The sequence below is a fragment of the Glandiceps talaboti genome, chromosome 10 (genome assembly GCF_964340395.1).
Source record: "Glandiceps talaboti chromosome 10, keGlaTala1.1, whole genome shotgun sequence".
Lineage (NCBI taxonomy): Eukaryota > Metazoa > Hemichordata > Enteropneusta > Spengelidae > Glandiceps > Glandiceps talaboti.
The window spans coordinates 7,317,116-7,435,000 of record NC_135558.1 but is presented as its reverse complement, the minus strand read 5'-3'; the positions used below and the strand labels follow the sequence as shown (position 1 = coordinate 7,435,000).

General features: G+C 36.0%; 10 protein-coding genes across 12 annotated transcripts in view; 6 read left to right on the top strand and 4 right to left on the bottom strand.

Moving 5' to 3' along the window:
* Positions 1-840, top strand: part of LOC144441160 (uncharacterized) — a 16,439-nt gene extending 15,599 nt beyond the window's left edge. For all 3 annotated transcript variants that reach the window (XM_078130701.1, XM_078130700.1, XM_078130698.1), the window contains exon 5: positions 492-840. In XM_078130701.1, the coding sequence (XP_077986827.1) occupies positions 492-787 (296 nt within the window). In that variant the 3' untranslated portion in view covers positions 788-840. The remainder of the gene's footprint in view (positions 1-491) is intronic.
* Positions 841-3,213: 2,373 nt separating this feature from the next.
* LOC144440970 (uncharacterized) lies at positions 3,214-9,290 on the bottom strand. The gene is made up of 4 exons (XM_078130447.1): positions 9,287-9,290; positions 6,887-6,912; positions 5,567-5,751; positions 3,214-4,591 (listed from the first exon to the last, which is right to left on the bottom strand). Exons 3-4 carry the CDS (start codon positions 5,726-5,728, stop codon positions 4,160-4,162), a joined length of 594 nt encoding a protein of 197 aa, XP_077986573.1. The 5' UTR covers positions 5,729-5,751; positions 6,887-6,912; positions 9,287-9,290; the 3' UTR covers positions 3,214-4,159.
* A 2,746-nt stretch (positions 9,291-12,036) lies between these two features.
* LOC144441159 (uncharacterized) lies at positions 12,037-18,922 on the top strand. The gene is made up of 6 exons (XM_078130697.1): positions 12,037-12,615; positions 14,338-14,467; positions 15,129-15,224; positions 16,789-16,953; positions 17,812-17,921; positions 18,816-18,922. The coding sequence occupies exons 1-6, from the start codon at positions 12,089-12,091 to the stop codon at positions 18,910-18,912; spliced, it is 1,125 nt and encodes a 374-aa protein (XP_077986823.1). The 5' UTR covers positions 12,037-12,088; the 3' UTR covers positions 18,913-18,922.
* A 1,419-nt stretch (positions 18,923-20,341) lies between these two features.
* On the top strand, positions 20,342-25,479 carry LOC144440941 (ubiquitin-like protein 5). The gene is made up of 4 exons (XM_078130413.1): positions 20,342-20,465; positions 21,137-21,232; positions 22,142-22,263; positions 24,796-25,479. Exons 2-4 carry the CDS (start codon positions 21,177-21,179, stop codon positions 24,837-24,839), a joined length of 222 nt encoding a protein of 73 aa, XP_077986539.1. The 5' UTR covers positions 20,342-20,465; positions 21,137-21,176; the 3' UTR covers positions 24,840-25,479.
* Positions 25,480-27,635: 2,156 nt separating this feature from the next.
* LOC144441487 (uncharacterized) lies at positions 27,636-43,878 on the top strand. Its single transcript, XM_078131069.1, has 4 exons — positions 27,636-27,771; positions 37,088-37,209; positions 37,853-37,958; positions 43,433-43,878. The coding sequence occupies exons 1-4, from the start codon at positions 27,741-27,743 to the stop codon at positions 43,555-43,557; spliced, it is 384 nt and encodes a 127-aa protein (XP_077987195.1). The 5' UTR covers positions 27,636-27,740; the 3' UTR covers positions 43,558-43,878.
* A 7,333-nt stretch (positions 43,879-51,211) lies between these two features.
* Positions 51,212-81,928, bottom strand: LOC144440835 (centrosome-associated protein 350-like). Its single transcript, XM_078130252.1, has 41 exons — positions 81,811-81,928; positions 79,291-79,385; positions 78,830-78,873; positions 78,223-78,387; positions 77,833-77,908; positions 76,873-77,376; positions 76,495-76,560; positions 75,938-76,204; positions 75,344-75,487; positions 74,668-74,784; positions 73,973-74,167; positions 73,489-73,593; positions 72,851-73,152; positions 72,286-72,389; positions 71,257-71,537; positions 70,761-70,916; positions 70,126-70,257; positions 69,499-69,683; positions 69,020-69,112; positions 68,365-68,575; positions 67,620-67,774; positions 67,011-67,201; positions 66,154-66,526; positions 65,430-65,630; positions 64,838-65,089; positions 64,441-64,604; positions 63,864-64,001; positions 63,083-63,438; positions 62,379-62,527; positions 62,031-62,063; positions 61,084-61,277; positions 60,536-60,623; positions 59,982-60,161; positions 59,558-59,654; positions 58,923-59,016; positions 58,352-58,542; positions 57,930-58,056; positions 57,248-57,495; positions 56,640-56,800; positions 56,044-56,356; positions 51,212-55,585 (listed from the first exon to the last, which is right to left on the bottom strand). The coding sequence occupies exons 2-41, from the start codon at positions 79,373-79,375 to the stop codon at positions 52,482-52,484; spliced, it is 10,041 nt and encodes a 3,346-aa protein (XP_077986378.1). The 5' UTR covers positions 79,376-79,385; positions 81,811-81,928; the 3' UTR covers positions 51,212-52,481.
* Positions 81,929-82,208: 280 nt separating this feature from the next.
* On the top strand, positions 82,209-87,046 carry LOC144441137 (torsin-1A-like). The gene is made up of 5 exons (XM_078130669.1): positions 82,209-82,573; positions 83,728-83,993; positions 84,418-84,593; positions 85,491-85,615; positions 86,074-87,046. Exons 1-5 carry the CDS (start codon positions 82,354-82,356, stop codon positions 86,358-86,360), a joined length of 1,074 nt encoding a protein of 357 aa, XP_077986795.1. The 5' UTR covers positions 82,209-82,353; the 3' UTR covers positions 86,361-87,046.
* Positions 87,047-89,335: 2,289 nt separating this feature from the next.
* LOC144440969 (inosine triphosphate pyrophosphatase-like) lies at positions 89,336-95,291 on the bottom strand. Its single transcript, XM_078130446.1, has 8 exons — positions 95,188-95,291; positions 94,080-94,131; positions 93,096-93,160; positions 92,526-92,599; positions 91,719-91,750; positions 90,732-90,847; positions 89,989-90,065; positions 89,336-89,500 (listed from the first exon to the last, which is right to left on the bottom strand). The coding sequence occupies exons 1-8, from the start codon at positions 95,248-95,250 to the stop codon at positions 89,404-89,406; spliced, it is 576 nt and encodes a 191-aa protein (XP_077986572.1). The 5' UTR covers positions 95,251-95,291; the 3' UTR covers positions 89,336-89,403.
* A 1,558-nt stretch (positions 95,292-96,849) lies between these two features.
* LOC144441146 (lysosomal alpha-glucosidase-like) lies at positions 96,850-111,661 on the bottom strand. Its single transcript, XM_078130684.1, has 17 exons — positions 111,230-111,661; positions 109,880-110,025; positions 108,267-108,432; positions 107,905-108,001; positions 107,232-107,470; positions 106,627-106,758; positions 105,463-105,573; positions 104,722-104,835; positions 104,025-104,112; positions 103,636-103,753; positions 102,844-102,977; positions 102,306-102,457; positions 100,608-100,756; positions 100,118-100,263; positions 99,581-99,808; positions 98,993-99,192; positions 96,850-98,039 (listed from the first exon to the last, which is right to left on the bottom strand). The coding sequence occupies exons 1-17, from the start codon at positions 111,614-111,616 to the stop codon at positions 97,977-97,979; spliced, it is 2,670 nt and encodes an 889-aa protein (XP_077986810.1). The 5' UTR covers positions 111,617-111,661; the 3' UTR covers positions 96,850-97,976.
* A 2,819-nt stretch (positions 111,662-114,480) lies between these two features.
* On the top strand, positions 114,481-117,367 carry LOC144441484 (tubulin beta chain). Its single transcript, XM_078131066.1, has 4 exons — positions 114,481-114,620; positions 115,359-115,467; positions 115,804-115,914; positions 116,176-117,367. The coding sequence occupies exons 1-4, from the start codon at positions 114,564-114,566 to the stop codon at positions 117,237-117,239; spliced, it is 1,341 nt and encodes a 446-aa protein (XP_077987192.1). The 5' UTR covers positions 114,481-114,563; the 3' UTR covers positions 117,240-117,367.
* Positions 117,368-117,885: the final 518 nt, after the last annotated feature.

Genomic DNA, 117,885 nt, shown 5'->3' with positions numbered 1-117,885 from the left:
TTTTATTTGCACAGTGATATGTTCTGTATTTATTGTCAAGTACACATGTAAACAAATCAACAATGCCCTAACCTGCTGTATGACACTATACCCTACCATTTCCTACCACACATAGCATAGAATAGCATACCATATACGTATACACTCGGACCACTTTTAGTGGCCTAAGGTATAACATACCCTACCCTACCCTATGTACCACATGATACCACCATATAGAATAGCATAGCATAGCATAGCATAGCAATGTCATACCACACCACTCCAAGCCACGCCACGCCACTCCAGTTGTAAATACTAGTAAATGAATAAACTTGTGTCTCAGGCCGAGTATACACGACTACATAGTACAACCACACAACCCGATTACATGTAATCTTCTAAATACGTACAATATACAATATACAATATACAATATACCATAGACCTTGCAGGGTCGATGAATCTACTAGTACTAAACGTATTTGTAATTGTTCCTTTAAATTTTCCAGACGAATCAGGACCTTGCCATTTAACATCTATACGAAGACAGTGTCTTGAGAAAGCTTCATTATATATCAAATCTCCTGGTGCTGTTGCCTGTCAGGGCGTTTTAAAAGTGTTATACTGCATCGAACATTCACAACAGCAGTGCGGTGTTGAAAACCCACCGTCACCCACGAACACTAACATCCATCGAATGTACGACGAGGGACATTGTCAATTCATACCATTCCGTCAATTCGAATATGTTGCTGATGAATGGCGAAGGAAAAACCCATATGGATTTTGCAGCAACTGTATTTAGATATATTTCAACCCGGGTGATTACAACAACGTCACACTGTTATTAGCGGGAAAAGTGTTGTGATTTCTAAAACAAATATACAAGAGATTGTATTGGTCGTAGGAATATGCGTTTTGGAAATATAATTTGTTTCGTCTGACTCACTAGCTTGTGTGTGTGTGTATCATTTATCATGTGTTTGTCACTTGTCATTCATTACATTGGTATGTATGTTTGTTACACTATGCTTCAGAACTGGATAAAAAATGCACACGTCTAGCTGCTAAACGCTCGGGCTAAAACCCCCCTCCCCTTATTTGAGTATACGTATATGTGCCGCCCTTTGGGGTGCGTCGTCTGTTTGGTTTGGTCTGGCTCTGGGTCTGCTTTTTTCGAGCTTAAGAGTCTAAAACGGGGTCCACTTTGTGCACTATTTTTTTTTATTTTGCTTGGTCTTTAAGTATGGTCAATTGTCCTTTACCCAAATCATAACTGCCATTACATTTGTAATTGCTCCAACATGTTTTCTCCTAAGGAAAATGTGTATTTAGGTCTAAACTTTCATCTTTTAAAAACCTGTCATGGTCTAAAATGGGATATTGATTTTTGGTCTCATTTGGTCTAAAATGGGGCCTGGGGTTTCCACTGGCCACACAACCCTACCAGAGCTGACCACTGGTACCCCCCCGGGGGTGGGGAGCTAACCTAGAGACAGTGAAGCTTGAAGGTCGTCTCTTATCACTGAGGGCGCTAGCCTGACAGAGGTATTCATCACCTTTCAGCTACAAGACTTATAATTAACATGAACAATCCAAAAATTATTTTAGCTTTCAATATCCCAGATTGAAAGTCTAGTCTCGGCGTAATCACTTGTTTAATGAAAAAAATTTATTTAATATTTGGAAACTACTTTGAAGTCATCTAAACTCTGATAAAGTCATACAGTGAGCAATTTAGACTGTCGATAGTTGCTCGCGCCTTTTTTTCCTACGTCTTATCTAAACTCCGATCCGGCGCAACACTACTATAATCGCATACTGATATCGAGGGCCGAAGGCCCGAGCCTTCGGCCCTCGATATCAGTATGCGATTATAGTCGTATTGCGCCGGATCGGAGCGCGGCAACGACTTAAGTTTAGATAAAACGTAGGGGAAAAAAGGCGCAAGCGACTGTCGACAGTCTATGAGCAATTGTATGGTTTGATTATTACATCTACTATATCGCAGTGGGGCTTTTTTTACATCACAGAGAATTTGTGTTGAAATGTTGAGAATTTATTACAATTTAGCCAGAAAGTTGTCAAATCGATGGGCTGGGAGGGTGGGTAACGTCATCTGCAACATATTTCTTACAACTTATTGAGTATAGGTGTATGTTATGAAAAGAAAATTATCCGGGATCAAAATGGATATTGGAGTTAGTATATAATTTTTTTTAAAGTAGCAGCCTAAGAGGTTGGAGGACTTTTATTAGAGTCTAAATTTAAAATTTGACAGTAAGGATTGACAAGGAATTAATGTTAACTTCCCTGAGAATACAAATGACCTGTACAAACTTATCATATATAGAAATGGAAACTCTAATTTAAATGTAGATCAACGTGGACATTTAGTACAGTTCCACACACCCTACATGTTAAGTTACAGGATATCTGCAAAGGACCTGTTACAGACATGTCCTGAAATCTGAATGTGGATTTCTACCTGTGTATACCATAAAGTTATTGATAAAACATATAAATACTAAACACAGAAATTGGTGAAATAATATATCAATGTATTTTAATGTAAAAAAAACCCCACATACAATAATAATATGTACGTCATGGTGTTAGACTATTTCATTATTGTGGTCCAAGGGGTTAAAATATATCCTGGTATCATGCGATCGCACGATTTTGGGGTCGTACGCGATTTAGGACAAGAAGTGTATTTCCAAATACATGTACTTAGAATAAACATGTTTGGTAAACGAAGTCGTTGATGGCACTGGTGTTGTGTAATGTAATGTAATGTAATATTTAATCGTAGGTGGCGCTGTTGAATACTCCGCACCCCCCCCCCCCCACACACACACACACACACTACCACCACCAACTACGATTATGTTTAGGTGAGTTACTTTGGTTCGGTTGAGTGTTCAGAAAATGCTGGCAGACATAAATCCTGTGAGATTCGATGAATGAGGGTAAGAAGAAATGTACTAGTATCTACCGAGTTCGAAATTTCATAAGTTTGTTTATGCAGTGTGTACTGTACGAATGAATGTATGTTTGTCGGCAAAATACATCGCACCATACACACACACACACTGCACAGCACAGTACACACTTATTACAATAATGTGGACCACAAACCATTTAGATCAGGTGTACAATAAAACAAGTATACAAATACAAACACGCAACCACCGTTTCAGAGAAATCGCGAAAATGATATCCACAAAATATTTGTATAAAAAGGTTTTTATTTTCATAGCGTATAGTAAACACATTTTTGGAAACTCCCAAAACATCTAGACTAATCGTCGTTGATGGCGCTCCTTTTAACAATAAACCACTGAGTGTACACAACAACGACCTTTCAGTCGATGTTGTGTGAAATGCGTCGCAGGGCAGGGGCGGGCGTCCCTATCGGACGCGAGAGCGCCAACAACGGCTGATCTGCCAGTCTAAGTAAAACATCGAGCAAAGCAATTTTTAACATACAGTAACAAATTTACAATTCAAAACTCAATCACTACTAGTACCACATAGTTCACTGTCCACCTATCAATCTCCATCTTTTAATGTTTAATCGAATAAATATGCATTGACATTATTTTCGCATCTGTAACTCTTAATACATATTTACAGTTCTTCACAGCACAGTAACTTTTGCGAAATGAATGCCCAATGAAATCCATCGATACTGAATTAAGACGCAACATTAAAACAAGACGATCGTCCTGATTGGAGGCGGAACACGTTGAAGTTTATGACCTTCATTATGTGGTGTCCATGTCACGTGAACAACCGAATCACGGCATGCAACGTCACTTGCAGGTGAAGGTCTTTACCACAGACGTGTACACGTACATACTCTTATCCAAACACAAGAAATAATTTCCTTTCAAGTTCAGGGTCTTTTAAATTTGTTTGTGTCGCTTTACAAGGTCGGCTTTTTGCTTGCGGTTTTGAAAAATAACTCTCAAAAGCAAATACTTCATGGTATTATGAAAATGATTAAATATAAGCATTTTTATATGAAATATATCGAGTTCTCACAAATTTTAACAATTTGTATAAATACAGTCATATAAAACCCCATGTTAGCAACACAAGGACTAAAGTCTGTGTACATTCATATATTTTTTTTTGTAAATGAAGGCAGCTTATGTTCTAGCTACGGGTTTCAACAGGAGGGGCTAATACCAAATTTACTTCTGACTACCCCGTTACAGCACATACTAAACCGGGCGTCGTAACCAGTATTTCCGCAGCATGCCGGAGAAATTTTCCCGCCTTTACTGACAACATTACTGCCACAACACATGCTAAAATTGCTATCGTAAATTCGAGAACCACAGCAACCTGGTGAAATGTTCCCGCCTTTACTGAGAATAGTAGTGCCGCAACACATGCTAAAATTGCTATCGTAACCTCGAGAACCGCAGCATCCTGGTGAAATCTTCCCGCCTTTGCTCTGAACACTACCAGCACAACACATGCTGAAGTGAGCGTCGTACCCACTGGATCCACAGCAACCTGGTGAGATTTTCCCGCCTTTACTGACCACATTATTACCACAACACATAGAGAAGTGAGCGTCGTATGCACCGCATCCCTGTTGAATAAAACATTTGAAGAATATTAGTAACTTTTCAAAAACTCAACATCTTTTTCTTTTGGTGTCAGTCTGTATTTGTTATGTGCTATTCCTAAATGTTGTGTGTTGTTCCCGTTATCATTGAGATATACTTTCATGTAAGAATATACATTCTTGACTGTATACATGGCAAATATGTAGAACTTATTATATTATTATTAATTTTCACCTATTTCTAACGATTACAAAAAGACGGATGTGTACTCTTTGAGAATTGGATGATAACAGCTAAAGATGAGCATTGGGAACAAATTGCCGGAAACACATACAAGGAAAAGACTAATCCCTCCTCAGCATGGTAACGAAATTTTAACATATATGAGGTCATCGGTTATCATCGGCGACCTCTACCTATTTTGAGAAAAATACAAAAAGTCTGCCACCGGCAGGTGTGACACTTATCAATGGAAAGTAAAGTCAATACGTGTACGCTGCCATACAGTTTTGTTTTTAGTAAACGTAAAGGCCGTTTGTCTTTATCAATCACCCCACCTGGACATTGAAGGTTGAGGTCTTTCACGCCAAATTCAGATTAAGAATTAAAATCTAGGTGTTATTCGCGTAAAGCTGGTTTAGATGAAAATAATCATCAATGGTTCTATACGTATGCCTCCACTCATAGGATAATAATAATGCGAGGACCCGGGATTGAATATCTGGCCTTTAAAGGCTTTTGTAATATTTTCATTCTATAGTCATCGGTTGTTGCACAGACAAGTAAGAACTTGTCTGTGGTTGTTGAAATAAAAAGGACGTTATTTTCAAATAATCACCAGTGTTTCCTGAAAGTATAACCATGCTAGTCCGTGAGTCAGAGCCTTTTCCTCTCAGCTGCCAATGAGTGGATGTGTGAACTATATCTAGTTTTTGACCATTACTAAGTAATGCTTACTTTACGTACTATCCATAGCTAGATCATCAAACTGTACTTACCGCCGTCGGAGGGTTGCCCCCTGATGGTGGTGAGCCGCCGCCAGTGGGTGGTGACGACCCGCCGCGACGACGACGTCGTCTTCTCCGTCTCCATGCATCTGTATCCATGAAACTGTCTACGACGATAAACAAAAGTAACAGCGCCACCAGTTTCTTATTCATCTTGGTTGTCACGTGATACAGATCTGAAAGATGGAAATGATTGAATATAGTTGATATGATGTTTGTGACTCGAATGGACACAGATAAACAACACATACAGTGGTACGTACACATACAAACAAATGGGAGGTGGGGTATTTTATCAAACACTATTGAATTGATGCTGCCATGGTTGAGAAAGAGTTGAACCTTTAAATATCCAAGACTATGGCTACATGATAAATGCCGAACTTGGACTTTAAACTGTCTGGAACAATTCAAAAGGAGTATTGTAAATAAATCAAAACCAAACTAAGTGAAATGCGTGGCTTTTCCTTTAGCTGCAAATGTATCTGTTTGACGCATTTTTTAAATTGAGAGAGATAAGCCGTTGTGAATTACATGCAAATTTCCCTTTCCCCAGGAAAGGTATAGGCTGATACCTGACCGGTGACGTCATTACATTCTACGCATTTTGATGATGCTATGTAACATGTACCTTAGGGCTTTCAAAATAAGAAACGAAGAAAACGAAGTTTTGAAAGCAAAGAAGCTTTCAAAAGCTTGCCACATACAGACGTCGTGTTTTCATATGAGTTTCGTACAAGTGTTTAGTCATGCTTGCAGACGGTGCACGCGTTCCGGGACGACTTACACCCGGGGAGCTACTCCCCTTATTTGAGTATAGTACGTAGATGTGTCGCCCTTTGGGGTGCGTTTTCTCAGTAGCCCTTTGATCTAAAATGGGAACTGTTTTTTTTTCGATCTGAAGAGTCAAAAACGGGTCCACTTCGCATTATTTTCGATTTTCGTTGGTCTAAAATGTGGTCCATTGTCCTTTACCAAATCATAACTGGTATTAATTGCCCCGAATGTTGCCTCCTATTCTAAGGAAAAATGCATTTTGTTCAAACTTTAAGCTTTTAAAAACCTGTAATGGTCTAAAATGGGGTATTGATTTTTGGTCAAGGTGTGGGTCTAAAATGGGGCCTGTGGTGTCCAGCACTGGCTACACACCCCTACCAGTGCTAGCCATCGGTACTGCCCCCGGGACTTACACCCCGGGCTTACTTACATCGGCTGCAAGCAGGACTAGTACAAGTGTAAGGGGTCATAAAATCGGCCAAAACACATGTAATTGTGTTACCTTGTGACGATATATGGTAGGCATGTACTCACCGACAAGACTGGTAGAAGATGCTGTTAGCCTGACTCGTCACAGAGCTGTTTAGTGAGACTGACAGACATTGGGGTTTAAATAGTCGTAATACATCCTGTGTTGTTACCATCCTTGAACGTTGTTGACAACGAATTCTACGAAACAAGCTACAGTAATCTCCACATCCAAAACACCATTGACACTGTCAAATTGTTTGCATTTCATGTCGTGAATCACGGTTCCGGGAATACCATTGTCATAAAACCTTTACTTGACTGCCGGGACATACGTGTACACCAATCATGAAGCACGATCCGGGTTACACGGGGGGCAGTGTTTGTATTAAATTTCGTCGTGTTGGTTGGTTGGTTGGTTGGTTGACCTTGGAGTAATTATACTGACAAAGTGGAGTGGTTAGGTTGTCGGTGGCCGAGCGGTCAGCTCGAACGCCTCTTACCTCTGCACCCGCCAGTCACTGAGCTGGGTTTGATTAAATTTACCACGCTGTAAGTATGAGTTTGACTCAGTTCAGTGTGACTACTCCGGTTTCCTCCTGCATAAACACTGAACTTTCCTCCTGTTATTGGGCAATGCCTGTTGGATGGTTAATAAATAAGTAAATAAAAAATAAATAAATAAAAATAAATAGTGTATAAATAATTAACCTGGGTGTATGCCAACTTTAGTAAAGAGTTCTTTTATTTTCTGAATGAAGACAAAATGATTTTAAAAAAAAAAAACATTTCGGCAAAGATCGATGTTTTACGTCCGGTAACACTTTGGAACATATGACAAAGTGATTGTATCAAAACTGTAGCCTATAAGTCAGATTATACTAATCTCCGACTCATCCCCATTGCTTCAACTGTGCTCCCAATTTCATTTAACGGACACTTTTTACTCCAAGAAGATTTTTGTCAAACCAGACGATAATATTTAGCAACTAAGCTATATGTCATGCCAGCCTGCAGGCAACACAATAACATATAGCAATGTTAAATGATTTTTGTCCACCTAGATTTGTTTTTTGTTTCTGCTCTACTGGACTGGCTTCCATTTTAATAATGAATACTGATATTAACGATGGCGATATGATCAGACAGACACCACTAGCTTGTAGTTTATAGCCTCGGAGAGTACGTACATCGACAATACTGTGTAAAAATGTGTATGCTAATACTGTTATCATGGCTCGCGCTCGAAATGTTCTATGACTATGTCCCAACTTTTGTCAGTATTGACCGCGGTGGTCAAGGTCAATACACCGGCCTTGTAACTTTCCAAATTCAAACAACGAATTAAATATACATACTCACATACTCACACACACACACACACACACACACACACACACACACACACACACACACACAGACACACACACACACACACAGACACACATACATACATACATACATACATACATACATACATACATACATACATACATACATACATACATACATACATACGGAGAAACAAACACGCACGTGCGTTCAATTTTTTTTAATGCGGAAAAATGATCATTTTAAAATATAAGTGTCACCTAATTTAAAAACCGTGTTAAGACAGTAACTTTCAGAACTTTGTCCAATCGTTCTGGACGAAGAAAATATTGGATAATATTCTTGTATCCGTGCACACCTTCAATTTGATTCTCTGCTAGAGAGATCTTGAGATTTGATGAAGGATAGCACTACTACTAGTACTAGCTAGACTACGTTAAATCAGACATCAACAGCGCGACGTGTACTCTTAAACTGTAGTAAACCATTTCCCATCAAAATTAGTATTTGTAAAAGCCGGAAACCAAATTGGGTGTAGAGTGGTATTATTATCCTAACGGGGGGGGGGGGGGGGGTCACAAGTTGGTGATGAAATAGTAGACCCCACTCTGTTTAGTCTGCATTGTGCTTGAATCGTAACATAGGTTCATCAACACGTGGTCCTATATCAAATTTAAAACAAAAACACAAAAACTAAATGGTTTCCGAAAGGGTGTGCTATAAGTGGGTGACCCCTGGGTTTGTCCCACGGCTGAGAGTGTTTTCCCTTTTAATAACAACGACCAGTTTCCACGTATTCCGGAAGGCCATTAGTTCCCGTTGTTCGGACTTACATGTAATACATACCTCTTATTCTTTCGGTGAGTGCTGTTCTGAATATTTATAAAGTCGTGCTTACAACAATAGACTATACGTAAAGTAGAGTGTGGTAAAAACAATATGTGAAGTTGGAGATACATGGTATTATCTAACTCGCATTATTCTTTTTCGCTATATTTTCTGTGACTCAAAAAACCAAGCAATACGGTACCTCGCCATGCATGATTGTTAAAACGGTAACATTTACTGCTACGTTACATGGGAAAGTTCATACTGAGAGACTTGATATAGTCTCAGACCACCATAGAAAATAGTGGTCTGACTATCGTCGTAAACCACAGCCTCTTTTACGGCACCGTCCAAGACGCACCATCATGAGGTATATTTCGATATTTCATGATATTTCGAAGTGTCGCGGAAGAAATATCAGCTGTGCGCGAGAATGCGGTCCGCGATACAGTGCTTCTGTAATAGATCCGACAGGCTGTATACAGTATAGCCAAATCACACACACACACACACACGCGCGCGCACACACACACACACACACACACACACACACACACACACACACACAATTGTACACCTTTTTTCTGTTTGTGCATGTAGGGTTCGATTTATGTGTGAGAGGCTGTTAAAAAGTGTTTTACTGGATAATTGTGGCCAGTTATTGACTTCCTACAAAACTAGACCGAGAATCCACACTTGATCGTAAATGTGTATAAATTATTCTGTTCGGACGACGTGGCGTTCATCGTGACTGTACTTGTGAACGAAGAGTATACGTAATTAGTCAGTGCCACCACTCCTTTTGATGTGGGCCCGGAAGAGAATGCATATCGAAGCCCGGCCTTTGCGGTCCGGTCGGAAGAAGTGTGGCGTTTATACCCGGGGCGTCGCCAGCTTTATACTTTACGTAATACCGTTCTTCAAAATTCTGAGAAAAGTATTTTGTCGAGTTCAAAGGAAAACTAGTCATGTGAAACACACATTATGCACAAACCATTCTTGTACGTTTTAAGACCATTTATTTTCCTTCGCGGTACTGAGCTGACTTTGTTTGCCCCATCTAGTTGTTGGTATGTCCACAGGCACTTGTTTCCAGAGATACGTATCAGAATGTTTCTATCAGAATAAATAAAATTTTGATAATATCGATAATATTGTCGCGTTTAGCCAATTGTATATGATAGGGGTAAAATAACACTTGTTTCTGTGATCGTGCAAGTCCACTCACCGCGAGATATAGACGTAGCACAGTCGCTTGTAAACTGTTATTCCTTTCCTAAATGGTTTTATTCTTGTCTATGACGTCGACGGTCCTAATACAGAACAATGACGTTATTATAGGGATTTGCGATATTCTTATAAAATCGGTAGCGATTGTCATACCCCCCTACGTGTTGTATGTAGGAGGGTATGACATCGCTACCGATTTACCGTCATAGACAAGAATAAAACCATTTAGGAAAGGAATAACAGTTTACAAGCGACTGTCTTGGGGTCACAAATTTCAATGTAGTTCTTATCACGATATTATTCCGTAAAAAGGAAACTTTTAAAAATAGCCTCCATCCTCAAATAGAACGCTATGAGTTCAGAATGACTATACAAAGACACGTACGTGGGAGCTTTAGACTGTCTGGACTCGGGACTGCAAACGGCCGGACAGTCTTACTCACTCTATTTGCTTGATGGCGCTGTTTATTTCGATCATCGTCATGAACACCCTTGTTGACAATCTTTACGAGATGGCACTGTTTATTCCGATCACGCATTTCTTATCTCGTCAAGATGGTACTTTCAGAGTCAATCGTGAACATCATTGCATACATTTTAAATGACATACATCTAGATGTAACTGGTCTGTCAGATTCAATTAAAAAAAATAACTTTCTTACTTTATGTCTCACGACAAACATATTAATAATTCCGGGTCTAACTTTAACATCCACTTCACTGCTTTATCCGGAATCACACTGTAGCTATAGCTTCCTGAGCTAATTTTAGGCTGGAATTCATGGGCTGATCGTGCAATCGATATTTTGAATTATCACACGAGTTCTGTACCTCCTCCGACTTTTCCATACTCTCGAATTGAGACTCATAATTCAATGCCAGATTCTCACATTACTGCTTTCTTTATACCAATAGAGCCTTTACACAGCAGATGTTTTTGTTCCAGGCCAACTGTGCTGTAGATCTGCCAGACAAATGTTTCACTTATGTATAACTTCAAAAATGATCATATTCGCCACTGGTGCTTCTAACGTATATTTTTGTCCTTGACGACCCCTATAAATAAACAACAATACCCACATGGTTAAGTTTTCAGATCAGGCCTTCACATTTCTTTCCATGTGATTCCATTGTTCTATTAGTCTAAGACTATGTTTTTCTCTGAAGTCACCATTCTGACTATTTGATCATGGTTCCATACGTATTTAATAGGGATATTCAAATTCAGTTCCTTTCTTCAACATCTTTGACAGAGTCCACTGCTTGGTGATAGCTTTGTGGATCAGTGTCTCTGGTTGTCAAGTGTTTGAAGGAGATGTCTATTCTCACAAGTGACTCCAAATTCACAATCTATAGATTTCTCTCTTAGCCTAGTCGTATATACTATTATGTAGTTCCCCCTCCATTGGTTCCATCTTAAAAGAAATATGTGCCTAGCTTGGTAGTATTTTTCGTCGTTTTGAAATATTCTTTCAGCTTGGCCTTCAACCTGTCATTGTTTACCTAGTTCCTCATTATTAGGGTCTGGTAGGCTGTCTTGTAGTTTGGCAATTTCTGTACCTCCATATTTCAGCAGAACTTCTTTCTTTTCAGTTTGTTGGGTTTTTCTGAAGTATCCGACTTCTCTTTCGATGCCCTCCAAGCAGCCTTCATAGCCCATTGTCAGCTCATCGTGAATGGCTCTCTGAGATGTATAGTGTTTGGAACAGTTTCCACAATAATTGTCGAGCCAACGGCCATTTTAGTCACTATATTTTGTGGCTGGTGAAACGGTATTGTATTTCACCATAACCACTTTCGTTCCCCCAAAAACAGACACACTGGCTTGCAAGCTAGCTGGGCATTGGCGTTTGACCGATGGTTTGACCTGACCACAGGATGAATGAACACGAACATGCGCCCCCAACGATACATTTTAGAGAAAACAATATGGCTGCGCTCAGGAGAAGTCGTGGTCTCAGCGTGGATTCCAGAAAATCATCAGATTCTGAGCAATTTCCAGGAGAAAACGAAATATTATTTAATTTATCAGATACAGATAATGAGTCTGAGAGCGATGACACTAGTAGCTTGTGTGAAAGTGACTCTGATTTGGACGACATAGTGGAAACTGCAGCGAACCATATCCTTGGAAATCATACAACGGATACCCAATCACACACAAGATCTAGCAGTAGTACAAATGTTGTTGAAACCGAGAAATCTAATGATGTTGACGAAGAAGGGTCTGGAGATGAAGACGATATCGTGTGTCTTCCTTTTGTAATTGACAGTAAACCATCAGGAGGTAAAGATGACAAAGAAGATGGAGATAACTCTGGAAATGATGGCGATGATACGAGTGATGATGTTTCAGAAGCGATAATAAATATGACTGGTCAAGTGATGACTTCAAGACACGACACGTAAGTAAAGTGAAATCAGAGTTAACATTAGTGTAAGACTGTCATAAGCCAATGTTATATTAGATGTCTGTTGTACACATGGTATTGATTCATCTCGTGGCAAGATAAACTATAACTTGAGGATTGCTGTCCAACTGTCACCATAGCATCGGGTTAACTCTGTTTAGTTTCCAATTACTTACAAATAACGTTTTTAGCACAACTGAACTTGTTCAGTAGTGCTATAGGGATCGCCCGGCGTCTGTCTGTCTGTGTGTGTGTGTGTGTGTGTGTGTGTGTGTGGATGTGTGTGTGTGTGTGTAAACAACTTAAAGTCAAAAACCGCTGAACCGATTGCCACGATATTTGGTGGGTCCATTACTTTGGGTGTCTAGTTGGGAAATTGTTCAAATCAAAATGATCGCATCACAGGTGTGTGATTTGGGTCAAAAAATGTGATTTTTGGTCAAAAAACTTAAACTCAGAAACTACTGGGCAGATTGGTGCGAAATTTGGTGGGAACATTCTTAAGGTGGTGTAAAGTAAGATTTGTTCATGACGGGATGATTCCATCAGTGATATGCAAATTAGGGCTAAATGTGTCTTTTTGGTTAAAAATCTATAATTCTAAAACTACTGAGCAGATTGGGCTGAAATTTAATGGGAATGTATCTAGGGATGTATGGACGAAGAAATATTAAGCTTACCATGATTCCATGAGTGATATGCAAATTAGGTGTAAAAATGTTCATTTTTGGTCAAAAACTTATATCTCAAAAAGTACTTGGTCAATTAGTCTGAAACTTGGCGAGATGTTTCTGAAACTGTTATTCTGCAGATTTTCTTAAAAACATTTTGACAAAATTGGCCCTAGCGACCATGACCACGCCCTTAGCAACAACCAAATGGCAGTATATTTTGGTCAAATAACAACATCATCTGGTAAGCAAGTGAGTAAACATTCAAAAAATGTATGCAAATACCCTAGCAACCATGACCACGCCCATAGCAACAGCTAAACGGTGGTGTATTTCACAAAGATAACAACAGGGTTTAATAGATAATTGAATAAACATCCAAAAAATGTATGTAAATTTGCATAGCAACAAGACCACGCCCATAACAACAGCCAAATAATCACGTATATTGCAAAGATAACAACAGGAATAGAAAGACAGATGAATTAACATTTAAAAAATGTATGCAAATACCCTAGTAACCATGACCACGCCCATAGCAACAGCCAAACGGTGGTGTATTTCACAAAGATAACAACAGGGTTTAATAGACAATTGAATAAACATTCAAAAAATGTATGTAAATTTTCCTAGCAACAAGACCACGCCCATAGCAACAGCCAAATGATCACGTATATTGCAAAGACAATATCAGGAATTCATACACAAGTGAACAAAAACATACACAAATGTATGCAAATATATCTAACAACATGACCACGCCCATAGCAACAGCCAAATGATAGCATTTATCGTAAAGATAGCATCATGGTTGGATAGGCAACTGGATAGTTATTCAGCAAATAAACACCTATTGTTAGCATAGACTAGCATATGGATAAATATTTTTAAAAACTACAGTTGTGCTACAACGCCATTGGCGGTATTTTTTCTGTTCAGGTTGACAGGCTTTCTCACATTGTCCGTTTCCTGGTATTCATGACTCCTAAGAGCCTATTACATTCAGTCAACCAATCTCTTGTTTTCTGTTTTCTTTGTATTTCAGTGTAGATTTATCATCATCCATAGATCCAGGCATGGATGTGGGTGATATTTACATCAACCTAGATGACAGTAAACCTGAGAATAGCAAACAAGCAGTCCAAAACATCTTACTGCGTAGTAAGCATGATGAGGTAGGTCTGATCAGATAGCATTTGGTCGATCTCTAAAAAATTAAGCAGGGCTAAAATTTAGTCATTATTCTAGTCATAATGAAGTTCCAACCATTTTGATTTGCAGGTACCATTGTAAGAGGGCACTCCAGATTAAATAAAGCGAGGGCTAAAATTTTTGACTTGGCCACTGATTGTATGGCTATGCACAAAGCAGTCAATAAATTTGTGTCAAAGAACTCTGACTGTTAGGCATGTTTTGATTTACTGACAGTTGCTAATATAAGGAGTACAATGACAACAAGGAAATAAGTGTTAACTTTGTATCTGCTGTCTTTATGCTACAATACTCAGCTATTCTGGCCCTCACTTCTGGCTCCAAAAACACTCCACAAACAGTGCTCCTAGTGGGCAAACATGAAATCTTTTATCTTTCTGATAAACATACCAGAGTTGTTTTATAAATTGAAAGTCTACTATGTATTGTTAACAACCAAAAATGAACACTTAGTAATTAGGCAAATTTTTTTGTTTTTGTATTCCAGAACAGGGCTTCATTTACTGTAAGTTAAAAATGATGGCAACCATTATTTTGAATTTCTTGTATGTAAAGGCCAGTGGTCTGTTATAATACATACAGAGTATATATATTATCATTCATTCATTTATATTAATGTTACAGCTCTTAAAGAAAAGTGTCGTCACAGCTGGTTTTGAGAAAAAAGATAGTGTTCCACCATACAAGGAGTCGCAACATCAACTCAGGCACCAAAGAAAGGTAAGAAACTTAGAATAACAAACAATAATCTCTAAGTCAATCAATAAATATTGTTTTCTAGAGTTCAGTTTCTACTAGATTAATTAATTTGTTGTTTTAAAGAAAAGTGTTGAACCTGTGCAGCTTCTGTAGACCATAGGTAAACTCGCCTAGGTTGGGTTTGCATAAGAATGCTTCTTTCAAATTTTTTGCCATCGTAACATTTATGTAGTATCTTTTTTTTTCAAAGGAATGGGTCTAATTATTTCAAATGTAATGCAGAATTTCATAAAGTGATTGTTTCTGTGTCATGGACCAGAAAGTCCATACCACACTTACATACAAACAGGATGTACATCCAGGATACTTTAAATCGGTGACTACCACCTAGTTGGTGACTACCACCTGGTCTGTTATTACCACCTAGTTGGTGACTACCACCTGGTCTGTTATTACCACCTAGTTGGTGACTACCACCTGGTCTGTTATTACCACCTGGTTGGTGACTACCACCTGGTCTGTTATTACCACCTAGTTGGTGACTACCACCTGGTCTGTTATTACCACCTGGTTGGTGACTACCACCTGGTCTGTTATTACCACCTAGTTGGTGACTACCACCTGGTCTGTTATTACCACCTAGTTAGTGACTACCACCTGGTCAGTTATTACCACCTGGTTGGTGACTACCACCTGGTCAGTTATTACCACCTAGTTAGTGACTACCACCCAGTCAGTTATTACCACCTAGTTAGTGACTACCACCTGGTCAGTTATTACCACCTGGTTGGTGACTACCACCCAGTCAGTTATTACCACCTGGTTGGTGACTACCACCTGGTCAGTTATTACCACCTGGTTAGTGACTACCACCTGGTCAGTTATTACCACCTGGTTGGTGACTACCACCCAGTCAGTTATTACCACCTGGTTAGTGACTACCACCTGGTCAGTTATTACCACCTGGTTGGTGACTACCACCTGGTCAGTTATTACCACCTGGTTGGTGACTACCACCCAGTCAGTTATTACCACCTAGTTAGTGACTACCACCTGGTCAGTTATTACCACCTGGTTGGTGACTACCACCCAGTCAGTTATTACCACCTGGTTGGTGACTACCACCTGGTCAGTTATTACCACCTGGTTGGTGACTACCACCAGGTACTACCTGGTTGGTGACTACCACCTGGTCAGTTATTACCACCTGGTTGGTGACTACCACCAGGTACTACCTGGTTGGTGACTACCACCTGGTCAGTTATTACCACCTGGTTGGTGACTACCACCAGGTACTACCTGGTTGGTGACTACCACCTGGTCAGTTATTACCACCTGGTTGGTGACTACCACCTAGTCAGTATGTACAATGGACGAATTATGTAGACTGCGCAGAATATAAATTACTTAGTATGCCACAAACTACTTCATAAATTCTTAGCATTTTTTTTGTTATTCATATTTAAATGATAATGACTTTTCCAAACCAGATATGTCAGAATTTGGATGACAAATAAATGAACAGCTACTTGAAATTATAGAACTGTTTTTTATTTCATGTATTGTTTTTATGATTTTTTTTCAGAGAGAAAGAGAGTCACACACTGGAAAGAATTGGTACAATATGAAGGCTGCAGAAATGACAGATGAATTGAAAAATGATCTCAAAGTCATGCAGATGAGGGGTACTCTAGACCCTAAAAGGTTTTATAAAAAGAATGATGTTGTGGGACTACCTAAGTTTGTGCAGGTGAACTATTTTTTTCTTTATTGAAAATAGTGTATCACCATAAGATATTCTGCTACAGATATCACTACTACCAAGTTTACGCAATGTGGAAAGTGGAGACCCTCAAGCCATGCAAATCTTTTTACTGCCAAATACTCTTATTAATTTTATGAAAAACATTGTCTTTGATCAACTGGTATGCCAGATACAATCAAATCAGAAAGACTACAGAGTTTCAATTAGGCAACATGGTGTTTTTTTTACATCTCTGAGATTGTTTTTTGTTATAGATTATACAAACAAAATACAGGCACTGATAGCATGCACACACATGAAATGTTACATTTCATCTCACTGTGAACACAAATAAACAGTTTTGTGTTGGAATCTTCTTGTTTCATCCGACAGTGATGTTGATTTGTGTTCACTGTGAGATGAAATGTATCATTGTATATGCCTGTGTGTTATCAATGTCTGTATTTTCTTTATGTCATTTGTAAAAGCAAACGTTGTGTGAGATGTAAAAAACAGCGTGCTGCCTTATTGAAACTTTATAGTCTCTCTGGTTTGGTAGTAATTACCCTTTCTGTGATCAGAGTTTAATCAGATTTATGTGTGTTCTGACTTCAGACTTCAGTTTTTAATCATATGCAAAATGTCTTGTATATAAATGTCTCTAATTAAGCTATAAATCACTACACACACCAAAAAGTATACATTTTCTGAAAGCTCTAGACATGTTCTTTGTAGCAGTGTGAATAATTAATAGGTATCAACTAGCAGGTGAACATTTTACCTTACAGCCAAAGCTTATAATCAAATAATACAAATACATGTTGCTTATGCATTTTGCTATTTTTTCTTATATTTTTCCACTAGGTTGGAAGGGTGATTGAGCATGCTGCAGATTTCTACCATTCTAGGATACCAAAGAAAGAACGCAAGAAGACAATTGTAGATGAACTATTGGCAGATGCAGAATTCAGGAGGTGAGTACCATTGTGAATGGGATTACAGTCACGAACATGTTTTCCAACAAACTAATATTACTATTCTTATTATCCAATTCACAAAGTAAGACTCATTATTATTCATTTATGCTAATGATACATGACATACTCTGATATTCAAAATTTATGCTAATGAACATGATATACTCTGATATTCAAATTTTATGCTAATGAACATGATATATTCTGATATTCAGATTATATACTATTATATGTGGTTCTGTTACCATGACCGACCCAAAACCCAGAGCGAGTGTTCTACAGACTTGATGGGTAGGCTGTATCACTCAGTCGTGTCTCACTAACAAAACAAGTGCGAATTGGGGACTCCTGTAGTAATGACTCGAAAAGTCGGGGACGATTACTCATACGGAGCCCACAGGTGCTATGTTTGCTGGGCCTGGGTAACTCCGGGATAGCCTGCAGACTAACTGGGAAAGCCTTGACAGTTCCACAGCAATGTGATATTATATAGAGCGTGCAACATAGCCCTGTCACGTAGTCTCAAACCTGAATGGAACTCTGTAGCATTATGTGTGATTGTGTGTATATGTCTGCATATTACAGAAAATCACTGGGAGCAATTCCCAGCACAAAAAAATAAAAAATAAAAAAATTAATTAAAAATACAGATTGAAATCATGATTGCACTGGGGTGCCGCTGATTATAGGGTGTGTACCCAAAAAGCATTGGATTATTGCACCATACTATGTGTGTACAGCTACACAAATATGTTTACCTACACAGGTGATTCAATACTGTGCAGTGTTGCAATATTACGAATAAGTTATTGTGTCTAACAAAAAAGTTTCATAAAACATTCCAGTAGCTGGTAGAGCAGCTTTAAAAAAAATGTTTTTCAATACTTGCAGATACAACAAGAGGAAATATGCTGAAGTTCAAGAAGCAACGAAGCAACGTTCTGGATCTAGAAGACACATGAAAAGAATGAAGAAAAAAAACAGATGATGATTGATGATCTAGTATTTATATATTAATAAAATTGTCAGAAATATAATCATTGTTCGGTGTTTTTTCCGTTTTTAGCATTTTCAATAATGATCTTGTACTAGCCACAGAACAAGCAACTTTTGTCAGAGTTTAGCAAATGTGCCTTGTCCAATTGTGCTATTGACAGTTAAATCTCTGCCTGTGTATCTGTGTGTGTGTATCTGTGTGTGTGTGTGTGTACGTACGTATGTATGTGTGTGTGTGTACATGTGTGTGTCTGTGTTTGTGTATATGTGTGTGTGTGAATATGTGTATGTCTGTGTTTGTCAGTGTGTACATGTGTGTGTGTACATGTGTGTGAATTTGTAAACAAGCAACTTTTGTAAACAATGCACGTAACCAAATATTGGGCTGATTATTATATTATAATATGATTGTGGTAGAGATGTTTCTTTTAGTGTCTAGCTGGAAGATTCTTCAAGAAAAAATTATTTGATCAGTTGTATGCAAATTTAGTCAGAAAATTAGAAAACGGAATCAGGAATCAGGATGAGGCTTGACTTCCCCCAGCCCTCTACTGTAATCACTGCTGGTTCCCTAAGGTATGCCATGTGTTGATCGATGCATCAGGGTGCTTCAGACATGCCGTAATTTGCAGACTACAGGAGCACCATGACAGATAGGAAAATCTGTGACAGAAAATCCATTGATGACAATGGTTTTTATTTTGGAATTTGGATTAGGGCACCTCCAGTAATTACAAAAAAATCAGTCAATGTCTGTTGAATGTAATGTGACAAAAATGGACGTTTCCTTTCTCTAAAACATGGCCCTTCCCCTGTTCAAATATTTATTATTAAATACAATGGGTCAAAGTAAGATGTGACCCCCCCCCCCCCATTCCATTTTCTAAAATATGGTCCTACCCTGGAACCGGTTTGCAAAAAGTGACCCTACCCCTTGTAATTACTGAATGTTCCTTTAAATCAACTTTACTATGTTTTTTCAAGTGGGATAAACCCCAATGTGATACAGCATAACGTTCATATTTGTAACTCTATAATTGCCAAACACTTAAAATATGTTGTCTTTAAATAGAAAAAACACAGTACGTTGTTTCCTTAATTAAAAACCACAATAATTTCCTATTTCTCATCCGTATGGCCACTTTATAAGCTAGATATGTGGATGTATTTACATGATGATATTAGCCATTTATCTGCACATTCGTCATCGATCACAAAAATTCCAAAATGAAGACGAAGTTCCTTCTTTACTGATATTTTTTGAAATGGTATCTAAAATTTCTAGATCCTCCCTCCATTTACTTTATGTGGTACTGGTTTGTACAATATAAGTGGACTTCAATGAGAACGTACGTTAGACGATCGGTCTTTGATCATTGAGCTAAGCATCAGTTAGGGCGCCACCAACGATGACACTCATGTACGCCATATTGTAAATTGTGTTGAGAACAGGCCGGGCCAGAAGAAGCATAACCTACGATTAAGTCACGATTATACGGCGTTCTGTCGTTCTTTTGTAGACCAGGTACACCCAAAGGTTTATAGGTAAGTACTGAATATCACGGACCACAATATAACTCGGTCAAGTACGTCTCTATCGCAGATGGCCCACGCTCCTTTGATTGTGTTGTCCGATTTGGCAGGAGTACGTTGAGTCTACGATTCATAACAAAACAATACACATGCAGGTTCTAGAATATCCGTCAAACATGCACTGATGTAGATCCGCAAACCAATGATAACCATTTCCAAGGTATTCATATTCGCAATATTGTGTCTGCCATCAAAAAATGACATTCAAAGATAGACTATGTTGACATTTCCTGTCGACAACTGTCAATTTGATACTGATGAACACAGCTGCAGACCATGTGCAGACCTAGTAGAATCTATTACATTTCGGAAGGACCCCCTCTTACAATCTTACATACATGTAAATAAAAATCATAACTCTTATTCAAGTGTACATGCTAAAGATGGGGCCATAAAGATGCCCCCCCCCCCCCAGCACACAAGGAAACAGATATTTTCCTCTGCCTATATCACCTAAAATGAATGTGAGTGGAAACATGATTGCAGAGAGCTGATCTCCTAAGACTATAATTACGTAAACCAATGCCCATTCAAAAGCTGATCACTGTTGTATCACATGTTGTGACAGTAGTTTTAGTTTGTGTTTAAACTCAAGCCTTATAATATGTATGTTCTTTTCACAGTGATTACTCTACTCTACATAGACAACACTCCACTGCCAAAATGATAGAGGTAACCTGTAATGATCGTCTTGGGAAGAAAGTCCGTGTCAAGTGCAAGTATCCTTTCAAATCTTCAAATAAATCACAAGAATGAATACATGTATATGTTTATGGTGACAATGAGTTCATAGCTACTAATGAGAATTTCTACTCACTGTCAAATTTTTCTTTATTTCAGTGAATCTTTTAATGTTTGCTAACATCTTGTGGTTAGTTAGTCTAGTTCCTGGTGACCGTGTTCTGTTTTTACACTACGTTATTGTCACACATTATGTCCAGGGGTGAACAAATCCACTGGTTCTGGGTCCAGGACTAGCATTTTTTGGGCGGACCACACAAATTTTACCTTGTCTGGTTTGTCAGACCAGTACCTTACTGTTGATAACTATGTTAAAAAGTCGTATGAATAAACAGATTCATTGGTAAGATTTAATGTTTCACATCAGTAGGACCTGGGACCACTAATTCTTTCAGCAGGACCACTGGATTTTTTAAGGCACTGGTCTTGGGACCACCAGTTCACAAAATGATTTGTTCACCCCTACATCAATGTCGTTACTCTAGGCATTAAATGTGGTTAAACCCCATGCTGGGCGAAGTGCAAACGGCAACAAACAAACTGTTATGGACTCCTGTCTTTGTTATCATGGATGGGAGTCAGGAACATGCATAATGTCTAATAAATGAATAATGATGACTCCTAAGTGCTTATTACTTCCCAATACATTCTTGACTGAACACAATGAATCAGGAACCGAGTTTCAACTTTGTGTGTCTCAGCAGTAGCACATAGTATAAGTGCTGTGACATGATTAAATTACTGTGGTGAACCCAAAGTTTTACATGTTTATGAGAATGCCTTTATTCCCAGCAGTGGTGTTCTGCTTTATGGACTTTTGGATGGCAAGGTGAGCTGTGTGGTTTTAGAAATTTCTGTGTTAATCATTACCTTAACTAAACATTCAGTGAGGATGATACCATTGGTGATTTGAAGAAACTTGTTGCAGCTCAAACTGGTACAAGATTTGAAAAAATTGTCATCAAGAAATGGTACACAATATACAAAGACCACATCACGTTGGGTGATTGTATCCTTTTTTCATGAAGTCTGCCCTCTAGAGATCATCTATAAAAATAAGGGTTCTTTTGTTTTTATTCTTCATTACTCAAATGAATTTCGGCCATGTGGATGAGAATTGGGTATTCATTTCAGAGTTTTTAATTTAAAAAATATATAAAAATTCAGTTACAGTTAACTTTAGGAATGCAAGGGGACGAGGCGATTACTTCATTTTCACACGTAACCAAATTTCGAAAACTTTCACTCCTTCAATGATAACAGGTTCTGTATTTACTACTGAAAGATTTGTAAGTTTATTAAAATTTACTGCTAATATGATATACAGTGCTTGATTTCTGGTTAGAATTTTAATGTGTTTACCATGTTTTTGTATCAATTGTAGTGGTGTGACCGCTACAAGTTTCACCACAGTTTACATTTACATATATATAAAAATGTACCGATGTCACACTTGTGAATATTTGCTTAGGGGAGGAGGTTTGGCCTAAACAAACGAAGTTCGCTTATTGAGCTTGTGTGACAGACAGTGCGACCATTCTTTAATAAGAATTACATAGGATAATTCATTTGTTCCAGTCCAACTTTTTTCTGTAACTCTGCCAAACAAACAGTTTTCACACAGATTTTAATCGTAATGTGAAGTGGGCCTTTTGGCAATACTAGAGTCATATGTCCTCAGTGTAACCAGTTCTAGTAGGCAGCCAACTTTCCTCTCTTTAACAATGCTAGACTACTGTGTTCCCAGTGTCACCTATTTGTAAGCTTAAGTGGTCCTATTAACCACTTGCGTTGACAGATCATGTTACTTTTAGTTCTACTTAGTTTCTATGGTAACAGTTCAACAAACAAGTGTTGTGACATTCAATCAGCAGCAGTGTCATATCAGAATCAGAAACACTGTCAACCATGATACTTTCCTACCGGATAATCCTAGGGATCTTTGATCTAAAAGAAGTTCCTGAAGATTAGGTTTTGTGGATGAATAAGTCTTGTGTACTGACTGAATACACAAGAGACCTGTAATGGGGGGGGGGGGGGGGGGGGGGGTCTTTACTACATCAAGTTATTTGAACTAATAGTTTGTGTATGTGATATTAAGACCATGTGACAAGTCACTGGGCTTTACATTGTAATGTAGTTACCAAGTTACCAATAAGTTAAGCAGAGTTTTTGTCAAGGCTGGGGAAACCCAGTAACTTAAAGGGAGTAAAGAGGTAACAGAGGCCTACTTTCCCATACAATCTATGGTGATTTTGTTTGGGTACCCCAGTAAAATGATACAGGAACCCCTGCAGATTTTGACATGACAAGAATTGATAGTGTGTTGAAGTGTGAGTCCCACTATATGATTTTTTGACATAAGATAATAAACATAAAAAATTACTTTTTGTTATGCAAATTTACACAAGGGGAGAGGGGGTGGCACTGTCTTCTTCAATTTACAGTTGTCTGTAACACAGGCTGTCATGACAAAGAAAGGATATGACAAACATAAGGTGACTTGGGTTTTGATTTTAGTAGAAAAAAGAGGTTTACAAAGAAAGTACAAATAGGTTTCATGACTGAATTGTTTGCTGACATGATAATGCTCTGTAAATTTGTAGAAATCTATAGAGTTGTGTTTATTGACACCATCCTGTTCTCATTCTGTTTATTGTAAAATAGTATGAAATGGAACAAAATAAAATAATAAACAAACAAAAATAAACATATATTACTGGGTATGAGGTTCAAAAGTTGATGATATAAATTTACGATGTTTTGATTTCTCAAAATGATTACTAGTAGTTTCAGTGTTGATTGAAAAGACATCCTTGGGGGTAATAATTAGACTTTTAATGAATAGAAGAACCTTGAGACATGTACAATTTGCTGTGTTGCATCTTAAAGGATGTCCAGTGGGAAATGATCTGATGTGTATTTGTCTTGCAGTGATTCTGTTGAACAAAATTATTGACTAGAGTTCTTGCAGTGAATCTGTTGAACAAAACCATCTTGCAGTGATTCTGTTGAACAAAACTATTGACCAGTTCTTGCAGTGATTCTGTTGAACAAAACCATTGACTGGAGTTCTTGCAGTGATTCTGTTGAACAAAACCATTGACTTGAGTTCTTGCAGTGATTCTGTTGAACAAAACCATTGACTGAAGTTCTTGCAGTGATTCTGTTGAACAAAACCATTGACTTGAGTTCTTACAGTGATTCTGTTGAACAAAACTATTGACCAGTTCTTGCAGTGATTCTGTTGAACAAAACCATTGACTTGAGTTCTTGCAGTGATTCTGTTGAACAAAAGTGTTGACTTGGGTTCTTGCAGTGATTCTGTTGAACAAAACCATTGACTTGAGTTCTTGCAGTGATTCTGTTGAACAAAACCATTGACTTGAGTTCTTACAGTGATTCTGTTGAACAAAAGTGTTGACTTGGGTTCTTTGATAATCTCTTTAGATCTATTGATGTGTACAGATATATTCAGTACTATGTCACACCCATACTCAAACCAGCCATGTGGTTAAAGCCTTAACTCTTCCATTCACAGATGAAATCAAGGACGGAATGAATTTGGAGCTGTACTATCAATAAAAAAGAAAAAGATTTCTATCCCTACACAGACTTTATTTTCAAATCTGATTTCTTTTGACATGTTTTTTGTTGTAATCTGTGATTTTTAATGTGGTCAAATGATTTAAGGTGACTTTTGTCCGTAAGGACTATAGAAGTCCATTTGTTGTTGACTACATCAAAACAAAGTACTCAGAGGTCATTGATCTTTTGTATATCACAAAGTTAAACTTAATACACGGATTTTACAAACCAAAAGTTATAATACTCAAAAAGGAAATGATAAAAACAGAAAATGTGTATTACTTTGGTGATGGTACACTTTCTTTAGAGATTTAGTGTAAAGTCATACCTTTGCAGGAAATTAAAACGAGGATAATTCATTAAGTTTAGTGAAGTGTGTTATTCTCCAGTACATTCTGGTCATTTTTCCTTTTCTTTGTTATTTATAAGAGAACTAAGTTGCTCATCAGACGGCAGTGGAGTCAAAGTGAAAATTAAAAGATAAAGAATATGAAAAATCCAAAATGGGGGTGGGGGGGGTGTAGGGTTGTAGTATTTAGGGTAGTTTAAAACCTGTCAAAACTGCTATGTAAGAGGAGTCAGTAAACTTAAGAATTTCAAGAACTGTTATGTAGACAAGAGACTATTATGAAATAAAGAAGACAATTTTGTCAAATATGTTTTATATTTGCTATCATTCATTCATTTTGCAATCTGCTGTAATGGGTTGGGATGTTTATTTAAATCATCAATGGACCAGTTGGTGGTTCCAGACTGCATTACATTCTGTTGACTGTCATTCATCCCCATTCAGTGTCATATATTTTGTACAAGCAGGTGTTTTAATTCTTAATAATAATAATAGCACCTATAAAATGAATAAAAATGCATATAATAGCCAACTGAAAAAGGAATCTCCCCCCCCCCCCCAAAAAAAAAAAAAAAGAAAAGAAAAAAAGATGCAACTTCGGTTATATTCAGTGAAAGATTGTATGTCAAAATATTAACCCTTTCATTCCTAGAGACGACATTGGAATAAATAGAAACTTGATTGTAAGAACATTTTCTAAAATTTAAGAATATTTCTTCATTGGGAAGTAATATTTCTTGAATTCTGATCTAAAATAAGTTGATCTTTTTCCAAAAATTACAGAGAAACAAGAATTTTTGTTCAAAAATTTTGGCGGGAAAGTTTCTAGCCCTGAAAGGGTTAAGTCTTTACCAGACAACAGTTGTGAATGGAGTAGACTATTGTAATACTACGTGTCTACCTAGCCAAATAGAAGATTTATGACTATGAAAAGTTATTAATTAGTGAGAGATCTTTGTTAAAATTGAAAGTTACTCTAGGGACTCATTATTTTATGGACATAGAAAGCAAATCATCTTGTAATAATTAATATTCAATTCATTATTTATGGTGATTGTTTTCCACTAATTTGTGGTTTGGCTAATAATGACGTACATAATTAAGTTTTGCATCCTTGAACTATCGGAGACAGTACATGTAATGTCATGAATACTAGATTACTTCAATTTTGGACATTTGACCTTTGACATGGCTAGCTGTCATTTTCGTAATCCTCTTTCTATGGGGTGGGGGTGGGGGTACTTTTATGCACTCAAAAAAATACAAGTTGAGAAAACAGGATTAAATTTGTATATTGACAAAAACCCTGCAAATTCTTCAAGGCCAGGGTTTCACTCTCAAGTTCTTGCATTAGTGGGTTATCTTACATAACCCACTAAATGCAATAACTCCACCAATATCTGTATATTGGTGGAGTTGGAGTTTGCTCTGGACAAACTTTTTTGATAGCTCTGTCAGACAACTGTTTCTCACACCAAAATCTCAATCATAGCCCAAATGTCTTCATTTGTTTTTTTTTTCATGAACGCAGGATTTTAGATGACAGCGGGAAATCGTGGGGGAAAAAGTTGGTTTCTGAAGCCTTCATTACAATGTCCTGCTCATTTTAAACCTATTCATGCTAGAGCGTTGACCATTTTCTGTAAGATTTTGCTTGTTATTGTGAGGTGGGAGTGTTGGGTAAAACTATTGTTTTCACCCTTTCTTGAATGAGGATCCTGGGTGTGGTTATCGGGTTATTGTTTTCTAGTCACGACATCGTTTTTAGTTTCATTTCTGGTTTTCACTGAACAGGGTGCACATTTTGTATTTTAATAGCTTGGAGACTGGAGTGAACACTTTTTGTACTGAAAAAGATGGTTCACCTCGGGGAAAAAATAAAGTCTATCTCGAGGTGAAAATTTAAAACAAACACACCTCCAAAAATGTACTTCACCGATTTTCTTCAAAATATTATTTATATGTTACTCCGGTCATATTACTTAGTTTTGTTCAAGACGCGTCGGGTAACGAGTTAATTTTTTTAAAGAATATTTGTGCTACTCTACTGAGTGGAACCAATATTATGTTTGTTTGCACAGGAGGCACGTTGTACATACATATACCCAACATATTAGTATTTTTGTTTACTCTTTATTTGCGTTTTTTTCGGGATGGCAAAAACAACTATCGACGATGGGTGTGTTTTTTTATTCAATACCCGCAGCCACCACATACAGAACAAAGTTGTTTACTTGGACCACATTTTTGTCTTTCTTTGTACAAATATACATACTGTACATATCACATATCGTAATGATAATTAATTGCTGTGCCGGGGTATTAATGAGTGACGTAATTGATAAGAAAATGACGAAACAGTGAGTAACCAAGGCCAAGTTAGCTAGGGAGTACATGACGTCATAAACGTTAGGAACTCGGTTGTCACAGACGCTTGGCCGACATAACCCCATTTCTTTACAAATGTGTGTCCGGAAGACAACGCTACAACGGGATCCTGAGAGAAAGTTGTGGTTTCGCGTTTTGGATTCCTAACGTGGTTACGGAGCATGGGTAGTGCATGCTCCAGGTGCGGTGGAGGTAAGCTGTGATTTAATATAATTTATAATAGCGGGAACTTTTCCCTCGCAACGTATCACATGTGAATGCCCTGGAGTAAGATGGCAACGATCGCTATGTCGTATTCCTTAGTTCATACAGCGCGGAGCTAGCGTTATGTGTGAACCCGAGATTCAGTCGGTAAATATACCGTTCAGTTCGTGGACCCATGGTGGACCCCACGGACAGAATAAGCTAGCACGTACACTCATTCACAAGTATGAAATTATTTACGTGAAGATACCGTTTAAAATAAAATCAGCGGGGAGTGTGTGGACGTACCCACGGCGCGGTCGACAGCAGTCTAACATATATGTACTTGACTGATTCATAGACCTTCCACTGATTTGACAAAAGTGTGAATCGTGTGTAGTTTTTATTCATAGACCCTATGGTTTAATACAACTTATACAAACGTATGAACTTGATAATGACCAAGGACACGTCGGCACGTTACAACTTACATGTAATCAGTGGGCATATGTATGATTCTAATCTGAGTTCTTATGTAGTAATGTAAGTGTATAGCCCTGTGAAAAAAGATGACGAGGAAAAAAATGTTCCCATCTGTTTCACCACAGGGCTTCCATTACATGTAAAACTCGAGACTTTTATTTATTCAAGAGTATACAATGATTTACATGAATGATTATAGCAAGTAACACATGGTCTATTGTAAAAGAATTAATTTTAATATTATATGGGAAATCGTGAATTTCAATGAAAAAATTGAAAAGAAAAAATTCTCGACCAGTTTAAAATTTGATCAAACGCACTGACGCAAACTTCCGAATGAGCGTATTACCGTTGCTTGAGACACACGACGGAAATACGTGCTTCAATGTATACAGACATGTATTGTTTTGCCGACATGCCGTCATACCACAAATCGATCTATTTATAGTGTAAGATTCTAAAACAATAGAATGACGTCTTTGTCTAATATATTCCGCTATGTCCGGGTTCTCAACAATACCACGTTCATCACCAATTTTGCGTCAGCATTTGTTTGTCACACCGAAAAAAGAAAGCCGTCAGCTAAACTATTACAACTGTAAAACTCGTTACTTGTAATATGTACATTAATCGATACATTTGTACGACCTTTAGCTATCCTGATTAATTTCGACACCACGGGCTCCTTTACGGATATCCGGGTTTCTACTAAACTTGCCCGAGGCACACAAATTCTTGGTAATTGTGTGAAGGACACATCAATGTGTTGTTGATAAACTTGAAATGTATGCTGATGTTCATGTCTATACCATTCTTCTTCCCATTGTTACATTGTATGTTTTTTGACATGTAGAAAAGTTGTGATTGAAATGTAATTCACAACTTACCAAATGTTGAAAGTCTGCTTTACAAGGATGACAACAAGGTGTAAAAACTCAAACATGTAAAAAGTTGCACGATAAGGCCAGACTATTATTTTACCATTGTCAGATAATATTAGATTTATGTTGGTACATTTGACATATCTATTCTTTGGTAATGATGATATAGTTGCTAAGAATTTAGGGGTGTGTTTATTTGCCAGTGTATACTAAAGTGTAGTGTTGTTATGAACAGTTAATAATTAATATTGACTAGCTTTTAAGTAGTTTTGACCTAATAATCACGCACTTAACTGTGGGATAATAAATGTTCATTTTGAATCACAGACATCAAACCAGTGAACCATTGATAAATAGTAGTAATTCTGCTATTACAATGTAAAGGGGAAAGAGTAAACTTTTTCTAGTAGATGCTCAATTTATTTATTTTATCAGATAACAAAGTAAACATGGGCTTAAATTTACGCTAGCTGTAACCAGAATATTATTTTTTTTTTCGATCTGGCAACCATTGAAAATTCTTTCAATACCAATAATTAGACACTGTAAATGTTAATTAGAGGTGATCTCGGTGGTGGTGGTGGTGGGGCACTGATTTTAGGGTGCAGACCAAAAAATCAATTTGACTGGCTTTATACTGCTATATTATGTGTACTGCTACAAAAACATGTTAACTCACTGGTAATTCAATACTGTTTAGGATGTTACAATATTACAACTAAGTCTTAGTCAATATTACAAAATAGATTTAATAAATGTTCCAGTTACAGCCAGTGCAGCTTTAAAACCACTCTGTGTGATGATTTAATCAATCTATTTTGACAATTTTAAAAATCTTAGTTCCTGGTTCATGTTATAAATAAAACTTGAAATCAGGGCAAAGTATGCATTCTTAATTTACATCTTTCACCTGCAGTAGCCTGATAAATAATAAATTACTGAAAATAGCACTTCTCGTCTCAAGGACGTTTTTTCTCCCCCAATCAAAACCTTTTAATAAGTTTAAAACGATATGTAATGTTTTCAATATCGTATTTATATTCTTCTGGTCCATGTAATAATGATTTTTTATGACATGTCATCTATCCTATTATTAAATTTAAAATCACTTGTCCTATAGAAATACAGTTATGTATTATAAACAAATGTAGAAAAAGTATGTAAAATGCACCAGAGTTTACATACACTGTAGAAGATACAAGAAACCTGAAGTGTCTCCTGTGATTTTTATTCAACATATAAAATTGTGTCACCCTACCCACACTAACAGGTTTATAAACCCTACATGAAATATAAATCAAGTCTTTAATGACCTTGATATACTTACATGTAAATTAATACACCAATATATAAGTACAATGATTGCTAGGGTCAGGTACATGGCCATTAGTTATATTGTGTGAATTATATTTACTTTCAGTGATATGGAAGTGGGGTGGGGCAAATAGTGAATACCAACCTTTTATGTGACATATATACACACATTCTCATATCTACAGAATGTATACATTTGTACAGAGCTAGAGCCAGCCCTAGAGCTTTGGTGAGTCAGCAAAACCCAGTGCATTATAAATGTGTATTTATATTTTGCCAATAGCTGTTTACAGCAATGTTATCCACAAAGACTCAGACTAGCTGCTTTATATTACATTTTTGGAGGCAAATCTTGATTATGACAAATTTCAATAACTAGATATCCCAGTCAAGAATCTACTTAGTAGTAGAGTTGAAACCAGGCATACCATGCAGTAGCTCCCTGCAACCATAGATTAGCTATGCTGGGACTTTATTGAATCACACACTAAATTGGCACCAGACCCTTGGGGGATTTTTTTTGAGTCTCACTTTCTTCAAATGTTTTGAGTGTTTAGTTTTGTAAAAGAAAATGGTTAATGTCCTCAACTTTATTTTTTTTATTATTCCTAGTTACTAGTAGTCTTCAAGTTCAAGGGCTTATTGTTCACTCGACTCCTTCGCTGTCACTCACTCAGGTTATTCATACACAAGTTGTGTTTTTAGACAAAATTATTTAAATTAAATAAAATATGGAAAAAAGCTCGGAAACTAAATTACAACTAGACCACCTAATATCAATCACCCTACTGAATACTAATTACCACTGTCCAAGACTCACTTTATTTAAAGCTAGTGAGATTATTACTGTCAAAACACCACAGTGCAGCAGTGTCAAGTTTGACAACATGCCTGTCTATCACATTTTATACAACAATGCCACTCAGTGCAGTAACCTTTACACTGGCCTAGTCACATACAATACTATGTTTACAAACTGATACAAGGTTGCAGACATTGGCCTTTATCCATTGTCAATTCAAGGAAGAGAATTATTTTAGGAAGGATAAAGATTTTGTCCTAAATTATTGAAGTGCAATTAATTATTATATTGTTATATGTAATTACTTTTCATTGTATTGACTTCAAGTTCAGTGGTTCTGAAAACTGTTTTGAACATTTGAAGATTTGAACATTGGCACACAAAAACTTTCAAATGAGGTAGATCCTCTGTTGTTCATAATATGGTTGAGTTCCTGATGACCGTGTTCTGATTTACACTATGTAATGTGTGAAGATAACGTAGTATAAATAATAATTGGAACATGGTTTCAGGAATTAGACTATTTGATGAGTATAAACTGTGAGGTAAAACAGAAACTTTTAAAGTTATTTAGCAAGATACAATTGTATCTTACTGAGAGTTTAAAAGCTAAAACTAGAAGTTAGAGTACACTAAGTCATAAGTTTAGATAATTTGGTAATATGTAAATGTTAGAAGTAATATGTTGTACAAACAGTCCCTGAAACATAAGTAAAAACAGACATTTTGTGCTACAGCTCATCTTCAATAAGGCTGAAATGACATGCTTCAATGAGAAAAGTATCCATACAGGGATTTGGCAACACATGGTACAAACAGCTCTCGTTACTGCTCTTCACCGAGAGAAAAATCTCCAGTATTGTCATGTCGTTGAACTACTATTGTTCCCCTTGATATCAGTGTTCTTTATAGAATAGTCAAAACTTGAAAAGTGGGGCACTAATCTCATAGAAACCTTTCTGTGTTCTTATTATTGAAAAGAGATTTCTTAACTTCATGGAATTGTTATTTGGTGGGCAGTTTTTTCAGGTGCAAGTCCCTATGGGAGGAGTGGAGAAATGGGTAACTTCTTCCTTTCAACAAATTAAGTAAAGTTAAACACAGTTTTCAGTTGAATGTACCATACATTTGGTAAATGAATAACAAGAGGACAAGCATGTTTCTTGTCATGGTGGTAAAAATGTTCAAAAAAACTTTAAAAACTGAAAGCACATGAGAAAAAAATATGTTTGCTTTGAAGTTTGAGTTGATACTCCACTTCTACCACTAAGGGGCCTTTGTCAGTACGAGTTGCTAGATTCGTAATGACAAAACCCTTAGTTCATGAGTATTTTCCACTGAATTGGAGAATAAAATAATTATACCAGCGCCAGTAATATAAAAGAACATTTTGACTCATATTTCAAACACAGCAGAACCAGTGACGTAGACACGTTGTCGTGACGTAGAATTTTTTTTGTTCAACTTGGCTCGTGCACAGTATAAATTCAAGTTATATGTGCTCAATTGCAATTTAATTCACTGTTATGCTTAAAGTTATAGCATAGACCTCTATGGTTATAGCTATGTATACAGACTTGTAAGTTGTAATTATGTACTATAAGTCTATAGGGCTTGTTTATACTGGTATAAACTCAAAATCATGTTCCTACAAAATGAAATTTATTAAGCAGTGAACAATACATGGGTGGTACTAATAGCTGCAGAGTTTGAATATCACATTGGATATTTACAGTTGTCATGACGAGTACAGTGACATGGAACATCTTCAAGTCCTTGCATTGTCTACTGTTAGTCACAAAGACGAGAACAGATAGTAAACAACGTATGTAACCAAAGAGTTTTCGTGGTGATTCATAATTCACTGACCCAAATCGCACCAAGTTATACGTGTAAGCCAATTCACTGAATAAAGAAGAAAGATTTGTACAGGTTTATACTTTTCTAAAGTGGTTTTATTGGCTAAGATGTGTCTCGGCCCATATTGTGTCATTATTCTTTTACATCATCCCTTTATATCTATCCTCATATTGTATTGAGCTTACATTTATTGGTGGCGTAATGGTTATGTATTAAAACAGGATAGGGTTGGGGTTTTTTCTGGAGACTGTAAAATGCACACCATTGTGATATTTCTATAGGAGTACAACTGTACATTTCTTTTTCTCCAAATTTACTACCGAGAATACTGTATAAAACCTGGAAATTTTCACTGAAGACTTATTTTCGTTATTAATTTTACTAGAAAACAAAAATGCAAAAATAAATAGTGACTAAAATGCCTTCTTGTACATGAAAACAATGTAGTTTGGTTGATTAGTAAAATTTAGTCTTTGAGAACTAGCTAAAAGAGTGAAGACTGAAAAATTGCAAAATTTTCTAGTAGCGAAAATATCTAGGTTTACAGTATTCCTTTACATACAGCTCCACACCTTGTGAGCTTGTTGTTCTACACCTTGTATAGTACATGTCCACAGCCTACAAGTACAATGTATATATTCCGATAATGTGCATGTATGTGTATAGTTTTAAGATTCAAGAAATATGTGGTCAGTTTGGTCATGAGAAACAAAAGAATCCAGTCATGCCTAGTATTTTGCTAGCAGCCATTTATTCAAATCTAAAATTAGATTATGATTTCCTGTAGTGACAATTTAAATATGGTAATTATGTTTACATCATGTAGATAAACCCTCTGAGTTGATTCTAATCATGTGGTGATGCTATTGATAATCATCTCATAGCGGGAACAATTTAAAATCCAAAACAGAAGTAGAAACTGATTTCTGACCAAAGTACCATTTAAATGAATGTTTGCTAGTGAAATGCCAGGCATGGTAGAGAAAAAATGAGACCCAAAACTCCCCACACGACTGGATTTTAGCCTAAAGGTATATCATTTGGTTGGAATGTGGATTTAACTGACCATTGTGATATGTAAGCTCACCTGTCAGCCCTCCCTCACATGTATGGCTGAAACAAGCTTATCCAACTATGAAGATAACAAGCTAATGTTAGATTGTTTACAACAAAGAAACTTATCAAAACCAGTAATCAGGCGGTAAAGGTTGAAAGTACATTTCATAACCGATATGCAGTCTAGGAATCCAGTTGAGTCTTGGTTGTACTATGTGGATCAATGATTTTTATCACCTTTGGATTTTATTGCCTCAGGAAACAATGCATTACTTTTCTATTATTCTATAGTATTACACTGTAACAAAGACAGTTTGATCTTGTTCCTGTAAAGTACTAGTATAGTATTACTTTGGAGTTACCTTAAAGGATATTGAGATATGAGCATCTCAAGTACATAAAGAACCCGTCCCTGAACATTTTTTTTTTTCATGCAAAAAGGTAAAATGATATAACAATTTACTTCTATTTCCGTGTACACCTTTCATACCTTTCCCTCATCTGTGGTCACCTTTAAAAAAAAATGTATTCCAGAGCAAAACAATCTGCATAACTTCTTCACCCACTTACTTTAATATCATTGTCTTCATTTACTTCTTTTACACCTCATCAAAACATATAGAAGTATTGTGACCGATGAGACACATCTTATCTTGGGGTCAAAGTAACTTAAAAAATTTAAAGTAAAATAAAATAAAATATCGACCTCCCTACCCTATTTGCTGAAGTCATGTTATCGGAAAGAAACATTTTTTTTATGTTTTGCTTATAACTTTCACCTCATAGCTATCAGTTTGGAATATTTGTACATACTTAAGGTATAACATAGCTAGCTACACAGGCTGCATTCAAGCATATAGCGAGTAACAGTCAATGCTGGCATTAATCCCGACTCAGCTAGAGGTGCCTCTATTGGAAGGGGAATGTTCGATATAAGACAAGATGGCAACCAAGTAACCAATTGCAATCAGATTGGACTATGTGTTTGTGAAATACACATGCATTTGCCATCAATTGGATTCATCCTTTTTTTTCTTTATTTCGCCATTTCGCTATTTCCATTTCACTGATTATTTCCAAGGGAAGGAAAATGGCAAATTGGCAGTTAGGATAGCTAATATAGTGCAGTAGCATTATAGTCCTTCAAGTCTACAGGTAGGCTAGCCTATCTCTGTATTCATCAAAGATTTTTGACTCCTTAAAATGCTATTGAAAAGCTCCCAGGTAACCAACATTTGTCTATGTTCTTACAAGTAAGTTCAGTAGGTCATTGGGTTGTTAAAAAGCAATATTTGCACACAGGTTGTTGTGACAATATTTATTTACCCAAGATCTTTTTGATAACAGTTTTGAAGGAGCTGCTGAGTAATCCTAAACTCACACTCGAGGTGGTGTACATACATTTCTACATACATTACCAAGTGTTAGACAAAGTTCCATTGTTGGAATAAGGTAGTTTATATTCACTGTTTTTTTTATGGGGAAATCCCATAGCATAGGAACGAAATCTGGTAATGTTTGCAAAGATTTCCATATTTGTGTTGATGATTTGGATGCATGGAGACTACAATGAAATAGTTTGGTTTAGTGTATTGTTAATAAGGGTTACTATCAATTTTAAGTATAGTGGTTGTAGTCGAGTTCCTATACAGTATTGTTACGATTTATACCTTCACTCATATGTGGTTATAACCACAGTAGGCATCCAGGCTAGAAATATTGTAGCATAACATCTAATGACTGACCCACATGTTAATGCGTACAATGATACATTAGTCTGTTTTATGACTTTAAGGGTGCTGCATTGTTACATTTGAAGAGGGTGATGAAAATAGCACATACTTCAAAATCACGGCTGCCCTTCCCTAGGAGATACCACATGAATATTTAAATACTGCAGTAACTTGGCCTTGGGAATTATAAACCTTGAAGTAGCCCAGAGACTTGGCTATCTACTGACTTGACAACAATTTCAAGCCACATAGCCAATTCCCTGATCTATGATGTACATGTATTATCCATTTGAAGACACTATACCCAAATGTATAATATCTTTAGATGTATAGTGTATGTAGTACTCTACAAGTTAAGTACAATCACCAAGAAAAGCAAAACCAACTAATGAGAGAAAATAATGCACTCAAGTTGTTTTTCTCTGTTGTCGTATATAATATTTCATGTTGTTTTCCTTTGTTTATTTCTGTTTATTGATAGTGATGACACGTACCATTTCTTTATGCCAGTGGCTTTGATTTATTGAGCTGTTGTCGCAAACAGCTATATGTTTCAAGAATTTACGCTTAAGTAGTAGCCTTCAGTTAAACGTAATGGCATGTTGCCATTCAGCCTAAGGGTTTGTCTATATATACCCAGACATAGTACAGGGGTATCAATACTTTCTCACATGAGTGGTCTTGTTAACCAATTAAATGCATTCCCAAGATGTAATATTCGTAGGGAGACAACATTATCTTTACAGAAGGAATAAGATTTAATCTGTACTCAGTGGTAAAGTTGCATTAGAGGTTCAAGTCTGGCTATTTATTTGACTATTTAAAAAAAAATTGCAGCCCACACCAAACTTTTGAAAGGAAGGGTAAAAGGAGGAGTAAGATTCCATTCTATACTCAGTTGTAGAGTTGCCATCACTGGTATTGGATGTTAAGCCCGGATATTTATTCAAATGTTTGCACTCCCACCTCCAAACCCCAAACAGTAAAAGGAGGAGGAAGATTTAATTCTGTAATCAGTTGTATAGTTGCTGATTCATGTATTTAAATAGAGGTTAATTTTTAGCTTTTTATTCAATTGTTTACACCCCCACCTCCAAACTGTATGATTGAAGAGGAGGAATATTTCACTCTGTAATTAGGTGTAGAGTTGCTGTATTAAGAGGTTAATTTCTAGCTTTTTATTTGCTTGTTTGCAGCCCCACCAAACCCCAATCAAGACACTACATTGAAGGTTGATGTGAATCAACGTCTTGAAGCAGCTAATAGAAGACGAAAGAGTATGCAGAGAAAACATGAAGAGGCTAGGCATAAAGCAAAGGTAAGAAATATGTAAGAAGTCTATGGTTGACCAGGTTGTGTTCTTGCAAATAATAATTTTTTTAAATATTTCAGATTCGTAAACCACTAACATGAATTTGCATTTTCTATTTTTTTTTACTTCTGGATGTTTTAATGTAGATGCAAAATACCAGTGTTTGATTATTTATATATATTTCCTTCACTTGCATGACATCAAGAGTAGATAGTTAACTGGCTTCTAGCAATCAATCAATCAATCAATCAATCAATCAATCGATCAATTAATTAATAATCAATCAATCAATCAATCAATTCCCCAAAAGGGATCAATCCACACTGAATGTCTGTTTTGAAAATATGCTTCTTCAGTTTTTATTCTAGAAAAAGTTTTCAGATTTGACAATATGTTATAATAATTTATGTTTTGGTCATTTTCTTCATGACCAATTTTACTTTGATCAGCAGGTTTAAATCTATCATGACTTCACACTGATAGTTTGAATTACAGAAATTAATTAATATAAAATCTTGATCTGAAAACTATTACAAAAAAACTGTATTAAGATAAAATGTTCTCAATGACAATTGAAAAAATATAATACCATTATTTTCCATTGCCTATTTTTAAAAATGTCTGTCAATTTATTTATATTTTTTTACAGAAAATTTCTGATACTGCCCTTGAAGAAAAAGAGAGATTATCAATGTCAGTTAGATCATCCAGGCACAAACAAAATGGAATATTTCCTATTAACACGCCAATTACAAGTAAGTACTACAAAACCATATTTTACGCTTGATGTGAATGCTCGAGTGTAGCACATAGAGAAAGTGCTTTACTTCAGTGTTACTAGTTGTAATATGAATGATATAAACGAGTGTGGCACATAGAGAAAGTGCTTTACTACAGTGTTACTCATAATATGAATGCTATAAACGAGTGTAGCACATCTGTAGAGAAAGTGCTTTACTTCAGTGTTACTGTTACTCGCTGTAATATGGATGCTATAAATGAGTGTAGCACATAGAGAAAGTGCTTTACTTCAGTGTTACTCGCTATAATATGGATGGTATAAATGAGTGTAGCACATAGAGAAAGTGCTTTACTTCAGTGTTACTCATTGTATATATCTAAATTGTTGATACAGTCAACCATGTCTGTTGTGTTCTCAAATCCTGGTACCTGTCATAGCACTTTACATCTTACTAGCGGGTCAAAATAGAACATGGGGGTCAACGCATTTTCACACGTGCCCATAGTAACGCATGTTTAGTGCATGGAGCGGAACTTATTGTGTCGACTAAGAAATCAAATGATTGGTATTTTTATGACTTGTCTAAGTGGTAAATTCTATTTTGGGTAAAATATGAATTTAATAACGTGTGGCTAACAGCATGTATTTTATTATGTCTTAAAGCATTTTTTCAACAAACAGAATAGAATTATTCTGTTGTGTATTTTCAAAGTTTTTTCAGTCTTTTGTCATTCAGTTTTATTTTTCAAGCTGCTTGAAAAAATGAAATTGAGATTTTAATAACTGAATCAGATAATAAGAATGTTGTATTTCAGAATTAAACATTTTCCTTTACTTTTGAACGTACAATTTATACTAATCTGTACAGTATTTCTCCTTGTTCATCACCGTAGAACATTACTGCATCCTGCATTTTAGTACTTAAAGTGTTTTCAGCGATTGATTGATAAAGTGATTGATTGATTGATTGATCTGTTTAGAAGGAAAATTTGTATCGCAGGGTGATAATGGGGGATTGTATATCCAAACATTTGATAAACTGTAAAGTAGCCACTCTAAACTCTGACCCAAACCAGAGTTTTGAAATGGTAGGACCTCACCTAAATCTACAGGCTGTGTACATTGTTTGTATATACAAGCACAGCGTATATAAATTTAATGTATTTAGGTCTCCACCATTGATTAAATTGAAATCTCTCTTCACACACTGTTTACATTATACAGTGCATATATCATTATTCCTCCATGTATGTGTATCTTGGGTTTCAATATAGCAGCTGAATAGATCGATCTATATTAGAATACTATTAGCTTTTAAAACACAACATTTCATTTTTCACACTATTAAATCACCTTATATTTATCCAATATTGATTTACTCTTTCATGATACGGTACGATGTGTTACGCATGAGTGTTGGCTGATTATGGCTACCCGACACATCTTTTCTTTTACTGTTATAATGTAAACACTTTTGAATATTGAACTATAGTGAAACCTCCGAACTTTAAGTTCTTGTATTTTATGGTTCATAACCACATATTTACATTTAAGTACATATACTTTAAGAAAGAATGCATGTTTCATTTTCGATACTTGATTGTGAAACAAGAAACAGAAATTTTGCTTTCATGAATTATTATTTAAAAAACCGATTGCTATATCGAATTCCTGCCAACATAGCCAATTGTATATACTAAGTACTACCAACTACATTCAGACAATAGTATATTGTTTTCACTTAACACCTTTGTAGTCTAACCAGGATGAAGGTTTCCAGTGCCAGGATGTTGGGAAACATAAATACCAGTCTTTAAGACTAGTTACACCAGATATAACAATATATATTACCCAGTATTTGATTCATGCTGTCATAATGTAAACACTTGCAGAATATTGAACAATAGGTGAACCTAAATTTGCCCCATGTTTTTGTTCGTGATGAATAGTTCATAGTTTGTGTACCATTGTTGATGACTTTGTGAAACACAGAACTGAAATTTCGCTTTTCATCATTATTGAAACAAAAAACAGTTGTCAGTTATACCACATACATTTGTCCAGTGTTTATTCATTCTGTCATAATATATATACACTTGTAGACAAACAATAGGTGAACCTACGTTCCGTCATGTTTTTGTTAGCGATGAATAGTGCATGGTTACTTTCAGGGAGAATTTGTGTGTATAGTAGTAGTATTTGTGTCAGTTGATGGTCTGTTGAGTATACTGAAAAGAATTATTGTAAAACGTGAACTGATGAATTAAACTGTTTAGATTGGTAGTGATAACACGTCCTTTATTCCCACAGCTGAAGAAAAAGTGACAAAACAGTCAGTTACAGTAGAAAGCGCTAATGTTGTGAAACGGAAGGAGTCAGAGAGGGCTAGTGTAGCAATACAGACTGCAGGAAACGGATCAAGTGTAGGCAGGGAAAAACAAGACACAGGTGTAGGTGAAGATAAGGATGACATTGTACATCAAAGTGCAAACAGTCAGGTGTCAAGTGAAGTTACAGAAAAAGTAGGGATTGAGCAAAAAGTATCAAAAGTTGAGGAGTCTGACATAAAACAAGCACAAGTTAAGGAGTCTAGTGTAGAAAAACAAAAACTTGAGGAGTCTAAAATGGAAGAATTAAAGTCAGAGAAATCTGAAGAAGTTGAAGAAGTTGCCATAACTAGTCTTCCACATAGTCCTTCAGGTACACCTCCAAAGACAAGCTCTATGTTAGATGTGCCTCTTACTGCACCAGCAGACCAAACCACTAGTTCAGAGGATCAATCAATTAATGCCAAACCTGTTGTAAGTTTAACTCTTAGTACTATAGAGGGAGAGGAAGTGGATCTACTCACTTCACCAACTGAATTAAGTTCAAAAGTGTCTGATGCAACAGAACCAACAATTGGACCTGATGAAGGAACCAAACCTCAAGAAGAATCAGAAGTAGTTGAGTTGAGAGATGAGAATGATGGAAGTGAAGAAACGCAAGTCGAGAAAACGATGAGTGAGATGGAGAGAGATCGTCTTGAAGAGGAACGTTTGATTGCTGAGATTCTATCTTCTAAGCCATCCAGTCAAGTCAGTATCAGAAACACAGATTCAAACAGCTCAGCAAAGCAAAATGTTGAAGTTAGTCCGAAGCCATCCATAAAGCTCAATAGCACAGGGACAGCTGAGAAGGAGAAATCACAGTTGTCGTTTTCATCAGCAAAATCAACAGAAAAGTTGGATAAATCATCAACTGTTAGTCCAGGTTCAAAGGCTGACAATGAATTGAAGACAGCGACTTCTAGTGAAGGTAAACAAAGCTCTGCCAAAGCTGCTAGTTACCAATCAGAAACTAGTGAAGTGACAGGAAATACAAACAGTCCATTAGGAGTTCCTTCACAGACAAGTCGACCTGGAAGCCCATACCCATCACAAGGAGCTCTCAAGTCTAAATCAGCATACGGTTCCAAAATTACGACATTAGAATACCATTCAGTAAGTCCTGTACCTGAGTTAGAAACCATGGCAACCTCTCCAAGACCCAACAACTCAGATATCACTAAACCACAAACACCAGGGGATCAGGAGTCCACTGAGCCAGGATATCAGGATGACGAAAGTTATGATAGTATTATCTTACCATCTCCTCCTCTTCAAAGTCCTGTCGAATTCACAGACATGCCCAATGAAAGTGCATTACGGCCTAAAGTTGTTCGCTCTGAGAGAGTCCAAGAGTTGATAGACACAGCTGATCGTCCACCAACACCAACTCCAGACGATGACCTAGCTGCAGAGATGTCAGCCATGACTGAGGCAAGACTCACATTATCTATATTGAGTCACAGCAATTCTCAAGAAGATACTCTTGCTGTTACACCTAAAGGATCTGCTGGGAATTCTTCGACAGTTCTTAATGCCAAGGCATCAGCTGGTTCAAGTGCCTCAGCAAGTCTTCAAGAAAGTGCCAGTCCATTTCCAGCAACCAAAACTCCACATACATCTCCAGCTGTTCCACTTAGTTCTCAAGGTTCAAAGTCAAATGCTGAAGCAGAATCACTCAGCCAGAGAATTTCCAAAAAGTTTGACACAATTAAATCAGATCAGAGTGGAACCAGATCAAAAGACATTTCTACAAGTTCACTGGTTATTTCACCACCGAAAACTAGTTCTATCAGTGTAAAAGGTGGTTCTCCACATAAAAACAACAGCTCATTAAGTGCACGCCAAGGTTCAGGAAACAGTCAAGCTAGTATGAAATCAGCAAAAGGAAGTTCAGCTAATGTGAAGTCCAGCTCAACAAGTGCAAAATCTAATAAATCTAACATCCATAGTAATGGATCAAGTTCTAAACAAAATTCCCAATCAATTCTCAGAAATGGTTCAAAGAGTTCGAAGACGAGCACAAAAATCGAAGCAGGATCCAAAGTCAGTGTCAATACCAAGAAAACGTCATCTAATGTTTCATCCAGCAACAAACCTAAACTTTCACCAAGAGTGTCAGCTATCAAATCAAGATCAAAACCTACAACTCCAAAAAGTTCTGCAATATCAGTCAAATCTAGAAGCAGTCAGAAATCTGTGAAAATTTCCACTTCAAAATCTTCTCCAAAAGCAACACCGATACCATCCCAAACTAGCATTTCTAGTGAAAGGAAGAAATCTGTTGAAGATGTACACTCTGCCTGTGGTGATAAAGAAGAATCTGTTAGTATAACAGAGAAAAACACAGACGATGTGGATGCCAGTGCTAGTGTAGAAATTCTAATCAATTCTTGCAGTGCTAACAAGTTATCAGAATATTCAGTAGATGTGAAATCAGGTATAGTTACTGCATGTTGCTTAGTTAGGAAAAATAGGCATTTATGGATTCATTCATCCATACCACAAATATAGCATTTCCACTGTGTGTCACTTTTATTTATACAGTCCGACGACAGCCAAAGTTTATTGTGAGTCAAAATAACAAAAACTATAACATTTCTTGTTGGTCACCACAATAGTAAAAGATAGAAGAATATCATATTTTGGTGGGTCACTAGAAATTGTATGTCATGTTGGCTTAGAGGGCAGACTTGTTTATAGTTATACTATAGCTTGCGTATCAAAGTGACACACGGACAGTTTCAGTTGCCTTGCATAATTGTAAGCTCATTACTTTGTCTCCCTATTAACAAAATTCAGCATGTATATTGCTGAGGTGCTGCGAGGACTTTGATGAATAAATGTCCAAAAATTCACTGTATATCCATCCTTTTATCAAGAGTCCATCATGCAGTAAATGTCATGGTCATGTTTATTTCAAGTTCAATCTTGTAGTTTGGGTTTGAACTTGCAATGACTTTTAACGACTATTATCAATAACCTTTGCACGTTTATCAGGAAATATGAATTTGATGTATATCCTGTAATACTTGTACATGTACATGATCTTTTTATAAGTTCTGTGATATTGGTTCCTCTATTTCAAGACTCTATTTCCCCAAATTTTGTTTTATTTTAGTTTCTATGGTGGACGCAGCTGAGGAAAAGACAGCATCAAGTGAGGATAAAAGTCGACAGACTGCTTGGGAAGATTCCAATGGAAAAGCTCCCTCTGAACCAGCTGGTACCCAGCAAACATCTTAGCAGTCCATCTTGCATGAAAGCCACCAAGACCACATACTTTAAAAGTCATTTCTGTTGACAACAGAGAAACTTAAGGATATATGTTATGAAATATATAAAAGGGATAATATTATATATTTATATAGATATGGCCAAAGGTGGGAAAGGGTTTTGTTTTTTACTTTTGGGGTGTGTGTGTGTGTGTGTGTGAGTGTGAGAGAGAGAGTGAGTGAGTGTATGTGATCGGATGTATTGATAAATTTGTGCGCTGGGATATGAACAAGGAAATGTGTGTGTGTCAGGTTGTTTGTGCAATAAGGGATGTGTGTGTGTGTGTGTGTGTGTGTGTGTGTGTGTGTGTGTGTGTGTGTGTGTGTGCGTGTGCCTGTGTGTGTGTGTGTGTGTGTGTGTGTGTGTGTGTGTGTGTAACCGCACAAGGGAAAAGGACGGGTAATGAGGCCGGGTAAATAGGGGCAGTTGTTAGAGACTGTAGTGTGTATGTTTTTGAGGTTTGGGGGGAGGGGGGACCCAGGGGGGTGTCTTAGAACAAATAATATAAGAAAAAAAATTAAATTAGATATCAACTGTAATATTGTGAAGTATCACGAACTGGACCCCAATTACTACAAAAACACAAACCTATGGTCTTGGTGGCAGAAATGCAGTGCTTAGAAACAAACAAACAAACAGACTTTGTGATGTTGCCAAAACTCTTCAAAACATTTACGTATCTTGAGAAATGAAATAAAGAACACATTTAAAAGTATACTTTGTACAGAAAGCTGTAAATATATTCAATGTAAATAACATGTTTTTATCCAGTTCATATGTGTACTATCTCAGGGATTAAGAAGTGTCATCTTTTTAGGGATAAAAACTCTTATATGAAAAAGTGTACATGCTGTAAAACTTCTATAACATATAAACCCCAAAACATATTTTTCCGATGTTTCATACTACATAATTATATATTCCATTTCTTTACTTACTTTGTACAGGTGTATAAAAGATTTCTAAATGCTGTCAAATTTTCATTATAGAGAGCTGAAAAGTTGAAACATTTGCAATTTTTTTGGGGTGATATTTTATGCTTACAAACTCCTGTTATTTATCTTTGTGTGATATGTTTGTACATGTATACTATATTAATGTCTAAATGCTGTAAAAAATTGATTTTATTTATACATAGTTGCAACTGTTCGCAAGTTTTTGGTGATGTGATATACATATAAACTCCCCTTGTTCTACTCGTCCACAATTTGTGGCATCAGTGCAGTAAGGTCGTATCTGCTAAAAAACAAACAAACAAACAAAACAAACAATTCAAGATGGCAGTATCAAACTGGGTGGCCTCTACTATCTTGTGTGACATTAATTTCTGTAATTTTGCTTTTCAAATGAGCGAACTGGGGTATTTTTGAAACCAGAAACCTGCAGATACGACCTTACTGCACTGACGCCATGAATTGTACATAGATGTTATTTCATCGTCAGAATAGTAGTAGTAAAAAATGTAGTCTCAGAAAAAATAAATTCTGTTGACAATATATTAGACCCCAGTCACTTCTGTTCTCATCTATCAGCAAAATGAAAGTAATTGTAAAAATTTATAAAAGATTTATTAATATATTTTTGTAATCGCTATGGTTACAGCTTAAAAGAGATTTCCTGAAATGGGAAATTGATTCCTGAAAGTTGTTAATTTAACGATTAATCAGTGAATGTTTTGAAATGTACATTTAAATACTGCTGTAAAGTTGATTTATGAGCTGGGATATACATCAATATTTGCATTCTGTTCATTTCAGGAAATTAATGTGAAATGACAATGTATGTACTTACTGTATAAGCAGACAGCAACTGAGTGTTTCTTGTGGAGAACTGTTAAACCTAGAAATTGCCCAAAAGACAAATTTTCGCTTATTTTGCTCAGATTGACAAACATGAAAATATGTAGTGACTAAAATATCTCCTGTACATTAATACAGAGTACTGTGTGCCAACAATGTAAAAAAAAAAATCTTTGAGAACTAGTTGAACATTGCAAAAAAAATTAGTTCTACCTCAGCATTCCATAGTTACTTTGGAATAAAGTGGGATAGTGCTGATCTACCCACAAGTCAATGTGTTATTGTAACCACAAGTTATTCTAACGTATAATTCTTACAGCTCTGCCAAAACTTGTCATTCATGTGATATTTACACAAAGGTATATATATTGTAGTCTGCTAGTGTACTGTGTACAGAATATAACACCATTTTCAAATTAATTTTGTTGATTTTTCAACCCCTTTAGAATTCAATCAACACTAATTTGCTTTGATAAAAAGTTGATAAAAGTATTATGTACATAATTGTATATTTGCACTTTGACTAACATGACCAAGTAGGCTACTGATACAGACTGTTGAACGTTCATATAATTTCTTCAAATTTCATTTTGTCATAAACTGCTTACGAATTATTATTTCTCTGAACCCAGTCACAACTATTTCATAGAGTTGCTGAAACCCCCCCCCCCCCCCCACAAAACAAAATAAACAAAAAAATTCATCACAAACTTTTGGTGGGAAATTAATTCGAAAGGGTGTAGTTTTTTAGTCTGAATGTTACCTACCATTTTGCTGTCACTTCTCAGCCTGTATGAATTAATTTATTCACATTCACATAGATGTTATTTCATCGTCAGAATAGTAGTAGTAAAAAATGTAGTCTCAGAAAAAATAAATTCTGTTGACAATATATTAGACCCCAGTCACTTCTGTTCTCATCTATCAGCAAAATGAAAGTAATTGTAAAAATTTATAAAAGATTTATTAATATATTTTTGTAATCGCTATGGTTACAGCTTAAAAGAGATTTCCTGAAATGGGAAATTGATTCCTGAAAGTTGTTAATTTAACGATTAATCAGTGAATGTTTTGAAATGTACATTTAAATACTGCTGTAAAGTTGATTTATGAGCTGGGATATACATCAATATTTGCATTCTGTTCATTTCAGGAAATTAATGTGAAATGACAATGTATGTACTTACTGTATAAGCAGACAGCAACTGAGTGTTTCTTGTGGAGAACTGTTAAACCTTCTCAGCCTGTATGAATTAATTTATTCACATTTTTCTATTATTATGCTAATTTCCCTTGTAATGAGCTCAATTTATAGATATTATACACATTTTACAAATTTTATTAGAATTATTTGGCTATTATCTCCCGTACGAAAATTTCAGTAAAGGTTTATGTGAATCTTTTCAAACATTAATAACAGTGAAATCCAAGCATAACAACAAGAAACCCTTCTATATAAAATTGACATTTGAAAAATCAAATATTTTGCGAAGACTACAACTCTTTCCTACAAATTATTTAATCTGAAAATGACTTATTTGAGGAAGGACTGTTAAAGTAAATACAAGAAGGTCAACACAGAAATGAATTTTTAATAGATTTGCGTCACTCAATACCTAAATTGTTAAGTCAATCTGAGAGAATTGCAAACCAAATAAAGGGATATTAAGAATGAATTTAGGACACTCACTTTAATACAATTTATTGATTTTGTGTAATAAAGTGCCTTGTAAACTATTTTTTGAATCAAGCTGGCTGGTCCAGTACATGGTGCTGTTTATATTAAGTGATTTTATATGTGCAATTTTTAGTAGACATAGACTCTTCACTATCACCAACTGCTGGACAGGTTTTCTTACACTTTTTGTACAGGTTTTGTAATGTCAAAATTTTATTGAGAATTTGTGAAAAATTGGGGTTTATATTGAATTTTTTTCCCTAAATGTAATATTCAGGAAATTGTACTATAATGATAATTCAATTTTAGAGATCAATATGTACATATTTGTCATCAAGCTAGGGAGTTACGGCTTGGTTAGATGAAGGTTAGCCATTGGATTAGACCCCCTGACATACTCCTCATTTATATCACTAGCAAAGGTTTGGCCGCTTTTCTAGATATTTTACATTTGGTTCAAAAAAATGTTCTGCATATGTGTAGTAGACCCCCTAACATAGACATGATGACATGATTTGTATCACTGACAACAGGTTAGGCAGTCCACTATTCTGCATATGTGTAATAGACCCCCTAATATAGGCATGATTTGTATCACTGACAACAGGTGGGCCGGCCACTATTCTGAATATTAGCCACTAGTAGACTAGTAGATTTGTATGTTACATTTTATTACTGAATTATTTTGACATATGTACAGTTGATCCCCTATTAAGACAGGTATATCTGACAACAGGTGATACACTATTGTACATATTGCCTGCTGATGTGTGTTTTATTTTGTACACATTTTTGTCTGCAAATGTGTAATAGACCTCCTAACTTAGGCATAATTTGTATCACTGACAACAGGCGACCCACTATTCTGCATACCCCTTGCTGATAGTTGTAAATGGCATTTTACTTGTGAGTAGTGTGGATGGTACAGTATTTCAATGCACCAAAATGGTGTGTTTCTAGCTTCTGAGTACCTTAATTCCGTCCCTTTTTTCTTGTCCATTTTTCTGACATATTTACTTGTAATTTTTTAAAACATCTCTCATTTTTGAGCAGTGGAGTAAATAAGGTAAAAACAGTGGATATAGACATTCAATGGGCAGTTTATAATATTATGCAATTTCATTTTGAAAAGTGAAATTGTTGGTTCAAAATGTGTTTACAATTGATGACGCGATGCCATGTTATGTACAATATTGGTCAATGTTGTTACTGTGTTTGTATATTATCTGTAAATCTAGTTGTTTATACAATATTGAAATAAAAATATTTAATATGAGGTAACCTTGTATGTATGTATGTCTATGTCTGTATGTATGTATGTATGTATGTATGTATGTATGTGTGTGTGTGTGTGTGTGTGTGTGTATGGATGGATGGATGGATGGATGTATGTATGTATGTATATGTATGTATGTGTGTATGTATGTATGTATGTATGTATGTATGTATGTGTGTGTATGTACGTGTCTATGTGTACTGTATATATGTGTGTACTGTATATATGCGTACATACGTACATGTCTCTGTGTATATGTATGTGTGTATGTATGTATGTATGTATGTATGTATGTATGTGTGTGTGTGTGTATGTATGTATGTATGTATGTATGTATGTGTGTGTGTGTATGGATGTATGTGTGTATGTATGTATGTATGTGTGTGTGTGTGTATGGATGTATGTATGTATGTATGTATGTATGTGTGTGTGTATGGATGTATGGATGTATGTATGTATATGTATGTGTGTGTATGTATGTATGTATGTATGTATGTACTAGTATGTATGTATGTGTGTGTATGTACGTGTCTGTATGTGTACTGTATATATGTGTGTACTGTATATATGCGTACATACGTACATGTCTGTGTATATGTATGTGTGTATGTATGTATTTATGTATGTATGTATGTATGTGTGTGTGTATGTATGTATGTATGTATGTATGTATGTATGTATGTATGTATGTATGTATGTGTTTATGTGTTTGACTTCATATTGTTTTGAAAGGATGATGTTAGTAACTGGTCAGTGTTTTCAACAATCTTGGATACAGGAGTAATATTTCTACTCTAACAGAAGGGGAATGGGGTTCTGTGCTGTTGGTGGTAGAGAAACCCAGTGGTTTATTAAGGTTGACCATGACCTTGTAATTAATCACATATTCCCTTTGTAGAATTTTGGTCACTTCCCACCAAATCACAAACCTAACCCTAATCACAAAGTACTAATAAAACTAAATCAGTAAGTTTTGCTCAACCTTTTTTAATCGACCACTTTTATGTGTAGCCTGTTTCATGTAGATTACACTTTATATGTCGCAATATTCAGTCATTTGTGGGCTGACTTGAAAAGAAAATGTATAACTGATTTCATGTGCATAAATTTCACTTGTTTGATGTCAGAAGTATCGAATAGTTATATTTACTGGTGAACCTCAGTTCAGTTGTTATAAAACTGAAATTATCATCGGTATACATGTATGCTCAATGAAGGAAAAACAAGAGCAAATACAATACAGTCATTGGTGGCGCTCCTTATGATCTCCTCTGCATACTCGACTCATTATGCGACACCATCTTAGGGGTAATGCTGTGGCAACAAGTTTTGGATTTAAATTGAGAAAGTACTGCAGGTAGGCAATAAAGTATGGTTTCACACAAGACTGTATAGACATTGCAAGATATCTCTTGTCATGCAATGATTCACTGTGTTCCAAGAAAGCTGGCCACATTTTAGCATACTAGAATCGGCATCACTGAAAACCAGTGACAGCTGCACATTTTTTTTTTTTTTTTACATCAAACCCATAAGTAACACCATACATCACCCATCAAACCCACTTTACCAACAAGAAAGTCACACACTATTTTCTTACCCATCGAAGCCACAAAACATCACACATCTACCCATCCATCCTATTCTGTCCCTGAATATTTCACCGTTCAACCCACACATTTCTGTTCATCCATTGAACCATAATCAAACCCATAAAATAACACAAGAATACCACAATTTGTCTGATCAATTGACAATGCCAATTTATTACCTTTGTACACTAACAAGGAAGCAAGCATAAATCAGCACCAAATTACAGCATAGAAAATTTATTAACTGCAAATGTCGAATAAAAAATTTTGTGCATTTTTTTTATATCTCCAATGTTTTCCTTGTGTTCATTTTACATAAAGAGTTATTGCTGCAAATATACATTTTATACATCATTTGTCAATGTACAATTAATTTAACATGGATTCAAAGCCCAGCCATAAAAATAGTCTTTTTCTTTATTTTGACAGTTAATTTCAATACAATAGTAGTACTTTTATTTTATTTCATCAAAATTGGGGGCAAGAAATAAAAAAACCTGAAAAAATAAGCGCCAGGATTATGATTTGTTGATTACTTTCTAGGATGACTAGTCTACGAGAAAATGTCTGAAAAAGTGAATCAAAAAGTGCAAAATATTGAAATACAGTTATTGTGTGAAATTAATATAGTGTGCACCTCAAATGTATGGATTAAGGGTGTCCTTTGCTCTTTGCACAAGAAAAGCTTATGTCTCTCAAAATCAAGAAAAAAATGTAGAGGTCGGTCGAAACTAACATTTTGGAATGGAGAACAAAATTATCTCTATGTTAGTTACACATCTGATTCAAAATGGCCACCAACAGATTCAAAATGGTTGCCTCATAATTCAAAATGGCTGCCCTGTGATCATAATGGCTGCCAAACTGTCAACTCCATTGGAAATGAGAGATGTTCGTTTTTATCAGATCTTGGCACAAGCTTTCATGTTTAAAAGATTCTGATATTTTGATCTTTTTACTAAAATAAGTCCCTGAGGTGCAGTCGTCTCAAAAATGCAAAACGTGAAATATAAAGTATGTGAGTTAGTTTAATTTGTGGTCAATAATGTGAGTGCTGTGACTCTCTTCATCTTCTTAAATAGCAAAATGACTAATTACTGATTGGCCATGGTGTCAAATCACCTAGACAACCAATATTGGATCACAGTGTTGGCTAATTACACCTGGACTAAGTAAAAACAGTAATATTCTGCAGATTAATGTTGTTGGCTGACCATACCAATAGGGAACTTGCAAACCCGCCATGTTGAAATTAGAATGTTGCACCACGGGAAATGTGATAACTACGAACGATGAATTCATATTTAGCCTGATCACTGTGGGAGGTTTATTTCATCGGTAACTCCAGATAAGATATTACGATAACGACAGATAATCCCATAGTCCTTTGCATCTGAGCATGCTCAGTCTGGATTGCAAGTTCCCTATTGTAAGCTAACTGTTAATTTTCTGACTGATTACACCTGGTCTTTGTTACTAGCTGCTGATTGGTCCAGTAAAATTTGTACAATTATCTGGGATGACCAATCAGAAAGCCCAGTGAATATTTGTCGAGTCGTGACACCTGGATACTAAGAAAGTGTGAATCTGAATTGTGTATTATATCTTTGTACAGCTCACTTGAAGCTTCACCCTTTTTTTGGCAAAAATAATGTGATAGAATAAAACTGAGGTTGCCTATGGTTCTTTTTTGATTTGTATCCATGCTACATAGTGCAGCTGCACACTGCTGTAAAAAAATAATGATATTTATATATTTGTTTTTCCCCACAGACACACACTCACAAAACACGGTGAACGTTTAAAATTGAAGAAACCTGGGAAAATGCCAATCTTTTCCAAATTATACAAAATATGTATCAGAAATGAAATAAATCAGAAATTTTTAAATATACAGAAATGACTCACTTCTCTTGATGTTAATAAATAGATTACAATTAATATATCAGTGTAATGAACTTGAAATCAGCATATCATACAAGTCCGAGCTTCCAATTTTTTTACTTGCCACCTTCTTTTTGATTCGGATAACTATCTCAAAACAAACAAATCAATGTAGCATAATTGAGAGCTCATTTATACAGCATTTGTTTACATGTTTATACCTATACACCTTTTACACTCGCTAACATCACCTGATTTGAGTTTTTTTTTGGTTGTCATTTCCCCAATTCTTTCCTATGAAATTAGGTCAACAAGAGTTGTTTGCTAATAATAGTCAGTGACCACATTGCCGTAGTAAAATAACTACAGTGTGGTAATACAAGATCACCAGCTTAGATGACTTCAAATAGTTGGCTGTCCCACTACCATATAAATTATACTGTGCGAAATCTTTATACATCTCTTTGTACATTTAACGAGATCAAAAGGTTGTGATTGACACACATCTCCATTTTGCCCTCATACTATAGCTCGTGACTGCATCATCGTAGTGGTGACACTAAACTGTGTGACAATGCAAGTTTGCTAGTATGCATGGCTGGCTGTCTCATGACCATATAAATTACACTGAGATTTTTAGAAATCACTTCGCACACGTCACAAGTTCAAATCGTCGTGATTGGCACATCTCCTTCTTGTCGTGCTTTCCGCCTATCATGTACAGTACTGAGCACCATAATAGTGTCTGTGAGTAACGATTCCATGATGGAATCAGCGAGTTGCATTTTGACGGCAAGCTCATCATCATCATAATTAACCCACTCTGGTTCTTCTTCTCGCAGTTCCTCCGTTAATATTTCGTCCACGTGATCTTTCTTCTTCTTGTTGATCCATTTCAGCGAGATCAAATCTGACTGTGGTTTCCTCTGAAGGCCCAGGAGGTAGAGAACATTTTCACGTACAATAGTGTCAAGCTCGGAGTAACTATCTGGTGGCTTAGGTTTATGATAATATTTTCTTATGACTCGTTTTGGTTTCATCCAAGACGGCCTGTTTGTATTGTAGTCCTCACAATAAATGTCTTTGAATACTTCTCCTGTCAGATGAAACACCATGTCTTTGTACGCCTTGCGACTAACACTTTCAATATCTGTTCCTTTTGTATCTGAACCAAGGAAACTTTCAGGCACACTCACTTTGGTCAACGGTTCACCGTTCTCCTGTTTTTCGTAAAATATTTTAAGGGCTTCTGCACACAGTTCTAAGACTTCCTTCTGATTATGTGGCACAGCATAGAATAATTCCTCAGCTAACTTCTGGAGATCAACATGATGGATATCATGTGTTATTTCTCCAGCTGAAACTCTGTCCTGTGAGATGCCTAGATCCTTATCTTGTCTCTGTGGTACTTTCACAATGGAGTTACTTCGTGGCATTGACCCAAAGTCGTCATCAAACCATTCACCTTCATCTCCAAGAACATCAGCAAGATCATCATCAAGCGTCTTCCAAGAAGTGTCTCCAGATTCACCTGGAACAGGAGAACTGGGACGAGCCACAGGTTCTGGGAAAGCTGTATCGTCATTAGCATCTTCAACTTTAACTCTTTCATTAAACATTTCATCACTAAGTGGTTCCTCGTCATCATCCTTTCTTGACATATCAACAGGACTTGGTGTGTATGGAGTTTCAGCTCGTATAGGAGGCAGTGGTGATATCGGTGACGCTTGGTCTCTTTCAGGAGATGGGGTTGAAGAAACCAACGGTGGGGGTTCAATGTCAGTGATAGGGGTGACTCTTCCTTCTTCATCTTCAAAAGACACATTTTGAGAAGCAACTTTTTGATCTTTCTGTCGTCTGATAGCTTGCATTTGTGCTACAGCCTCAGTCAGTAATGTTTTAGTCAGGTTATTAACAACACTGTCACTTGGCTGTGTTTTCCTTTTAGGTGTTGTATCGACTTCTGGCACTGTAGCCTTTTCATCGACTCCTTCCTTGTCTTCGACAAGCATTTCAAGGAGCGGAGTGCGACCTTTCTCTGACTCTGTGAGTGGTGTTTTCTTGTCTGTCAAATTGGTAAGGTGACTTAGAGTATCCTTCACAACAACAGTGGTCAACTGATCTGTTATATTATCAACAATCTCTTCTAAGTTCTGTCTGCCATTCTCTTCCTCTAGAGGCAGGGGCACAGCATCTTCCTGACTATGTTCCCCTTCATCCACAGATGTTTGCGGTGACTTGCTGAATGCCTCCACGGCAGCTGCAGAGTGAGTGATGATCCTTTCCAACTCACTGTCATCCATAGTGGAATCTAAATCTGAGATTTCTTTCTTTCCTTCAGTAGCTGACTTGATAGTTTGTTTTGAGACTGACGACTCGCTTGTCTCATATCGATACATATCCTCCTCTTCAAGAATACCATGCTCTTGAGAAGTCCTTTCAGGACTTCCTTTAATTTCATCCTCAATACTCTCAATTTCTGACTCCGTTTCCTCATACCTATAGTCGTCAGGCATAAGACTGAGTTTATGTGGAGGTGCAAATATACCATACCCTGGTTCACTCTTGAAGTAGACGTGACCATCTAATGATCCATCGTTGGTTCCTTTAGGGGCGTCCAACTCAACTCCACCCCATATACCAGGTGCAAAAGATGTGGTGCCTTTGAATCGCAGGGTTCCTGGTTGTTTGTCTCCAACAAGTACTCGGTCACCAACTCTGAATTCTTCAAGGTCTTCTTGAGGTGTTGGTGAGGCGATTGGTGTTCTATCGTCATCAACAGGTGTGATAGTACCACTTTCTCTGTCCACTTCCTTGTCATCTTGAACAGGTTCCAATACAATATCTTCCCCTTCCTTCTCCTCGGACACTTCTTTTTCTGGTTCGTAGTCTTTTTTACTTAAATCTGCTTGTTTGAGATCAATGATCAACTCAGCTGATTTTTCACTGAAAGACTGCACACTAGATTCACTTAAGTGTTCACTGATTTCATCTTCAGTTTCTGACCTAGGACTGGATGTCTCGGTGAAGTCTTCACTGTAGCTGTATGATTTTGACTGTGACTTTGACCTTGTTGAGGACACTGACCTTTCACTTTCAGACAACTCTGACCTGTCTTGTGACAAAGACGTCTGAAATGATTGTTCTTGTGATTTATCTGGACTAAACGACTTGTCTAAGTCAGTACTTTTTTCTGGACTTGGAGTCTTAACAGATGCAGATGATTTGTCAGGACTTTCTGTAACTGTTGGCTTATTGTCCTCCTTTCTTTGTGTCACAGCTGATTCCTCTGTCCGTTGTTTCAAGGATATCCTTGGAGAAATCTCTGGTTGACTTGACCTTGTGCTGACCCCAGATAAGACATCCTCTGCAATCTCTGAATCTTGTGTCTGGCTTGGCACCTCCTCTGCAATATCTGACTGTGACTGTCCTCTCTGACTGGGATCTGCTGTTTCTGTAGAAATGTCTGATTTTTCTTGAATATCAGGCAATCGTGGAGTCAGGAAGTCAGATATACCTGATTTCACACTCCTTGCAGATGGTAAATCTTCAAGTATTTCTGATGCATCTGTGTAGTCTGAGAGATTTGATCCTGGTCTGGAGTCTGGAGACTGAGATCTTGGTGGTGGAGGTCTTGGTGATATCACTTCTGGGCCTTTAGGTCCTAGGATGATACTGATGCTGTCTGAGAAACTGTCTTCTTTGTAGCTTCTCTCTTTCCTCGGCACGAGTGTCCTTCTCTTCTGACTTGCTTCTGAAGTTTGAATATCTGTAAAACAGAAAGAAATGAATTGTAAAGTATCACTGAAAGTCTTTAGTAGCAACCACATAACTTCTGATATAATTCAAACTAATCCTGCTGTTAATCTGTAACTGTTTAAGTCATAAGTAAATATTGATCAAGAGGTTTGACACTGGACTTGCGAACATAAAGTAGCACTGATTGAACAAATTTGTATTAAACCCAAGTGGCTTCAAAATCTTGTAACTGAAAGTGAACTTAATAATGTCAACATTAAAGGCCTAGTTTGGATAGAATTAAAATTTAGGTGTGAAAAAAATTCTGGCAGAGTTACAGAAAGTTTGCTCCAGAACAAGAGTTATCCTAGATAATCCTTACGACTACATTGATATGATAAAAGTAATGTGAGAACCTGTGATTTAAACATTGCAAAACTTTATCTTCTAAATTCTATTTTCACTATTGAAGCAAACTACGAATCTTACCTTCTGTAGGTACTGGAGTTGCAGCTGGTGTAGTAGCACTGAATGGGGTGTATGAATCAGTGACGTCTTTCACAGACTGATCATCTGTTGCAAACTTATTGCTAGTGTCAATCTCACTTTTCTTCTCTGGACTTGTCTGTATCGGACTATCTGGCTCAGGTTTCTGTTTTTGTTGCCGTGGTGATATCTGTTCTTTGATACGCTTAGATTCAGCAGCCTTGGGTTGTTTGATCTGTGGTTTGACTGTGTTCTTGTCTGGCTCTCGCTCTGTTACCAACTCAGCCTTAGTCTTTTCAATGTATTTCTCATACGTCTGAAATGGACGATGAAAATCAGTTATTCTTGTCTGCATCCATGCATATTGAGGATTGTAAACAGCTGTAAACCTACAAGTACTTGTATTGCCATACAAATTCAGCAGGCATGCACTGAGTGAGAACATCCCTGTTGTGATTACTGGATAAAGATGTTTTGACCAAAAACTATCGATATAGAATGCCAGACTGCATAACGAGGACTGACTGAGTGAAAGCCTGTTCTGAATGTATATTTGTACAGTTTAGTTTTACAGAAATTTAAATGACCAATACACATACCTCTAGCTGTTTTTTCAGGCTAGCTTCTTGTGCTCGCAGTCTTTCTCTGTGTCTTTTCTTTTGTTGTTTGCGAAGTCTCTCAACCTCAATCTTTCTTTTCCTCAATGCATCTTTCAGAGCTGCAATCCTTCCTTCAACATCACTGAGATCTGAGGTTGTCTCTGTAGGATTATGGTAAGATATATCAGAATGACATGCATGGTCTCTGGTACGAAGACAAACTGTGATTTGGGTCTGATGTGGTATAGCAGTTAAGAAGGAAAGCAGTACTAATGGTATTGATTGTAAAAGCCAGTGTCCCTGCTTTGGTGTGGAACTCTAAAATCATTCATATCAACGTTGTGATGTACATCATGTTTTGTTTAAAAATTAGTTTTCACTTGAAGTTAACATTTTTGTATGCTGTTCTACTAACAGAAATGGCAAGATTTGACAATAGAAGGAGTTGGACCAATCAATTTATTTAGAGTTACAATGTTAAAAGTATATTCAATTATTATCACAACCATAAATGGATGTATGTCATGAATGGAACACAGCGTACACACGCACATGGTTTTATAATACAAGGACAAAAAACTGCGACAAAATCAATCCTAGAAACATACCAGATTGTGTCAGTGAAAATGATTCTTCTGATCCACTCTCCTCATCTCTCCTAGTTCTCACTGGTGACAATGGATACCTGATAGACAGACTGCTCAGACTACGTGGTGTCTTGGCACGGGGTGACACTGACAACGTACGATTGGTTGCAGTGACTGACGTGTCAACAGACTCAAACTTCTCATTGGCATAGTCTTCTGTGATAGTGGTATCATCACTTGAGAAACCATTACCTGTCTGTACTGGGAAGCTGTAAAAATGAACGGTGGAATACACTTTTAGGAGCTAAAACTTGCCATTTGCCCATTAAGTACACAATTTTCATTGCTATCTTGAAAAGCAAATCAACATCCCTGTCTGACCTGCATCTTTACACAGATGTAGCTTCTGATTAATACACTTTTTACAGAATGGTTACAATAACAGATATTTGTATAACTGGCATAATCATTGGTAACTTTGGTTTAACATCGTATTACATCACCAACAAGTTACTGCAATAACTCTAATTCTGAATTCTAAAATTTGACTTCTTCCTATCGCATATACTTTTTAAACACACAGCTGCTTTTATGTTTCAAATTTCTTTCATTGATTTGATTGCAAACAGAATTGCTTTGTGCAGAAAAACAAAGGTAAGAGGTAACTCAGGTTATATGTAAACAACATCACAGCAGTTCTTACCTATTTTTATCTGTTGGCGACTCTGACGGAATATCTTCTGGAATACTACTAACTTGACTAATCTCCTCAGTGATGGAACTTTCATCTTTTTCTGATATCTTGCTGTCCTTCCTTGGAGATTTATCATCTGAAGTAAATAACAAATTTTTCTTGTTATTGGTAGAAAGTAAATCGAGCAATGCACTATAATTTCATTGATCTATAATATTAGAAATCTGCAGAACTTAAAAGGGGAAGTTACAAACTTGCCATCTTGTATGATGCATTATGGGAATGTAATATTCTGTTGATAAGCATGGCTCTTGTTGCCATCTTGAATGGTGCATTATGGGAATTATGACATCATTTTATCAACAACATGACTCAGTGACTGCTATAAACAATATTATCATATACATATTACTTGAGGTCACAACACTGACCTTTCTCTTCTGTGTCTTTCTTCTGTTTCCTGTCTGTTGGTTTGCCCTCCTTGGCAGCCTTGGCTTTTTCCTCCAGTAATTTCAAAGCTTCTTTTTCCATGTTTTGTACCCTCATTTCTTCCTCATCTAGCTTCTTTTTGGCCTTGGCCTTGTGCTTTTTCAGCAATTTCTGTTCTCTCCTCGTCAGAAATCTAGTGAAAAAGAAATTTAAAAATAGTAATGATCAGATGATGGTCCAGTACAGTACACCCTAGATGAAGATTGCGAGAATGAAAATTCAAGCCTTGGGGTAATGAGAAAATGAATACAAGTTTTCAAAATCTTTATCTGGTTATAAGTACAGCTTCTACCAGCAGAGTAAACAAATACCATGAAAAAAAATCTGAAATTTCAAATATTTTTAAAAAAAATCTCTCAGGAGACACTACTCTCAGTAGACACTAAATGAACAAAATGTCAATTAATGCTCATTCTCGCAATCTTTATCGCGGATGTACTATACTGGTATCAATTCAAGTCTGATAAAAACCATCAACCGAGGTCCCCCTAGGATCTATCATGTAAGACTTACTTTTCATTAGATTGTGTCTTCATCTTTTTCAACTTCTGCATCACCTTGGCTTGTTTCTCTGAGGCTGACAGTTGTGAGTCATCTAACTTGGAATCTGACAAAAAAAATAGCCAACATGAAACATGAAATGATATCTCCATAGTTACATCAAATCATTTGTCCTATGACTGGGTTATAAGTAGTCAACTTGTCTCCACTAAAAGAGTGCAGTCTCTGTACTGTACATTATGATACAATATGTGTTTATTTGTTTGTCTTTGGGGGTGGGGGTGGGTGTAAATGTTCCGATTTTCCAGCCATACTGCCATAAACATTGACAGCATCGAAATGATATTCATTGCATGATTTTACACTACAAAAACCTAGCCAGTAACTAGGGATATTCAAACAAAACTTTGCTTCTGATCAGAAATTGACATGATTTACGAGAGACATCACAAAGTGAAGTCTGGCATCACGCAAGTAAGTCAAATCCAATGTGATAATTGGAAACTGAGATGGGTAAGAGTTGACATGGCGATTATAACACAAAACATCACATTTGACAACAAACAAAATAGGTTTCATCTTAACATATCTATCGGAACCATCAATTGATCTTGAAATGAAATCAAATAATAAATATGGAAACCTACCTCTCAACCTGAGTAGTTCATCTCTGTCTAGTTTAGTTGGACTTGGTGATGATAAGTCAGATAAACCATCAACTACATCAGAAATGGAATCATCCAGCTATGGAAAGAAACAAGGTCAAATTATCATCAGTACATTATCTATACTAATAGTTGATTCTTGATATATCAGAATTCATGGGGGCCAGGCAAGACACTAAAACTTATCAAGGGTTGACTTTTAGCAAGGGTGTCTAAGTGATATGGTACTGATTTGCATTTCAATAATATACCTATAGAGGGCATGATTTAGTGGAAAGAACCATTCATATGTATTGCATATCAGTGTACTATTTCACCACTAGAGGGCCATATGCTGTCTGGTTTACATGAAAGTTGATCAAGTCCTCACATATTCTTACATACTACCATTTACTCAATTCCTTACCCCTATACTGATGTCATCTTCACTTCTAGCATCATCAGGTACAGTCTTAGATCCCTTAACTCTACCCCAGTAAGCCTGGGCACTCTTTCTAATCCTGGAGATTTCCTGTTGTTGGTATAGTAGCAGTTTCCTCTCCTGACTGGCTGCCTTGTTTGCTGCCTTCAGTCTTTCTATCTCAGCCTGAAATATACAAAAACATCCATATGTTCAACACTCTCGTCTAGATCTCAGCTTGAAATATCTCAGCTTGAAATATACACAGCTCAAGTGTTCAAACTCAATCATGGCCTGAAACTTTTGTAAAAGTTTTGATAAAATATTATCCAAGAAACAACTAAAGATTTGAAATACAACAAAATGCAACAATTACACAACACTGAGTTGAGTTACAGTAACTAACATGATAACTAAGAATTTTCATTTACCATATAATAAACTTGTATGAATGTTGTTTCAACAGTCTGGGGTCTACACAAATTATCGCATGTTATCTATCTTACGATTTTCCAAGTGGTAAAAGTTGTTATTAAGCAGTCATTTGATAAACTAGTTACCTGTTCCTGTTTTAACTTCATCAGAAGTCCTCTTTGTTTTTTACGTAGTGGTGGCATGGCTTCATCTGTACCTTTGTCCTTTAGTCTCCTGAAATATAAACATCACACAATATTTTTTATACAATTCTACAAAATAAACCCTTAAAGTGTAATGTAAGAGAGACTATATAATCAAATCCAATGACACAGACTTTATTGTTCTAAGGTGAAGTATTATTGATGGTGTGCAAGAGACTGTATGTGTGTGCATGAACTTGAGATTTTGTGTTTGACTACATGCATGTGTGCCTGTGTGTGTGTGTGTGTGTGTGTGTGTGTGTGTGTGTGTGTGTGTGTGTGTGTGTGCATGCGTGCGTGTGCATGTTCATATGTGTAAAATTCTTTGAAAGATTTTTCCCCCTTCTTTTATTTTTGAATCAGTCTTTAATATTTATACATACAAAAACTGTCTGCAGTACATGTGCAAAGTACTTTACTTAGTACAATTCCATTTACAAATACAACCTCAGCATTTTACCCAAAATACATAATTACCAAACGTCACTTACTTTTTCTGATGTTCAATCCATGCCATTTCTGCTTTGGTTTTCTCTTTCAATGCTTTTTCTCTAAGTCTCAACAAAGCTGCCTGATGTTGTGCTCTCAGTTCTTCTTCTCTCATGTACTGTTTAACCATCTCAGCAGTAAACTTGTTGAAAGACTCCTCAGCACTGAATGGAGACCTCATGTCATCTACTGGCCACTGTAAAAATACACATATTTTGACACACCATTAGTTAGTATCCGAGACATGATCTACACAAATTCTAACAAGAAATGATTTGCACTGTACAAGCCTATGCAGTTTACATGTAATAGTCTGCAGATGAGCATTCATCAGCCCCAGTTTCCACAAGTACAGTTGACTTTTCCTAGAACATATCTCATTGCATATAATTCCTGATAACATTAGGCAAAAAAATAAAAAAAAAAATAAAAAATAAATTGTTTCCGATAACATGACTTCAGAAAATAGGGTAGGTAGTCAGGATTTTATTTATTTTACACATTTTCTTTTTTTTTAAATTACTTTGACCCATAGAAAAGATAGTTGGTGGTCACAATACTTCCATAACTGTTACAGTTGATGAGGGGTAAAAGAAGTAAATGAAGACAATTAATTATATGCTGTAACTTATAGGCTGAAAAGATATCGTTTCTCTCTGATATGTGATTTTTATTAAAAGTAACTAAAGATACTTTGGCAAGAAAAATAATCTTCAGGGAAATAGAAGTAAATTGTCATCATTTTATCTTTTTGTATATAAAAAATATTTAGGGTCGGCAACATAGGCTGGGTTATCAGAAACATACTGTTTTTTTTTTTTATTTGGCCTTACAGTTCCGGTGTCATCAAAGAAATGGACATCACAGATAAGAAATTAAATGACTTGAATCAAGGATTCATTATACACCAATCCTCAATGCATTCAGTTGAAATAGATTATATACATACCTTTCCTGAATCATTCGTCAATGTCATTTCATCCTGTAATGAAACAAACAACATTATAAATAACATTATCAAGACAAAATTATTTTTTCAAAGGAAGGATTTCAATTATCATTCCTTCAACATATTAAAATTACAAAGTTTTGTACGATATTCAATGGGGAACCTGCCCATCCCTTTTATATAAATGATAGCAATTTTATGCATTTATTTCTCTCAAAGGAATTTGCAATCAATTTTGTGTGAATGAATCAGGTATTTCCATAATAAAGTAATTTTAGATGGAAAATAATGTAATCAATATATTTCTATAAACCCCATAAGAAATATTCCTAAGTGCAGATGACTTACTGATGATGAGGCATGGTCTGATTGACTGCCATGTCTTCCTTTGGAGCTATGACGACGGTGACTCTCTGATGGTAGTAGCATACGGAATGACTTCTCTTCAATGTCATCCTCTGTATGGGAGTCAAACTGCATTGAGTAATCCTCACTCCCTACAGACAAATGATGTCACATTTAGAATATTAATGATTTAGAAAACCACTGCGCACTAGGATGTTGTCATTCGCGTCCAGCTTGTCTATCCAAATGAGTTGACTTTACAGCAACTCTGCTACATTGTGTTTTGAACTTGTATTTTATACTAAATACTAAATATTAGTAAAAAATTAAATTCCATGGAAAGATTGTAAATCATAACAGAGAAAAATCAAAATCTAAGGTTATGAAAATTATTATACAATATGTCTACAACTGAAACGGCATTTAAAAAAAAATAGCCTTTCAAAATCTTGCCAAAACAAGTACACTTACTGAACAATATTGTTTTCTAGTCAAGTTCCACAACATAATTTATCACTGTAAAGGCAAAATCATTTGTCACTGTCTTTTGAAAAAACACACTCAAAATTGGTAAACTCACTGTGTAATACAAATTTTGACAGTTAGTAGTAACTCCTGCGGACTTTCCCAAAGTAAATTTGATGTGGCAAACTGTCATATTTTGATATTAAAGTTTGATACATTTATGGCAAATCCCAGTACCTTACCTTTGCTTATTGAGATATCTTCAGCAATGCTTTCACTCTTAGACGAGTCCTTAGCTATACTAATAGATGGGTCAGTTTGAATAGATAAATCATCATCTTTCTCCGAGTTGTCCCTATCAATAGACAAACCACTGGCTGTCTTGACGGTTGAGTTGCTGTTACTCCTTGCAGTGTCCGCTGCAGTTTGGATGGATGATGCAGTACTGATGTCTCCTCTGTCACGTTGGCGTTCATTTCTAGACATGTCTTCTGCTGTTTTCACAGATTCTGAGATACTCATGTCTTTGTCCTTCCTGTCCTTGTCTTTGGGTGGAGAGCGGTCGGATCGATAACGTTCACTGTAACTTGGTGAAGAACTGGAAGAAATCATGAAGTAAGGACAATGAAAATATTTTAGAATTCAGTCAAGGATAAAAATGAAGTTAGAGGGTTCTATAAAAGTATTACAATCAAGAAATTACAACATTGATTATAAACTTCTGTCTTGCTTTTTTTAAAGAATATACATGTGTACATGGTAGGAGGCAATTGTTTTGTGACCAGTGTTCATTTCTAAGTATTTTACAGCAACAAGATTTGATATGGTCCCAGAGTATTCAGAAACTGTATTGGGTGGGTTTTGTACCATACTAAATCTAGGTTGTACTAGGTTGTACTATGATAGGTATGTGTTATGGTAATGTTTTTGTTACAAACCGTTGGAAAATATTACATAAAACTATGCAACATAGGAAACAACAACAACAACAACAACAACAACAACAACAACAACAACGCTTACCTTAGTGCTTTATCCTTAGATTTACTGGTGGTGTAATCAGTGAAATCAGAGGAGTACTTGGAGGATGTAGGTGTCTGACTATCTGTTCTACTTGTTGTAGCACCACTACTGGTTGAATAATCACTCAATGCTTTGGCTCTGTTATAAAACAAGAACAGAAGATTATTGAGTAAATGCTGAGTCATGGCACAAATCAAAGCTAATATCTAATTGGCCATTACACAGACCTAGAGAAAGCATTGACCAACCAGTGTACTTGTAGTACCATCTCCAGATTTGGGTAATGACATAAATCAAAGCTAATATCTAATTGGTCATTACACAGACCTAGAGAAAGCATTGACCAACCAGTGTACTTGTAGTGACACCTACTTTTTTGGGTCATAATATAAATCTAAGCTAATATCTGATTGGACATAGTACAGACTTTTGAAAATACACTGACCAACCAGGGAACTACTATTACAAAATACCACTGATGCATCTTGGACACTAGTTCTACTTGACACACGAAATGTTTACTTTTTTATTTCCATGAAAATCTGACCTAATATTCTATATATTTGAAAACCCTTACTTTTTAGCTCTTATTTCTTTCCAGCGTTCTAGTTGTTGTTGTCGCTGTTTTTCCAGGGCTGCTGTGACTGCTGCAGCAGCTGCAGCAGAGGCTGTATCTGAAGCCACCTTTGTTGGATCAAACTTCTGCATTGCTGCAACATGCTCTAATGACGCATGTCTTGCCTGTGATGAGAAGAAGAATAACAGTATATTACTCAACCATGGGAATACAGATTGACAAATACATTTGATATTAACCTTCAACAAGGAAAGTTTTTTAAACGACTTTTGTGGAGCAAAGACATACAATATAGCAATTTTCAGAGATTTTAAAACAGGGACAACACAGTGACAACAAGACCCAACTACAATAGTTACATTGCCACTCTCTTAACTACACAGAAATAATTCCTTACCCCAGCTAACTGTTTTGCTGCTTCAGCTGTAACCTTTGCTGCTTCTGCTTGAGACTGCATCAGTTTTTGTGCTGTTTCATTGACGGAATCAGTAGCTTCCTTTTTAACTTGGGCTAAAGTTTTCTCAGCTTGTGCTGCAGCAGCCGCTGCTCTCAGTCTGGCTTCTTCAAGTTGTCTGCTGGCTTCCTCGGCTTCTTGCCTTGCTTTCATCGATAACAACTGCAGTTCTCTTTCATGACTTTGTTGCCTTGCCTGTTTTACAGAGATAGATTGAAAGATTAGATTTGGTCCAACCAAATTCAAACAGTTTTAGGGCCAAGTTTATGTCACATATTACAAATTTGACTATGTTAATTTGCTATCTGTCCAGTTATGCACTGCTCATTCAAAGTTGGGATTAGTTGAATCCAGTTGAAACTGGTTTGCACTGGTTGGATCCAGTTCAGACAAACTTCATCAGAGAAATGTAAATCATCAGAGAAAATTTACTTTTGACACAATTTTTCTGTTGTATGTTTTACAGGTATGCTGTCTTTAAACTTCACTGGCCCATCTCTTCCAAAATGTTCCATTTGACAGAATTATCTCCTACCTTGAGAATTTGAGCAAGAGAAACACTTTCTTGCTGAGCTAGACTGACTGCCCTGGTCCTCTCGACCTCAGTCAGTTGTCTCATTGACTCCTCCATTGACTCTAACAGGTTCAATTCTGCTGCCATCTTCAATTCTAGGGCACTTGGTGCTAACCTAGGGGGTCCATCAGTAACCTGTCTCCCTAAGCCATACGGAACAGGCTGAAAAATGAATTAATGTTTGCAATGATGAAATGGAAAATCTGAGAGGCACCATTATCTTCAGTATATTTGTACAATGTACTTACTGTGTGTGTTGGGAATACTGTACACTGTTTTTGCTTCTTAGGAAGATAACTGCCATTTGATCAGGTACACGATATGCAAATCAAAATTTTCAATTCATGCTCTCTCTATTACCTGACATCTTTATTCTTGTAGCCAGACTCCAAGTCAGTCTATATCATGGTTAGGTTCTAAGTTTGAGGTTTGTGCTACACTATAGTTAGGTGAGCTTTTAATACTACTTTGAAATTTACCTAACTGTGAAAAACTAAAGGACTGGCCTGTTGGAGACCTAAGAATCCAAAGTTTATATGACAGTTCAAACAGTTTGATGAAATGAATTAAAAAACATGCATGTTTGTTTCATTTTGTTGCTGCATCTAAAGAGTTACAGAGTTTGATGAAATGGACTCAAATATATACATGTATGTTTCATGTCATTGACTTATAGATAACATACCCTGTATACTCTTTGTTCCCTTGTATCTCCTCTAGTCCGTCTCCTTGCTGCCTCCATCTCTAGTTCTTCATCCCTTTCATCTACAACATCCTCGACAGGTTGGAACCCATTGCCGTGATCCCTTGATACAGGTGACTTCCTAAGGGAGCCACTAGTTGGTGACTTTCTCTCTGAGACCGGAGACGGTCTGTCAGTCAGTGTGATGGGTGACTGAGTGTCTGAGCGACTAATTGGTGATTTTCTGTCAATGGGAGATCTAGTTCCAGTCACATCTGGTGACTTGGTACGAGCTAATGCAGATTTACCCGAAACTGTTCGTGGACTGGGAGTTCGTGACCTTTTCATTGATGCCTTCAGACCATCTTCTTCAGAACTACAAAGAGATGTATCAATGTTCAAAACATTTTCGAATATAACAAAATCTCGAGACCTTACTCCATGCAAGATTAGACATCACTTTTTAAAATTTTGTTTAGGCAAATAAAAAAAATGGTGTAAACATCATACATTTTTTTCAAATATATCTTTTATCAAGTGTATGCTTCAACAGCAAATAATCTTCATACACTCTTCATAGAAACCTTAGTCTAGACTAACCATACAATACTTTGATTTCATCATGATTCTGGTTGAACACTAAGAAGTCAGACTGTAAACATATGGTCTTGCACACAATACAGGACTAATATCAAGGGTATAACTAATATTGGTAACTATGTCACAAACAATATATTGGTTATATTTCTGCAAAACTAACAAGAAATTTTTCACAATTTTTTTAGTCATAAAAGTTTAGTATTATTTCTACCATGGTTAGAATGCTTTCATGTGTTAACACTACACCAATTCACACATACCTGGAAAAACTCTGTGAATATGAAACTTCTTCTAGTGTGTCTTCTCTGAGGCTTCGAGGGCTTTTCTTTTCAGATGACCTCTTGGTCTGACCTCTGACCTTAGGTGTCTTCTCACTTCCTGACTTCTTAGACTGAGTTGATGCACTACTTGTAAAGTCATCTGAGTATGTCATGGCTTTACTCAAAGATCTCTGTCAATAAAAGAAGTATCACAATGTTTTGGAAAAAGTGATAACACAATCTGCATGTATTGGAAAAGTTACATACAAATGAAACTGAAAAGAAAGAAAAATTTAAAAAATACTCCAAAATCTCTAAGAAATAATTACAACATGAACAAGGTTTATTTATGGGATTTTAAGACAACTGTCTCCATGTCTTGGAAAAGAGGCACTCACAGAATTAAAGGAAAGCCATACTGAAAAAAAAAAGGTTGGCGTCCTTGTGCATATATATTGTGTTTATGAAAATGGGTTTATATTTACTGCTGTGTGTTGTAACAACTGTTACTGTGTTTACCTCTCATTACAATATCATAATCTGCTTGTAATTGTCAATGAAATGCAAATTTGCAAATTCTATCACAAATGAAGATTTATAGTGACAAACCTGTGAGATAGGATATGACTTATCCTTGGGACTACCATGTGTTCCAGGACTAGATTTATGAGATAAACCTTGAGTCTTGGATACACTGGCATCTGTGAAATCATCATCATAGGAGTATGCATGGCTGATGGAAGGCTCTGTAGGCATACCATGGTCTGTAAGTAAAGCATACAACAGTTAGATTAATATTTGCTTGCAATGGTATTTAACAATTTAGTATTGTATAGACAGACAGACAGACAGACAGACAGACAGACAGACAGACAGACATATTCCATACTTGCAATAGTGTCTATATAAAACATCAATGTATTCAACAACTTAGTATAGTACACACACAAACTCACACACACACACACACACACACACACACACACACACACACACACATGCATGCTATATACTACTGGTAACAGCACTGCAGTGCAATACAGAATATCTATATGGCAATTGCTATGTTTTGATTGAACATCCATGCATATTTGTTTAAATGATTTATGTATTGGTAGTGATGGCTTTATGTCATAACATGCTAAAGGCTCTACATAATAACGTGACAGCAGATTGACCCAGAAACTTTGACTAGTTTCTTTGGATGTATACTTACAATACTTTCTGTTGTACTTCACCAGAAAGAACAGCTGCATAATACATCCACAAGTGCTTTTTGCAACAGAACACTGGCATGACCTTTATTGTGATGTCATACTTTTCTCCTTAACAAGACCTTAGCATAACACCTTACCTTTGTACTTCCTAGTTGGATCTCTAACTGCCTCTTCATATCTCCTGGTATAGATATCAATAACACTCAATCCATCAGGTTTAGGTTGACCATATGGTGACCGTAGGAAATCACGTCTATTAGCTGACATGGTTAGTAAATCTCGGTGTAAATCTAAATCTGCTGGTCTTTCCAGTCTTTGATGATCAACACCACCTAGTAGGTCTCGGAACTATAGTAGTGAGAAAATGACAAAAAACAAATTATTATTATCGGTAATAATGTCGGTTTACTACTAACACTAACTTTTTCATGTTGGGTACAGTATGACTTTACTCAACAGTTCTTAAAATAATGTTTCAATTCAATACTTGTCTGCCAACTAATATACTCAAATAACAAATATCACTGTTTCCATCTAACAATCTATATTTAACTTCTCTGGCTTGAAATTAACATGAAATCAAAACCTTTGTTGCAAGGGTGCTGGATGTATTTTTTACACTAAAGTTACTTATGGGTGTAAGAATGAGTGTTTGGTGTAATAAAAATAATATGCTCAGGCAATATCAGTTTTTACCTGCCCTCAAAGAATATCAATATCTTGATAATGTTGATTCATTTTGTGAGGATTGAAACACTGCCAGCTATCTACTAATACAGTCTAATATCTCACCTTAGGTCCTTTGTTGTCTTCTGTTAGTGTGTCTTCACTTATAAACTCATCGTCTGAATTATTTGGTGATTGGTCTAAACCACCAGACAAATACTGTGTAAATAAAATGAATAGAAAATTAAATGCTTGACATGATAATGTAACTTTTTAAACTGTATGTCCAGATTTGAAACAAGTATTTACATGACCACATAACAACTTAATTTGTGGGTTGTCGGTGGACGAGTGGTTAGCTTGTGAGCATCTTACCACTGCAATCTTGGTTAGTACCTGCTAAGCATTGGTTGAGTTTGATTAAAAATTTTCCCAGATCTGTATGTAAGAAGGGTGATGCTCAGTTTGAATCCCCAGGTCCTCCGTTTGAGTGCTGCACAAGTGTTTTTGAATTTCTGAATTTCATTTGCATTACATAAAGTATTAAAATTACTATTCATAACATGAATAGTAAACTCAATACAACACCATATACGATATCTTACCTTGATTGGTAAGTCTTCATCTTTGCCATGTATTGTTTGTCCAAGTGTAAGTCCTGATGGTAGTTTCCACATCAACCCCTGTCTGACGTGATGTCCTCTATATGCTGCCTGGATCTTAGTAGCTGCTTCATTCTCTTTCTCTATCTCACTACTCAGCATAGCATGTGATGACAGACTTCCTACACCTAGGATGACATTATACAAGTTAGGGAGTTTGCGTATGTTGTTATGACATCCCTCTTGCCATCCATTCCTCACAAAATACAATTTGTGTGGTTCAAAATACATGCCTGGTTTACTATGTTGCAATTTTATATTTTCAGTTATCATTGATGTGTCATGGGTCAAGATATTGATAAGATTCTTTTTCTGAATGAAAGGTAGTAAAATTAAAGTCACATGATCTACATGTGACTAAATGCTACTGACAATAATCTACACATAACTTGGGAGATTTTGGTAAAAAAATCTGCATGTTACATAAAACACATTATATAAATGCCTGGAGAGCCAATAAGAAAATGAATATGTGACTTGAAGGTTACTGCCAGGTGATCTACATGTGACTTGGAGGTGAATGTCAGGTGATCTACATGTGACTTGAAATCGACAAGCAGTGACTCCTACCTGGTAAATCACTAGTAAAGACAGCATGGTCAGCAAGTCTGCCAGTGATTCTTTCATAGCGTGGTGGTTTATCTACATCATCAGGTATAGTAACCATTGGACTCCTAGGTGAATACGCCCACCTCTCACCTCCTGAAACTAAAATCACAACAAAGATTGGATTTCTCAAACATGACACTGTTGAATCTACACATTAGAATGGATTTCAGTACTTTCTCTATTTGGTGATCTAACAAAAACAGACAGTTTTGAACTTCTGGTATCAAAATACACAGTAACAGTTTAAATGTCTAATAAGTATAGACCATAAACAAAGTAATGGTACCCATGGTACTAAAGAATTTAACCGAAAATAACTGAGGGGGTCACTTCATTTGAAAGAAATTTTGGAGTTGCTGTCCCAATTTTTTTCAATGTACATTAAATGTAACAATTTTTTTGTGAAGTTACATTCATGGTATTGTACCATTGAAATATAGTCATTATTGTACAAAGTGTAAAATACAGGTGGGGTTAAGTTGCTGGTGGATGGTTTTCATAACCCAGCAATATGGACTAAGGTCTGATAGCACACTTTGATAACCTAATATTTCAAGCAATCAAGGGTCTGATAATTAATGGTTTACTCTACTCACTATCTAAGACTGATTTGTTGGCACTGCTATCTAGACCCCCAGCAAGTCTCCTTGCTTCAGCTTCAATTCTGCCTTGTAAGGCCGATGCCATGTCTTTAATAGCAGCCAAACGTTCAGCTTTGCTTCTTGACCCAGCACTTCGTGAACCACCATATCCTGAAATAAAGATATTTAAATATATAAAGATATAAAAAACAATGACCCTTGAAAACATATGAAAAACATAGTTGCTAATAATCTAAGTTCTCAACTATGAAAGATATAATAAATTATAACAATTTTGAAAAGAGAACACGAAGAAAGATGACTTTATTTTCCATGCAAATGAAGAAATTTGTTGAGTTTGTACAAATCAGACAAAAAAATTCAGTCTCACTTTGGATTTTCCATAAGCATGATTTTCAAATCGGATGAATATTTCTCCACAACCTAAGGGTGCAACTTTTTGGTGAAATCACTGAATTGAAGAATAATGCCTTACCTGAGGAGACAGCACCTTTGAATCGTAGATCAGTCATACTACTAGAGTAGGGTCTTCTGATCAAGTCTTGTCGATCAAATTCTCTCTCTATCCCTAATGTTAAATTGTCTGTACTGGAAGTTCTAGGAGCAGGTCGCGTCTTCATATACAGGTTGTCACGGTGATGTAATGGACTACCAGTTCTAACGATGTCAACAGGAACATCTTTAGTGTCTTGAGAATCACTAGCATTGAGCTGTGGTGATGTCATTCTGTCTGTGAGTTTTTGACCGATGTCAACGCCACCAACCCTAGGACTGTCATGCAGGGAGTTGGGATATAGGAAGAGAGGAGGGAAGACAGGAGGGAAATGAGAAGGAGAAGATATGAATAAACAGCATGCCATGTTTGATATAAAGTGATTTACAAGCTAACACATGCATTATATGTGGGGAACCATAACCCATGCAGAACATGAATGTGGAATTTGCAAATTTATACATTAAAGGGCAGGATTTCAATCCCTGACTCTTACATTAGTGTTATCTTACCAGTGGAGCCACAAGGATTACATAGAATTATTCTTTTATTCTGGGCCAACTTTTTCTATAGCTTTGTCAGACAACTGTTTCTCACACCTAATGTTTACTTTTTTTTTATAGTGGGCCTTTAGGAACTATTGTAGAAGGACAGTACTTTACAGATGTCCATTATATATTTTTGTTGACACATGCAGAATTTAAAGTGTATATCTTAGTATTTCAGCATTACGTAAGTATCAAATACATAACAAATGTATTATGTTAAAGATTTTTCATTGAGGCAAATTTTGAACCAGCAAAGGCCAAACTATGAATGAACATAGGGCATACAACAGAAACTCCTGCTATGTGGTTGATTAGGGGCCCAGTTTTGACTCCATTCGGTCCTGGAAATGATTGGCTGTCAGTTTCTATACGATGGTATATTTACATTTGGTGGATAACTGTCTATGACTGCCATGGAGTACTATGTCTATTAGCAGGCTGTGGCTGAGTTGCCAACAAGCCTGAAATGTTCTCTCACCTTCCTGATCTTGGTGTAGATGGTATCACACTTTCATCACTGTGTGAACTACTAGATGCACTCCATAAACCTTTGTTTTCTTTATCTGATCCACTCAGTTCAACCTACAAATAGACCAAGTAAAGACATCATAATATATGTATATGGTACTGTAACTCAAACCAATGGTGCAGAGATGATAATGATGTATGTTGTGCAGTGGACTAGTGGTTTGGAGATATCATACATTATCAATTAACCTCACTTCCATACCCTATTTGTAACACAGTATTGAGGTCTCTCTTTGTCAAATATTTGTTTGACATATATCATCAATTTTACCATTTCAAAACCCTCTACAACACATGTCAAATTTATGTAATAGTATGTCAAATCTACTCCTTAGATAGTTCACTAGGGTGCCCCACCAGAAATGTGGTACAAGGTAATGAAATCTATGTTATGTTACTTTACCAGCTTTCGCCACTGTGCCACTGTGTCCCTAAACCTTAGACAAAACACTGACCTGGGTACAAACTGGTGATGTCTACTTACAACATATGTTGGATACAAAAGGAACACTTACTCGTTTCCTATCTGTAGGGAATGGATGGTGTTTTGGCAAATCTTCCATGAGATATGGTCCTTTACTGAAGGTTTCATCCATTCTCTTCCGACCATAATTTTTCTTTTTCTCGTTTGTTTTGACGCTCTGTTTTTGTTTTTTGTACAAGTCCTCTAATTGTCTCTTCTGTTTCTCTTCTGCAAGTAGTTGTTGTTTCTTAACTTCCTGTTGTTTCTTTTTACGGTCTGCTTGTTGTTTGACCATGAACTTCCTCACTTCATCGCTATCATAACTCCTAACCTTGTGAGTTGGATACTGTGGCTCTGTAATACAATTCCATTATTTAATTAGATGTAACATGAAAAGTTTGATTATGGTAGACGTTACGACACCCCTTGCCCCATCTCCAACCATAAACATAAGTTATGTAGGAAATACTCCTTTTACAAAACACATCTAAATAGACTAATTGGGATGTTAACATGGTGACACTCACCACAACTGTATACTGCAATTTTCAAGAATGAATGTCCATGGTGTCTGAATTCATAGTTACAAACGAAAATTTCTCATCACAATTTTTTTTCTGAATTGAAATTTTAATGTCGAATTAAATTTGTGAGTTGAAATTTTAATTTTTTTACAACTGAATGGTTTACCTGTAGGTTTTGATGATTTTTTCTTCAATCCACTACCTTGTTTTCTCTTCTCTGGTCTTGCTTTTGTTTGTGCAGCCATTTTCTCATGGTCCGAGTCTTCACTGTCTGTAAATGACAACAACAGTTAAAAGTCATGTCAGTTTGTGGATCAAATATCATGTTCACAAAGATTAAAGGTTGCTTTATTTGAAAATCTGATATTTTTTCAACAGGTTGTTTTTCCATGTTAAATTTCATTTTAAAAAACAAGACACAACAATTATAAAGACAACTCAAAGAAGTGGGGGGAAAATGATATACATGACAGAAAATATTTATTGAGAAGCCAGAGTACACTCATGATAAAATCTCAATGTACTTGAAATTGTGCCCAAGCAAAAGCCCCCCCCCCCCCCCCCCCCCCTCTACATTTTCCACTTTGAAGTTTTGCTGGGATGCCTCAGTACGCTAATATTGCATGTCTTATTATATCTACAAAATTTACCAGATTTATCCAGATGTAAATCATCTAAAACATCCTTAGCTTCTTCAGACAATGCGTGTGTCTTGCCAGGTTTATCTGATTCTATTGTATGTTGTGATATCTCCTCATCTGACTCATCTTTTCTATCTTGTCTCTCGGGTATCTCTTCTATTTTCTTCATCAGTTCAGCGTCATCATCATCATCATCATCACTCACTGAATTGTAGAAAACAAGAAAGTTTGAGTAATTCTGGTGATACCATCCAGAGCTATATACAAGGTACATGTACTCGTAACTACAAATAGCACACACTTCAAAGTCAATGCTATGAATAGCATGAACTAAAATGCTAATTAAAATGTAAAAAAAAGACACAAGTTTAAGAAATTATTGGCTATACCATCCATTGCTATAAAAAAGGGTACTAGTAAAGTTGTAAGAACAAATAGTACACACATTTCAAAGTCACTGCTATAAATCATGTAATCACATCTACTAGGTTTCATATATATAAAGTCACTTCCAGTCGTTTCACGGAGTCGTTGACTCCTTTTCCATGGAATTCTCATATTGACTATGTAAACTCATTGGACCCGGCATCAGAGTCACAATATTTCTGCATCAACATTTGTCGATCTCCAATTATCAATAAATACATGTACAATAGTAAGAGTATATACATAAAGATGATACATGTATATCACAAGCCACTTACTATGTACATGTTCTTCTTTTATTTGCGTCACCTGACTTCTATGCTTCTTAGGTGGTGGACCAAGTACTCTTCTGGTGACCTTTTGACCTTCTCTCCATGACCTTGCTGATATAGTTCCTGTGAAAAAGTATGAATTGTTGTCATTCAATATGTACATATCAATGTAAATTTCTAGCAAATAACATCAAGATTATCTTTATACCTTATCAATATAACATTTGGTTTAATCACTATTATTGTAATTTACAATGAAATTAACCTGGTCAAGCCTACCAAACTTACTCGCATCACAGACCTAAACAAAAAGACCTGATGAACCTTCAAAATTTCATGCGAAGAAATCAATCCTAACCACTAAAGCAAAGCACATAACATCCTCTTTCTAGCAGGAAGGGGGAGGGAGCGGTGATTTGTTTGTACACAAAAAATAACAAGTAGGGAAAAACAGGATTAATTATCTGCCAAATTTTAACATTCATGTCCTACTAAGTTATCATTCTATATAGCCAAGAAAAACAAGGCAGTATGGTGACTCACATTTCATCTATTCAGAAAAGACTGGTGTCAGAAAAAATTTTACATAGCAATACACAGATGAGATAGCTGTTGACTGGCCTGAAATTGTGATTCAACATGTGACATCTTTGACCTGTCAACAAAAATTAATATTACTTGCCTTGTCTATCAGTTCGGTGTGGTTTTTTATCCATAGGTGCAGATATTCTTTGTACTTTCCTTGTCATTTTCTTCTTGTCTTCAATAGCACCAACGGTTGGCTTGGTTATTTTTTGAGTTGTCCTATGCGGCCTCAATGCACTATCTGTAAAATTTCAACACAACAAAAAGATCAGATCAAACAATAGCTACTTTCATTACTTCAATAATATCTGATTTGTAACATCTATTCAAGCCATGCAATACAAAAAAAATTAGGTCATGAATATTAAATATGCTAATTATAATGAATATTCATGAGTATCAATGATGCTCCCCTGCCTAAGCAGAACTCTGGACTATAGTATCAGTCCAGGTACTTATTCATATTTTCAATGGTCTGCATAATTGTTTCTCTAATTTTCTGTTTGTGTAAGTAACGGACACTCACAAAAGAACAAATGACACTAAAACTACGAGCTAAAAACCTAAGTACACTACATCGGATTTTAATCAGATTGCTACATGTATGTGCGTGAGTAATTCTCAGACACCATCTCTCTTTCAGGCATAAATTATTGCAGGGGAGAGGAGCGAACCAACAAGACGGTCTTACCCGCTTTCCTAATTTCTTGTCCTGGAGTTTTTGTCCGTGTCTTTCTCTTCATTTCTCCGTCCCTGTACAGTTTTCCACCTGCTAAAATCTTGGTTTCTACTTGGTTGAATCCTTTGTAAGTTGGAGCTGGCGGTGCCGTTGCTACTTTACGTACTTTAGGCTGTTTACTTGATAACACAGACGTTTCTGGTACATGATAAACATCAACTGATGGTATAAAGTTGACAGGGTCTGTATCACGATGCCGTGGCCTATTTACATAATCATCTATATATAAGAGATAATAAATATATGATATGAATGAATTGATAAACTACACACGATACAGATGTCAGTTAAGCTAGTTTCCCCCGAGTTAAAAGTTCTGATACCAATTACTAATACAATGTATTTCCATTACTAAAATTAGAAATAGTAAAGCACAACATGTTGAGTTCTTCCAAGTACTTTATTCAATAGCCATGTTGTATGGATAATTTATATATACCAGCTTCCTAAAGTATAGCTTCTCTACCATCGTACATTATTTTTGTTTCATTATATAAATTAAGTTTTACCTTTGTTATCACTGGTCTTCAGTTGTCTTTGTCTTTCAATTTGTTCTCTCACTTTACTCAGTCCCTCTGGAAGAACAGAAGAAATGATTTAATATGCAATATTTCCTGCATGTCAGCAGATTTCTCTTCACGTAACTGTAAATTTTCAATGGTGGTTATTCAATTGTCACATATAGTCACAGGTGCATTTTATTTTGTCTAATGGTTCAATTATTTTGTAAACCACAGGAACTGACCAAACATAATTATAATGTACCTCAGTTTTTTGGTAGATCAATTGAATTACATAAGTTTTAGCACACAAGTTAAACTGCTTGCGCATAATACATTTTTAAATTCATAAAAATATAATTTTTATAACATGATCAAGAAACTTACTTGAATCAAATCTTGGCGATGAATTTCTGGATGTTGCGACATTGTTCTGATCACCCGGTTCATGTCCATAAAGTCTGGAGTACGCTGATGTGAAATCTGTCTGAGATGCTGTTTTCCTGGAAAACTCCCCGTTTGAATATTTGTGTGGTATATCATTGAGTACTCTTATCTCTGTGCTGTCATCAATGGCCGACGTGCTACGTTCATGGTAGTTTGGCGACGAGTAGTACTTTGAGTTAAAATCATCGTATGCATCATAGTCACTTATCTTTGCTACAGCTTGCTTATCTTTATCAGAGTCTTTCAATGTAAAGCGCCCTCTATCAGTAACATCGCGTCCAAGATACTTGTCTGAGTTTAACCAATCAGAGTCTCTGTCTAAGTAAGCGTTACCATTCATTTCATGTCTGCCTCTTGTTTCCAGAACACCATAATTTGGCACGGGGCTCCTTGACCTGTATCCACTGGTTAGTCTGCTGTCTTTTGATGTAAAATCTTGAACATCTGGTGTTTCTACAATGGAAATCAACAAATGACATGTTAGTGTTTCATGTATACATAGCATACATTATTATGATTTCAGTAAGATAACATTTTACAAGATAGTCTGAGTCTTGATCACCTACATATCTTGGTTTTACAGGACATTTTTTTCAAAGATGTTTTATTTTCAATGCAATGAGTAACACTGAAGTAAAGCACATTCTCTATGTGCTACACTTGTTTATAGCATTCATATCAAGTGTAAAAGTATACTGTTTCAATTGGTTCATTTACAAGCATAGCATGTGGCTTTTCTAATGTGGTCAATTAGCAAATGAAACAGTATACTTTTACACTTGATATGGATGTCATAAACGATTGGGGTACATACAGAAAATGCTTTACTTTGGTATTATGGGTTGTATTTTATTTAATTTGATGTGAGACACAAAAACAATATGTTCAACTACAACTCACCTTTGATCGTGACCTTTTTAGGAACAGTTGTATCTCTTTCATAATCCCGTGAGTATTTTGACTTGCTGTCTGGTGTCTATAGAAAAGATAACAAACATAAAACTAGTTATAATTCTGATTGCAAAAAACATGCTGAAAATTTCTATGGAAAGACTAAACAATTGAGAGGCAAGACTTGATGTTGCCTTAGCAAGTATGCAATGCAACATATTTGTAATTCTCAATCTTTACTACATTTTTATATGAATTTTAACTTTTCAGCCCTTAAGTCTGTCATATTGTAAGTATAATTTGGGAGTTACTGTTTTCGTACCAAAATTGTGATAATCTACGTCATGAATCTTACTATAGCCTTCATTGTACATGCTTCTATTACATTCATTAATTTACCTTGAATGTTGATTTACCGACTTCATAGGATGGTACACGATCTACTGTCACTATTTTATCTGAGCTGTGGTATTTTTTAGCTTGACTGTATTCCTGACTAAGAGGGGAGAATGGTTCCATTTGACGATTTTCAGCTTCTTCAAGTCTTCTTTCTGCTCTCCTTAACTGTACAGACAAAAACACATGAGTGTTAAAGCTCCCTAGCCTTGTGATAAAAATACAGTATTAAAGCTTCTTACATTTGGGAACATAAATATTGGATAGAGACATGAAACAAACGTTACCTTTGAATGTAACCAATATTATGCTACTTTCTGTCATATACAAAATTACACTGAAAGTGAAACTAAATGTGAATGCTTTTAAATCATTTCTCAACAAAGAGTAATTTAAGAACCACAACGACAAATTATTGTAACAAGTACCAGAATATGATTATAAATGTCTATCGAAGTGAGGAATTTAACATTTTTTTTAAAAATCATTGCTTTCAAATGAATAACAAGGTAAACTACGTTTTGACATTTTAAGGGATTAACATTGATAAATATTCAAAGTTAATCAGCTTACAGACTTATTCCTAAAATTACACAACAAAGTAACTTACCGCTGTTTTGGCTTCTCCCATTTGATCCCATACAGCTGTAAAATCTACAAAAATTAACATAACAATAAATATCAACATGTGTTCATTTCCATCGTCATTAATTCATATCTCTGATACAATACATGTATTTACAAAACAATAAATGTTCTTTTCATTCAAGTATAGATCATGATAAAATATCTGAATATATTTCAATCAAATGATCAAATGTAATGAGTTGCTAACTTTCATGGAACTTTATGCTACTTTGGTTTGAAAAAAATAATGTCAATTTTTACATTTTTTTGTGTAAATTGACACAGTATAATTATAATATTGATATGGAAATAAAAGAAAACACATCCATTGCAAGTGTGTCATAGGTTAATCACTTTTTTGACACCAAAAGTTCAAATCAATCCACATCGAAACGTTCACGTTAGTTCTTGAGACATGAAATAAATGAGCGACCTTTGACCTACCTTCATGCTTGTCAAAAGGAGATGGTCCCCTTTGAATAAGAACAGGTTCGGTGACCCTACGACCTCTGACTATATTTGACATCATAATTCTTTACCTGTAATATCAAAATCGGTGAATTCATTACAATGTCAAAATCATACACACTTGTCAACACCACATGTTAAAACAATGTTTATAACATCACTACAAATCACATGGCAGCACACTGTGGAATGCTGCCTTGCATATTTCAATCTGACAAACTCCAGCTATTTCAAGGTTGTTGATTTCACTCCATTAAAAGTTAAGTTATCAACGTGTCTAATGCCAGCAATACAACAGTACATACTATCACAAATGGAAGGTGTACATTGTTCATTCAGATGACTCATTTATCAGTAAACATTTAAACATTTAACTACTGCTGTTGTTACTGTACATACACAACACATGTTATTTTCTAAATCCCATTTTATCTTACTTTAAAACATTTGAAGCAAATTTAACACAGTAACAGAGTCAACCTTGTTGATGACACAGCTGGTATGATAAATCAAATGACAATCCAATAGCAATAAACGCACATGTAGGAATGTCAATTTCAGTGAAATCAAAACATGACTAATCAGCCAGGCATGTGATTCCTTAACTATGCACCTTTCTTTACAATCCGATGTTCATTTCTATACCCCTCCCTTTCCATTTAAAGTTAATAGTTTATACCATTATTGTTATCATGACATTGTTCACAATAGTAGCATAACATGTCTGTTTCATGTCCAGTAATTTTATCAATAGGTATGCTAGTAATCTCAGTATCTCACTTTTATCATTGTTCAGTTACGATTATTGATTTTAATCCTCTTATACTATCAATTGTTTTGGTCACACTGACATTATTGAGATTATAAAGATTTAAATGTAACTATAATTATGTGTGTGATTGTATGCATTTGTGAGGTTTTCTGAAAAATGGGGAGGGGAAGTGTGAATTTTTTTAAATCTCTTTTCTAAAAATAATTGTTTGATATATAATGGAAGCCAGAGACTATATGGTTCAATGTCACTTTTTCAAGTTTGAAATCAAACTGACAATCAGTCACAAAGGCATTATAGTGATGTGATCAGTTTCAAGAGTTTAAAGTTGAAAGACATGGTGGTTGGTATTGAAAATCAACGGGTTAAGCCAACTTGGATGACTATCTCATAGTAATGACATGAATGAATGAATACAAATCCAGGTACACAGAGGTTGAAATTAAGACAAATATTTGCTGATAATTTATAATAGGTTTACAGATGAACATTTCACTTGTGACTCAAAATTGTTTGCAAGATAAACCTGAAAAAAAAGCTGTGACTTTGCAGCTAAGATTTTGGAATACTGGTAATGGTACAGAGTGGATGGGATGTCATATCAGGTAAAAAATTAGAAATTGAATTCATAATGTTGAACTTGACAGCCTCAATGGTATGTATTGGGGCCCGGGAACTCAGTGGGTTTTTACAATTTTAAAATGTTTCTGCATAACAAAATCTTCCATAGGCCCACGTTGCTACTAGTCTCAAACTTGTTGAACAAATTTCCTCTATACTACATATGTCCCTTTTACTATCTTTATAATGTTGGGGATAAATTCTGATTCTTCACTTTTCATATATTTGTGTGGGGATTCAATTGTACGATGAATTGGACATTATCATCATAGCTTTTACAATTACGGTTTAGTAAATGGCACACTGTGATAAGAGATGGCCATAAAATGTAATGACAATTGTCATTGAATTCAATGAAACCAGGGACATGTTTCGGCATGTAGTCCCGGGGCTCTCAATCATGGCGGTATTCCTTACGTTACAATTTATGACATGCTCTACTGGTTACACGGGACATTTTGACGCTGAAATGATATCGCTTGAAATTTTGAAAGATATTTGAAAGTGAGTTTATAGTATAAAACAAACGTTTGCAGGAATCTGCAGATAAGATGACATTACATTATGTAAACAAACGATGCCGCTGACGTGCTAACGTGTTCGCTTTTGCGCGCCAAGTTTGATGCACATAATTCTTTTTGGCGAATTGATCAGAGGTTTTAAACGAAAAGCGTCGATGTAGTTAGGCAAATGACAGTCACCATTATCATTTTTAGTCATAACATTGCGATGCTGGAAAATATGAGTAATCAGGATTCATGATTTGTTTGGGGGAGACACCGCGTCCACAGCGATACGTTGACCGCTGTTTGAGTCGTCCGCGTTGCAATGTTTATCGACGCCCGATGGCATTTCACTGCTGCTTGCAATATCTTTGCACGACAACATGCGATGGAAGTTCAAAACTGTATACCGAGGATAACTGACGTTCACTGTTCACGCCGTTTACTATGATGCGGAGCGAAAAAATGACAACAACGCAACCGGCATAGGTAGTATATTCATTCTGGGCGGCCATTTTCATAACTGACAACTGTCTATAAAAACGGTACACTGGCGATCGCGAGTGAAATAAGCTTGGAATGGAAAAACTGATAACATACCTTGCCTGAGTAGTATACGAGCATCCAAAGTATATGTAGTACTGGTTTCAAAACTCTTTCAAAGACTGTCAATCTGATTTTTAAATTGGAGAAAAACAACGGTACTCCAAAACATCCGCCATATTGGGGAAATACGTTCACCGAGTGTTAATTCTTTTCTCCAATTAGGACCCGCCTGCTGGCGCTTGCTGCGCGACAATATTAACAAATTTTATAAAAATTGGTTAATAATATGTTTTCCCGATCAGTCATGAATTAATTTCCCTCCTAAACTCGGGATATGGACACACTTTCAATACTAGAAGAGAAAGTGAAGGGAAAGAAATGTACAAGCCTCAAATTGCATTGGAGAAGTGATTTAACCAACAGTTGTAGCTCAAACAACCAGGAAATGTAAATGTAAATGTACTTTTCAATAATCCAATATCGAAACTTCAAATATTCACCGGATGCTCGAAGAGGATTCCAGTTAGCCGTAATTCATAAGGAGGTTGAAATTAGTGTATTATTCCCATAAGTAGGATCACCACTCTGGTTTAAGAAATGGGGCAACAGGGTCAAATAAGAAAACGAGCTTGCTTGATGAAAATCTTGATTTTGTCAGTTATATTTGCTGACAGTGTCACTGCCATGGGATTTGCATTGCCATCTATAGGTGGATTAGGGACAGCAGCTTTAGCTGGCATATATACAGCTGGAAACAGATTCTGGTGTACTTTTAAAGAATGTTGTCCTAAAAACTGGAATGAAGCAAATATAACTGGTAAGTCCATCCGATTGTTATCAACAAACTGAAAGTGAAACTGGTTATTTAATAATGTTTGTTATTGTTTATGTTATTAAATTCATGTTACTTTTGTAATCTGATGGAATAATTATCTGACTACAATATAGGACATGTATGTATGATTATCTTTTGCACTCATTGTACGTCCTGACTGCATCATGTATAAAAATCTTAATGTAGCAGTTTCATCATATATTTGTACCAGCACAGTAGTTTGTGTGCACACATTCTATTCAGAGAGGGTCATAATACAAAATAATGTCACATTATGTATTTACAAATATTCAAAAAAATATTGTCATCGGCATTTGCACCTTACAAACATTTGTATGTTACATATGTCAGAAATGGCTTGTCTTAAACTAGATGAGAGCGAACTTTGAACCTTGACCCTCTATGTACTTAATACATTAATTTGATTTTTAATGCTATATAACTTATAAGTTTCTGCATACACATATGTTGATAATGACCTTTGACAGTGTGGCTTTAATTATCAAGTTCAAATGGTTTACCATACAGGTGGGATCATGTAGACTCTGGCCACTACATTTGTATGTTCCTTCGAAGGAATGTTTTGGCCGGCGTCACAGATCCAGCCAACAGACAGGCTATTGTAAAACAATAGAATGCTTATCAATAATCAAATGTATGGGATTCAAAATAATTGTCCTACAGTACTTGAAGGTTAAAGGTCAGATTTTGATAACAATGAAATTCTCTACTAGTACTAATCATATGCTCATGGCAGTGGTACAAAACAGAACTTGCCAAAAGATATGACCATTTAAAGATTTATGCAAACTAATGCTGTATTGGGTTCAAAGGTGAAAATAGAATTCTGCTGTCAGAAAACTGTATGTGGCTGAATGATACATACTCTTTAATGATTATCTTGTTTGTAAACATGAGAGAGGTATGTCTTGATGAAAATATCTCATCATATATCATTCTATCAGGTCTTTTTGTAAAGCTCTCTAGTCTCAAACCTTTGACCTTGAATCCCCCCCCCCCCATCTACTTGGTCAAATATGAAATAACATGGGTATTTCGTAGCAAGAATTTAAATTCCATATTGTGATACCTATGATTATGAAGTATGACTTTACATTGATTTCTTCCATCAACAGCATTACAGAATACCTTGGCAACCAAACTTCATGGCCAGCATTTGGTAAAAGATGTTGTACTGAATACAATAAAGGGACATATAAGAAACCCCAATCCAGTGAAAGCATTGACTCTGTCATTCCATGGATGGACTGGTGGTGGCAAGAATTATGTCAGTAGATTCATTGCAGAGAGTCTCTTCAAAGAAGGCATGAATAGTAAATATGTACACTTGATTGTAGCAACGTTGCATTTCCCACATAAGAGACATATTGCTACGTATGAGGTAAGATTGACCTCACATCGTACCTTAACATTACCATTTGTTTTTACATTGTATTTGTTGGAAACACTTTTTTATTCAGTTAAGTCAACTTTTCATGACAATTTTGTATGTGAAGATGCAAAGTTCTATCGCTGATAGTGATATCTGCAGTCGCCATGCTTGACCTTATCCGACAAACCCTTGTAGGAAATCCCAAAAATGGCAGAACACATTTGAAGTGAAGTGACATTCTAGTCCAGGGTCACAAAGGTCATGAAAGTCGACAATTGGACTGATTCTGGCCAATAGTGAGGGCAGTACACAAAACATCCAATGTAAATATTGTATTTTCCTTGTATTTTGGGCTCTAATGAACATATTTAGGAAGAGCTGTGAGACTAAATTAACAGACGCTTTCATTTTAAATTACCATCTTATTCAACAGGATGAACTGAGAGATTGGATCAGGTCAAATGTCACTCAGTGTGGTACACAGTTGTTTATATTTGATGAAATGGATAAAATGCCACCTGGGTTAATTGATGCACTTAAACCTTTCTTAGAACATTACACTGAGATTGGTGGGGTGGACTACAGAAAAAATATATTCCTATTTTTAAGGTGAGTTCTAATAAAATTGTATATGTTGATGGGATTCCTCTGAGGCTCATTGTAAATATATCGCTGGTAGGGTTGTTATCATCCCTCCCCATATGACTGTGGATGGTCAATCTACTGTCACTGACTTGTTTCTGAATGGCTAAAGTCCTTGGGCAAGATTTGAGCCATGAATGTGCCTCAGTCAACCCAGCTGTATAATTGGGGACCTGGTAGGATAGAGGTTGCAATGTGAATGCTTTAATCCTATGTGCTTACAGAGTCTGCAATGGATTGTATACTACCCAGGGAGTTGACGTATAAAGGGCCATTGTGGCATTATTGGTCTGTACCAGGGGTAACAATTGGGAATTAAGCACTGTGTAAAAAACTATACATTATTAGTATTATTATGACTGTAGGTACACTTTAGGATAGCTTGGTGGAAATGAAAGCAAAAGAATCCTACCAACTGTTACCAACAGATGTCTGATATAATTCATGTAAATATGTTGCAGATATGTGTTGTATAAATGCCTATTTATAGGGCCAAATATAAATATTCTCACATGTCTGGGAGCTATCTGCTGTCTTATCTGATTTTGGTCATGTACACCACATGCAGTGTTGGCATGAACATACAGGATATAACTGTCAGTGAACTGAAATGGAGTGATATGATTGCAGGCAATAATAATTTGTTTGTTGCACAATAGCAATCACACAGACCCCCCCCCCCCCCCTTCAGTCAATGGTGGAAAGGGATGAGAAGATCGCCCTCAGTGGTTGATCTTGTAGTCTAGTCGACACTAAACTACTTGAAATTATTATATTGCGAGTGTTTTCATGTATTTTTTGTGAAATGGTAACATTTGGATAACTACCGTCAAGAAAATGAATCGTGTTCTGTTCCTGTTTCAGTAACTCTGGTGGTAATGACATCACCACAAAAACATATAACTATTGGAAAGAGGGGAAGAAGAGAGAAGAAATTACTGTTAAGGAAATGGATGAGTTACTTCATGTCAATGCATTTAATGAAGAAGGTAAAATATAATTAGCAACATTGTTATCAGTTTCTTTGAAATGTAGTACTTCTGTGTATAGCAGTTACCAGTTGCACTATCATGAGCTTCTAGAAATTCACACACACAAGAATACCTTCGAATAAGCTCCTAGGTCCCCAAAATTATGCTTGTCATACTTTCAACTCAGTTTATTATGAGAAGATTTCATGGCTTGTTCAGTTGCACACACACACAAACACACACACACACACACACACACACACACACACACACACACACACACACACACACATACACACACACATATACATACACACATACAAACACATACATACATACATACATACATACATACACACTCATACACACACACACACACACACACACACACACACACACACACACTGTACTCATGTGAAGATTACAACAAATTATAAACAAATAATTCTTCCATTTTTCTGTATTTGTTTCAACAGGTGGTTTATGGCACAGTGGTTTGATAGAGAAACACCTGATTGATTTCTTTGTACCATTCCTACCCATGGAGAGGTCACATGTCATGAAGTGTATCGAAGATGACCTCAATGCCAAAGGTCATCCTAAAGACAAGAACATCATCAGACAAGTAGCAGATGAATTACAATATTTCCCACCAGATTCCAAACTTTATTCCAAATCAGGATGCAAGAGAGTCTCACAGAAAGTGGATCTCATTATTGGTGAAAAAATGGGATTTGGTAGTCAATACAACGATGAGTTGTAGAGAGCGTAGTCTGGATGCCAACATGGTCTCTAATGAATCCATGTCTGGTCAAAGTCCCTCAATCAGCATAAAAATTGTTCATTCAATCAGTGAACCCCAACTGTTATAGCGGTGTATAAGTAGCAGCCCGAGCTGACAAATATACCATATTTGGACATTACATAACTCCCCTCAAAAAACTAACTTTATGAGGGGCTTTGTTATTGGTTAGAATTTTGTGATTGCTTAACAAAGACATGATGTTAGTGACTGTGTGGGTGGCTGTGGATGAATTTTAAATTGCACCTCATACATCTTAGGACTTCTAGAGTAATGACTTTGGCAATACTGTGAGTGGAGGTGTAAATCGTAACGATACCATATAGGAACTAGACTAAGAGAACGCTGAATGACAGACTTCTGAGATGCTCGTTCATCAATCATATTGATTTTCATAGTCTGCATATTGCGCTTAAGTACCTGTAACCATAAACAATGGACGCCCCTTCATTGTTTATGCTGTAACTACAAACTTCAAATCCCTTTTTTGAAAAAAAAAATCAGAAATACAAAGTAAAATCAAGGGAAACTGGAATTTTTTTGCTTGTACTTTAGCTACCAATGTCATGCCCATGGTCTCCAACCCTCAAAAGTATGTGTGTCTTTGATCTTCAGACATGACACTATTTTTACATACTGAATGAATTTTTCACCTACAGAACTATGTTACTTGGAGTGCCTTTCAAATGTTACTACAAAGAAACCATAACTGACAGTAGAGAGACTGTAGACACCCTCTGGGTATTCACGTACATAACTATGTATAGCAAGTAGTGTAATGAAATATTATCGAAATCATGAAACAGATAAGTACTGAATGCAAAGCCAAAAAGTTAGAGTTGCAGTTCAGCCTGAACAGATGAAATGTTACAGTACGAATTTACATGATGTTGCAGTGAGAATTGACACTGAGTTACAGCAAGTATTGATACTTGTATAGCAAGAATTGGCGCTAAATTGAGGCAAGAATTGTGACTGTGTTGCAAAAATGTTGTATCATGTTTTAGCATCTTTTTGATGTCAAGAATTTGACAGAGTCCAGAGATATTTGTGTTTTAAAAAAAAGTACATTTTCATGAAATAATTACTGGTGTACTTCAGTGTGCCCTCTAATGATAGCCAAATTTTGTTGTTGTGAGTCAAAATGATAAAAACTGACAATTTTTGTGAGTCACCACATAGTAAGAGATAGGGGAACACCAAATTTTGGTGCTTCACTAGAAATTGTGTGATGTCAGTGGTACATCAGATTGACTTTGAGGGCATACTGGTGTACTCCATACTCCAGGGAGAATCCTTACACACAACACACACACACACACACACACACACACACACACACACACAAAAAAAAAGAAAAAGAAAAAAAAAAGACTAGACTCGCACCCATTTGCTCACTAATAGGTCACTATAGTAGAGTGTCACATTATTCTTGTGCAAATACCCGTAAGCAAAATAACGTATAAATGCAACACTGACATGGTCACAAATATCACTACATTGTATTTTTGACTCGCAACATATCAATTACCAACTCAACACATCTCTCATTTGTCATTTCAGATCAGATAATTAAGTACATTTTAAATGCATACTTGCCACAAATTGGTAGATAAAAGCTTAGAAACATACTAGATTTGTAAACTTTCATTTCTTTTGCTTTAAGTCACTCTGAGTGTACAAATTATTTTGTCAGTACTAATACTGTCCATAAAATTTACATATAATGTATATGCAGAAATTTAAGATTTGGCTTATTGTATTATTTAAAATAAATGAATTAAAAATTTAATTATAAAGAGAAATTTGACTATTGTTTTCAGTCTTGTGCAAGTGGTAATGTGTTGTATACATACATACATTCATGTCCTTGTATTTTGTATGTGTGTGTGTGTACATTTGCTTAGCAATTTTTTTTCTGTAATAGATAGTCAACGAGTTCGGAGGGTTATGTGCCAATAAACGAGGGGGTGTATTAGGGTGTACCCTACCGAACGAGTTGTCTATATATCTTACGTGATTGGCTCAACGGATCTTTTTCAAAATGTTTGTGTAATTTGTTGCATGCACATTGAGTGTTGGAACATAATATAGGTCACACCCCTAAGAAAGAGCGAGTTATGGTTCCATATAACCAACCAAAATCAAGGCCTATGATTGGCCAAGTTGGTCTAGCCGTAGTATGAGTACGTTTGTTACATCGCTAGGCCCTCCTTTATCATTTAGGAATGTAGAAAATTGTAGGGCCTTGGACAAGACTAGTTCTGCTGAAATATTTCCTTGGTCCACATCAGATAACAATTTTGTATTTCATTTCTATACTAAATTTCATTTCTATTCCCTTTCAGGGTTTTGTATATAATATATATTTGTAATGTTTGTATGTTCTTTGTAAGGATCTTGTTGTGTGTTACTAAATTCATTAATTATGCATGTGTATATGTCAGGGCTTGAAATTATCTTTTTTCTTTGGTAGTTCCAGTGGTCTACCAATTTCAGAAATTGGTAGCCCAAGGATAGTGACCAGTAGTCCGATATTCCTGAACTGAAAACAGATTTCTTCTATTGAAAATATGTTATTAAAATACTTTTTATGTCTGTAAATCTTCCATCCTTTAAATCATCACATAATCAGTGGTAGCCTGAGTGGGCTTCATCACATAATCAGTGGTAGCCTGAGTGGGCTATCACCTGCAAATTATGGTAGTTCCATGACAAGAATTGGTAGTCTGTGGACACGAGATTTCTGTTAATTTCGAGCCCAGTATGTGCACAGGTGTGGCAGCTCTACAAAAGTATCAAACTCTTCAAACACTTTTCACATTTATCCCCGTATATATATGTCAAATCATTTGCATTATTCAACTTCAGAATTTCCCATTGTGCTAGATAACCACAGACTATACAACTGTATGTGAATAACGTTTACACGGTTCTTTATTCAGACTTTATTTATACAAATATTTACTTTTAAAAATAAACTAATAACAATACTGCACAGACATCATTGTTGTTGTTTAGCAAAATATTCAGCTACAGCTTGCAGTGCTCTACCACGATGTGAAATGGCATTCTTTTCATCCTTGTTCATCTCTGCATATCTGTGAAATATATAATTCAACAAAAAGAAATGACCTATCATTGACACGTCAAGTGTAACAGGGCTTTTTTACAAGATTTTAAAGTTAAGTAAATTACCAAGGTACTATTTTATCACCAAAAATCATGTGTCAGTTGATAGCAGTACTTATAAATACAAGTGTACTAAAGACAGAAATAAGTCTGACTGGACTTTTCATTTAAGTTGATAGCAATAATCAATACAAGTGTACTTAAGGTAGAAATAAGTCTGACTGGACTTTTCCTTTAAGTTGATAGCAATAATCAATACAAGTGTACTAAAGGTAGAAATAAGCCTGACTGGACTTTTCCTTTAAGTTGATATCAGTAATCAATACAAGTGTCGCCACTTCTTGTGACTTAGCAACGAATAATTCTATAAATTTTATAAATGTTACAAAGTAAAATGTCTAGTTTAGGACTGTCTTCTGAGCTGATATGATGACAATACATCAATTGTCTTACTCACGTCTTATCAAAGCCCTCAGGCTGAAAACATGGATCCCATCCAAAGTCAGGAGGTCCTCTAGGTTCGACTATATGACCCTGCAAGTGTCAATATGTGCAGTGGTTATTGATATACAGGTATTGTTATACATAATGTGATAATTAATATTTTCAGACTACAAATATGAGTTTTCACTCTGAGGCAACATAAGTCATGGTATGGTAAAACTGATAAACTAGATTTTGGGCTCCATTCACATGGTACTTTTTTACTTGACTTATTGTTGACATAAAGTACAGACCAATATCATCCAATATTACCATAGTCTTCATTTGTTTCAATCACTTAGCAGTAACCACACCCTGAACTTTGATCCCCTGAGGCTAAACCCACATCTAGGAAACTCAACACTACTGACTATAATCCAATGGAATTTTGTTTCAACATAAAAGTTTTTGGTCCTAAACTATCTCCTTGCACCTGGTCTATCTTAACTGACCTCAGGGTCAAATTAAAGTGTTCACATTTGTTTGTTATGTCAGGTTAAGATTAGAGTCATCTCAGAGTCAGACACAACTTGCCCAGTGTGAACCCCCTACATGTTTCACATGTGGACATTATGTAAGAATATGTGTTGCATGTATGTTTACATTACGTAAGAACTTGTTGAACGCCTGCATTATGTAACAACATGCCCAATATCTACATCATCAGTTGATTTGATCAATCAAAAGTTATACAGTATTATGTTTGACATTTCATACCGGTGTTTTTCCATGAAATAATTTTATGGGTTCATCTGGGTTTCCTGAGGAATATGCAAATGTACATAATGCATATGCTGATTTATCTTCCCAACCACTCAGTAATTTGTATAAGCCTGTCAAATACAACAATAAAAATTTCCTAAAAATTAATGTGATTTTTTGGTAAGTTAATGAATTACATGTCAACATATCATTTTACACATTAACAGACATGTTTTAATTAAATCACTTGACCTAAGCTTCTTCAGAGTCCACGCTAGACTGACAGCATGGCTCATTCTTTGACATGTTACTGTGATGTTATTGCTATGCCTCAGTAAAACGTTAACGAATGATTAGCCCTCTGTAGTTGATGAGGGCCCACAGTACAAGGATATTTGAGTACAAGTATGCAGTAGATATTGGTACATACAAAACAGCCCTTTTAGCAATGCTCCCAAAGACTGTGCAGAGAATCTAATCTGCTGTAGATGAATTTTATGTACAGGAGATCTGCTCGTCTGTGAGGTACGCTGCAATGGGGCGCCCTCACACATTGGTCAATCCCTCTGCCGGTGAGGGCGGAGCGACACGACATGTCTTACAGTCTATAGATCTACTTGTTTGGTAAGGGATGTTATTTAGTATGAACATGAAATTAGGACAAATGATTTGACTGAAGCATAGATATTAGAGAATGATTGAAGCATGTCAGTTTCTAAATCTAGAAAGCTAGAGAACAGAACTCATACATCATGATTCACAAATTTTCCTGCAATTGTGGATATCATATGGTGTGATGCAGTGATTGTCTTTAACACATCAATATTAACCTTATGTCTTTTAGAGTTGGAGAATTTGATGTTTTGTTTTTCATTTGAAGTGAAACAGTATTCATGCAAAATTCAGTACAGGACCAGAAATGGAATATCGATAAAATTTGTAATCTTTCTTCTAATTTTACAAAATGCTACATAAAGTCTGCCTTGGTGAAATCACACTTACCTGCTGGTCCTAGTTTAGCAAGGAACCATTTCCTATAAATGAAAAAAAAATACATGAGATAAATCCATGTCTGAATATCTGAGAAAGCTAATACATGTACAAATCAATTTACCCAAAAAGGGCTGTCAGTTTTAGCTATAGAAGAAAAGAGTGTTGAGTGATAGTTAGTAGCTGCGAGGTTATACCTGTACAATTCAGGTATACTGACTATTACTGAGTATGTTTATTTTATGAAGTATGGTAATACACTATTGCTGGTGGCTATAGGATAGCCAAATAGTGTGGTCTTAGAGAGCAGTCAAAGAGAGTCTTTTCCTAAGGCGCAATCTTTATGTTTTGCTTTCTTGTAAGGAAACCCTACTACAATCACATTAAGACAGTCCTGCATCCATCCTTCCAGGCAACTCTATTGCTGCCCCATACGGTAGTCCTATATGAAGTCTGTATACCTTGCTTACTGCTCCCAAATAGGGTACTCAATTCAATGAACTATATTTTTCTTGCTTTGTAGAAATCAATATAGAATTTGTTTTTACACAGTTCATTGGATTCATTTGAGCTTTTTGTTCACTTTTTTGTATTTTTACTCCTTACTTCATACTTTTTTGTTTTTTAGCCCTTGAAAAAGACTGTCTGTGCACAGTTGAAACGTCGGAATTCAAATAAAGCAGACATTTTAACCAGACTTGGACTTGTCCTTTTATTCAAACTCAAGAAATCAATGTATTCTAACCTTTTCAACCTGATTTGTAAAATCTTAAATCATTGCTCCATTGACCGAAAATGATCAAATGAAGATATACTTACACATAAGGTCCTGGAAGTCCATCTAAAGCATTGAAACATAAACAAGTATCTTCTGTTAAAACTGGTCCCTCAATCTAAGATAAAGGACAGGAATAAGTCTTAGTGCAAGGTTCATACTGAAAATGTTCATGTCAAATTTACAGTACGATTTTTTGTAGTCTTCAAATCAAAATTCATCTGTGTTGGTAAATCATAGTATCGAATTGAACTTTTGTTCCAAACACAAACTTGAAAAAGCGTGACAAAAAGTCTTGTGGACAAAGACTGAAGTGTGCAGTCACACAGGTACAATTTTTAAGTTTGTGTTTGTGTTTGGAACAAAAGTTCACTTCAATACTATAATATTTAGTTATTACTTAGCTTATTTTTCATCTTTTTATTTATTTTTGGTTGATTACCTTCCTTGCTAAAGTGGCTGATAATGATATACAAATGTTGTGGTTTTTTATTCATAAAACACTATGTATGCCCTTTAGAGACTTGGTTTATGTAACTCTATGTAATTACACCCTAGGGTATAGGGTACAAAATGCTGCAAACACACACATATACTCTGACTCTTAGTCTTACCCTTTTAGCTGCTTCTTCACACTTTGCTATACATATTTCATCAGGTTCACCCTGGTATTCCGGTACTGAACAATTAAAAATTAAGAAGATGATGTCAAAAGATTTAATATCATTGTGTCAATTTCGGAAACATGGTGAGCTAATTGGTATCTAGTGCTGCAGCATGTCCTGTACATCAATACGACAACGACAAATGAATTATAACAGTTTCTATCTAACAACACATCAAAATTTGGTATGTGGTGATTTACAAGAAAATGCAATTTTTTAATTTTTTTTATATAATTTTGGCCCACAATGGCAACTGTAGCTTGTTTGTTTTTTGTACATGTGCAGGCCTAAATCCACATGTTCTCCCATGTTCAATTGTAGTAAAATGTACTGCTAAACCTATACTTTATACTCTAAATTTCATAGTTTCTCTATATTTGAGCAAGACACATTCCAATAACATATTGTTAAATATTGAGATAAGATGTACTGAGATTAAAACTTTCACTCTATAACTTGTAACTATCTCCTCAAGTTCTGACTTTCCTACAAAGTGTGCATTCTCTGTAGTTGGACTGATTGTCATTTATTCAACAAACTGATACTCTACAACTTTGAACTTGGTAATTAGCTATTGACGTTAACAGGTTTTGTGTCACTGACCATTCACTGAACTATGCCTCCACTTTCAACATGTTATTTTGTCTCAATGTACATAAACATAACTGCCTGTATTTTGTCCGTTTAATTTGAATATCGTTTTTGTTTTTGTGCAGTAAAACGTGCATTTGGGGTGGTGGCCATGGAACACAATAAACTAACAAGATAGTGCATGGTTGTCCATTGATACACAATGTCTTGACACTTATTTGACATTTATATAACTGAGAATTTTGTTTTCATTGCTGTACAAACACCATTGGTGAATCGTGGTTTCTTTCAGCGGAGTGAAGACTTAAATCATTATCTAACATATTGGATATGGTTACTTACAATCAATTTTCTTGGACACTACAGATAACTTGTCAGCTAAAATATCTTTCACCTGCAAAACCAATTAAATGTATTATAAGTGAGTAGAAAGATATGAAAAGTTCAAAGCTTGACACTCTTTCATAGTCCTCTGTCTGAGCTTGGTTTTCTCATTTTACCAAATAGGCTTTTTGAAAATAATGCGACTTATGGCAGGATCAGGAAAAAAACACAAATTTATAGATGGTGACACCGAAAGTGTGTATCTTGGCAAAAGAAATTGTCTTTGTGAAATTTGGGACATTTAGAAATCAAATGGTTCATTGTCGTTCTGACACCCTAGCCCACAGGCGCTCGTGAAGTATGAGGTACGGAGTACCATACCTCGCTGTTTGACCTGACTTGTGTAGGCCTCAAAATATATAGCAACTTCACGAGCATGTACCTGTCCCACGCCACCTGTTCAGTCAATATTAAAGAGAGCGAATATTCAGTGGAGGAAAAGACTAGCCAGGTAAAGAAAAAAAACATAACAAAATCTGTGTTATTGAATCACCAAAATCAAATCAAATCAATTCAAATTATCACTAACATTTTCTTTTCGCACTGTGCTCAGATGATAATAACATCACACAAACACTTGATTCAACCTCTGAGATTCAACTTTTGAATCATTCATAATGCTATACAGGGAACCTAGGAACTGTGTTACATACATATAAATAAATAAACAAACAAACAAACCAAATATGCATGGGTATTGGGCAAATGAAATATACATTTAAACTCATGGATAACTATCTATAAATATGTATGTACATGTACATACTAGTATTGTACAGATAATAATAGAAACATGCAGTATATTATTTCAATAGTATACATGCCCGTATATATTTGTAGCTAGTTATTTACGCGTTTAAAATGATATTTCATTTACCCATGCCACATTGTTTGTTTATTTATCTACTTTGTAACACAACAGAGTTCCTGGGCTCCCTATGGTTCTAACTTCTCTGTATCCACGTACCCATACAGGAAAGATTACGCGTCCCTCTGGATTCTGGATCCAGAGATATGACACCACCCACAAGTTTATACTTCTGAAAAATTGGCGATTAGCACCTACCTCTTTCAGTTTGTTAGCGTTACCCGTCACAAATACTAACGCCTTCGTTGCGTTTGCTGTCATGTTGACACTCCTGACTACAAGCAGAACCGTAACGTGTCTGTGTGACCCCTGACCCGAAATTACTAGTAATACACAGGTGTGACGATTGAGGGCGATATACTATATCTGTGACGATTGCCTTCTTCACTGATTTTGTATAAGACCAATTCAATGTTTGTGCACAACCTAATTACTAATATCAACCTACAAATTGTGGTGTGATGGGGTGTGTGAAGAATAAAGAAGTGCATATAATTCTCTTAAATTTCAAGGTCTTAATCAAATCATACATTGGAAACATATAATTTTCTACACTAGGAATTTTTCAAATCCCAAAGTTATAGCTTCTTTTTTTTCATCAGCCAGCCAAATCATACTGTTGCTATACCATGACATTACTTGCATGTCATTTACTAGCCATCTGAAATAACAGTGAAAGAGAAAACGAACAGACAAAGTTCAAAATGGGAGGGAGTGTAGAAATAGAGTTGCAGACAACCAACTCATAGGAAACTTTTTTATTTCAAATTATTGACAAAACTGACTTTTCATAGTTAAACAATCACAAAAATAACTTTTTAATTTAAATATTTATGACTGTTTAAGTCATTATAAATCAGTTTTCATTGCACTTGTATATCTGTATATCTTGTCTTCCACATAATACTCCAGAGTTCATTATCACCACTTGGCTGTGAATAATACTCTAGAATTCATTATCACCACCTGGCTTTTATTAATATTCTCTATGTCTTACTAAACTGGAAGGGTGGTATAGAAGGACTCCTAAGTTTGTGGGGGTTATTGTCAAATTTGAGTGCATACAAGCTGATTTTAGTACAAGCTTTTTACTCAGAGTGAAAATACAATGTAGTACTTGCATAAAACTTCGACTAAACTATTCTAGTATAATGTTAATGCCAGTGCATGCCTTCTAGGACATTACAATTGTCTTCTAGCATCTTTAGAACAATTGATTGCCTAGTAGGGTGTGTGTGTGTGTGTGTGTGCGTGTGTGCGTGCGTGCGTGCGTGCGTGCGTGCGTGCGTGCGTGCGTGTGTGTGTGTGTGTGAGATAATAATTACTCAATATTTTTTTTGTATGTACATACTGAATTCTGTGATTGGATCATTGTAAGTTATATCTTTATACCAGGTTTGAGTTCAACCAGAGACAAGTGATGGTTAATTAGTATGCTTCAGTATTAAGTAGAATACAACATCATTTAATCTACAGCAAGAATTTATCATGTACCTCTAGAATGTATAAACTCAGCTTGTGCCCCTTTAAAGTCATCAATGACTACATACATGATACATGATACCTGTATCGGTATATGCTATAATGTAAAGCAGAGTTCTCACCAACCTTAAAGAAGTGCTGGTCAGTCATGAATATTCAAAAACATTAATATGCATTGATGAGGTTAATTGCAGGTGACAAGGTTACATTTCATGAGTGTTGGTTGGTATCACCCAGTGCTGACCAGAGAGAATTTTGGAAATGTTGATCCTCTTTCAGCTATATATTCGGAAAGTGAAATACATGTAACTGGCTCTGTTCAAATCAAAGAGAGAGATGTGGGTGGAAACAGTTTTTACAAGTGCATATGGAGCCTCCTTTATTTGTAGCAGAAATTCCAATTTCCAAAATTAATTATTACTCTCAAAAATTTACATATAGTGTCCTCATGTGGAAGCTTTCCCTACATTCCAGAGCATATTTTTATTTCTTTGTGATGTTCTCTGCACATGAGTAGCACTTCCAAATATATTCAAAATTCCTGAGTACCTAGTTCTGGGAATATTTGTAAGTTTCAAAATACAAAGCATACGAGATAAGTGGGAAAATAAAAATACTAAGACTTTTTTCCATAAAATCTTGAAATCATAGTTATCCAAAAGTCTGTGTAAAACATTATAAAAAGATTATAAGTTGCTCATTGCATGTATCTAATTTTCACTAACAAAATATAAAGATGAATATCTTCATCTACAACAAATTTGGGAATATTTCACAGACGAAAAGAAAACTGAACTACATAGACATTGCCTTAATACTTTGCTAATGTTGAAAAGTTTAGTTTCAGTGTAGTTGCACACCAAACATCTGCAGAATTTAGAGGCAGAAAAAGAGTTGAAGTTGTAAAGTTTATAAAAAAAATCTTGGACAGAAATTTTTTTGAAATTGTATTACAGAATGGACGAAGACACCAGTAAAAATGGCAAACTAAAAAATATTACAGAAAATCGAGTCTTAAACATTCCTTCCTTGATTTACGTTTACAAGAAGTAGTTGTCCATATATGTGATGGAGGGACCTATGGCCTAAGATTTTATACGACAAAATAACATGGAAGACATATCGAAATAACGATTTTTTTTTATGCCTAGCATGGCTTTTCCGGAATCAAGAGACAAATTACACAGTGTATGAAAGATCAACTGTTATGACAAAATGAACAAGTCAAATTCATTTCATGTCTTTGTATAGTCTTACCAGATACATTTTTCAAGAAATTTCTCTGTTTTAAAAATGTTCCTCTGCCATCAATATATGTTGATTTAGTCAAATTCATACTTTGTATGTTTTACTGCACTTGTAGAAAAATTTTATTTTAGAGTTTCTATGCAGTATAAAGAAACTTTCGATTAAATATTATTTACTCTTGCTAAAACTCTGTGCTACCAATGTTCAAGTCTTCTCTTCCTTCTCACATACAGATATCTATAGCATGTTGTGTCATGCTATGTCCAGGTAATATTGAATTCTGTCTTCATAGGTAGTGACATGCCGGTGATGTTTAAGACCTGTGAAGACACAACGATTAAATATTAAAACACTGCCGTCATAGAAATCAGTTTATATTGTGTCATGTAAAACCTTATCGTCAAAAACCACAGCCTCTTTTATGGCACCATCCTTCATATATCAGTGTCACAGAAGAATTATCAGTTCTGGTTTGCGAAAATGATTAACCCTTAGAAGCTACCTGTATATGACAATGTGACCCCCTAGGCTAACCCTTATAAGCTACCTGTATATGGCAATGTGACCCCCTAGGCTAACCCTTAGAAGCTACCTGTATATGGCAATGTGACACCCTAGGCTAACCCTTAGAAGCTACATGTATATGGCAATGTGACACCCTAGGCTAACCCTTAGAAACTACCTGTATATGGCAATGTGACCCCCTAGGCTAACCCTTAGAAGCTACATTCATTCATTCATTCATTCATTTTACGTATATGATAATGTGGCCCCCTAGGCTAACCCTTAGAAGCTACATGTATATGGCAATGTGACCCCCTAGGCTAACCCTTAGAAGCTACATGTATATGGCAATGTGACCCCTAGGCTAACCCTTAGAAGCTATATGTACGTATATGACAATGTGGCCCCCTAGGCTAACCCTTAGAAGCTACATGTACGTATATGACAATGTGACCCCCTAGGCTAACCCTTAGAAGCTACATGTATATGGCAATGTGACCCCTAGGCTATTGAAATACTGGCCCCTTGACTTCGTGAAAAAAATATCTTTCCACTAAAATATCAGAGCACCAAAATGATTATATTGACTCTGAGCTATTGCTATCAAAATTATAGATTCCCTCATAAAGTTTTTTTTTTCAAAACATAAGGGACATTTGGTATATGAGATGTACCTGGATATCTGTTTATTCTGTATTTTTTAATAGGATATTACTATTCAGTATATTCAACATATGTAATGATTTCGTAAATTGCAACTTGTTCTTACCATATATGAATCATATGTAAACTGTGCAGGTTGTCCGTTAGCTATGACCTGTGTTGGTTTATTTGGTACACCGAATACTCTAACACTACCCAGTACCATACTGTCTGATTCAGGATAACCATCGTGGACAACACTAGATGTAATTGTACTATTCTCTGCTTTAAACTTCATGGCTTCGTGAAGATTTTTCTCATATGTGTCTGGATCAGAAGAAACAAGAAACATGAAAGTTAGAAATGAGTTGAAAGCACTTTGATATACATGAGCAAATACGCAGATTTGTGCAGTTTTGTATCATCATCTCTTAATATGAATTCACAACATTAATAGCGACACTGAAGACAATTTTAAGGCTGTGGCATGTATCAACACAAACATTATACTAGAATGTTATGTATATAGTTTCATGTGAGTAAAAAAACATCACAACTCTACATGTGCTACTTTTAGTCTCCATATTCATTGTAAAGGTGAACCTGAACTTAGTCGAGTACTTCACATTACTGATCAATAGAGGGCACTGTTCACATATCAGTTTCACTGAATTCTAATTTTCATCATATTTATGTTTCTTATTCCATTACTTACCAATAGTGTCTCCATCATCCCAGAAGAGGGCACCATTTGCTTTCGTATCAGAAAGGGCCACTATTAATGCAAATTTGTTTTTCCTACTTGCTGTAGTAGTGAGGTCAGGGTCCTGCATAGGAATGATGTAGCCACCTCTGACATGTAGATTAATTTTGTCCATTGGTGCATCTAGCACTACTGAACCCATAGTTGCTTGGTAACCCTGGAATACCAATGACATCACAACTGACATTAGAAAGGTGAAAGGTTAGATGTACTAGAGTTTATGAGGTACATCATGAACAAAACCCTTCCTCATTTTTCATTCTTGATCTTGACACAAAATTTTGTTAATTAAATATAAATGGAAATTTTTCTTCTTATCCAAACCTATTGGATGACATGTTTATTTCTTTACATTTCAAATAAAAAAATTTGAAATCAGTAAGCTCAAAAGTAAAACTATAAAATTATTGCTTTTCATTTACACGAAGATTTTTGTGACAGAACCAAGGTAGAATTTTGATGGTAAAAATTGCTGTTATTAATATGTACTTACAGTGTAGTAGTCGTACCATACATCATATGGGATATAAGCCTCAACTGATGTTGCGTTCTCTTTTAAAACGGGCGTTATCATTAATGCTTCACCCCACAGAAATTGTGTGTCAATTGAGTATGTTTTAGAGTCTGTCGGAAACCTGAAAAATGAATTACACTCAATTTATTGTTTGTTGTACTATGCAAAAAGGAGAGTGTAATGTGTGTGTGTGTGTGTGTGTGTGTGTGTGTGTGTGTGTGTACATGTGTCAAATTCACAGTGTGCATGCATGTACACATTTATTTTAGAAGCCTTAATTTCTCCAAACAACTTCTGTATAATACACAGGTTCAACAGAAACATGAAAGAGTACAATCAAAAATACATTTGTTGCAATATGCTAATAGCAAAAAAAAAAATTTTCTACGAGTGTGAAGAATTACTGTTGAAAAGATTCTACAGTTTAAAAACCAGTTTTACCATTAAAAAGTTTTACACACTCACTCAAAGAATAAAGGTCTTGCCACAGTGTATCCACCTCGATGTGCTTTATGGAAGAGTGTATAGAGGTATGGTAGTAGAGAGTATCGTATTAACAACGCATTCCTTGTAGATGCTTGCATGGCTTCACTGAACACTGTAGGGTCTTGGTCCTAGTTAGTCAATAGTACAAAAAAAACAAGGTAGTAATGAATTGGAAGGGTAAAGTAGTTACCTTACTTATACCTGTTCTGGTATATTTGTTGTTATTATGGTAAAAACATTGTTTGAATTGTCTATCTAGTCTGTAGGTGGCATCACAAAACTTAAACTATAATAAAGTCATGACGACCATTCCATAACTACCGAGTACATTCACTTTTTAAACAAATGTTCCACTCTTTTTGCTTGTTTATTTGTTTGTTCGTTTGTTTTTTGGGGGCACAAACAAGGTTTGTAATGAGCATATAATAATTTTGATTGATAAAGATTTCAAATTTCTTGCACGTACACAAATTTTCCTTCTTACAAATTCACAAATTATAAAGACATACAAGTTTATACGTCCTTTCATATAGATTTGAATATTCATTAACTTTATGATGTGATATTGTTTATTTTCTAAAAGGTCAATGAGTTATCTGCTGAAGACGACCCTTGTACTTTAACGAAGAATTAGATGTGCATGATGAACAGCTGTGTGATATTCGTATTACTTGTGCAACATCTCTGTCTGCTCTCACAGTCAAATTTCATGTTTTGCACAACCTTATATCCAAGCATCAAGAATGAAACAGAAAATATATACAAATAAAGTATAACTAATGATTAAATGAAATGTTGTCATAGAGATTTATTTCTCTCTATTCAGCATCCAAGAGCAGGTTAAAAGTGTTCACTTCATATTGCAAATAAACATATTTTGCTTCCGGCCTTTGGTTGAAAGGAGGATATACCCATTCCCAATGGTCCTGCAAGCATTGCCACCATGTCACCCTTCCCATTTTTTATCCTTCTCCGTAAGTTGCTCAGTCTCAAAAAAACTTAGCTGGAACACTGAGTGATGCCTGCCCTCAGCTGGCACTCTTTACCAATATTTTGATGATGCTCTCACCTTGAGCTTGGGCATCATCAACATTTTAGTAAAGATAGTGCCAAACCTTGTGAAGGCACTAAATTGTGATATTGCCTTCGCTGGCATGTGTTATTATTTCAATATCACATTTTGTAGAACTTGCACACAAAATTTCTTTCACATAAATGGGATAAACATTTATTATACAAAAATGGATTTGGTGTTTGCCAAATAATTATTAATTTCAAAATTTTCATTCTGTGTACCTGTGAATGCAAGTCATTATGGTTTCTTGAAAATGGATAAAACGCTCCGAGTTGCTGCCATCTTTGGCATAACTGTTCAGTCGTATTACCTTCAAACCCACAAATGTCAGCTCCTACCATTGGTATACCAAATATATTGAAGTTAATAATAGCTGCAAGAAATATATTTGTAATAATAGTTGGTGCACAGTTTAAAATTATTTGTGCCATGGATATAATTATGCACAAATACAAGATGGCTAGTCATGACTCCTGAAGTTTTTTTTTTCGATAATGGTGATTATTTACATATGAGGATTTTTTTTACAGTGATTATTTAAGACCTGCCATCTTGAATGGTGCATTATGGGAACAATTCACAGGCTGAGGGGTACTAGCTACCTTTGAATGAAGAGAGTTATGATTTCTTGAAAAAGGATAAAATGCTCCAAGTTGTTGCCATCTTTGGCATAACTGTTCAGTCGTATTACCTCCAAACCCACAAATGTCAGCGCCAACCATTGGGATACCAAACATATTGAAGTTTATAATAGCTGTAAAAATAAGTTCTTATAAATATTAGCTGGAGAAATCAGCCTAAAAATATAACATCTTGTACAAGGGCATACGATTCCCACAATTGATGAAAGCAAAATTATCAATCTAATGGAGTTGTAAATAGAGATATATGATCAAATCATTATTGAGTTGCCATGAGTTGGCCGTTGAAAAATGAAGACATAAAAACGTACTGAAATTGGTGAAACTGGAAATCAGAATTGCAACTATTTCAAACATTCAGAACAAAAGTAGTATTTGCTCATTTACAAAATATGAACTTTTATCATTCACTGGGATGTACATTTCCATGGAAACAGGATAATATAGACCATATCTTTGGACATTAGTACTACACTATGTACTGACATTCAGTACTAACCTGGTACAGTATAGTACATATGTTGCCATGTACTATGGATATCCCCTGTCCAATGAGCTGTGTATTTACCACTGCCAGGGAAAGTAGATCTTGATAGTACAAATGCCTTTTTATTTCGTATTTGGAGGAGTGCACTATGGAAGAGAAAGATAAATAACACTAGGTACGCTGTCACATTCACCAACATTTTATGTCAAATACATAGACACTCTTGCTGTTTCTTGTATTTCCTTAAAGTGTATACTTTCTATTTTATATCCCCTGTTTTGTACTACTGTATTTTACACAGAGGGCACAAGGGAAGGTTGGCCTTTGCCAGCTTCACTACCTTCTTTATGTAAAGTTGCTGACAGACTGATTGACTGACTGACAGACAAACAAACAGACATATAGACAGACAGACAGACAGACAGAGACAGGCAGGCAGGCAGGCAGACAGACAGACAGACAGACAGACAGACAGACAGACAGACAGACAGACAGACAGACAGATAGATAGATAGATAGATAGAAAGATAAAACACACAGCTAAAGGAATGTGACCAAGTTTGTGACCTTCACTCAACTTATTACTTTTTCCTGTGGTCCTTTCATTAACAAAACTAAAAATTTGAAAAATGAGACAGAATCAAAGGAAAAACAACTACATTTTGTACGATATCTATTAGGTGTATAAACTGCAGGCACCATGATGTGTAGGGATATCAAAGTAATTATCTTGTCAGGGCAAACAAGGTTTGAGACATCACTAGCACCCTCTAGAGTTGAATCTTGGAAATGATGAATGCTTACTTGTGAGTTGCCATGGTTTCTGAGTAACCATAGAGACTGTGTACATTGTAATGCATTGACCAGTACTGTTGCGCTGACATACATATTGTACTCGATGCCAAAGATCCACCGGCTACAGCTGAAATTCAAAACAAAAAAATTGCTGGCTCGTGATGAAAGAAGTTCAGCAGGTCAATAAAGTTGTTGTTTTTGTGTTCATCTTTTCCAACAGATCTAAAATTTCTTGGGCATTTTCAATTTCCTACCAACATAAGGCATATGCCTTTAAAAATTCTAAAATTGTAATAATTTACAATATTGCTGAGTATCTGTTTGGTATTCAAATATAGTTAGAAGAGATTAAAGTATTCGTATGTAACTCCTCCCACATATGCAAATGAAGTACTTACCAGGCAGATAGGGTGGATTTTCATATGTATTATTAAATGGACAACCATCAATAGAACCAAACACAAAATTAGATGGCTCATTCATGTCCTGAAAATCAAACATGACAGACTATTAATAGTAATTCTGTTTACCCAAACTTGTAGTTTTTAGTGTACAAGCATACTCTGAGGATTATCGGGAATTATTTTGTTGTTTATATTATGTTACTTTAATAGTTGTACAAGCCAAGCATTTATTGCACATCAAATTAATCCTGTGCCTGACTTTACCCCTTTAAAACACCCCCTGAACGCATCATATAATTATATGAATGTATTACTGCCTGGTACACACCTAATAATGTTACAAACCTTGATATTTCCACAATACTCTGGGAGCATGGATTACGTTGTCACTAAGCACACAGGATTGAATCCTTCACATAATAATATCTGTCCTACCAGTTCCCCAATTGTACAGTTGGGTTGACTGGAGCACAGCGTGATTCAAATCTTGTCCAATTACTTCAGTAAATCATACACAAATGACATTGGTATGGCTTAAACCATGGATATATACATTTATTTAATCGTGTCAAAACTCAAAAATGATATCTGCGACACGGTCATACGACCACTCACACTACCTGTCTGCGCTCGCACATCCAAGTCACAGATACTCATTTTGGGTACCATTAAATACCTCATATATACTTACATTCCAGATTCCATCAAAGTCTATGAATTCGTGGAATTTAGAGGCTTGTTTTTCCCACCATTGATGAGTAGCTGGATTCGTAAAGTCTGGAAAGACAGTATCTCCAGGCCACACCTGAAAGACATGTGAAATGGCATATTACTTATTCCAATGCAAATATAAATTCACGATTTCATTTCCTTACCTCTGTATATTATTACTATTTTGTCTTAGCAAGTGAGAAAAGCAGTTGTCTGGATTAAAATTGTGTATTTCCAATCTGGATGGCAAGTCTTCATACTTTTAAAGTCCATGTCATCTTAGGATTATAATTTGAATGAGAGAAAAAGTTGCTTGAAGAGAATGAGAAAAAGTTGGTCATGGAAAAAAAAGCATGATTCATTTTGTATGGTTGTCCACACATTGATATCGTATGGTTGTCCACACATTGATATTGTATGGTTGTCCACACATTGTTATTGTATGGTTGTCCACACATTGATATTGTATGGTTGTCCACACATTGATATTGTATGGTTGTCCACACATTGATATCACTCTCTATAGATTGCAAATATACATGTCATTGCTAAAATATATTGCCTTTATTTCCACAGTATTTGCTTCTCTTGTCAGTCAGTTTTCAATTGAGAATATCACCAGAGAAATAGACTCTAATTAAACGTATTTTTTCCTGAACTCAGTCTTCTTAGTACAAAACCAGCCAACTCACCAACACTCAATGTTTTAACTCAAACTTACCTTGGCAATGAGTAAGTCACCTGTGATATTCTTAATAAAGATATCATTAGCAAGGCCATCATCAAATGGTGGATATGTACCCTTAGCTTGAGTATTACTAATAGCTGGATCCTGAAAAAATATGGGTTGTTTACATAAAATTTCGAAATAGGATTGAAAACCTAATTGTGACAACAATATCAAGTCTATGAGCACAACAACAACAACAACAACAACAACAACAAGTTTTTGAAAGTTCCATGACTTTATGACTATATTCTTCAACAAGTTTTCACATCAGGCTTTATAATCTAATACAATATCACTTGATCCTCACCCGAGTAGTAAACACTTGATAAATATTTCAAGTGAATCTTTGAAATGTCAGCCTCTCCCACTATATGTATCTGAGAGTTTCATAAAGCTCCCGCTCCGACACTGAAACACTCAAACAAAGTGTCATCCATCCATCCATCCATTCACCCCACCCCCACAGTGGCTTTTAAAATGATGCATGTACCAAAGTGTCATCCATCCATCCACCCCACCCCCACAGTGGCTTTTAAAATGATGTATGGATGTATGTAACAAAGTGTCATTCATCCATCCACCCCACCCCCACAGTGGCTTTTAAAATGATGCATGTACCAAAGTGTCATCCATCCATCCACCCCACCCCCACAGTGGCTTTTAAAATGATGTATGTACCAAAGTGTCATTCATCCATCCACCCCACCCCCACAGTGGCTTTTAAAATGATGTATGGATGTATGTACCAAAGTGTCATCCATCCACACACACACTGCCTACTCCCAACACTGATTTTTGAAATGATTTATGTACCAAAGTGTCATCCATCCACACACACTCCCTACCCCCACATTGGCTTTTAAATTATGTACGTACCAAAGTGTCATCCATCCACACACACTCCCTACCCGCACTCCTACCCCCACATTGGCTTTTGAAATGACGTATGTACCAAAGTGTCATCCATCCACACACACTCCCTACCCCCACCCCCTACCCCCACATTGGCTTTTGAAATGATGTACGTACCAAAGTGTCATCCATCATATCCACACACACCCCGACCCCTCACACTGGCTTTTGAAATGATGTATGTACCAAAGAAGTATACAAAATACACCTATTACTGAAGCCCAGGATAATGTGCACACTTACCAACATAATTACATAATGTTGACCATGCTGATGTAGGTTTTCAATCATGTACGGCAACAGAGAGAAATTCTCTTCATCTATTGTAAAGTCTAGAAATCTATTCATACTGTCGATATCATTCCATTGTACATCCTGTGGTGATAGATCAGATATAGAGCTACTCAGATGACTCTCTACAAAACTTCTCAAGTCGTGAGGGTCATTTTATTTTTTGTATAAATCTATATTCTTAGATAAATAGTAATCACATATAGGAGCGGTAATTTGAAAATTTGTATATAAAGGTATGATCTGAAAGTTATTTGGAATAGAATAATGTGTTGATTTTTCACTGAAACAGGCATTTCTCTTCACCATTGATTTAAGAAAATATACAATAAAATTTTAGTTAAAATATATTTCACAAGAATTTATTTTTAAGGAAATCTGCACTTATAAATAATTTCACTGTAAAAGTGCAACACTTTTGGAATATTCAGTTAAGCTAATTCCAGTCACTGCTATGAGGAAAATGACTTTTCTTCAATATTAACAATGCAATGAGAACATTTTTAGCATCAGTTAGAAAGCATACAGACACATTTGAGATTACCATGTTTGCATACCTGGGGAATCTTTGCTGCTCGCATTTTTTCAACAACACTGAATGTTCTATCTGCTGTGTTGTAACCATAGCGACAAAGATGAAAGCCAAGACTCCAATATGGCGGCATAAATGGTCTTCCAATGACTTCTGTGTACTGCTGTATCACTTCCGTTGGAGAAGGACCAAGGAAGATGTAGAAATCCAGGATACCTCCGATTGTTCGATATGTTAGGGCAGGTGTAGGCTGTAACACAACATCTGAGAAAACAGGCGAAAAGTACAACATTTTACACATTGTCATAGTAACATATCTGGAAATTTAGAAATAACATTTATGTATATTAGTTAATTTTTGTCAAAGAAAATGTAAAATTATTAACTGCATTATAGTATGCAGTGGTATGGAGCAAACCAACTATGAGAACAGTTGTCTAATACCTTAGTCACAGTCATGTGAAAATTATGAAAGATGGAAAATATTAAATTGCAATTTGTTGACTAGTTGTTGAAATAGACTACCCTGCCTGTTGAGCAATAAGTATTTTCAAAGACAACCATACTAAAATACACATATATAGTATATGTACCACTATTTCCTTTCCAAAGGTTTGTTCACAAACTAAATGGATGTTGCTGAAAAGTCCTACTTTTTTCATAAAGTTGATTATCACAGCACACTGGTGTATACTTACCCATAGCATTACTGTTTAACAACAGGACACCATGGGCATTACCATCGCCTTCCATCACCATGTAAAATGGATGAGAGCCATACAAATTGGTGTGTTCCTGTGAGAATACAAGGACTATATATATCTGTACATCCACTCAGTGGTTTACAATGTGTTGAACACAACACCAACATATGTGGTTGAGACTGGATATTTACATGTAATCACATCCAGGTGTGTTTGTTCACTTGTCAAAGTAAATTTATAAAAATCAAGTAAACTTTCCGCCATTTTTGCTTTTTAGTGAAGCATAGATTCAAAATGTCTTCTCATCAGCTTTCCAATATCAAAAAAAAAGTGTAAGAAAGATGATTAGTACATACCTTAGGGCCCCCATCTTTGGTCCATAGTGTTTGAATTTGCCAATTTAGGTCAAGCAAAAGTGGGCTTAAATGTTCCCCAAGGCCATATAGGTAAATACTGGGTAATAGTGTAGAAAGCTGAATAAACTGGTCACTGAATATAAATGTACCAGCACTTGTATCAAACCTGTCACCAAAAACATTGAACACAGACAAAATTATTAGGGTAACACACAAAAAAAAATGTTGACAAATAAAAGTGCAAGAACTGGAAAAGTCCAGTAAGGATTCTTTCTGCCTGTATTGTACTTGTATTGATTACTGTTATGAACTTACATATGGTTTTGCATGATAAAATATCACCATGGTAACTTAATTACCGGTACTCAACTTTCTGTTTGACCATTTGAGGATTTCTTGCAAAGGTGTATGGGAAAATATCTGGTGATGACATCACATTTACCCTAGATCTGTTTATCATGACATTGTATATTTTGACATGACATTGTATATTGTAAAATTCAACTACTGTGCTTATACATGTGCACATACTATCTTGATGAACATCACAACTATGTCATGCAGTTGTTCTCTTTGACCTTTGTAATATCACAGGTGGTGCCTGGCTAAGGGTGCAAAGAGTATACATCCCTAATGAGATATTTGACAAGACACAAGTACATTTAATTAAGGGTTATCCCAAGTCATACAGATAGTTTAGTGAAATTTCAGTAAAATTTTGTCGGGAACGATCAGCAGATAGAAAAAGTGGAACACGGATATCACAAACCACAGCAATGACAGTGGTATGAGAGTGAATATGTTACAGTACCACAGGTTCATTGTGATCCATGGAATAAAATTTATGTGAGAAAATCAGTTTTCTGACAGAGCTCTAGAAAAAGCTGGTCCTATACAAACTAATGGTCCTATTTATCTTTACGGCTTTACTCATTATATAGCACTAATGTGAGAATGTGGGATCCAAACATGGGACTTTAAGTATGTTGTTTTCTTTCGAAATATACACAATTTAGGAACTACGCAAAGTTAAAGTTTTTAGTTTATTGCATTTCAAGACCTTTGACCAATATGCATGTATTTAAGATCTAACATATTCTCTATACGAAAAAGAGACCCTAAAAGCATTTACCAAGTGATGAATCAATATGAGGTCATAGGTCAAATCAGGTCAAACCACATCAACCTTGCTGCAGTATTAAATGTGAATACTTCACTCTGGGAAATATCCGAATAATATCCTTTTTTCTGTAAATTTGAATAAAACTTAAAAATTCTGTAACATTTTGCAATCCATATTTTACACAGAACAGACTTCCTTTTCAAATTCAATGATGAAAATATTTGATAAATTAACTTTGGTGCTGGATCACCATTGAAAAGTTACTGAAGTATTTGCTGGACACTGCACTTTGTACATTGTACCATGAATATTGGAAGGTTTCTGGAGTTCAAATGAATATGTGACTATAACTGTTATTAGTATGTAGAAAACGTCGTACATATCATTCATTATCGTACATTACGTTAACTGAAATGAACACCATGAAATGTACAGATTTATCATCGACAGTCACTTCTAAAATCAGCGTTCAAATTAAAAATATACTTACAATACTCCCTGAGTTAGGTTCCTTTTCACACGGAAACTGAATGGCGTTTTCTGAAACTCAACATCATATGTGGGTGATGTGCTTTTGTTGGTAAACTTTGGTGTTTCTATGGGAACCTCAAATCGGGCACTCTTTGGGTCAAATATCTGAAACATGCAAATAAGAACAAAGAATATATTATGAGAAAATTCAGTAAACTTACAAGAAAAAGATTAGTTATCCAGAAAAAGTAAATACCTGGTAATGAATTTTGATTCATTCTTCCAATCCAGGATTAAATTATTTCAAATATGTAAATATATCACAGAACAAATATCTGTGGGGACTTGAGGAGGGGGGGACACACCATTTGGAATTGAGATAGCGGAAAATATGTGAGGGGGGGATAGGATTCCGCTAACATTGTTTGTAATTTCAATTTTACTTGTATAATGATGTACCCAATAAAAAGTGCAATATACATGGGTTGTTGTTTTTTAAATGATCACGCAATGAAAGCTATATCACAATACAGCTTTCAATCTGAGATCTGAGAGAATGGAATTACAATATTGTGGGGTTTAAACTTGATGGTGAACGTCAGAGAAGACTTCAAAAACAGCAATTGGGTTAATTCTCTATTTTGGGCAGGAGTTTGACATTGATTCTGATTGGTTCCTTGCCCAAAGTGTCAGCATCACTTGGCTCCTACTTTTGCAGTAAGCTCTCAACTTGTATCTAGGTCAAAGTTCCGAGTCAATCCCACATATTAAAATATTTTGGGTGCTAAATGGAAAAAAAAAAAGAGTACTGCTTTTCTTTTCCTTGTTTTTCTCCAGTAGTGACAAACACTGAAGTTAAAACCATCTAACACAGTTCTGGAGACTTTGTGGTGCCCCAACACCTTGGATAAATTGTGTTTCCCTGAGTGTAGTACAGTGGGAGTCACCGGAGTATCTGACCCACCCCCTTTAATATACACCACACTGTGTAAATACAATAAACTACATGTAGTCACATTCACACCTTCCTAGACATAGCTCTGTGTATAAACACATTTTTTTCAAAACTCTTCCTTAAATGTAGCCTCCATGTAGACTTGAAGGACTAATGCTACTAAACTATATCTGCAAGACAGACATTAAATCTTTGAATTGAAGAATTTAAATGTCAGTTATATAATGCTACTATAATGCTAATATATATATATATATATATATATATATATATATATATATATATATATATATATATATATATATATATATATATATATATATATATATATATATATATATATATATATATATATATATATATATATATATAATAATAATAATAATAATAATTACTCAATTAAATTTGTTTCACCTTGAAATGTAACCTGGTGTCAGTTTCAAACAAAACATCCATCTCAAGTTTCATTATATCATTGCCATAGTGTGTCTTGCTATGTCTTTCTAGCACAGCTTTGTAGCCGTACTTTGTCGCATCGATTTCGTTCGCCGAGTACGTTGGAAAGTCGAGTGGATAAAAACACTCCGGTGCTGCACCGGATTTGACGGTGCTCCAGCAGCAACCCCGCTCTTCACAGCCTTTCTGGGTCTTTCCTTGCTCTGGGTAACAGTCGAATCGGGACGTCTCAGAGACGGGGCATTCATACGCAACAATTTGCGAAGATAATGATAAAAACATTAGCACACAAACGAGAAAATGTTTCGAGTTCATGGTATCAGTAGTAGGCCAGTCTGTACCCATTGTTTTGGACGGTCTGAACAAATTCTTGCTCCGGGATCTTGTCAAACAACGCACTGCTTTAAAATCACCAAAACCTGTTGTCTTAAAGATGTCCAATGCATGCAATCAGATGATGTGTGTAATGATTAGTAGTATGTTATGACTAATCAACTGCACTGGCCGGTGCTCGTACATCTAAATATAAACTCGTTGGAGCCGATTTGTTGTCAGCTGATCTGTAAGTCACATGAGGCTGCCAGTGTGACCCTACGTGACCTCCAAACTCACTGGGCAGATGCGGGGGGGGGGGGGGGGGGGGGCAGATGTAAATCACGAAATATCTATATCAGGTACCTAAAATATGCCAAAAATGAATCTACCATGGTTACGTTAGTATGATCGTGGAAGTATAACCCAGGTGGGTTATACTTCCACGGTATGATTGAAGTACTTCCATCCCCATGGCCTAAGCCGGGTTGACCAATAGAGGGCGACAGTTCCATCAATTTCAATTTATAATGTATACAGTATAATTCGACAGCAACGCTCAAACTGGATCAGATAATATTGATAATTCAATGTATCATCATAACTATCAGACGCGTCGCGCTTGTTTTAAGTATTATGAACTCTTTGCTAGAGGAGCCAGTCTTAAAGTGACTAGATGGATGACAAATAGTTATTTATTTTGGATTTTGGATTAAATAAAACAATTTTACTACGTTTTCTACGAAAATCAAACAGCATAAACGATTTGGTAATTAAATACATTGCAAAATGCTAAACAAAATGTGTCAAAAGATTGTTATTGAACGTACAATGATTTGTTTGTTCACATTTATTAATCTTTTGCAATTTATTCAGTTACAAACAAGGACTCGGTGACTTAGCCCATGTTATTTCTCATTGATTTTTTTAAATAGGAAAATTGTTTTAATAAATTAAAATTCATACCAATACTCTGGCCACTTTAAAGTCTGATTGATATTGAAACGTTTGGTTGGATGTAGCAGTAATGATGACTGTGTTAGTCTCAGTAGGGTAGGCGGCATACCAAAGTCGTCCTTTCAATGTTTGGCGTAAATTAATGTACATGTCCAAAATATGTATGTACCATGCATTTCAAACAAACTAATTGTTCCATTTCTGACATGCAGAAGACAAGCTCAGGGGAACGTGTAGAATACTAATCAAATTGTCGACATTAATGTTCTGCATAGCAAAGTATTTGCGATGCATAACATGTTATTTGCATTACTAGTAGCAACGCACATTTAATAAGCAATACGGCCGACATGTTGACACAAATCTCCAGCACAATGCCAGTAATTACCTGTAAGAGGCGTATTCGTGTCATATTATGCAATGAATAAATTGAAACACATGGTATGACAATAGCACACAAGCAAATGGAGATCAGTAAATTTGTGATATTTGCAAGGGTCACTCTGCAACCACAAAGTTTTGAACAATGTCCATTTCATTAGAAATGTGTTATTTATATGCAGATTGGGCATTTAACAACAACAATAGTGCAGTACAACCTCAGACCACTAAAAAATATTCGTTAGTGGTCTGAGGTACAACTCATGACGTAAAACTACTGTGTCCTTCAAAGAATATTTCAAACAAACACAGCACTCATTTTACAAAATGTATGCAATATTTGTTTTGTTACATCTACCACTGTGGCAATATATGTATGTTTTCCTGCATGTATTGTTACTTGACATTACCAGGGACCTTCGCAATTTCTTATTTGCCAGTCATGTGATTAAGATAAAGGTAAATAAAGACACCTAGCAACTTTCACAACGTCAGATTTTAATCAGATTGATAGACAACCATCTATAAACATGTCTACATGTATGTATGGGTCTATATACACTTGGAATAAATGCATTTCTATATACTGTTGTTTTAAATAGATGGGACGAAGGGGATCTAAACTCTCAACCATGGAAGTAGGTCTATAACCCATATCTCAACCTACTAGAAAGGAGACGAAAAGAATGGTTCAAGTTTTAAGCCGTACTTTCCTAGAATGAGGAAAAAACTACGCAGTATTTCTTCTTCTTGTCATGGTGTAACCTCAGTGGGCCCCGAGGTTTACATGTAACTCAACGTCATCGATCATGCCTCACAACTGTAGAGAATATTCATAGTGGTCTGAGATCATGCATACACTTACTGAGTCGTTTACACTTTAACTTGCATTCAGCCAGCATAACGGATCGATATCGCAGACTTTAAATACACTAATAATACATGACCATGGAATGTAGCACCATCGATTATCAACCCCTGACTCATATTAAGGAAATTTTAAAATGCAACAAGAGTCATGTCTGATCATGATGCAATTTTAGTTTACATGTAAGAACTGTCATCTCTGATCTGCTCATAAATATGTCCTTGGAACTTTGCCATGACTTATGGCCGTTTGTCGCTGTTGACTCTGTCGCGCCACCGGCTCGAATTTCGCTGAAAAAGAAGAACAATTAATGAAATTTGGAGGAAACAAAACATGTGATGATGTGTTTTAAATGTTGATTTTTAGTGTTATTTCAAAATGATCAAGATTATTGAAGAAACCTATTTCTTTGGTTTTTTTTGTTCCACTTTCCAAACTTATTGATTTCGTACTTTTTGTTATGTTGAACCCTCTGTTCTCAAGTTAATTTCGAGGCACTAACTACGCATGCGACTAAGCAAAGAGCAACGGTGACACTCCTTTTATGGACAATTGTAAATAATATATATGCAAATTTATAAAAAGTAAATAAAATACTCATTTATGATTGGCTGATACTGACTACGTCATATCATATGCAGAGATTAAAGCGTACAGCATTGGTAACCTAGATACATTCGAATACGAAGTGACTATTCGAGTTGCACAGGGTGATCGGTCCCCGTTAAAAATTTCATAGATTAGCAACGCTATTCATTTACTTTTTTTACCAAAATGCGTGAAATCGTCCACTTACAGGCTGGTCAGTGCGGCAACCAAATTGGTGCCAAGGTAAGACATCATTTTTTAATGAGAAAATTCGAACTTTGCTCATCGTTAGCTAGCTATCGAGCGAGTCACGCGCTATACATGGGCGGAAAATGTCTGCCACTGCATGCACTGTCAGTTTCGAATCCAGTCGGCTTTTGCTTACGGTGACATTTTCATCCCTCATTAACACAAACTTGTTTATTTCATCACTGAAAGATAGTATGTGCGATTGTAGTTGTTGTAATGCGTCTTGCGAGTGTCGATATTAGCCAAATATTTACATAATATTACTAAATAAATAAATAATAAAGTAGTGACTCAGTGAAGAAAACTACAGCCTACAGGATCGCCAACAGCAATGCAAAACAGTACCAGGGCTTTGCGGAGTCGTACACGCCCACAACGAAGTGACAGTGGCACTAGGTCACAGCGAAAACATTCTATAATATCAAGACCCTGATGTACAATTATCTGAAAGTGAAAGTGGCCATTTAATCCAGCGTTTTTTCATCCTAATTCGAATATTCATTTTTGAATCAGTCACGTGACCTTTGTCTCAGGACGGTCCGCCATGATAGTTGTTATGGCGACAAATGCAAACATGGATTGTCGCCCGGTTTGGTCTAGAAAATATAATGTGTACGGTAAAAAAAAAATTGCATATGAGGGACATTTTGTGTTGTAGTTTTTAATCATCGAATCTTCAAATCACGTGAAAATCTTAATCATTTTTTTATTTCTTTTATTTCTTTATTCTAGTTCTGGGAAGTGATCTCTGACGAACACGGTATTGACCCAACTGGCACATACCATGGTGATTCTGATCTACAGCTTGAGAGAATCAATGTGTACTACAATGAAGCTACAGGTAGGCATATTTTTAGATTTTGCAACTCGGAGGTGAAAGACATCATATTTGGTCATTAATTATTCATCTTAGCCCACACATATAAACAAACAATTCCTTCTCATTGTTAAATTACTAAGGCACCTTGTGTGAATTGTGTGTAAGCAGGCTGTCAGTATTTTACACTCTTGCAATCCATGATAAGTTTACAATTGTTAAATTAAAAAATTAATAACCAAGTTTGGTATGCATGTGGAAACTAATAGTAAAAATTGTTTTATGAAGTATGGTGGTTAGGATTCTCAAGAAATCATTTGCAGTTTACCTAATATTTCAATATTTTTCTTCATCCATTAGGTGGCAAGTATGTCCCCCGTGCTGTTCTGGTTGATTTGGAACCAGGTACCATGGACTCTGTTAGATCAGGTCCATTTGGTCAGATCTTCAGACCAGACAACTTTGTTTTTGGTAAGTCTACGTAATTTCTATATAGATTTTATTTTAAAAAACAAAATTCTTGCGTATTATACACTCATTCAAATTGTTCATTCTAATGAAATCACTCGGGATACATGGACAAATATTCATCATCTGGTTCCAGAAATTACCAGTGATCCATAAGTTGTGAGCAACCAGCTGTTTTCTAAACTGCTAAGTTTGTCATTCTTATTTTGTGAAATTTATTCCCAACATAGTATTGATGATATGTTGTATTTTTCTACACTTTAGGCCAAAGTGGAGCAGGTAACAACTGGGCTAAGGGACATTACACAGAGGGTGCTGAGCTGGTTGACTCAGTACTTGATGTTGTACGCAAAGAAGCAGAAAGCTGTGACTGCCTGCAGGGTTTCCAACTTACACACTCTCTTGGTGGTGGTACTGGTTCAGGCATGGGTACACTTCTTATCAGTAAAATCCGTGAAGAATACCCAGACAGAATCATGAACACATTTTCAGTCGTGCCAAGCCCCAAAGTATCAGACACTGTTGTTGAGCCATACAATGCCACACTCTCGGTCCATCAGCTGGTAGAAAACACTGATGAAACATACTGCATTGACAATGAAGCCCTATACGATATCTGCTTCCGTACCTTGAAACTAACCACCCCAACCTATGGTGACTTGAACCATCTTGTGTCTGCTACCATGAGTGGTGTGACTACCTGTCTGCGTTTCCCAGGTCAACTTAATGCTGATCTCCGTAAACTGGCTGTCAACATGGTACCCTTCCCACGTCTCCACTTCTTCATGCCTGGTTTTGCTCCTCTGACCAGCCGTGGTAGCCAGCAATACCGTGCCCTTACAGTACCAGAGCTGACCCAACAAATGTTTGATGCCAAGAATATGATGGCAGCCTGCGATCCCCGCCATGGTCGTTACCTTACCGTTGCTGCTATGTTCCGTGGTCGTATGTCCATGAAGGAAGTTGATGAACAAATGTTGAACGTCCAGAACAAGAACAGCAGCTACTTCGTTGAATGGATTCCCAACAACGTGAAGACTGCTGTGTGTGACATCCCACCACGTGGCCTCAAGATGTCTGCCACTTTTATCGGCAACAGTACTGCCATCCAGGAGCTCTTCAAACGTATCTCTGAGCAGTTCACTGCCATGTTCCGTCGTAAGGCTTTCTTGCATTGGTACACTGGTGAGGGTATGGATGAAATGGAATTCACTGAAGCCGAGTCCAACATGAATGATTTGGTTTCTGAATACCAACAGTACCAGGATGCTACTGCTGAAGAGGAGGGTGAATTCGATGAGGAGGAGGAAGGAGAGGAAGAAGCTTAAACACGCCATGTTTGATTTGACAAAAAAAAATTGATTTGGAGTGTAGTGTTAAAACTTAAAGCAAAGTATTGTATTCTACTGCCAATGCCTGTTGGTTTAATGCAATAAAGTATTATAATCAATGGAATGACTTGTCTTGTCAGTTGTTCATTTTTTGTTGTATTTCTGTCTAGTAAACATTGGGAAGCCAAATAAATTTCAAGAACAATCAGTTGCTTATAAGTTATATTCTCTTCAAGGTATACGTGATAGTGTTCCATTTTCTTCATAAATTTTTTTAAAAGGAAATTGCTTGACAAGCTTGTAGTATTTTGATCACTAGAGTTGAGTTATAATTAAGATATATACTGACTAATTCAGCTTACAATGTATATCATTGATAGCCCCTACACATGCCATGTAGTGCAATCATGTGTGTTAGTAGTGTGTGCGTGGGTTGAATTACAAGAACTCGAGAATGAATGCCAAGATGAAATGGAGAGGAAATCGACTTTCCCAGCAAGTGTTACGAGTCACATATCTAAAATATATCCATTTAGGACATTTTGGTAAATTTTCTATATGAACTCTAAATTGAAGTCAAAAAGCATTTAAACTTTGTACATACAGTGACATTCCGTTGCGTAACAACATAGGTCCTTGACAT

Coding starts and splice junctions, on each gene's coding strand:
- LOC144440941 (XM_078130413.1), top strand. CDS start 21,177: ATGATAGAGGTAACCTGTAATGATCGTCTTGGGAAGAAAGTCCGTGTC. Junction 21,233..22,141: donor AAAGTCCGTGTCAAGTGCAA/GTATCCTTTCAA, acceptor CTAAACATTCAG/TGAGGATGATACCATTGGTG. Junction 22,264..24,795: donor CCACATCACGTTGGGTGATT/GTATCCTTTTTT, acceptor TTCCATTCACAG/ATGAAATCAAGGACGGAATG.
- LOC144440970 (XM_078130447.1), bottom strand. CDS start 5,728: ATGAATAAGAAACTGGTGGCGCTGTTACTTTTGTTTATCGTCGTAGAC. Junction 4,592..5,566: donor GGGGCAACCCTCCGACGGCG/GTAAGTACAGTT, acceptor TTTATTCAACAG/GGATGCGGTGCATACGACGC.
- LOC144441487 (XM_078131069.1), top strand. CDS start 27,741: ATGGGTAGTGCATGCTCCAGGTGCGGTGGAG. Junction 27,772..37,087: donor ATGCTCCAGGTGCGGTGGAG/GTAAGCTGTGAT, acceptor GCTTGTTTGCAG/CCCCACCAAACCCCAATCAA. Junction 37,959..43,432: donor TATTAACACGCCAATTACAA/GTAAGTACTACA, acceptor GTTTTATTTTAG/TTTCTATGGTGGACGCAGCT.
- LOC144441159 (XM_078130697.1), top strand. CDS start 12,089: ATGAATGAACACGAACATGCGCCCCCAACGATACATTTTAGAGAAAAC. Junction 14,468..15,128: donor TGCGTAGTAAGCATGATGAG/GTAGGTCTGATC, acceptor TTAATGTTACAG/CTCTTAAAGAAAAGTGTCGT. Junction 17,922..18,815: donor GCAGATGCAGAATTCAGGAG/GTGAGTACCATT, acceptor CAATACTTGCAG/ATACAACAAGAGGAAATATG.
- LOC144440969 (XM_078130446.1), bottom strand. CDS start 95,250: ATGACAGCAAACGCAACGAAGGCGTTAGTATTTGTGACGGGTAACGCT. Junction 92,600..93,095: donor GTGAAGAAGCAGCTAAAAGG/GTAAGACTAAGA, acceptor CCTTTATCTTAG/ATTGAGGGACCAGTTTTAAC. Junction 91,751..92,525: donor GGACTTCCAGGACCTTATGT/GTAAGTATATCT, acceptor TTTCATTTATAG/GAAATGGTTCCTTGCTAAAC.
- LOC144440835 (XM_078130252.1), bottom strand. CDS start 79,375: ATGATGTCAAATATAGTCAGAGGTCGTAGGGTCACCGAACCTGTTCTT. Junction 75,488..75,937: donor ACAAGAAATTAGGAAAGCGG/GTAAGACCGTCT, acceptor GAAATTTTACAG/ATAGTGCATTGAGGCCGCAT. Junction 73,153..73,488: donor AAAATCATCAAAACCTACAG/GTAAACCATTCA, acceptor ATTGTATTACAG/AGCCACAGTATCCAACTCAC.
- LOC144441137 (XM_078130669.1), top strand. CDS start 82,354: ATGGGGCAACAGGGTCAAATAAGAAAACGAGCTTGCTTGATGAAAATC. Junction 83,994..84,417: donor GACATATTGCTACGTATGAG/GTAAGATTGACC, acceptor CTTATTCAACAG/GATGAACTGAGAGATTGGAT. Junction 84,594..85,490: donor AATATATTCCTATTTTTAAG/GTGAGTTCTAAT, acceptor TTCCTGTTTCAG/TAACTCTGGTGGTAATGACA.
- LOC144441484 (XM_078131066.1), top strand. CDS start 114,564: ATGCGTGAAATCGTCCACTTACAGGCTGGTCAGTGCGGCAACCAAATT. Junction 114,621..115,358: donor GCAACCAAATTGGTGCCAAG/GTAAGACATCAT, acceptor TCTTTATTCTAG/TTCTGGGAAGTGATCTCTGA. Junction 115,468..115,803: donor GTACTACAATGAAGCTACAG/GTAGGCATATTT, acceptor TTCATCCATTAG/GTGGCAAGTATGTCCCCCGT.
- LOC144441146 (XM_078130684.1), bottom strand. CDS start 111,616: ATGGGTACAGACTGGCCTACTACTGATACCATGAACTCGAAACATTTT. Junction 110,026..111,229: donor ACACCAGGTTACATTTCAAG/GTGAAACAAATT, acceptor TGCATGTTTCAG/ATATTTGACCCAAAGAGTGC. Junction 100,757..102,305: donor ATAACTCTCTTCATTCAAAG/GTAGCTAGTACC, acceptor TTGACTAACTAG/GACCAAGACCCTACAGTGTT.